Raw genomic sequence first — 144,179 nt, 5'->3', positions numbered from 1 at the left:
GGGAGGAAGTGTTAGGTTTGTTAGAGAATATAAAGACTGACAAATCCCCAGGGCCTGATGGAATCTATCCAAGGCTGCTCAGGGAGACGAGAGATGAAATCGCTGGGCCTCTAACGCAAATCTTTGTCTCGTCACTGGACGCAGGTGAGGTCCCAGAGGATTGGAGGATGGCTAATGTGGTCCCGTTATTTAAGAAGGATAGGAAGGATAACCCGGGTAATTATAGGCCGGTGAGCTTGACGTCCGTGGTGGGGAAGTTGTTGGAGAAGATTCTTAGAGATAGGATGTATGCGCATTTAGAAAGGAATAAACTCATTAACGATAGTCAGCATGGTTTTGTGAGAGGGAGGTCATGCCTCACTAACCTGGTGGAGTTTTTTGAAGAAGTGACCAGAATGGTTGGCGAGGGAAGGGCCGTGGATGTCGTCTATCTGGACTTTAGTAAAGCGTTTGACAAAGTCCCTCATGGTAGGCTGGTGAAAAAGGTTGGATCTCATGGGATAAAGGGGGAGGTGACTAGATGGGTGGAGAACTGGCTTGGTCACAGAAGACAGAGGGTGGTAGTGGAAGGGTCTTTTTCCGGCTGGAGGCCTGTGACTAGTGGTGTTCCGCAGGGCTCTGTATTGGGACCTCTGCTCTTTGTGATTTATATAAACGATCTGGAAGAAGGTGTAACTGGGGTGATCAGTAAGTTTGCGGACGACACAAAATTGGCAGGACTTGCAGATAGTGAGGAGCATTGTCAGAAGCTACAGAAGGATATAGATAGGCTGGAAATTTGGGCAAAGAAATGGCAGATGGAGTTCAATCCTGATGAATGCGAAGTGATGCATTTTGGTAGAAATAATGTAGGGAGGAGCTATACGATAAATGGCAGAACCATAAAGGGTGTAGATACGCAGAGGGACCTGGGTGTGCAAGTCCACAGATCCTTGAAGGTGACGTCACAGGTGGAGAAGGTGGTGAAGAAGGCATATGGCATGCTTGCCTTTATAGGACGGGGCATAGAGTATAAAAGTTGGGGTCTGATGTTGCAGATGTATAGAACGTTGGTTCGGCCGCATTTGGAATACTGCGTCCAGTTCTGGTCGCCACACTACCAGAAGGACGTGGAGGCTTTAGAGAGAGTACAGAGGAGGTTTACCAGGATGTTGCCTGGTATGGAGGGGCTTAGTTATGAGGAGAGATTGGGTAAACTGGGGTTGTTCTCCCTGGAAAGACGGAGGATGAGCGGAGACTTAATAGAGGTGTATAAAATTATGAAAGGCATAGATAGGGTGAACGGTGGGAAGCTTTTCCCCAGGTCGGTGGTGACGTTCACGAGGGGTCATAGGTTCAAGGTGAAGGGGGGGAGGTTTAACACAGGTATCAGAAGGACATATTTTACACAGAGGGTGGTGGGGGCCTGGAATGCGCTGCCAGGCAAGGTGGTGGAGGCGGACACACTGGGAACGTTTAAGACTTATCTAGATAGCCATATGAATGGAGTGAGAATGAAGGGATACAAAAGAATGGTCTAGTTTGGACCAAGGAGCGGCACGGGCTTGGAGGGCCGAAGGGCCTGTTCCTGTGCTGTATTGTTCTTTGTTCAGGCAGTAAAGAAGGCAAATGGTATGTTAGCCTTCATAGCGAGAGGGTTTGAGTATAGGAATAGTAGATGTTTTACTGCACTTATAGAATCATAGAAATCCTACAGTGCAGAAAGAGGCCATTTGGCCCATTGAGTCTGCACTGACCACAATCCCACCTAGGCCCTACCCCCATATCCCTACATATTTATCCACTAATCCCTCTAACCTACGCATCTCAGGACTCTTAAGGGGCGATTTTGAACATGGCCAATCAACCTAACCTGCACATCTTTGGACTGTGGGAGGAAACCGGAGCACCCGGAGGAAACCCACGCAGACATAAGGAGAATGTTCAAACTCCACACAGACAGTGACCCAAGCCGGGAATCGAACCCAGGTCCCTGGAGCTGTGAAGCAGCAGTGCTAACCACTGTGCTACCGTGCCGCAATTGTATAGGGTTTTGGTAAGGCCACGCCTGGTGTATTGTGTGCAGTTTAGGTGTCCTTGAACAAAGAACAAAGAAAATTACAGCACAGGAACAGGACCTTCGGCCCTCCAAACCTGCACCGATCATGCTGCCGGACTGAACTAAAACACCCTTCCCTTCCGGGGACCAGATCCCTCTATTCCCATCCTATTCATGTACTTGTCAAGACGCCCCTTAAAACTCACTATCGTATCTGCTTCAACTACCTCCCCCGGCAGCGAGTTCCAGGCACCCATCACCCTCTGTAAAAAAACCTGCCTCGTACATCTCCTTTAAACCTTGCCCCTCGCACCTTAAACCTGTGCCCCCTAGTAATTGACTCTTCCACCCTGGGAAAAAGCTTCTGACCATCCACTCTGTCCATGCCCCTCATAATCTTGTAGACTTCTATCAGGTTGCCCCTCAACCGCCGTCGTTCCAATGAGAACAAACCAAGTTCCTCCAACCTCTCCTCATAGCTAATGCCTTGCATGCCAGGCAACATCCTGGTAAATCTTTTCTGTACCCTCTCCAAAGCCTCCACATCCTTCTGGTAGTGTTCAGAATTGAACACTATATTCAAAGTGCGGCCTAACCAAGGTTCTCTAAAGCTACAATATGACTTGCCAATTTTTAAACTCAATGGTCCGGCCGTTGAAGGCAAGCATGCCCTATGTCTTCTTGACTACCTTCTCCACCTGCGTTGCCACTTTCAGTGACCTGTGTACCTGTACACCCAGATCCCTTTGCCTATCAATACTCCTAAGTGTTCTGCCATTTACTGTACATCACATTTGTCCGGATTAAACTCCATCTGCCATCTCTCCGCCCAAGCCTCCAACTGATCTATATCCTGCTCTATCCTCTAATGGTCCTCATCACTATCCACAAATCCACCAACCTTTGTGTCATCTGCAAACTTACTAATCAATATCTGAGGATGGATGTCCTTGCTATAGAGAGAGTACAGCGAAGGCTTACCAGGCTGATTCCTGGGATGGCAGGTCTGTCATATGAGGAGAGACTAAATAGGTTAGAATTATATTCACTGGAGTGGAGAAGAGTGAAAGGAGAACTCACTGAAAATTCCAACAGGGCAGATTCAGAAAGAATGTTCCCAATGGTGGGGGAGTCCAGAAGTAGGGGTCATAGTTTGAGGATAAGGGGTAGACCTTTTAAAACTGAGGTGAGGAGAAATTTCTTCACCCGGAGGGTAGTGAAAGTGTGGAGTTCACTACCACAGAAAGTAGTTGAGGCCAAAACGTTGTCAGAGGAAGGATGTCCTTGCTATAGTGGGAGTGCAGCAAAGGTTTACCAGGCTGATTTCTGGGATGGCAGGTCTGTCATATGAGGAAAGTCAGTTAGGATTATATTCATTGGAGTTTAGAAAAGTGAGAGAAGATCTCATAGAAACGTATAAAATTGTAACAGGATTAGACAGAGTAGACTCAGAAAGAGTGTTCCCGATGATGGGGAAGTCCAGAACTCGGAGTTCAAGGATAAGGGGTAAACCTTTTAGGAATGAGGTGAGGAGAAATTTCTTCATGTAGAGAGTGATGTATCTGTGGAATTCACTACCACAGTTGCGGCCAAACATCAGGTGATCTGAAGAAGTAGTTAGATATAGCTCCTGGGGGCTAAAGGGATCAAGAGATCGGGGAGGAAAGCAGGATCATTATATTGAATTTGATGATCAGCCATGATCAAAATGAATTACGGAGCAGGATCGAAGGACTGAATGGCCTACTCCTGCTTCTACATTTCTGTGTTTCTATGTAGATCATGGCCTACAAGTACACAGGTACCTCATGGCAGCGGTTCAAGTAGATAAGATTGTTCAGAAGGCATGTGGAATGTTCTCCTTCATTGGCAGAGATATAGAATATAAAAGAATATAATGTTGGAATTGTATAAAACGCTGGTGTGGCCGCTACTGGGATATTGTGTGCAGTTCTGGTCATCATATTACAGGAAGGATGTAACTGCTCTCGAGAGAATGCAGAGGAGGTTAACAAGAATATTGCCAGGGCTGGACAAGTGTAGCTATGAAGAAAGATTGGATAGGTTGGGGTTATTTTCCTTGGAACAAAGAAGGCCGACTTGATAAAAGTGTACAAAATTATGAGGGGAAGAGATAGAATGGACAGGATAATTGTTTAGCGGTCAGCAATGGGTGCAAAATAGTAAGAGGCCACAAATTCCAAATTTCCAAGCAGGCCTTGATGCAGGAAATAGAGAACAAAAGAAATGTCACCCAGAGAAAGAGGAAGCCCTCCAGACAAACTTGAAGTTGACAAATGATGGTTTGGTTGAGTGGACAGAGAAATGACAGATGGAGTTCAACCTGGAAATATGTGAGGTTGTGCACTTGGGGAGGGGAAACATAGCAATAAGTAACGGGAATGTATTGAGGGGGTTTGAGGAAGTGAGAGACCTTGGAGTGTATATCCACGGGTGCTTGAAGGGGACAGGACAGGTGGACAAGGTGGTCAAGAAAGCTTTATTGAGGTACTGAATACAATAGAAGGGATATAATGATGTAACTGTATAAAGCACTGGTAAGGCAACAGATGGTATTTTTAGTACAGTTCAGGTCACCACATTACAGAAAGGACATAATTGCTCTGGAGAGAGTCATTTACAAACCAGGGCTTGAAAATTGCAGCTATGAGGAGATATTGGCGGTTTTCCTTACAAGGGCTGTTTTCCTTAGAACTGAGGAAGCTAAGGGATAAATCAATTGAGTACAAAATTATGAAGGGCCTAGACAAGAAAGACTTGTTTCTCCTAGCTGAGAGGTCAGTAACCAAGGGCCATAGATTTAAGGTGAATTATAGAAGGATTCGAGGAAACATGGGGGGAAAACCTTTTCAGCCAGAGGGTGGAATTTACTGCCCAAGTTGGTGGTTGAGGCTGAAGCTCTCAACTCATTTAAAAAGGTACCTGGATCTACACCTAAGGACCAGGTGCTGGAACTGGGATTAAAATGAGCGGATAGTTTATTTTTTCTCTTTTTGGCTGGTGCAGATAGATTGGGCTGAATGGTCTCTTTCTGCATCATAACCTATGGTTCTCTGGCAGTGGAACCAGGGAACAATGGCAGCAGACCAGGATTTAGACGTATTGCCACAAAAGGTCAATAATTTCATACATAACAAAGAAAAGTCGTGATGGCTGTTGAAGGCCATTGTCTCAACATTGGGAGATTGCTGCCAAAGATAGTGAGGGCAGTACCGAGGACCAACCATTTAAAGCTACTTCAATGACGGCACGGTAGCACAGTGGTTAGCACTGCTGTTCACAGCTCCAGGGACCTGGGTTCGACTCCCGGCTTGGGTCACTGTCTGTGTGGAGTTTGCACATTCTCCTCGTGGCTGCGTGCGTTTCCTCCGGGTGCTCCAGTTTCCTCCCACAGTCCAAAGATGTGCGGGTTAGGTTGATTGGCCAGGTTAAAAATTGTCCCTTAGAGTCCTGAGATGCGTAGGTTAGAGGGATTAGTGGGTAAATATGTAGGGATTTGGGGGTAGGGCCTGGGTGGGATTGTGGTCGGTGCAGACTTGATGGGCCGAATGGCCTCTTTCTGTGCTGTAGGGTTTCTATGATTCTATGACCTTCCCTCCATCAGCATAAGGTAAGATGTGAGGATGTTTACCGATGACCGCACCATGTTTAGCACCATTTGTGACTCTTCAGATACAGAATCAGTGTGTGCCCACATGGAGCAAGTTCCAGACAATAATCAGGATTGGGTTGATAAGTGGCAAGCAACATTTGCCCCACACAATTGCCAGGCAATGACCATCTTCAACAAGAGACAAAGAATATAATCCCTTGACATTCAATGAAGTTATTATTAATGAACTCCCCCACTATCAACATCCTTAGCATTACTATTGACCAGAAATTGAACTGGATTACACATACAAATACTGGCAAATAAGGGAAGGTCAGAGGCTGGGAATTCTGTGGTGAGTAACTCACCTCCAGGCTCCCCAACTTCAGTTCACAATCTACAGGGCAAAAGTCAGGGTGCAGCTGCAACCACATTCAGGAAGTTCAACATCATCCAGGACAAAGCAATTCGCTTGTTTGGCAATTCATCCACCACCTTAAAACATTTACCCCCCCATTCACCACTCATGCACTGTAATCTACAAGATGCACTGTAGCAATTTGCCAGGCCTCCTTGGATAGCATCTTTCAAACCCACAACCTCTACTATCTGGAAAGACAAGAGTTGCTGCAGTGCATGGGAACACCACCACCTGCAAGTTCCTATCCAAGCCATACCCCATCCTGACTTGGAACTATATCGCTGTTCCTTCACTGTCACTAGGTCAAAACCTTGGAATTTCCTTTCCAACACAACCTGATGGACAGCAACAGCTCACCATCAGTTCCTCAGGGGCAATTAGGAATGGGCAACAAATGTTCACCTTGACAATGAACTCAGATCCATGAAAGAATGAAAACAAATACAAGTAGCAAATGTATCTTCAAATTCCATCAACTGCTCTGGTAGCCTCATTTACAGCTCTGCAGAACAGTGGTTCCCAACCTTTTAGATATCATGGCACACCTCCTATTTTTTCAGTCCTCTTCCCTTACTAGGAACTTGGATTTTAACTTCTTCCTGTCCCCTCACCTGTTCTGTTTTTAACCTCTCCCTGTCTCTCACTTCTCCCAGGATTTTTGTGCCCATTTTGAATTTTTGCTTTTTGTGCAGGTATATGGGACCTTTGTCTTCAGCTCCAAGTCCCGTTGGTCATGCACACAGGCCTGACTAATATGAAAAATCTGCATGTGTGGTTCTTTCTCAGCCAGTGCATGTTTGGGAGGCCCAAGATTTGTTGGGTCCTGGAGATGCCAACCACAGAGCTGAAGACAAAGATCAGTTTTAAGAACATAAGAACATAAGAAATAGGAGCAGGAGTAGGCCATCTAGCCCCTCGAGCCTGCCCCGCCATTCAATAAGATCATGGCTGATCTGACGTGGATCAGTACCACTTACCCGCCTGATCCCCATAACCCTTAATTCCCTTACCGATCAGGAATCCATCCATCCGCGCTTTAAACATATTCAGCGAGGTAGCCTCCACCACCTCAGTGGGCAGAGAATTCCAGAGATTCACCACCCTCTGGGAGAAGAAGTTCCTCCTCAACTCTGTCTTAAACCGACCCCCCTTTATTTTGAGGCTGTGTCCTCTAGTTTTAACTTCCTTACTAAGTGGAAAGAATCTCTCCGCCTCCACCCTATCCAGCCCCCGCATTATCTTATAAGTCTCCATAAGATCCCCCCTCATCCTTCTAAACTCCAACGAGTACAAACCCAATCTCCTCAGCCTCTCCTCATAATCCAAACCCCTCATCTCCGGTATCAACCTGGTGAACCTTCTCTGCACTCCCTCCAATGCCAATATATAGTTTAATTACATGAATATTGAACCATTTTTCGTGGCACTCTTGGGTATTTCACAGCACTATTTCAACTATAACCATGTCTGGAATTTTCCAGTCTTGTGAGCAGCAGGCACGGTGGGAGGTGGGACCGAAAAATTTGGACTGTGGATAAAAATCAATTTCCTGCTGGCGTGAAAACAGATTGCAATTTTTCACTCCTGACTTTCATGGCTAGGCGGGTTGCCCACCTCACCATGTTGGGAACCATATTTGAATGCTTTTGCGTCTCATGAATGTTCAGCTCACCAGAATCATATCCCCTCCAACTCAAATGGCCATGTTGATAGCTAATTAGATACAACAGCCTGTACCTGGCGGGGTGCACTTCACTCTGGACTTCAAAGTTTGTGCATGCAGCTACCTTTCATTGATCTATGTTTGCGACTGGTCCAACTCTGTGCCATGGCTGCTCAGGCAAAAGCGATGGGAAGGCAAGGGGAGAGGTCTATTTGGCATGCGCTTTTCTGTGTGTGGGGTGGGAGAGAGGGTTCCCTAGAGCCCAGGACGGAAGTGAGATGGACAGAGGTACATGACTAACATGACTGGGGGTGAGGGGTGAAAGAGTGGTTGACTGGAGCACAGGAGGGCAAAGGGAGAGAGAGAGACATGATGGGGGAGTGGAATAGGGTTGTGAAAGGAAGAAGAGCATTAATGAGAAAAATACCATGTCGTCAGGGCCAGCAAGCAAAGACAGTGCTGGGACAGTGCGCACCATGCTACAAGGCTGTGCTTAGCATGCATATCCTGTTGCCATAAGAAGTCTCACAACACCAGGTTAAAGTCCAACAGGTTTATGTTGGACTTTAACATAAACCTGTTGGACTTTAACCTGGTGTTGTGAGACTTCTTACTGTGTTCACCCCAGTCCAATGCCGGCATCTCCATATCCTGTTGCCACCAGTACAGGGAGGTGGGAGAGCCTGTTCATCTTACATCGGTCAGTCATGCACAGCATTACATGCAGGGCATTGTCAGCCCCTCACACATTTGGGGGTCAGTGGCTTGGTAGGTCAGTGTACATAAGGCCTCAAGATGGGAAAAGTTAAATCGTCATGGGGCATCAGGACATCAACAAAAAATGTTTAAGGGGGAAGACAGGGATATCTACAAGAATTACAATTAGAGAGGGAGGCAGAAGAGTGGTCAGAAGGAGGGAATCATGTACTTATTACACATCCAGGATGATAGGAGGGATGTGCATGGTCATGAAGGGTGTTAGAAGTTGGTCTCATAATAGAAGTGGTGCAGCACCATTTCGACAGCCAATGGAATGACATAGTTGGAAAATAACCTTGGAGAAAAAGATGCTAGGGTGAGTTCTGAGGGTTTGTAGGAGGAGCAAACTACAGCACATTTGGGCCAATTGAAAGGGCACCCTAATAATTTCTGCTTCAGGGCATGGAGAGCAAGGCTCGGCTGAGATGAGAAGGATACAAATGCCAATTGAAAGATTTCGGCACTGTAATTTGCATTCTTGCAAGAATCCATGCAGCTTGGGGCCAAATGTTAATTGGGTTTGAATGACAATTTGTACCTCTCATAGAAATGCACAAAGATCGGAAGGATCTAACTGTAAAGGGGCAACAGCTAAAGTGCAGGCGCAAAGTGCTCCAAAGACTTTGACACACTGCAGCCAAGAGAATCAGGCTTTTCATGTCTCAATGAATACAACCATTACATTAATGCAAGGCTGACCTCTAGTCTATTCCAAGGGAGACAGCCCTGACTGAAGCTGACAGCATCTGCCAGTACTCACCCAGATGTGAAACACCATCTGCGAAAGCATAGTCATGCCCGGAACATCTGAGAGATAGCTCAGCTTCCAGTGCTCCTTAAACCTGTGCATGGTTGCTTGGGGGGATCTGGGTCTGGAATGAGGGCAACCCAACAGCTTTACAATGACTCCCTATCATGGCAGGGTTATATTCAATGATAATCAGCAATTAAATCGAGGGGGAATGCAGAATGCAGGAAGCAATTAATGCTACCTTGTTTTGGCTATCATTGTGACCGAGGAGGAGAAGCGGACCAATTCCATGGAGGCTTTTGGGGTGACCAGTGTGTACCGAAGATGTCTCCCATATTTGCAGGTCAGCAAGAGACAGTGCCAAAAACACCTTTGCTTGTCAAATGATGTGGTGGCTCACATCTGCCACATTCTTTGGGAGAATCTGATGTTACACAGCCTGGAAGGCTATCCATTGTCAGTAGTTATCAAAGGTGACCGTCATATTAAAATGTTTCAGTGCGTGGTTTGTTCCAGGGCTCCATTTGGGCCCTCTGCGGAATATCATATTGCTCCACCCATAAACGCATCCAAGAGATTACCGATGCCCTACTCAGTAAAGCACATAACTAACCCAGTTTTCCCTCGATGAAGCCAGCCAGGCTGCCGGAGATGTGGGATTTGCAGTGATTTCCAGCTTCCCGCAGGTGTATGGTATCATCAGCTGCACACATGGCTTTATAATCTCCCTGGCAGCAGCCAAAATGATGTACAATCGAAAAGTCTTCCACTCTCAATGTGCAGCTGATGTGACCACCAACAGCAGATTATGCAGGTCTGTGCAAGATACCCTGAGTGCATGCATGACTCTGCATCTTGAGTCATTCACAGGTGTCCGAGATCCTCAAGGGTGCTCAGCGCATTTAAGGTTGACTCATTGGTGACAAAGACTACCTCCCAAAGATGTGGCTAATGATGGCCATTCAGCAGCCACAAAATGCTTCATAGGAGAGGTATAGACGATTGACATCCTGAAGATGCATTTCCTATGTCTGGACCAATTGGGCAGTGCTCTTCAGCAGTCTCTGTAAAGAGCATCCCGTATTGTGATTTTTGTACTCTGCACAACCAGGCATCTGAAGATGGGATAGGATGCCAGTTGGAGAGTTGGAGGAGCTGCATGTCTCCTCAATGAGAGGGAAAAGCTTAATGAAAGCGAGGATATTCAGGCCCCAGAGAAAGACTCCATACTATGGGTCAGTCGCAGCACTCTTTCATGCAAGATCCTCGTACCCATAAAGTTACAGAGCAATGAAGATGAATTCAGCAAAGGAGGACAAAGGGATTGATTAAGAAGGGGAATTTGAGCAAGAGCTTGTGGGGAGCATAAAAACTGATTATAAAGCTTCTATAGGGATGTGAAGAGAAAAAGATTGGTGAAAACAAATGTCGGTCCCTTACAATCAGAAACAGAGGAATTTATAATGGAGAACAAAGAAATGGCTGACCAATTAAATACATAATTTAGTTCCGTCTTCACAAAGGAGAACATAAGTAACATTGGAAATGTTGGGGAATACAGTGTTTAGTGAAAGGGAGGAAATGAAGGAAATTAGTGTTAGTAGGTAAATGGTGTTGAGAAAATTGATGGGATTGAAGGTCGATAAATCCCCAGGGCCTGACAATCTGCATCACAGAGTACTTAAGGAAGTGGCCCTAGAATTAGTGGATGAATTGGTGGTCATCTTCCAAGATTCTATTGACTCTACAACATAATAAATGATCTAGAGGAAAACGTAGGGGGTCTGATTCATAAGTTTGCGGATGACACAAAAATTGGCAGAGTGGCAGATACTGACAATGATACAGCAGGATATAGATAGATTGCAGTCTTGGGCAGAGAAATAGCAGATGGAGTTTAATCCAGACAAATGCGTGGTGAGGCATTTTGGAACATCAAATTCAGGTGTGAATTATACAGTAAATGGCAGAATCCTTGGAAGCATTGACATACAGAGGGATCAGGTCGAACAGGTCCATGGATCCCTGAAAGTAGCAACACAGGTGGATAAGGTGGTTAAGAAGGCATACAGCATGCTTATCTTCATCAGTCAGGGCATTGAGTATAAAAGTTGGCAAGTTATGTTACAGCTGTATAAAACTTTAATTAGGTCGCATTTGGAGTATTGCGTGCAATTCCGGTTGCCACACTACCAGAAAGACATGGATGCTATGGAGAGGGTACAGGATGTTGCCTGGTCTGGAGGGTTTTAGGCATGAGAAAAGGTTGGGTAAACTCTGATTGTTTTCACTAGAAAGACAGGGGCTGACAGGCGACCTGATAGAAGACCACAAAATTATGAGGGGCATAAATAGGGTGGATAGTCAAAGGCTTCTTCCCAGGGTGGGAGGGTCGACTACAAGAGGGCACAGGTTTCAGGTGAGAGATGGTAAGTTTAGGGGAGATGATGGGGAAACCTAGAATGGACGTGTTGGAAGCAGGCATGTTAGCAATGTCCAAAGTGTATCTTGATAGACACATGAATGGGAGGCGATCAGAAACCCTGTATCGGCAGAGGCTCGGTGGGCCGCAGGGCCTGTTCCTGTGCTGTATTGTTCTTTGTTATTTAACAATTCTCCTCTAATTCTTCAAGGATGTAACTAGTACAGTTGATGAGGGGGAGTCAGTGGATGTGGTTTATTTGGACTTTCAGAAGATGTTTAACATGGTCCCACATAAGAAATTAGCATGTACAATTGGGGGTTGTGTATTCAGATAGACAGAAAATTGGTTGACAGACAGGAAACAAACAGAGAGCAGGGTCTTTTTCTAAGTGGCAGACAATGATTAATGCAGTACTGCAGGGGTCAGTGCTCGGACCCAGCTATTCACTATACATATTAATGATTTAGATAAGGGAACAAGATGTAATATCTCCAAATTTGCAGATGACACAAAGTTGGGTGGGAGCGTGAGCTGTAATGACGATGCAGAGATCTTCAGTATAACATAGAAACAAAGAAAATAGAAGCAAGAGCAGGCCATTTGGTCCGTTGAGCCTGCTTTGCCATTCATTATGATCATGGCTGATCATCCAACTCATTAGCCAGATCCCACTTTTCCTCCATATCCTTTAATCCCCTTTGCCGCAAGTGCTTTTTCTAACTGCTTCTTGAAAACATACGATGTTTTGGCCTCAACTACCTTCTGTAGTAGCGAATTAAACAGGCTGACCACTCTCTGAGTGAAGAAATATCTCCTCATCTCTGTCCGTTTCTATAAATATAACTCTTAAGGTGAAGAGGATCATCACCGATCCTTTCCTCCTCACATACATATAAAAAGTTTTACAGTGAGTTTTTATGTTCCTCACAAGCTTACTCTCGTACTCTATTTTTCCCTTCTTAATCAGTCCCTTGGTTTTCCTGAACTTTAAACTGCTCCCAATCCCCAGGTCTGTTGTTTCTCTTGACCAATTTGTATGCCTTTCCTTTGGATCTAATATTATCTACAAGTTCCCTTGTAAACCATGGTTTGGCCACCTTACCAGTTTTACTTTTGCACCAGACAGAAATAAACAATTAGAACATAGAACAATACAGCCCACGATGTTGTGCCAAACATGATGCCAAATTAAACTAATCCCTTCTTGCAGTAATTGTTGCAGTTCACCCATGTGTTCCTTGAATGCTTGCCATTGCCTATCCATCGTCACCCCTTTAAGTAACGCTTCCCAATCTATCATATAGCCAACATGTGCCTCATGTCATCGTAGTTTCCTTTATTAAGATTAAGGACCCGAGTCTCAGAATCAACAACATCACTCTCCATCTTGATAAAAAATGTTATGGTCACTCATCCCCAAGAGATCTCTCACAACTATCATAAAAATCATAGAAACTCTACAGTACAGAAAGAGGCCATTCGGCCCATCGAGTCTGCACCGACCACAATCCCACCCAGGCCCTACCCCCATATCCCTACATATTTTACCCACTAATCCCTCTAACCTACGCATCTCAGGACACTAAGGGGCAATTTTAGCCTGGTCAATCAACCTAACCCGCACATCTTTGGACTGTGGGAGGAAACCGGAGCACCCGGAGGAAACCCACGCAGACACGAGGAGAATGTGCAAACTCCACACAGACAGTGACCCAAGCCGGCAATCGAACCCAGGTCCCTGGAGCTGTGAAGCAGCAGTGCTAACCACTGTGCTACCGTGCAGCCCCTTGTCAACTAGATTGACAATTATTCCTTTCTCATGACACAATATCTGTTCTAGAATGGCCTGCTCTATGGTTGGTTCCTCAACATATTGGTCCAGAAATCCATCCCATATACAGCCCAGAAAATGCTCCTCTATGGTATTGTGACTAATTTGCTTTGCCCAATCGAATTGCAAATTTGAACAAGCTGAACAAGTGGTCACATGTTTGGCAGATCCAGTATAATGTGGATAAATGTGAGGTTATCCACTTTGGTAGCAAAAAGAGGAAATCTAGATTATCTGAATGACTATAGATTGAGAGAGGGGATTGTGCAATGAGACCCGAGTGTCCTTGTACACCAGTCACTGAAAGCAAGCATGCAGGTGCAGCAGGCAATGAAGATTGCAAATGGGATATGCCAGCCTTCACAGTGAGAGGATTCAAGTACAGGAGCAGGGATGTCTTGCTGGTTATACAGGGCCTTGGTGAGACCACACCTGGGATATTGTTGCAGTTTTGATCTCCCTATCTGAGGAAGGATGTTCTTTCTATAGAGGAAATGCAGAGAAGGTTACCAAGCTGATTTCTGGGATGGCAGAACTGAGGTGAGGAAAGATCGAGTAGGTTAGAATTCCATTCACTGGAATAATGGTGGGGGGGAAATCTGATTGAAACCTACAAAATTCTAACAGGACTAGACAGGGTAGTTTCAGGAAAGATGTTCCCGATGGCAAGGGAGTCCAGAACCAAGGGTCACAGTCTAAGGATGCGGGGAAACCATTCAGGACTATGATGAGGAAAGATTTCTTCACTCAGAGTGGTGAGCCTATGAAATTCACAATCACAGAAAGCAGTTGAGGCCAAAACATTGTATGTTTTCAAGAAGGAATTATATATAGCTCATGGGGATAAAGGTATCAAAGGATATGAAGAGGGAAAGCAGGAACGGGTTGAGTTGGATGATCATAGAATCATAGAATAGAATCCCTACAGTGCAGAAGGAGGCCATTCGGCCCATCGAGCCTGCACTGACCATAATCCCACCCAAGCCATATTCCCATAACCACACATTTTTACCCTGTTAGTGCCCCTGACACTAAGGTCAATTTAGCATGGACAATCCACCTAACCCGCACATCTTTGGAGTGTGAAAGGAAACCAGAGCACCCAGAAGAAACCCACGCAGACACGGGGAGAACATGCAAACTCCGCATAGACAGTGACCTGAGGCCGGAATTGAACCTGTGTCCCTGGCGCTGTGAGGCAGCAATGCTATCCACTGTGCCACCATGCCATAATATATTACATAGCATCTCCAGCACAACAGGCGATTTGGTCTAACTGGTCCATACCAGTGTTTATGCTCAAAACAATCCTCTTCCCACTCCTCTTCATCTAGGCTTATCATCATATCCTTCCAATCCCTTCTCCCTCCTGCTAGTCTACTTTCCCTTTAGATGTATCTATTTTATGCACCTCAAAACTCCTTGTGGTAGTGCGTTCTAAATTCTATAACTCATTGCTGTTGAAGAAGATTCTCCTGAATTTCCAATTGGATTTATTGGTGACTATCACACATTTATGACTTTAGTTAATATTCTGCAATCACTGAAACAAAGGCTTGCCTATCTAATGGGTCTAAGTTTCTGGTCACAACTTCCGAATTAAAGAATGTCGGCTGTAGATGAGATCGTAGTTCTTTGGCCTCTGGTTTAATTCCCACTCCAGGACTTGGGTACAAAAATCAAGGCTGATACCCTGGTGCAGAACTGAGGGAGAGCTGCACTGTCAGAGATGCCATCTTTTAGAGGAGACCTGAAACAGAGGCCCTTTCTTCTTACTCAGCAGGATGGAAAAGATCACATGGCATTATTTCAATGAAGACCAGGGTGGTTATCCCCAGTGTCCTGGCCAATGTTTATCCCTCAGTCCACACCACAAAAGAGCACATTATGTGGTCATTATCGCATTGCTATTTGTGGGATCTTGCTGGGCACAAATTGGCTGCCATATTTCCTACACTACAATAGTGACTACACTTCTAAACTACCTCAGAAGATCAGCCAGCATAATTCAAGGACCCCACGCACCCCGAACATACTCTCTTCCACCTTCTTCTGTCGGAAAAAAGATACAAACATCTGAGGTCACGTACCGACCGACTCAAAAACAGCTTCTTCTTTGCTGCCATCGGACTTTGAATAGACCTCGCATTAAGTTGATCTTTCTCTACACCCCAGCTACGACCCATCAGCCATGATCACAATGAATGGTGGAGCAGGTTCAAAGAGTTGAATGCCTTACTCCCACCCCTATTTTCTACGTATTAGCTCATACAAGCCTCTTTAATCTGTCGCTCCATACAAGACCTTATTTTCTATCCACAATAATTTAATGAAGGGCAGCAATCTCAGCATGAGTAGCTGAAATCCTGAGGAGGCTAAGCAGCCTTTGGAGCATGTAGCCATTCTGTTCTGAGTTAAGAACTCTACCCAGCGCATAGTGTGAATAAATTAGACATGATGCTGTTTTCAAGCATCACGCTAATATTTCACTGCCTCTGGCAGCCTTCATGAGGCAGGAGCAGCACTGCAAGCCTGCGTGCATTCATGGCAATATACCTGGAGCAAGGCACCTCAAGGAGGACAATCAGTCCCTGGTTCTCGCAGGACCCTTCTGAATTCGGACCGTGGCCTCTATCCACAGGCTATCCCTCATGCAAGAATAATATTCTGGCCTCAGCCTCCAATTGAGTTTTCAGCATGCAATCATTTTTTAAGTGGTCTGTCTCTCACAATCATGGATGTGAGCCTGCGAGTCAACCTATCTTTGTATACACAGAGAGCTTCAGCAGCACCATCATCTGATCATTGACAAGCCCTATCCAGGCCATCCACAGCCTTATATACATCAATCATATCCCTGACAGAATCATCATAGAATCCCTACAGTGCAGAAGGAGGTCATTCGGCTCATCGAGTCTGCACTGACCACAATCCCACCTAGGTCCTATTTCTGTAACCCCATATATTTACCCTGCTAAAAACCCCTGACACGAGGGTCAATTTAGCATGGCCAAATCAACCTAACCCACACATTTTGGACGGAAACCCAAAAGAGAAGTACTCACTCATCACCCTCACAACACCCAGCGCTGCCTCACACACGGATAACCCCTCTGGTCCCCAAAGGGCCTAAATGTCTCCCTTGTTAACCACTACTGCTCCTCGGCATTTACAGAATATTTTGGAATTCTACCCAATGCTGTATACAAGCCCCCCTCCCTCAGGCCTGCTCATTACCTCCAAGTTTCTCCTTCCCCCCCACGTTCCCCATGAACAAAAGAACCCCCTTTTTCTTTTCCCCCCCCACCACACAAATACACCCTCGTCTACCACTCCACATAAAAAAAAGACTAACATGAATAAAAATGGAAAAGCTCCAGGGGACAAGAAGACAACAAGCCACAATATAAGGGCAAGGCATCACAAGGAGCAACAAAGGTTGGATGTGAGCCAAACAAAAAGTGGCAGAGCAAGTAGAAATGGGGACATGTCCTCTCTCTGTCCGACCCCAAAAACATGAACAAGTACTTATGATCCAGCCTTCGTCTGGAGCTTACCAAGATCACATCTAGCATTTTGGCATTTTGAAAATATTGTCACTGCGTTTAGGCATTATTTAGTAAGTTTGTCACGAATAAAAGTACACAACAGATGGAGTGGAACATTGCTCTGAGCCCATATGAGGCCTCTATATTTTTATTCCGGATGGGCCAAATGGTATCATTCCGTGCTGTAATTTTTCTATAGTTCTAAGGCTGTCTTTAATCTGCCTCACAATGCAAGTTAGAAGCCTTCAACTAGTCACTTAGCAGCCACTTGAATATTACCATGTAGCACAGGACAGGCAAAAGTTCATGGAGGACAGGCACCAAGGGAATGCATAAGGGTAATTAGTTAATTGTTGTATGCAATATGACAGAGTTCAATTTTTAAAAATTGGTTTGGAATTTTGGGTTGTGGTAACATTATTAGAATTGTATTCACAGATACCACAGTCAGATGAACCAATCAGGGACAGCATCAACTGCCTCCTAATTTCATCCCACTCTTCTTCTGACCTCCGCCTTCTCAGCTACTTGCCATATAGCATTGGGTGAAAGTTGTCCCCTCATGATGGTGATTGTGCAGCATGCACCATAACAAACCTTCACATCCATGTTAAATCCCACAAGTCTCCATAGTGTGTTCCAGGGCAGGATTTGTTGTTTAAGCACCCAAAAATCTGTTGAACCATAGCATGGCTTTCAGCATATCCATGCTGCCTATGTATGCATGATTGCATACCAGAGTCATGACCCACGTGGTCAGCAGATTCCATTTCACGCTCAGCAGCCACCCCTTTGATTTGGCTTAAGATCATAGAACATAGAACATAGAAAAAATACAGCACAAACAGGCCCTTCAGCCCACAAGGTGCGCCGGTCATGTCCCTACCTACCTAGGCTTATATATAGGCTTACCTATAACCCTCAATCCTATTACGTTCCATGTACTCATCCAGAAGTCTCTTAAAAGACCCTATCGAGTTTGCCTCCACCACCACTGACGGCAGCCGATTCCACTCACACACCATCCTCTCAGTGAAAAACTTACCCCTGACATCTCCTCTGTACCTACTCCCCAGCACCTGAAAGCTATGTCCTCTCGTAGCAGCCATTTCAGCTCTGGGAAAAAGCCTCCGAGAATCCACCCGATCTATGAGGGGTGTGTTGAGCTGCGGTTCCTGAGGGGCCGTGTTAAGGAGCTGGAAGTGCAGCTCGAGGATCTTAGGCTGTTAAGGGAGAATGAGGAGGTGATAGACAAGAGCTATCATCAGGTGGTCACACCAGGGCCACGGGTGGAGGCCAAGTGGGTGATGGCCAGGAAGGGTAAAGCTCGGGTGATTGAGAGCACCCCGGTGGATGTGCCCCTACACAACAAGTACTCCTGTCTGAGTACTGCTGGGGGGGACAGCACGCCTGGGGGAAGCAGCAGTGGCCGTGTCTCTGGAGTGGAGTCCGGCCCTGGAACTCAGAGGGCTAAGGAAAAGGGGAGGAACGCAGTGTTAATCGGGGACTCGACGGTAAGGGGGTCGGACAGGCGTTTTTGCGGAGGCAGGCGGGAGTCTCGCATGGTGGTCTGCCTCCCTGGGGCTGGGATCCAGGATATCGCTGGTCGACTCCCAGAAATCCTGAGGGGGGAGGGAGAGGAGCCAGAGGTAGCGGTACATATTGGTACCGTTGATGAGGAAAGGAAGTGGGAAGGGGTCATGAAAAGAGAGTATAGGGAATGAGGGAGACAGCTGAGAAGGAGGAAAGCAAAGGTAGTAATCTCAGGATTGCTGCCTGTGCCACGGGAGGGTGAGGGCAGGAATGGAGTGAGGTGGAGGATGAATGTGTGGCTGAGGGACTGGTGCAGGAGGCAGGGATTCAGGTTCCTGGACCATTGGGACCGCTTTAGGGGAAGGTGTGACCTGTACACAAAAAACAGGTGGCACTTGAATCCCAGGGTGACCAATATCCTGGCGGGAAGGTTGGCTAAGGCTACTGGGGAGAGTTTAAACTAGATAGGTTGGGGGGAGGGGATCGAGACGAGGTGACTGGGAGCGAGGAAGTTAGCTCGCAAACAGAGAAGGGTTATAGACGGTGCAAGAGGGAGGATGGACGGGGGATAGAGAAGGGGAGAGCTCAGACCAAAGGATTGAGATGTGTTTACTTTAATGCCAGGAGTATAGTGAATAAAGGGGATGAGCTCAGAGCGTGGATCGATGCCTGGAAGTGTGATGTGGTGGCCATTACGGAGACTTGGATGTCTCAGGGACAGGACTGGATACTACAGGTGCCGGGATTTAGATGTTTCAGGAAGGACAGGGAGGGAGGCAAGAGAGGGGGTGGAGTGGCACTGCTGATCAGGGATAGTGTCACAGCTGTAGAGAAGGTGTATGCTGTGGAGGGATTGTCTACAGTCTCTGTGGGTGGAAGTTCGGAGTGGGAAGGGGTCGATCACTTTGCTGGGAGTTTTCTATAGGCCGCCCAATAGTAACAGGGAGGTGGAGGAGCAGATAGGGAAACAGATCCTGGAGAGTTGCAATAATAGCAGAGTTGTTGTGATGGGAGACTTTAATTTCCCAAACATAGATTGGAATATCCCTAGGGTAAGGGGATTGGATGGGGAGGAGTTCGTTCGCTGTGTTCAGGAGGGTTTCCTGACACAGCATGTGGACAAGCCTACAAGAGGAGAGGCTGTACTTGATCTGATACTGACCAATGAGCCTGGACAGGTGTCAGATCTCTCAGTGGGAGAGCATCTTGGGGATAGCGATCATAACTCTATCTCCTTTATGCGTGCATTGGAAAAAGAGAGGATCAGGCAAGCTAGGAAAGCGTTTATATGGAGTAAGGGGAAATATGAAGACATAAGGCAGCAAATTAGAGGAGTAAATTGGAAGGAGGTATTCTCAGGGAAATCTACTGAAGAGAGGTGGCAGTTTTTGAAGGAATGTCTGTCTCGGGTTCTACAGGGCAATGTTCCGAGCAGACAGGGAGGAGCTGGTAGGTTAAAGGAACCGTCGTGCACGAAAGCTGTGCGGGACCTAGTCGAGAAGAAAAGGAAAGCGTACAAAAGGTTCAGAGAGCTCGGCGAAGATGGGGATCTAGATGAGGATACTGCTTGTAAGAAGGGACTAAAGAAGGAAATTAGGAGAGCCAGAAGGGGTCACGAGAAGGCCTTGGCAAGTAGAATTAAGGAAAATCCGAAGGCGTTCTATAAATATGTGAAGATAAAAGGGTGAGACGTGAAGGAATAGGGCCTATAAAAGGTGAAGGCGGGAAAATCTGTACGGAACCAGTAGAAATGGCAGAGGTGCTTAATGAGTATTTTGCCTCGGTTTTCACAGAGGAGAAGGACATGGGTGGATGTACTGTGGGCTTGCGGTGGACTGAAAAGATTGAGTATGTGGACTTTAACAAAGAGGTTGTGCTGGAATCTTTGAATGGCATCAAGATAGATAAGTCGCCGGGTCCGGATGGGATGTACCCCAGGTTACTGTGGGAGGCGAGGGAAGAGATTGCAGAGCCTCTGGCGATGATCTTTGCGTCGTCGATGAAGACGGGAGAGGTGCCGGAGGATTGGAGGATCGCGGATGTGGTTCCTATTTTCAAGAAGGGGAATAGGGATAGCCCAGGAAATTACTGACCGGTGAGTCTAACCTCAGTGGTTGGTCAGCTGATGGAGAAGATCCTGAGGGACAAGATTTATGAGCGGTTTAGTATGCTCAAGAATACTCAGCATGGCTTTGTCAAAGGCAGATCGTGCCTTACGGGCCTGATGGAGTTCTTCGAAAATGTGACTAAACACATTGACGATGGGAAAGCGGTAGATGTGGTTTATATGGATTTTAGCAAGGCGTTCGATAAGGTCCCCCATGCAAGGCTTCTAGAAAAAGTGAGAGGGCATGGGATCCAAGGGGCTGCTGCCCTGTGGATCCAGAACTGGCTTGCCCAAAGGAGGCAGAGAGTGTGTATAGATGGGTCTTTTTCTAATTGGAGGTCGGTCACCAGTGGCGTGCCCCAGGGATCTGTTCTGGGACCCTTGCTGTTTGTCATTTTCATAAATGACCTGGATGAGGAAGTGGAGGGATGGGTTGGTAAGTTTGCCGACGACACGAAGGTTGGTGGGGTTGTGGATAGTCTGGAGGGATGTCAGAAGTTACAGAGGGACACAGATAGGATGCACGATTGGGCGGAGAAGTGGCAGATGGACTTCAACCCAGATCAATGCGTAGTGGTCCATTTTGGCCGGTCGAATGGGATGAAGGAGTACAATATAAAGGGAAAGACTCTTAGTACGGTAGAGGATCAGAAGGACCTTGGGGTCCGGTCCATAGGACTCTAAAATCGGCCCCACAGGTGGAGGAGGTGGTTAAGAAGGCGTATGGTGTGCTGGCCTTTATCAATCGAGGGATTGAGTTTAGGAGTTCCGGGATAATGATGCAGCTATATTAGAACCTCGTCACACCCCACATGGAGTACTGTGCTCAGTTCTGGTCGCCTCATTACAGGAAGGATGTGGAAATGATTGAAAGGATGAACAGGAGATTTACAAGGATGTTGCCTGGATTGAGTGGCATGTCTTATGAGGATAGACTGAGCGAGCTCGGTCTTTTCTCCTTGGAGAGACGTAGGATGAGAGGAGACCTAATAGAGGTATATAAGATGTTGAGAGGCATAGATCGGGTGGACTCTCAGAGGCTTTTTCCCAGGGTGGAAATGGCTGCTACAAGAGGACACAGGTTTAAGGTGCTGGGGGGTAGGTACAGGGGAAATGTTAGGGGGAAGTGTTTCACACAGAGGGTGGTGGGCGAGTGGAATCGGCTGCCGTCAGTGGTGGTGGAGGCGAACTCAATAGCGTCTTTTAAGAGACTCCTGGATGAGTACATGGGACTTAATAGGATGGAGGGTTATAGGTAGGCCTAAAACGTAGGGATATGTTCGGCACAACTTGTGGGGCCGAAGGGCCTGTTTTGTGCTGTAGTTTTCTATGTTTCTATGCCTCTCAACATCTTGTACACCTCTATCAGGTCACCTCTCATCCTTCGTCTCTCCAAGTAGAAAAGACCGAGCTCCCTCAGCCTATCCTCATAAGGCATGCCAACCAATCCAGGCAACATCCTTGTAAATCTTCTCTGCACCCTTTCAATCATTTCCACATCCCTCCTGTAATGAGGCGACCAGAACTGAGCACAGTACTCCAAGTGGGGTCTGACGAGAGTCTCATAAAGCTGCATCATTATCTCCCGACTCCTAAACTCAATCCTTCGATTGATGAAGGTCAGCACACCATACGCCTTCTTAACCACCTCCTCTACCAGCGAGGCCGATTTAAGAGTCCTATGGACCCGAACCCCAAGGTCCTTCTGATCCTCTACACTGCTAAGAGTCTCACCCTTGATATTATATTCCTTCATCCCATTTGACCTGCCAAAATGGACCACTACACATTTATCCGGGTTCAAGTCCATCTGCCACTTCTCCGCCCAGTCTTGCATCCTATCTATGTCACGCTGCAACTTCTGACATCCCTCCAACCTATCCACAACACCACCAATCTTCGTGTCGTCGGCAAACTTACCAACCCATCCCTCCACTTCCTCATCCAGGTCATTTATGAAAATGACAAACACCAAGGGTCCCAGAACAGATCCCTGGGGCACTCCACTGGTGACCGACCTCCATTCAGAAAAAGACCCGTCTACAACCACTCTCTGCTTTCTGCAGGCAAGCCAGTTCTGAATCCACAAGGCAACAGCCCCTTGGATCCCATGCGCTCTTACTTTCTCGAGAAGTCTTGCATGGGGGACCTTATCGAACACCTTGCTGAAGTCCATGTAAACCACATCTACCGCTTTTCCTTCGTCAATGTGTTTAGTCACATTTTCAAAGAACTCCACCAGGCTTGGAAGGCACGATTTGCCTTTGACAAAAGCATTGACAACGCAAAGATCATCGCCAGAGGCTCTGCAATCTCTTCCCTCACCTCCCACAGTAACTGGGGTACACCCTATCCGGTCACGGCAACTTATCTATCTTGACGCTATTCAAAATTTCCAACACATCCTCTTTCTTAAAGTCCACATACTCAATCTTTTCAGTCCGCCTCAATCCTGTAGTGCAACCACCCAGGTCTTTTTCCACCGTGAATACCGAGGTAAAATATTCATTAAGCACCTCTGCTATTTCTTCCGGTTCTGTACAGACTTTCTCACCTTCACCTTTTATAGGTCCTATTCCTTCACATCTCATCCTTTTACTCTTCACATATTTATAGGACGCCTTAGGGTTCTCCTTAATCTTACCTGCTAAGGCCTTCTCGTGACCCCTTCTGGCTCTCCTAATTTCTTTCTTAAGTCCCTTCCTACAAGTCGTATACTCATCTAGATCCCGATCATTGCCTAGCTCTCTGAACATTTTGTACGCTTTCCTTTTCTTTCTCACTAGGTTCAGCGCAGCTTTCGTGCACCACGGTTCCCGTAACCTACCAACACCTCCCTGTCTCATCGGAACGTTATCATGCAGAACTCCAGACAAACATTCCTTGAAAATCTGCCACCTTACTTCAGTACTTTTCCTCGAGAATGCCTCCTTCCAATTTACGCCTCTAATCTCCTGCCTGATGGCTTCATATTTCCCCTTACTCCAGATAAACACTTTCCTAGCTTGCCTGATCCTATCTCTTTCCAATGCTAGCGTAAAGGAGATAGAGTTATGATCACTATCCCCGAGATGCTCCCCCACTGAGAGATCCGACACCTGTCCAGGCTCATTAGCCAGTACCAGATCGAGTACAGCCTCTCCTCTTGTAGGCTTATCCACATGCTGTGTCAGGAAACCCTCCTGAACACACCTAACAAACTCCTCCCCATCCAAACCCCTTACCCTAGGGATATTCCAATCGATGTAGGAATAACAGGGTTGTCGTGATGGGAGACTTTAATTACTAAAATGTCCCAACACGACAACCCTGTTATTCCTACATCTCTCCAGGATCTGTTTCTCTATCTGCTCCTCAACATCCCTGTTACTATTGGGCAGCCTGTAGAAAACACCCAGCAAAGTTCCCGCTCTGAACTTCCCCTTCCCGCTCTGAACTTCCACCCACAGAGACTCTGTAGACAATCCCTCCACGGCTTCCACCTTCTCTATAGCTGTGACACTATCCCTGATCAGCAGTGCCACTCCCCCCCCTCTTTTGCCTCCCTCTCTGTCCTTTCTGAAACATCTGAAACCCGGCACCTGAAGTATCCAGTCCGGTCCCTGTCCCCAAGTCTCCGTAATGACCACCACATCACACTTCCAAGCATCGATCCACACTCTAAGCTCATCCACTTTATTCACTACACTCCTGGCGTTAAAATAGACACATCTCAAACCTTTGGTCTGAGCTCTCCCCTTCTCCATCACCCGTCTATTCTCCCTCTTACACTGTGTACAATCCTTCTCTATTTGCGGGCTAACCTCCTCGCTCTCAGTCATCTCATTACGATTCCCTCCCCCCCCAACCTTTCTAGTTTAAAGTCTCCCCAGTAGCCTTAGCCAACCTTCCTGCCAGGATATTGGTCCCCCTGGGATTCAAGTGCCACCCATCTTTTTTGTACAGGTCACACCTTCCCCTAAAGCGGTCCCAATGATCCAGGAACCTGAATCCCTGCCCCCCGCTCGAGTCCCTCAGCCACACATTCATCCTCCACGTCACTCCATTCCTGCTCTCACTTTCCCGTGACACAGGCAACAATCCTGAGATTACTACCTTTGCGTTCCTCCTTCCCAACTGTCTACCTAACTCCCTATATTCTCTTTTCATGACCCCTTCCGTCTTCCTACCTATGTCAGCGGTACCAATATGTACCATGACCTCTAGCTCCTCTCCCTCCCACCTCAGGATATCTGGGACGCGATCAGAGACATCCCGGATCCTGGCACCAGGGAGGCAGACCACCATCCGAGATTCCCGCCTGCCTCCGCAAAAACGCCTGTCCGACCCCATTATTGTTGTGTCCCCGATTAATACTGCCTTCCTCCACCTTTCCTTAGCCCTCTGAGTTACAGGGTCGAACTCTGCTCCAGAGACACGGCCACTGCTGCTTCCCCCAGGTGGGCTGTCCCCCCCCAGCAGTACTCAGACAGGAGTACTTATTGTGAAGGGGCACATCCACCGGGGTGCTCTCTATCACCTGAGCTTTCCCCTTCCTGGACGTTACCCACTTGTCTGCCTCCCGTGGCCCTGGTGTGACCACCTGCTGATAGCCCCTGTCTATCACCTCCTCATTTTCCCTAACAAGACGAAGATCCTCGAGCTGCAGTTCCAGTTCTCTAACATGATCCCTTATGAACCACAGCTCGGCACACCCATCACAGATATGGACGTCCGGGAGGCCAGGAGCTTCCAGGACCTCCCACATCCTACATTGGGAACAACAGACTGGCCTCACACTCATAATTTCCCTTCTTATTTCAAGGAACACAGAGAAACGTACTTAAGAATTAAATTTACCCCGCCTCGCCTCATAAGAAAGAAGAACAGCAGTAGGCCATTTGGCCCTCCAAGCCTGCTCTGCCATTCAATAGGATCATAGCTGATCCGGTGACATTCCCCATGTCCACTTTCCTGCCTTTTCCCCTAACCCTTGATTCCTTTACTGGTCAAAAATCTATCTCAGCATTAAATACACACAAGGAATCTGCCCCCCCCCACAGCACTATGGCAAGGAGTTCCAAAGACTCTCAACCCTCAGAGAAGAAAGTCCCCCTCATCTCAGTCTTAAATCGGCACCCTTTATTCTGAGACTATGCTCTCTGGTTCTGGACTCTCCCATGAGGGGAAACACCCTCTCAGCATTTAGCCTGTCAAACCCCTTAAGAATCCTATATGTTTCAAGGAGATCACCTCTCGTTCTTCTAAATTCCAATGAGCAGCATCCCAGCTGTTTAACCTTTCCTCATAAGACAATCCCTCCCTACCGGGGATCATCCTAGTGAACCTTCTCTGAACTGCCTCCAATGAAATAATATTTTTCCTTAAATATGGGGACCAAAACTGTTCACAGTACTCCAGATGTGGTCTCACCAGTACCTTGCACAGTAGCAGCAAGATTTCTCTTCTGTTATCATAGAAATCATCATCATAGAAACCCTACAGTGCAAAAGGAGGCCATTCGGCCCATCGAGTCTGCACCGACCACAATCCCACCCAGCCCTACCCCCATATCCCTACATATTTACCCGCTAATCCCTCTAACCTACACATCTTAGGACACTAAGGGGCAATTTTAGCATGGCCAATCAACCTAACCCGCACATCTTTGGACTGTGGGAGGAAACTAGAGCACCCGGAGGAAACCCACGCAGACACGAGGAGAATGTGCAAACTCCACACAGACAGTGACCCAAGCCGGGAATCGAACCCAGGTCCCTGGAGCTGTGAAGCAGCAGTGCTAACCTATACAGCCTCATTTGGAAGAGCAGTTATACTCCAACCTCCTTGAAATAAGGGCCAACATTTCATTAGTCTTCCTGATTACCTGCTGCACCTGTGTGCTAGCCTTCTATGTCTCGTGCACAAGTATGTCCAAGTCCCTTTGTGTTGCAGCTTTCTGCAGTTTTTCTCCGTTTAAATAATACTGTTCTTTTGTTCTTCCTTCCAAAATTAACCACTTCACATTTTCTCACATTATATTCCATTTGCCAACTTTCTACCCATTTATTTAACCCATTCACTTTGTAAACTATCTGTATCCTTCTCGCAGCTTGCCTTTCCACCTATTTTTGTGTTGTTTGCAAATTTGGCTACAGAACATTCATTTCCTTCCTCCAAGTCATTAATATATATATTTTAAACAGTTGCAGTCTCAGTTCTGATCTCTGTGGAGCCCCACTGGTTGGCTCTGTTGCACTGCTAGGGAAGAAGAAGACAGAGAGCTTTAGTGATATGGGATTAGATTGTAAGGGGAAGCTAACAGGCATTTCTGTAGCCACATATGAGACTCTCAAATGGTATGTTGCCTCTCTGGTGCCAGGGTCAGGGATGACTCAGAACAGGGCATTCTGAAGAATGAGGGTGAACAACTTGTGGTCGTGGTACACGTTGGTGACATGGGTAGAAAAAGAGATGAGGATCCTGCAACAGGAATTTAGGGAGTTAGGTAGTAGATTAAAAAGCAGGTTGTATAAGGTTGTAATCTCTGGATTACTTCGAGTGCCACGTGCTACTGAGTACAGGAATAGAAAGATAGGTCAGATGAATGCTTAAGAGATGGTGTAGGAAGGAGGGCTTTTGATTTCTGGATCGTTGGGACAGTGTCTACTAGGTGGGACCTGTACAAGATGGACTGATGGCAACGGAACCGGAACAAATCCACTATCCATGCTGGGAAGTTTTAAACTAATTTGGCAGAGGGATAGGACAAATGTAAATGTACAGTTGGGAGCGAGCTTCAGTTAGATATACAATTAGGAGCAAGGTTCATTCAAATAGAGAAGGAAAACTAGGTTGGTCCAGCAGGTAGTTAAGACATGAGCATAGTAAGGCTCATGGAGGATTCGAAGGCTAATTTCTGATAAGGCAGATGAACTGAAGAGCGGTAATCAGCACATGGACATATGATACATGGACATATGCAATCACTGAGATGTGGTTGAAAGAATGGCTGGATTGGCAACTCAACATTCCAGAGTATAGAAGTTTCAAGCATGATGGGGGTGGTGGTGGGGGACGAGGATGGATATGGATGTACGGAAGGAGGTATTACACTATTGATAAAAGAAAGCATTATTGCAGTGATGAGGAAGGATGTCTTAGATGGTTCTTCAAATGAGGCTGTATAGGTGGAACTTAGAAATAAAAATGAGGCGATCACTTTGCTAGGATTATACTACAGGCCTCCCGACAGTCCAAAGAAGGGAGGAGAACTGTAGGCACATCACAGAGAGGTACAAGAGGAATAGTGTTATCATTAGTTAGGGATTTCAACTTCACCAATATTAACTGGAATTGACTTAGTGTGAAAGGATTAGACGGGGTAGAATTTTTAAAGTGCAGTCAGTGCAGTTTTAAAATCTGTCAGTACGTATATAATTCTACTAGGGATGGGGCAGTGCTGGACCTAATCCTAGGGAATGAAGCCAGCAAGTGGCCAAAGTGTCGTTGGGCAAACATTCTGGGGATAGTGACCATAACTCTGTAAATTTCAAAGTCTTTATGGAAAGGGATAAGGATCGTCCAAAACTCAAGTATCTGGATTGGAGGAGGGCTGATTTCAATACAATTAGACAGGATCTGGTAATCGTAGATCAGGAGCAAACATTTGGAACGTGAATAGTGAGAGTTCAGGGTCAAAGTATTCCTCTAACAGTGAAGGGCAAGAGCAACAAGTCCAGAAATCCTGCATTTCAAAGGATATCAAGGATTTAATGAAGAAAAGAAAATAAGCAAATGGTAGGTGTAAAGCACTAAAAATGGGGGCGGCCCTCCAGGAGCACAGAGTGTTGCGGGGGGAGGCGCGCTTAAAAAATGAGGAGGGCAAAGAGGGGCCACTAAATATCATTGGCAGATAAGATTAAGGAAAACCCCAAGGCATTTCATAAGCATATTAAGAGCAAGAGGATGATCAGGGAAAGAGTGGCGCCCATTGCAGACTAAAGAGGCAATCTGTGCATGGAGCCAGAGGACCTGGGCAAGGTCTTAAGTTAATATTTTTCATCTGTATTCACTAAGAAGAAAGACATTGTAGCTGGAGATTTTAGTTGGGATGTTAAATTTCTAGAGCACGTTCAGATTAATAAGGAGGTATCAGATGTTTCAGTGGGCATAAATCCCCAGGGTCTGATGAGATGTATTCTAGGCTGTTATGGGTGGCAAGGGAGGAGATTGCAGGGACACTGGCAGAGATATTTAAATCTTTGCTGGCCTCAGATAAAGTAAGAAGTCTCACAACACCAGGTTAAAGTCCAACAGGTTTATTTGGTAGCAAATACCATAGCCGGCATCTCCACACTCAGATAAAGTACCAGATGACTGAGGATAGCTAATCAAGAAGAGCAGCAGGGATAAGCCAGATGATTCAAGGCCAGTTAGTCTAAGGTCAGTGGTGAGGCTTTATATAAGAAAAAATTCTGAGGGACAGGATTAATCAAGGTTGGCAAGGCAGGGATTGATCAGGCATAGTCAGCACAGCTTTGTTGGTGGGAGATCCTGTCTAACTAATTTAATTGAGTTTTTTGAAAAGGTAACTAAATATATTGATATGGGTAGCATAGTTGATGTGGTTTACATGGACTTCAGTAAGGCCCACATGGAAGGCCGGTCCAAAAGGTTAGAGCCTATGGGATCTATGGCAAATTGGATCCAAAATTGGCTTGTTAATAAGAAGCAAACTCAATGGTTAAGGGTTGCTTTTGTGATTGGAAGCCTGTAACCAGTAGTGTACTACAAGGATCAGTGCTGAGACTCGTGCTGTTTGTTATATACATTAATGATTTGGATGTGAATGTTGAAGATACAATTAATAAGTTTGCAGGTGAAATGAAAAGTGGTGGTTTTGTTGATCGTGAGGATAGTCTTAGGCTACAGACTGATACTGATCAGCTGATAAGTTGGGCAGAGCAATGGCAGATGGAATTTAATCCTGATTAGCGTAAAGTGATGCATTTTAGAAGGTCTGATAAGAGCAGAATAGACACAATGAACGGTTGGTCCCATAAGATATAAGAGTAGAATTAGGTCATTTGGCTCATCATGTCTGCTCCGCCAATCAGTCATGGCTGTTAAGATTCTCATCCCTATTCTCTTGCCTTCTCCCCCGTAACCCTTGATCAAGAACCTCTCTTTGTCTTAAAGGCACTCAATGACCTGGCCTCTCCAGCTCTCTGTGGCAATGAGTTCCACAGATTCCCCACCCTCTGGCAGAAGAAATTCCTCCTCATCTCAGTTTCAGTGGGGGCAGCATGGTGGCACAGGGGGTGGCACTGCTGCCTCAAAGCGCCAGGGACACGGGTTCAATTCCTGGTTTGGGTCACTGTCTGTGTGGAGTTTGCACGTTCTCTCCATGTCCACAGGTTTCCATGCCAGTACCTTGCCTCTAACACCATTGGCTCTTAGCTTATTTAGCAGCCTCCTGTATGGCACTTTCTCAAAGGTTTTATGCAAATCCAAATAAATCACTCCTTTGTCTAACTTCTTTGTTATCTCCTCTCAGAATTCTAACAGACATGACCTCTCTTAGATGAAGCCCTATTTTACCATGCATTTCCAAGTACTTCGCAATTTCATCCTGAATCCACAATCTTACCCACGACCGTGGTCAGGCTAACTAGCCTAAAATTTCCCATCTTCTGGCTTCCTCCCTTCTTAAACAGAGGTGTTACACTAGCCTTTTTCCAGTCCTCCACAATCTCAACTATCTCCTTCAGACCTGTGGGGTGTAGTCTATCCGGTCCAGGCGATTTATCCACCTCAAGTTCTTTCATCTTCTCTAGCACCTTCTCCTTAGTGATGACTACTACATTTACCTCTGCCCCTTGACTCTCGAAGTTCTGGCATGTTACTGGTGTCTTCCACCGTGAAGTACATTCAGTTCCTCTGCTATTTCTTTGTCTCCCTTTACTACTTCTCCAGCCTCATTTTCCTGCTGTCCAATGTCCATTCTTGCCTCTCTCTTACTTTTTATATATTTAAAAAAACTCTTGCAATCTTCTTTCATATTACCAGCTAGCTAGGGAGTATTGAGGAATAAAGGGACCTTGGTGTACAAGTCCATAGATCCCTGAAGGTGGCAGCACAGATAGAGAGGGTGGTGAAGAAGGCGTACAGAATATTTGCATTCATTAGTCACAGCTTACAATATAGGAGCAGTGAAGGCTTGCTACAACTTTATGAAATATTGGTTAGGCCACAGGTAGAATATTATGTGCAGTTCTGGTCACCACACAATCGGAAGAACATGATTGCACTGGAGAGGGTGCAGAGGAGATTCACCAGGATGTTGCCTGGGATGGAAAGTTTCAGCTATGAGGCGAGATTGGATAAGCTGGGCTTGTTTTCCAAAGAGCAGAGGAAGCTGAGGGAGGTCTGATAGACATATACAAAGTTATGAGAGGCATAAATAGGGTAGATCACAAGAATCTTTTCCCATTGGCAGAGGTGTCCAAGACTAGAGGGCAAAGGTTTAAAGTGAGGAGTATGGTTTAAGAGGGATTCTGAGGAAAATATTTTTCACCCAAAGGGTGGTGGAAATATGGAACGTGCTGCCTGAGAAGGAAGTGGAGGCAGGTACTCTCGCAACATTTAAGAAGATTTGTACGAGCATTTAACTCACCAAGGTATAGTAGTGTATGGACCAACTGCTGGTAAATGGGATTAGTACAGATTGGTGTTTGATGGTTGGCATAGACATGGTGGGTGGAAGAGCCTGTTTCTTTGCTGTAAGACCCCTGATTATGAACAGTTGGATGTTGAGGGAGTGGAATGCCTTCAGCTGCAGGACTTCTCAGAACTAATGATAAGCACTCATAAGATGACACACATTCAATATGGAGCTTGGGGAAGCTCCATCCCATCTGCTCCTTTCTCACTTGCAAGAGAGAACACAATATTTTCAGTTCTCAGAATATAGAGCCTCAGTTTTTTTAAATTCTTACATTGGATGTGAGCGTCACTGTCATATTTGTTACTTACTCCTAATTTTCCTTGAGCTAATTGGCTTGCTTGGGCATTTCAGACTGCAGTTAAGAGTCAAGTAGATTGCTGTGGGTCTGGAGTCATGTGTAGGCTGGTCTGAGTAAGGACAGCAGATTTCCTTCCCGAAAAGGCATCAAAATACCAGGTGGATTTTTGTGACAATCAATGATAGTTGTCATGGTCACCATTATTGACACTAGCCTAAGTGAATTTAAACTCCACCAGCTGCCATGGTGGGATTTAAACCCATGTCCCCAAAGCATTAGCCTGAACCTTGGTACAGTACAACCACCACCGCCCCCACTTCAGCAACTTCCCTTTTGCAACACTGGGGCAGCAAATTGGGAGACGTTCCAAATATTGCTTGCTCTAACCTGGAAGAAGTTCAACATTTAAAAGTTCATGACCCCAGTCACCTTTACTACCACTGGCAATGCTCCACTCCGAATCTGCAGTTATGCCTGCAGGTGCCAGATATCAATGAGAACTATCTGAAGTGAACCAGAAATGCCTGAAAAACCGTTCTTCACTGAAGTCTTCTGATATGAAGAGTTCCCTGAGCACTCAGCATAGATAAGTCTCCTGTCAAGAGTCGTCCCCTCTTCGAAGCAACTGGACCTGCTATTTCACCTCTGAACTTTCTCCCCTATCTATCGTCCATTGGGAATGGAAACCATTGCACTCAGATGTGGGAGCAATTGGTTTAGATAGATTTCTTGAAGTCAGGATGAAGTCCTTAAGCATGGACCTCACCAAAACAATGATTGAAACCAAACATTTTTACAACCCAACAAGAGTCAATCACAAATTCCCTTATTTGGTCTGGCCTATATGTGTGGAGTTTGCACATTCTCCTCATGTCTGCGTGGGTTTCCTCCGGGTGCTCCGGTTTCCTCCCACAGTCCAAAGATGCGCGGGTTAGGTTGATCGGCCAGGTTAAAAATTGTCCCTTAGAGTCCTGAGATGCGTAGGTTACAGGGATTAGCGGGTAAATGTGTGGGGGTAGGGCCTGGGTGGGATTGTGGTCGGTGCAGACTCGATGGGCCGAATGGCCTCCTTCTGCACTGCAGGGTTTCTATGATATGTGACTCCAGTTAATAAAACTTGATAATCCTTTCAAATATGACTGGCGGGGTGGGTCCCTGCTGTTCAGCTGCCCGAGGGTAAGAGATGATGTTAGTTCGAAAACGACACGACGTGTGCAATCAGCATTAATCGCTCACTGATACCACCAATTGCCTACTCTCGATACCTCCAGAAACCAGTCCTGCCTACACTAATGCCCTCACCAACATGGGGTGCATTATCGACCCCAATAATCACATTATGATTTGATGTTTTTAAGTTTCCTTTGTACTTTGACTTTTGTTCAGGCTGTTCCCCCTCCTTTTGTGGAGCTGCCCCTTTTACTTCGTCCTGGTTTAACTTGAGTTTGTTTATTTGGTTTGACCTTTAAAAAGAGGCCAACATGGACATGCAGTGCTACCAGCAGCAAAGGAGTTCGGCACTATTTTGGGTACAAAATGATTCCCATGGGCTGAAATACAGGTACTAAAGTAAATTTTCAACGTCCAAATCCAGTAAACAAAATTTCATAAATCCAGCTGATTCCACATACCGGTTGTTAATTTTTCCGGTGGCTTGTTTCTCCGCTCCATTGGCACAATCTGGACTTGGTCAGTTTGCCAGTTCGACAGTGACGATTTGCAATAACGGTCGATGCTGAACTAACCGCTTGTTGAACAATTTTCAGGAAAAAGAGCAGAAAACGAGAGCAGTTATTATCCTACTGGACAGGTGAAAGTAAATTAAGTCAGCTCTTCGTCGTTTTACGCCGTATTGATTGCCGTTCTGCTTTGTTGTGGGGTTGCAGACAAATCGCATTGACCATACAGCTCTTCCCCAGTCAATGTCCTTTAACTTGGATATAAACTTCCTGAGGTAGCGACTTATTCAACTATTAAGACATATTTGGTCGCGGAAATATCGCAGATGCCAGTGAATTCTGCATTCGAAACTCTTAAGACAAAGATAATTGACCTACAACGTTCCTATATTTTCTCTCTCCGCAGACGCTGTCCAACCTCGACTGGCGCCAAATTTTTCAGCTCAAAGTGAGAGCAACAATTATCAGCCAAACGTCATAAAGGAACCGCTCACGTGCTCGTTGAGTGCGCTTCTGCACATCATATATTTAGTTTGAGGAGGGAGGTGGTGCACGAAAAAAACAAAAGTAGCCTTTGAAGGAACTTAAATGTTTTCCAGTAAATCAAATTTATTATGTTGGTTTGGTCGCCCATCCAAATTTATCCATTCAAACAAAGAAACTCATAGAGTCATACAGGTTTACAGCATGGGAACCGGCCGTTCGGCCCAACTTGTCCATGCTGCCCCTTTTTTAAACCCCTAAGCTAGTCCCAGTTGCTCGCATTTGGCCCATATCCCTCCATACCCATCATACCCATGTAACTGTCTAAATGCTTTTTAAAAGACAAAATTGTACCCGCCTCGACTACTACCTCTGGCAGCTTGTCCCAGACACTCATCACCATCTGTGTAAAAAAAATTGCCCTTCTGGACCCTTTTGTATCTCCCCCTCTCACCTTAAACTTATGCCCTCTAGTTTTAGACTCCCCTATCTTTGGGAAAAGATAGACTATCTAGCTGATCTATGCCCCTCATTATTCTATAGACCTCTATAAAGATTTAACCTTATGAAACAACCTACTATGCAGTACCTTGTCAAAGGCCTTGCTAAAGTCTATGTAGACATATATTTATATAGATTTAGGGGCTGGGAGGAAGCAGTCAGTACAGGGATCCCCTGTGGTCGTTCCCCTCGGCAACAAGTATACCGCTTTGGATACTGTTGAGGGGGATGACCAACCAGTGGTAAGCCGCGGTGACCGGATCTCCAGCACTGATTCTTCCCTGTGGCTCAGAAGGGAAGGGGGGAGAGCAGGAGAGCAACAGTTATTAGGGACTCGATAGTTAGAGGGACAGATAGGAGATTCTGTGGCAGCGAAAGAGACTCACGGATGATATGTTGCCTCCCGGGTGCCAGGGTCTGTGACGTCTCGGACCGTGTTTTCAGGATCCTTAAGGGGGAAGGGGAACAGTCACAAGTCGTGGTACACATCGGTACCAATGACATAGGTAAGAGAAGGGACGGGATTTAAAACAGGAATTTAGGGAGTTAGGCTGGAAGCTGAGAGCCAAGACAAACCATGTTGTCATCTCTGGTTTGTTGCCGGAGCCACGTGCTAGCGAGTTGAGGAACAGGGAGAGGGGGAAGATAAACACGTGGCTGCAGGGATGGTGTAGGAGGGAGGGTTTCAGTTTCATGGATAATTGGAGTACATTCTGGGGGAGGTGGGACCTGTACAAACAGGACGATTTGCACCTGAACCAGAGGGGCACCAATATCCTGGGAGGGAAATTTGCTATGGCTCTTTGGGGGGATTTAAACTAATTTGTCAGGGGGATGGGGAAACGAGCTGTAGTCCAGAAGCCAGTGTTGAGTGTAGTGAGGTACTGAGGAGGGTATTAAGGTCGCAGGAGTGTACCGGCAAACAGGAAGGTGGGTTGAAGTGTGTCTACTTCAATGCAAGCAGCAGCCGAAGAAGGTAGGTGAACTTGGAGCGTGGATTGGTACTTGGGACTACGATGATGCGGCCATTACGGAGACATGGTTAGAACAGCGACAGGAATGGTTGTTGGAAGTTCCGGGATACAGGTGTTTCAGTAAGAATAGGGAAGGTGGTAAAAGAGGCAGAGGAGTAGCATTGTTAAATCAAGGATAGTTTAACGGCTGCTGAAAGGCAGTTCGAGGGGGATCTGCCTACTGAGGTAATATTGGCTGAAGTTAGAAATAGGACAGGAGCGGTCACGTTGTTGGGGGTTTTCTATAGGCCCCCAAATAGTAATAGAGATGTGGAGGAAGAAATTGCAAAGCAGATTATGGATAGGTGTGGAGGTCACAGGGTAGTTGTCATGGGTGACTTTAACTTTCCAAATATTGATTGGAACCTTTATAGGTCGAATAGTTCGGATGGGGCAGTTTTTGTACAGTGTGTGCAGGAGGGTTTCCTGACACAATATGTGGTAGGCCGACAAGAGGTGGGGCCACATTGGACTTGGTACTGAGTAATGAACTGGGCCAAGTGTTAGATTTGGTTGTGGGAGAGCACTTTGGAGATAGTGTCCACAATTCAGTGTCTTTCATTATTGCAATGGAGAGGGATAGGGCCATACGGCAGGGCAAGGTTTATAATTGGGGGAAGGGTAATTATGATGCGATTAGGCAAGAATTAGGGAGCACAAGATGGGAACAGAAACTGTCAGGGAAAGGCACAAATGAAAAGTGGAGCTTGTTCAAGGAACAAATACTGCGTGTCCTTGAGAGGCATGTCCCTGTCAGGCAGGGAGGAAATGGCTGAGTGAGGGAACCATGGTCCACAAAAGAGGTTGAATGTCTTGTCAAGAGGAAAAAGGAAGCGTATGTAAGGATGAGAAAACAAGGTTCAGTTGGGTTGCTTGAGGGTTACAAGGTAGCAAGGAATGAGCTAAAAAAAGGGCTTAGGAGAGCTCGGAGGGGGCATGAGAAGTCCTTGGCGGATTGGATCAAGAAAAACCCCAAGGCTTTTTACTCTTATGTGAGAAGTAAAATAATGACCAGCGTGAGGTTAGTAGTGGGAACTTGTGCATGGAGTCAGAAGAGATAGGAGAGATGATGAATGAATACTTCAGTGTTCACCAAGGAGAGGGACCGTGTTTTTGAGGATGAGAGTGGGATACAGGCTGATAGGCTGGAGGAGGTAGATGTTCTGAGGGAAGGTATATTAGCAATTTTGAAAAACCTGAGGGTCGATAAGTTCCCTGGGCCAGATGGGATATATCCTAGGATTCTTTGGGAGACAAGGGATGAGATTGCAGAGCCTTTGGCTTTGACCTTTGGGTCCTCACTGTCCACGGGGATAGTGCCAGAGGACTGGAGAGTGGCGAATGTTGTTCCTCTGTTCAAGAAAGGAAATAGGAATGACCCTGGTCATGATAGGCCAGTTAGTCTTACTTCAGTGGTCGGTAAGTTAATGGAAAAGGTCCTGAGGGATAGGATTTATGACCATTTGGAAAGATGCAGCTTAATCCGTGATAGTCAACATGGATTCGTGAAGGGTAAGTCTTGCCTCACAAATTTGATTGAACTCTTTGAGAAGGTAACTAAGTGTGTAGATGAAGGTAGAGCAGATGATGTCGTATACATGGATTTTAGTAAGGCGTTTGATAAGGTTCCCCATGGTAGGCTCATGAAGAACGTAAGGAGGTGTGAGATAGAGGGAAATTTGGCCGATTGGATAAATATCTGGCTATCTCATAGAACAGTAAGAAGTCTCACAACACTAGGTTAAAGTCCAACAGGTTTATTTGGTAGCAAATACCATAAGCTTTCGGAGCAATGCTCCTTCGTCAGATGGAGTGGTCTCTGTTCTCAAACAGGGCACAGACACAGAAATCAAATTACAGAATACTGATTAGAATGCAAATCTCTACAGCCAGCCAGGTCTTAAATGTACAGACAATGTGGGTGGAGGGAGCATTCAACACAGGTTAAAGAGATGTGTATTGTCTCCAGACAGTACAGCTTGTGAAATTGTGCAAGTCCAGGAGGCAAGCTGTGGGGGTTACTGATAATGTGACATAAATCCAACATCCCGGTTTAGACCGTCCTCATGTGTGCGGAACTTGGATATCAGTTTCTGCTCAGTGACTCTGCGCTGTCGTGTGTCGTGAAGGCCGCCTTGGAGAACGGCCTTCACGACACATGACAGCGCAGAGTCACTGAGCAGAAACTGATAGCCAAGTTCCGCACACATGAGGACGGTCTAAACCGGGATGTTGGATTTATGTCACATTATCAGTAACCCCCACAGCTTGCCTCCTGGACTTGCACAATTTCACAAGCTGTACTGTCTGGAGACAATACACATCTCTTTAACCTGTGTTGAATGCTCCCTCCACCCACATTGTCTGTACATTTAAGACCTGGCTGGCTGTAGAGATTTGCATTCTAATCAGTATTCTGTAATTTGATTTCTGTGTCTGTGCCCTGTTTGAGAACAGAGACCACTCCATCTGACGAAGGAGCATTGCTCCGAAAGCTTATGGTATTTGCTACCAAATAAACCTGTTGGACTTTAACCTGGTGTTGTGAGACTTCTTACTGTGCTTACCCCAGTCCAACGCCGGCATCTCCACATCATATCTCATAGAAGACAGAGGGTGGTGGTGGATGGAAAATTTTCAGACTGGAGACCAGTTACCAGCGGTGTACCACAGGGATTAGTGCTGGGTCCTCTGCTATTTGAGATTTTTATCAAAGACTTGGAGGAGGGGGCTGAAGGGTGCGTCAGTAAATTTGCTGATGACACCAATATTGGTGGAGTAGTGGATGAGGTGGAGGGCTGTTGTAGGCTGCAAAGAGACATTGATACGATGCAGAGCTGGGCTGAAAAATGGCAGATGGAGTTTAACACTGATAAGTGCGAGGTGATTAATTTTGGTAGGACAAATTTGAATGCGGATTACAGGGTCAACGGCAGGGTTCTGAGGAATGAGAAGGAACATAGAGATCTTGGGGTTCATATCCACAGATCTCTGAAGGTTGCCACTCAAGTGGATAGAGCTGTGAAGAAGGCTTATAGTGTGTTAGCATTTATTAACAGGGGGTTTGAGTTTAAGAGCTGTGGGGTTATGCTGCAACTGTACAGGACCTTGGTGAGACCACATTTGGAATATTGTGTGCAGTTCTGGTCACCTCACTATAAGAAGGATGTGGAAGCATTGGAGAGAGTGCAGAGGAGATTTACCAGGATGCTGCCTGGTTTGGAGGGTAGGTCTTATGAGGAAAGGTTGAGGAGCTGGGGCTTTTCTCTTTGGAGCGGCGAGAATGAGGGACAACTTAATAGAGGTTTATAAGATGAAAAGGGGGATAGATAGAGTGGACGTTCAGAGACTATTTCCTCAGGTGAATGTAGCTGTTACTAGGGGGCATAACTATAAGGTTCATGGTGGGAGATATAGGAGGGATGTCCGAGGTAGGTTCTTTACTCAGGGAGTGGTTGGGGTGTGGAATGGACTGCCTGCTGTGATAGGGCAGTCGGACACTTTAGGAACTTTCAAGCGATTATTGGATAGGCACATGGAGCACATCAGAATGATAGGGAGTGGGATAGCTTGATCTTAGTTTCGGACAAAGCTCGGCACAACATCGAGAGCCAAAGGGCCTGTACTGTGCTGTACTGTTCTATGTTCTATAGACTTTACACAGGTACACAGGTCACTGAAAGTGGCAATGCAGGTGGAGAAGGTAGTCAAGAAGGCTTGCCTTGGAATATAGTGTTCAATTCTGGTCGCCACACTACCAGAAGGATGTGGAAGCTTTGGAGAGGGTACAGAAAAGATTTACCAGGATGTTGCCTGGTATGGAGGGCATTGGCTATGAGGAGAGGTTGGAGAAACTTGGTTTGTTCCCACTGGAAGACGGAGGTTGAGGGGCGACCTGATAGAAGTCTACAAGATGATGAGAGGCATGGACAAAGTGGATAGTCAGAAGCTTTTTCCCAGGGTGGAAGTGCCAATTACTATGGGGCACAGGTTTAAGGTGCGAGGGGCAAGGTTTAAAGGGGATGTACGGGGCAACTTCTTTACACAGAGAGTAGTGGGTGCCTGGAACTCGGTGCTGGGGGAGGTAGTAGAAGCGGATACGGTAGTGACTTTTAAGGGGCGGCTTGACAAATACATGAATAGGATGGGAATAGAGGGATATAGTCCCCAGAAGGGTAGGGGGTTTTAGTTAAGTCGGGCAGCATGGTCGGTGCAGGCTTGGAGGGCCGAAGGGCCTGTTCCTGTGCTATAATTTTCTTTGTTCTTGACAACATCAACTGCACTGCCCTCATCTACCTTCTTGGTTACCCCTTCAAAAAACTCAGTCAAATTTGTGAGACATGATTTTCCACTCACAAAGCCATATTGACTTTCCCTAATATGTCCCTACGTCTCTAAATGCCTGTAGATCCTGTTTCTCAAAATACCTTCTATCAAGTTACCCACTATAGATGTGAGGCTCACCAGCCTGTAGTTCCCAGGCTTTTCCCTGCAGCCCTTTTTAAACAAAGGCACGACATTTGCCACCCTCCAATCTTCAGGCACTTACCTGTGACTATCGATGATTCAAATATCTCTGCTCGGAGACCTGCAATTTCCTCCCTAACCTCCCACAACATCCTGGGATACACTTCATCAGGTCCCAGGGATTTATCTACCTTGATGCACTTTAAGACTTCCCGCACTCCTTCTCTGTTATATGTACACTCCTCATGACATCACTATTTATTTCCCCAAGTTCCCTAACATCCATATCTTTCTCAACAGTTAATACTGATAAGAAATATTCATTTAAGATCTCACCCATCTCTTGTTGATCCTTAAGAGGCCCTACTCTCTCCCTCGTTACTCTTTTGCCCTTTATGTATTTGTTGAATCTCATTGAATTCTCCTTTGCCTTATCTGCCAAAGCAATCTCATGTCCCCTTTTTGCCCTCCTGATTTCTCTCTTAACTCTCTCCTACACCCTCTATACTCTTCAAGGGATCCACTTGATCCCAGCTGCCGATGCATTTTTATGCCTCCTTCTTCTTCTTGACCAGAGCCTCAATATCCTGAGTCATCCAGGGTTCCCTACTTCTATCAGCCTTGCCCTTCACTCTAAGAGGAATGTGCTTACTTTGAACTCTGGTTAATACATTTTTGAAAGCCTCCCACTTATCAGACGTCCTTTTGCCTGCCAACAGACTCCCCCAATAAACTTTTGAAAGTTCCTGTCTGATACCATTAAAATAGGCCTTGCCCCAATTTAGAATTTTAACTTTTGGGCCAGACCTATCGTTCTCCTTTGCTATTTTAAAACTAATGGAATTGTGGTCACTGGTCCCAAAGTGATCCCACACTGACACTTCTGTCACCTGCCCTTCCTTATTTCCCAAGAGGAGGTCAAGTTTTGCCCTTTCTCTAGTCGGGCCATCCACATACTGAATGAGAAATTCCTCCTGAATACATAGAACATAGAAAAGCTACAGCACAAACAGGCCCTTCGGCCCCTAACATCTCCTCTGTACCTACTCCCCAGCACCCGAAACCTGTGACCTCTTGTGGCAACCATTTCAGCCCTGGGTAAAAGCCTCTGAGAATCCACTCTATCAATACCCCTCAACATCTTATCCACCTCTATCAGGTCACCTCTCATCCTTCTCCTCTCCAAGGAGAAAAGACCTACCTCTCTCAACCTATCCCCATAAGGCATGCCACCTAATCCAGGCAACATCCTTGTAAATCTCCTCTGCATCCTTTCTATGGCTTCCACATCCTTTCTGTAATGAGGCTACCAGAACTGGGCACAGTACTCCAGGTGGGGTCTGACCAGGGTCCTAAATGCTGCAGCATTATCTCCCGATTTCTAAACTCAATTCCTCTATTGATGAAGGCCAGTATTCCATATGCCTTCTTAACCACAGCCTCCACCTGCGACGCTGCTTTGAGCGTCCTATGAACCCGGACCCCAAGATCCTTCTGATCTTCCACAGTGCCAAGCGTCTTACCCGTAATATTATATTCTTTCATCCTATTCGACCTGCCAAAATGAACCACCACACACTTATCTGGGTTGAAGTCCATCTGCCACTTCTCTGCCCAGTCTTGCATCTTATCTATGTCTCGTTGCAACTGCTGACATCCCTCTACACTATCCACAACCCCACCAACCTTTGTGTCATCAGCAAACTTGCCAACCCATCCTTCCACTTCCTCATCCAGGTCATTTATAAAAATCACAAAGAGCAAGGGTCCCAGAACAGATCCCTGGGGCAGTCCACTGGTGACTGACCTCCATGCTGAAAAAGACCCATCTACAACCACCCTTTGTCTTCTGTGGGCAAGCCAGTTCTGAATCTACAAAACAATGTCCCCTTGTATCCCATGCCCCTTCACTTCTCAATAAGTCTTGCTGAAATCCATATAAATTACATCTACCGCTCTTCCCTCGTCTATGTGTCTAGTTACATCTTCAAAAAATTCAATTAGGCTCATAAGGCATGATCTGCCTTGGACAAAGCCGTGCTGTTTCTGATCATTCTATTCCTCTCCAGATGTTCATAAATCCTGCCTCTCAGGATCTTCTCCATCAACTTACCAACCACTGAGATTAGACTCACTGGTCGATAATTTCCCGGGCTATCTCTTCTCCCTTTCTTGAATAACGGAACCACATCCGCAATCCTCCAATCCTCCCGAACCTCTCCCGTCTCCATTGATGACGCAAAGATCATCGCCAGAGGCTCAGCAATCTCTTCCCTCACCTCCCACAGTAACCTGGGGTACATCCCATCTGGTCCCGGCGATTTATCTAACTTGATGCTTTTCAAAAGCTCCAACACATCCTCTTTCCTAATGTCCACATGCTCAATCTTCTCAGTCCACTGCAAGTCTGCACTGCAACTACCAAGATCCTTTTCCACTGTGAATACTGAAGTAAAGTATTCATTGAGTACCTCTGCTATTTTTACCGGTTCTCTACAGACTTTCCCACCGTCACATTTGATAGGTCCTACTCCTTCACATCTTATCTTCTTGCTCTTAACATACTTGTAGAATGCCTTGGGGTTTTCCTTTCTCCTGTCTGCCAAGGCCTTCTCATGACTGCTTCTTGCTCTTCTAGTTTCCCTCTTAAGTTCTTTCCTACTAGTCGTATACTCTTCTAGATTTCTAACATTACCTAGCTCCCTGAACCTTTTGTAGGCTTTTCTTTTCTTCTTGACTAAATTCGTTACAGCTTTCATGCACCATGGCTCCTGTAACATACCATAACTCCCCTGTCTCATTGGAACGTTGCTGTGTAGAGCTCCAGACAAATTTTCCTTGAAAATTTGCCACATTTCTTCTGTACATTTCCCTGAGAAAACCTCCTTCCAATTTATGCCTCTAATTTCCTGCCTAACAGCCTCATAATTGCCCCTACTCCAAATAAACATTTTCCGAGCTTGAATGATCCTATCTCTCTCCAATGCTAATGTAAAGGAGATAGAGTTATGATCACTATCCCCAAAATGCTCTCCCACTGAGAGATCTGACACCTGCCCAGGTTCATTCCCTAATACCAAATCAAGTACAGCCTCTCCTCTTGTAGGCTTATCCACATACTGTGTCAGGAAGCCCTCCTGAACACACCTAACAAACTCCTCCCCATCTAAACCCCTTACCCTAGGGATATTCCAATCGATATTTGGGAAATTAAAATCTCCCATCACGACCACTCTGTTATTATGATCTCTCCAGGATCTGCTTCCCAATCTGCTCCTCCACATCCCTGCTACTATTGGGCGGCCTATAGAAAACACCCAGTAAAGTTATTGACCCCTTCCTGTTACGAACCTCCACCCACAGAGATTCCGTAGACAATCCCTCTGTGACATCCATCTTTTCTACAGCCGTGACACTATCCCTGATCAACAGTGCCACTCCCCCACCTCTTTTGCCTCCTTCCCTGTCCCTCCTGAAACATCTGAAACCCGGCACTTGGAGTATCCAGTCCTGTCCCTGGGATAACCAAGTCTCTGTAATGGCCACCACATCACACTTCCAAGTAGTGATCCACGCTCTAAGCTCATCCATTTTGTTCACTACACTCCTTGCGTTAAAATAAACACATCTCAACCCTTCGGTCTGAGCGCTCCCCTTCTCCTTCACCTGCCTATCCTCCCTCTGACTCTGTCTACAAGCCCCTTTTATTTTTAAGCTAACCTCCTCTCTCCCAGTCACCTCATTTTGATTCCCACCTCCCAACCATTTTAGTTTAAACACTCCCCAGTAGCCTTAGCAAACCTTCCCGCCAGGATATTGGTACCCCTGGGATTTAAGTGAAACCCGTCCTTTTTGTACAGGTGGCAACTGCCCCTAAAGAGGTCCCAATGATCCAGGAACCTGATCACTCAGCAAATGCCTCTCCATCCAACCCTCTAATACTATGGCTGTCCCAGTCAATGTTGGGAAAGTTAAAATCCCCTACTATTACCACCCTAATTTTCTTGGAGCTATCTGTAATCTCCTTACATATTCATGTTTGATTTGATTTGATTTATTGTCACGTAGTGGGATACAATAAAAATTGCCATTCATAGAATACGTGGTATATACGTGGTCCGTGGTAGGGAAGTTGTTGGAGAGGATTCTTAGAGACAGGATGTATGTGCATTTAGAATGGAACAATCTCATTAGTGACAGACAGCATGGTTTTGTAAGAGGGAGGTCGTGCCTTACAAATTTGGTGGAGTTTTTTGAGGAAGTGACAAAAACGGTTGATGAAGGAAGGGCCGTGGATGTCGTCTATATGGATTTCAGTAAGGCATTTGACAAAGTCCCACATGGCAGGTTGGTTAAGAAGGTTAAGGCTCATGGGATACAAGGAGAAGTGGCTTGGCCATAGGAGACAGAGGGTAGTGGTCGAAGGGTCTTTTTTCGGCTGGAGGTCTGTGACCAGTGGTGTTCCGCAGGGCTCTGTACTGGGACCTCTGCTATTTGTGATATATATAAATGATTTGGAAGAAGGTGTAACTGGTGTAATCAGCAAGTTTGCGGATGACACGAAGATGGCTGGACTTGCGGATAGCGAAGAGCATTGTTGGGCAATACAGCAGGATATAGATAGGCTGGAAAATTGGGCGGAGAGGTGGCAGATGGAGTTTAATCCGGATAAATGCGAAGTGATGCATTTTGGAAGAAATAATGTAACATAGAAACATAGAAACCCTACAGTGCAGAAGGAGGCCATTCGGCCCATCGAGTCTGCACCGACCACAATCCCACCCAGGCCCTACCCCCACATATTTTACCCACTACTCCCTCTAACCTACGCATCCCAGGACTCTAAGGGACAATTTTTAACCTGGCCAATCAACCTAACCCGCACATCTTTGGACTGTGGGAGGAAACCGGAGCACCCGGAGGAACCCCACGCAGACACGAGGAGAATGTGCAAACTCCACACAGACAGTGACCCGAGCTGGGAATCGAACCCGGGACCCTGGAGCTGTGAAGCAGCAGTGCTAACCACTGTGCTACCGTGCCGCCCTGTAGGGAGGAGTTATACAATAAATGGCAGAGTCATCAAGAGTATAGAAACACAGAGGGACCTAGGTGTGCAAGTCCACAAATCCTTGAAGGTGGCAACACAGGTGGAGAAGGTGGTGAAGAAGGCGTATGGTATGCTTGCCTTTATAGGACGGGGTATAGAGTATAAAAGCTGGAGTCTGATGATGCAGCTGTACAGAACGCTGGTTAGGCCACATTTGGAGTACTGCGTCCAGTTCTGGTCGCCGCACTACCAGAAGGACGTGGAGGCATTAGAGAGAGTGCAGAGAAGGTTTACCAGGATGTTGCCTGGTATGGAGGGTCTTAGCTATGAGGAGAGATTGGGTAAACTGGGGTTGTTCTCCCTGGAAAGACGGAGAATGAGGGGAGATCTAATAGAGGTGTACAAGATTATGAAGGGGATAGATAGGGTGAACGGTGGGAAGCTTTTTCCCAGATCAGAAGTGACGTTCACGAGGGGTCACGGGCTCAAGGTGAGAGGGGCGAAGTATAACTCAGATATTAGAGGGATGTTTTTTTACACAGAGGGTGGTGGGGGCCTGGAATGCGCTGCCAAGTAGGGTGGTGGAGGCAGGCACGCTGACATCGTTTAAGACTTACCTGGATAGTCACATGAGCAGCCTGGGAATGGAGGGATACAAACGATTGGTCTAGTTGGACCAAGGAGCGGCACAGGCTTGGAGGGCCGAAGGGCCTGTTTCCTGTGCTGTACTGTTCTTTGTTCTTTGTAATACATAGGGGAGAAGACAAGGACAACCAGGACAGGTTGTCGGTGATCTGGACACCTAGAAACTGAAGCTCTCGACCATTTCCACTTCATCCCCGTTGATGTAGACAGAGGCCTGTCCTCCACTCTACTTCCTGAAGTTGATGACAATCTCCTTCGTTTTACTGACATTGAGGGAGAGGTTACTGTCATCGCACCATTTCACTAGATTCTCTATCCCATTCCTGTACTCCGTCTTTTCATTGTTTGAGGTACGAAAAAGGCTATTATGTTGATATGGAGAGCAGCCGCCAATCACAGTTACGCTAATGTATTTCTTCAACCAGATGATATTGCCCCAGGATATCATAGCATTGTACACAGACCAATGGATTTATTTATAATAAATGATGGTGTCATCAGCAAACTTGAAAATCAAGTTGGAGCAGAATTAGGCCACACAGTCATTAGTGTATAAGGAGTATAGTAAGTGGCTGAGGAGACAGCCTTGCGGGGCAAGGTGTTGAGGATGATCGTGGAGGAGGTGTCGTTGCCTATCCCAACTGACAGCGGTCTGTGGGTTCGGAAATCCAGGATCCAGTCTCAGAGGAAGTAGCTGAGTCCTCGGCCACAGAGCTTGGAGATGAGTTTTGTAGGAATAATAGTATTGAAGGCTGAGCTGTAGTCAATAAATAGGAGTCTGACATAAGTGTCCTTGTTATCCAGGTGTTTCAAGGTTGAGTGTAGGGCCAGGGAGATGGCATCTGCTGTGGACCTGTTGTGGCGATAGGCGAACTGTCATAGATCCAGATAATCTGGGAGACTGGAGTTGATACATTCCATGACTACTCTTTCAAAGCACTTCATAATAATGGATGCCAGAGCCACCAGGCGGTAGTCATTAAGGCATGCTGCCTGGCTTTTCATTGGTACGGGATTGATTGTCGTCTTCTGAAACAGGTAGGGACCTCAGATCGGAGGAAGGAGATGTTAAAGATGTCTGTGAATATTCCCACCAGCTGGTCCACACAGGATCTGAGTGCTTGTCCAGGTACCCTCTGGGCCAATTACTTTCCTTGGGTTAACTTTCAAGAAGGCAGATCTGACATCTGCGACTGCAACCTCAGATACCAGTTTGACCGTAGCTTCTGGGACGGATGATGTCCTCTCGCTGACCTCTTGTTCAAAACGGGCAGAGAATGCGTTTAGCTCATCAGGGAGGAGAGCACTGTTGCTACTGATTCTCCACACCTTCACTTTGTAGCCTGTTATGTCGTGTAGACCTTTCCATAATCGATGGGTGTTCAGATGTTCCTGATCCCTCATTGCCATGTTGAATTGTTCTTTCAATTATTTTTTCTTGCCTGCACTGCTCAGAACAATATCAGAATGTAATACTAACACCGGGCAAAGTAATGTATGTTTGTATTCTGAACTGTGACATGAACCTGATTTTGGATTTGTCACACAAAGGGAAGGATCCAAGTAAGAAACCCAGCGTTTCCGTCAGTGGCTTTCTACTTATGATTGTTCGTGGATTTTCACTTGCACCTCTTCATCCTTCAAGGAACCCTTCACTTCACAAAGCAATTTCTCGCTTCCGCCTGCAGTGATCACTAACCTTCACCAGAATTGCAGTCTTCATCTTCCCACCCACTGTGCACCATTCCTCCCAATCTGCAGTCTACCATCACAATCTTCGCGACCACGACTAAAGCATGAATTGTGACTTTGAATCACAAGCCCCAATCCTCCCAAGAACCAGGGACCATTTCCAAGTATTGTCACATGGCCTCCTGCCTGTGTTTTTCCTAATTAGCCTTCGGACAGTGTATCAATTAGACTAGATTCTGGAAAGGAGATGGAAGAACAGAAATATACTTAGGTCCGTTAAATCCAGCAGAACTTCCCTGTTGAGGTTGTAAGACCATATATCAGAGCAGAATTAAACCATTCGGCCCATTGAGTCTACTCCACCATTCAATCATGGCTGATTAGTTTCCCAACCTTACATAAGAACATAAGAAATAGGAGCAGGAGTAGGCCACCTAGCCCCTCAAGTCTGCTCCGCCATTCAATAAGATCATGGCTGATCTGACAGTGGGTTCAGTTCCACTTACCCGCTTGCTCCCCATAACCCTTAATTCCCTTAATGGTTAAAAATCTATCTGTCTGTGACTTAAACACATTTAACGAGGTAGCCTCTACTGCTTCATTGGGCAGAGAATTCCAAAGATTCACTACCCTCTGGGAGAAGAAGTTCCTCCTCAACTCTGTTCTAAATTGACTCCCCCATATTTTGAGGCTATGCCCCCTAGTTCTTGTTTCCATTGTAAGTGGAAATAACCTCGCTGCTAGCCCCTTCATTATCTTATATGTCTCTATAAGATCTCCCCTCAACCTTCTAAACTCCAATGAGTACAGGCCCAGTCTACTCAATCTCTCCTCATAAGCTAACACCCTCATCTCCGGAATCAACCTGGTGAACCTTCTCTGTACCCCCTCCAAAGCTAATATCTCCTTTCTTAAATAAGGGGACCAAAATTGTACACAGTACTCTCGGTGCGGCCTCACCAGTACCCTGTACAGTTGCAGCATGACCTCCCTGCTTTTATACTCCATCCCTCTCGCGATAAAGGCCAACATTCCATTTGCCTTCTTGATTACCTGCTGCACCTACAAACTGACTTTTTGTGATTCATGCACAAGGACCCCCAGATCCCTCTGCACAGTAGCATGTTGCAATTTTTCACTGTTTAAATAATAGTCCATTTTACTATTATTCCTTCCAAAGTGGATAACCTCACACTTACCAACGTTATACTCCATCTGCCAGATCCTTGCCCACTCACTTAGCCTATCCAAATCTCTCTGCAGACTCTCTGTGTCCTCCACGCAATTTGCTTTCCCACTCATCTTTGTGTCATCCGCAAACTTTGTTACCCTACACTTGGTCCCCCCCTCCAGATCGTCTATGTATATGGTAAATAGTTGAGGCCCTAGCACCGATCCCTGCGGCACGCCACTAGTCACTGATTGCCAACCGGAAAAGCACCCATTTATTCCGACTCTCTGCTTTCTGTTAGATAGCCAATCCCCAATCCACGCTAACACTTTACCCCCAACTCCGTGTACCTTTATCTTATGCAGCAACCTTTTGTGAGGCACCTTATCGAATGCCTTCTGGAAATCTAAATACACATCCACCGGTTCCCCTCTGTCAACCGCACTCGTTATATCCTCAAAAAATTCCAGTAAATTAGTCAAACATGACTTTTCCTTCATGAATCCATGCTGCGTCTGCTTGATTGAACCATTCTTTTCCAGGTGTCCTGCTATTTCTTCTTTAATGATAGATTCCAGCATTTTCCCAACTATGGATGTTACGCTAACCGGCCTGTAGTTACCTGCCTTTTGTCTACCTCCTTTTTTAAACACTGGTGTTACATTAGCTGTTTTCCAATCAGCTGGCACCTCCCCAGAGTCCAGTGAATTTTGATAACTTACAACTAATGCATTTGCTATTACTTCTGCAGTTTCTTTTAGTACCCTGGGATGCATTCCATCTGGACCAGGGGACTTGTCTACCTTTAGTCCCATTAGCCTACCCAGCACTACCTCTTTAGTAATAGTGAACCTTCCTGCCTTTTCCCTGTAATCTTTGATCCCCTTACCAATCAAGAACCCATCTAGCTCTGTCTTAAATATACTTAATGACCTGGCCTCCACAGCCTTCTGTGGCAATGAATTCCATGGACTCACCGCCTCTCTGGCTGACAAAATTCCTCCTCATCTCGGTTCTAAAGGTCATCCCTTTATTCTGAAGCTGTACCTTGGATCCTAGTCTTGCCTACGAATGGAAACATCTTCCCCATGTCCACTCTATTCAGGACTCTCAGTATTCTGTAACTTTCAATGAGACTCCCCCTCTCATCCTTCTAAACTCCATCGAGTACAGATTCAAGTCCTCAAACGCTCCGCTTATGCAATCTTTTCATTTCTGGGATCATTCCTGTGAACCTCCTCTGGACCGTCTCCAGGGCCAGCATATCCTTCCTTAGATACGGGGCCCAAAATTGCTCACAATACTGGATATAAAGAACACTGAAGTAGTACTCCCAAGTCCCTTTGCTCTTCTGAGTTCTCTGTTTAGAAAATAATCAACGCTTCTATTCTTCCCACTAAAGAGCATAACCTGACACTTTCCCACATTGTATTCCATCTTCCACGTCTTTGCCCACTGCCCTAACCTGTCCAAGTCCTTCCGCAGCCTCCCCGACTCCTCAATACCTGTTCCTCCACCTACCTTTTTATCATCTGCAAACCTACCCACAATGCCCTCAGTTCCTTCATCTCAATCATTGATGTATAAAGTGAAAAGTTGTGGTCCCAACTATGACCCTGCGGAACTCCTCTAGTCACCGGTTGCCATCCTGAAAAGGATCCTTTTATCCCCACTCTCTGCCTTCTGCCAATCTTCTATCCATGCAAGTACCTTGCTTTTAACACCATGGGCTCTTTTCTTATTCAGCAGCCTCCTGTGTGGCACTAGAATCTTAGAAACCCTACAGCACAGAAAGAGGCCATTCGGCCCATCGAGTCTGCACCGACCACAATCCCACCCAGGCCCTATCCCCATATCCTTTCATATTTACCCACTAATCCCTCTAACCTACACATCCCAGGACACTACGGGCAATTTTTTAGCATGGCCAATCAACTTAACCCGCACATCTTTGGACTGTGGGAGGAAACTAGAGCACCCGGAGGAAACCCACGCAGACACGAGGAGAATGTGCAAACTCCACACAGACAGTGACCCAAGCCGGGAATCGAACCCAGGTCCCTGGAGCTGTGAAGCAGCAGTGCTAACCACTGTGCTACCGTGCCTTCTGGAAATCCAAGTAGATAACATCCACTGGCTCTCCTTTATCTCACCTGTTTGTTACTTCCTCAAAGCATTCTAACAGATTTGTCAGGCATAACCTCCCTTTGACGAAACTATGCTAAATTTGCTCTATTTTACCATGCACTTCCAAGTATTCCAAAATCTCATCTTTAATAATGGACTCTAAAATCTTACCAATGACCGAGGTCAGTCGAACCAGCCTGTAATTTCCCGTCTTTTGCCTCCATCCCTTTTTAAACAGGGGTGCTACATTCGCAATTTTCCAGTCCTCTGGAAGTCTCCCTGACATGGAAATGCCGGCGTTGGACTGGGGTAAGCACAGTAAGAAGTCTCACAACACCAGGTTAAAGTCCAACAGGTTTATTTGGTAGCACAAGCTTTCGGAGTGTTGCTCCTTCTTCAGGCGAGTGAGGAGTTGTGATGTCACACTATCTGTAACCCCACGACTTGCCTGGGCTTGCAAAATCTCACTAACTGTCCTGCTGGAGACAATACACACCTCTTTAACCTGTGCTTAACCCTCTCTCCACTCACACTGTCTGTACCTTTAAGATTTGATTACCCGTAAACCCTCGCATTCCAATCATTATCTTGTAAATTGAGTTTGTGATTATATGTGCCCTGTTTGTGAACACAACTCCTCACTCACCTGAAGAAGGAGTGACACTCCAAAAGCTTGTGCTACCAAATAAACCTGTTGGACTTTAACCTGGTGTTGTGAGACTTCTTACTGTGTTTACCCCAGTCCAACGCCGGCATCTACACATCATGGCTACCATCGACACTGCAAACTGCCGGCTCCAAGTGGAGAGGATCTCCAAGAAGATCGCACATTTCGACACAGACATCAAGAAAGCAGACAAGATACCAAAAGGACTACAGATCACGAACCCACTCAGGTCAACCTACAACACAGACTACACTGAGAGACTTTGCCGTCGCAGCTCTCTCACACTCCTCAACCACCTCATACAGCTGACACCGCAACCTGGAAACTAAGGTTGAGTCCATATTCTCAACTTGCGCTCAGGACGCAGACCAGCTGCGAAACACTGCCAAGTAGACGAGACAACAGAACTACGCCATCTACATGCACAGCAAGAACAGGAAACTTGAGAAACTCAGATACATCACCAGCAGCAACCAAGCCTCCCCCGGTACCACAGTAGAAAACAGTACCAGTGCAGGGAAGTCCATTGTCAACTTGTCGGACTACACACTTCAACCAGATGAAATCGAAGTTCTCAGTCGAGGGCTCAATTTCTGCCCCACCACCAAAATGGACCCGGATCAGTCTCGCAGCGGACACAGAGGAATTCATCAAGCGAATGAGGCTGCGGGAGTTCTTCCACAAACTCCAAGAAGCCAACAGCAAACACAATGAGACAGCCAATGAACTGGAACAGCCGACAGAGAGATCCGCAGTGCAGCAACCGAAGAGGAAAGAGTCGAATTGGACTCCTCCGGAAGGCCGCTGCCCTCGACTCGACGTGTATGCCCAAGCCGACAGGAGATGCGTCAATGCCAGATTCATCAGCCGCACTCACAAGACAGCCCCGAACATCACCCAAGCACAACGCAACGCCATCCGCACTCTCAAGACCAACTGCAATATTGTCATCAAACCAGCAGACAAAGGAGGGGCCACTGTCATACTGAACAGAACGGATTACTGCAAAGAAGTGTACCGATAACGAGGAACACAACAGACAGTTACCCGCGGATCCGACCAAAGAATACACCCGTCAACTCAACAGACTGATCAAGACCTTTGATCCGGACCTTCAGAGCACCCTCCATGCTCTCATCCCACGTACTCCCCGCGTTGGAGATCTCTACTGCCTCCCGAAGATACACAAGGCCAACACACCCGGCCGTCCCATCGTATCAGGCAATGGGACCCTGTGTGAGAACCTCTCTGGCTACATCGAGGGCATCCTGAAACCCATTGTACAAAGAACCCCCAGCTTCTGTCGCGACATTACAGACTTCCTACAGAAACTCACCACACATGGAGCGGTTGAACCAAGAGCACTCCTCGTCACAATGGATGTCTCGGCACTCTATACCAGCATCCCCCACGACAACGGCGTTGCTGCAACTGCCTCAGCACTCAACACCGATAACTGCCAATCTCCAGATGCAATTCTACAACTCATCCGCTTCATCCTGGACCACGACGTCTTCACCTTCAACAACCAGTTCTTCATCCAGACACACGGAGCAGCCATGGGGACCAAATTCACACCTCAATATGCCAACATCTTCATGCACAGGTTCAAACAAAGCCTCTTCACTGCACAGGACCTTCAACCAACGCTATACACTAGATACATCGATGACATTTTCTTCCTTTGGACTCATGGCAAACAATCACTGAAACAACTATATGATGACATCAACAAGTTCCATCCCACCATCAGACTCACCATGGACTACTCTCCGGAATCGGTTGCATTCTTGGACACATGCATCTCCATCAAGGACGGTCACCTCAGCACTTCACTGTGCCGCAAGCCCACGGATAACCTCACGCTGCTCCACTTCTCCAGCTTCCACCCTAAAAACATTAAAGAAGCCATCCACTATGGACAAGCCCTCCATATATACAGGATCTGCTCAGATGAGGGGGATCGCAACAGACAAGGCATATGGCGCTCAACTCATCGATCGACAGTTCCAACGCGCCACAGCGAAAAACCGCACCGACCTCCTCAGAAGACAAACACGGGACACGGCGGACAGAGTACCCTTCGTCGTCCAGTACTTCCCCGGAGCAGAGAAGCTACGACATCTTCTCCGGAGCCTTCAACATGTCATTGATGAAGATGAACATCTCGCCAAGGCCATCTCCACACCTCCACTTCTTGCCTTCAAACAACTGCACAACCTCAGACAGATCATTGTCTGTAGCAAACTACCCAGCCTTCAGGAGAACAGTGACCACGACACCACACAACTCTGCCACAGCAATCTCTGCAAGACGTGCCGGATCATTGACATGGATACCATCATCCCACGTGAGAACACCATCCACCAGATACACGGTACATACTCTTGCGACTCGGCCAGCTTTGCTACCTGATATGCTGCAGGAAAGGATGTCCCGATGTCCCGAGGCATGGTATGTTGGGGAGACCATGCAGACACTATGCCAATGGATGAATTAACACCGTTCGACAATCACCAGACAGGAGTGTTCTCTTCCTGTCGGGGAGCACTTCAGCAGTCACGGCTTGCCTGTGCTTGCAAAATCTCACTAACTGTCCTGGCTGGAGACAATACACACCTCTTTAGTCTGTGCTTAACCCTCTCTCCAGTCTCCCTGACTCCAGTGATTCCTGAAAGATCACCACTAATGCATCTACTATCCCTTCAGCTATCTCCTTTAGAACTCTGGGGTGTAGTCCATCCGCTCCAGGTTATTTATCCATCTTCAGACTTTTCAGCCTACATAAGAACATAAGAACTAGGAGCAGGAGTAGGCCATCTAGCCCTTCGAGCCTACTCTGCCATTCAATAGGATCATGGCTGATCTTTTAGTGGACTAAGCTCCACTTACCCGCCTGCTCACCATAACCCTTAATTCCTTAACTGCTTCACTAGGCAGGGAATTCCACAGATTCACAACCCTTTGGGTGAAAAAGTTCCTCCTCAACTCAGTCCTAAAGCTGCTCCCCCTTATTTTGAGGCTATGTCCCCTCGTTCTAGTTTCATCTGCCAGTGGAAACAACATCCCTGCTTCTATCTTATCTAGTCCCTTCATAATCTTATATGTTTCTATAAGATCTCCCCTCATTCTTCTGAATTCCAATAAGTATAGCCCCAGTCTACTCAGTCTCTCCTCATAAGCCAACCCTCTCAACTCCGGCATCAACCTAGTGAATCTCCACTGTACCCACTCCAGTGCCAGTATATCCTTTCTCAAGTAAGGAGACCAAAACTGAACAAAGTACTTCACATATGGCCTCACCAGCACCTTACACAGCTGCGACATAACCTCCCTGTTTTTAAACTCTATCCCTCTAGCAATGAAGGACAAAATTCCATTTGCCTTCTTAATTACCGGCTGCACCTGCAAACCAACATTTTGTGATTCATGCATAAGGACACCCAGGTCCTTCTGCACAGCAGCACGCTGCAATTTTTTACCATTTTAATAATAGTCTATTTTGCTGTTAGTCCCACCAAAATGGATGACCTCACATTTACTCCATCTGCCAGACCCTCGCCCACTCACATAGATTATCTATATCCCTTTGCAGACTTTCAGCGTCCTCTGCATATTTTGCTCTGCCACTCACCTTAGTGTCATCTGCGAATTTTGACACACGACACTTGGTCCCCAACTTCAAATTATCTATGTACATTGTAAACAATTGCGGTCCCAACAATGATCCCTGAGGCACACCACTAGTCACTGATCGCCAACCAGAAAAACACCCATTTACCCCCACTCTTTGGTTTCTGTTAGTTAACCAATCCTCTATCCATGCTAATACATTACCCATAACACCGTGCACCTTTATCTTATGCCTTTGGTGCGGCACCTTGTCAAATGCCTTCTGGAAATCGTGGTACACCACATCCACATGTTCCCCATTGTCCACTACGCACTTAATGTTCTCAAAGAATTCCACCAAATTAGTCAAACATGATTTGCTCTTCATGAACCCATGCTGCGTCTTCCCAATGGCACAATTGATATCCAGATGTCTCACTGTTTCTTCCTTGATGATAGATTCAAGCATTTTCCCTACGACAGAAGTTAAGTTAACCAGCCTATAGTTACCCGCCTTTTGTCTACCTCCTTTTTTAAACACTGGCATCACGTTTGCTGTTTTCCAAGAAGGTGCTTCACTAGCACCTTTTCCTTAGCCACCCTATTCCTGCCCCCGACTCTCTTGAATTTTTGCTATGTTACTGGTGTCCTCCACTGTGAATACTGACGCAAAGTACCGATTCAGTTCCTCTGCCAATTCTTTGTTCCCCATTTCTACTTCTCCAGCATCATTTTCAGCGGTCTAATGTCCACTCTTGCCTCTGACTTACCCTTTATATATCTAAAAAAACTTTTGAAGCTTTACGGTTTTTTATAGACCTCCAAAAAGTTCCAGAGATGTAGAGGAAAAGATTGCAAAGATGATTCTGGATAGGAGCGAAAGTAACAAGGTAGTTGTTCTGGGGGATTTCAACTTTACAAATATTGACTTGGAAAGCTATAGTTCGAGTACTTTGGAGGGGTCAGTTTTTGTCCAATGTGTGCAGGAAGGTTTCCTGACACAGTATGTAGATAGACCAACAAGAGGCGAGGCCACATTGGATTTGGTACTGGGTAATGAACCAGGCCAGGTGTTAGATTTGGAGGTAGGTGAGCACTTTGGTGACAGTGACCACAATTCGATTATGTTTACCTTAGCAATGGAAAGGGATGGGTATATACCAAAGGGCAAGAGTTATAGCTGGTGGAAAGGAAATTATGATGCGATTAGGTGAGATTTAGCTGGCATAGGTTGGGGAAGGAAACTGCAGGGGATGGGAACAATTATAATGTGGAACTTGTTCAAGGGACAGCTACTACGCGTCCTTGATAAATATGTACCTGTCAGGCAGGGAGGAAGCAGACGTGTGAGGGAACCGTGGTTTACTAAGGAGGTTGAATCTCTTGTGAAGAGGAAGAAGGAGACTTATGTTAAGATGAGACATGAAGGCTCAGTTAGGGCACTTGAGAGTTACAAGTTAGCCAGGAAGGACCTAAAGAAAGAGTTAAGAAGAGCCAGGAGGGGACATGAGAAGTCTTTGGCAGGTAGGATCAAGGAAAACCCTAAAGCTTTCTCTAGGTATGTCAGGAGTAAAAGAATGACTAGGGTAAGATTAGGGCCAGTCAAGGACAGTAGTGGGAAGTTGTGCATGGAGTCTGAAGAGATAGGAGAGGTACTAAATGAATATTTTCCATCGGTATTCACACAGGAGAGGGACAGTGTAGTCGAGGGGAGTACTGAGATGCAGGCTGTTGGACTGGACGGGATTGAGGTTCATAAGGAGGAGGTGTTAGCAATTCTGGAAAGGGTAAAAATAGATAAGTCCCCTGGGCCGGATGGGATTTATCCTAGGATTCTCTGGGAGGCTAGAGAGGAGATTTCAGAGCCTTTGGCTTTGATCTTTGTGGGGTCATTGTCTGCAGGAACAGTGCCAGAAGACTGGAGGATAGCAAATGTTGTCCCCTTGTTCAAGAAGAGGAGTAGGGACAACCCTGGTAATTATAGACCGGTGAGCCTTACTTCTGTTGTGGGCAAAGTATTGGAAAGGATTATAAGAGATAGGATTTATAATCACCTGGAAAGGAATAATTTGATTAGGGATAGTCAGCACGGTTTTGTGAAGGGTAGGTCGTGCCTCACAAACCTCATTGAGTTCTTTGAGAAGGTGACCAAAGAGGTGGATGAGGGTAAAACGGTTGATGTGGTGTATATGGATTTCAGCAAAGCATTTGATAAGGTTCCCCATGGTAAGCTTTTGCAGAAAATACAGACACATGGGATTGAGGGCGATTTAGTGGTTTGGATCAGGAATTGGCTAGCTGTAAGAAAACAGAGGGTAGTGGTTGATGGGAAATATTCATCCTGGAGTTCAGTTACTAGTGGTGTACCGCAAGGATCTGTTTTGGGGCCACTGCTGTTTGTCATTTTTATTAATGACCTGGATGAGGGCATAGAAGGATGGATTAGTAAATTTGTGGATGACACTAAAGTCGCTGGAGTTGTAGACAGTGCGGAGGGAAGTGACAGGTTACAGAGGGACATAGATAAGCTGCAGAGCTGGGCTGAGAGGTGGCAAATGGAGTTCAATGCGGAAAAGTGTGAGGTGATTCACTTTGGAAGGAGTAACAGGAACACAGATTACTGGGCTAATGGTAAGATACTTGGTAGTGTGGATGAACAGATGGATCTGGGTGTCCATGTGCATAGATCCCTGAAAGTTGGCACCCAGGTAGATAGGGTTGTTAAGAAGGCGTACGGTGTGTTAGCTTTTATTGGTAGAGGGATTGAGTTTCGGAGCCAGGAGGTCATGCTGCAACTGTACAAAACTCTGGTGCGGCTGCACTTGGAGTATTGCATCCAGTTCTGGTCGCCGTATTATAGGAAGGATGTGGAAGTGTTGGAAAGGGTGCAGAGGAGATTTACCAGGATGTTGCCTGGTATGGTGGGAAGATCGTATGAGGAAAGGCTGAGGGACTTGAGGTTGTTTTCGTGAGAGAGAAGAAGGTTAAGAGGTGACTTAATAGAGGCATACAAAATGATCAGAGGATTAGATAGGGTGGATAGTGAGAGCCTTTTTCCTTGGATGGTGATGGCTAACACGAGGGGACATAGCTTTAAATTGAGGGGTGAGAGATATAGGACAGATGTTAGAGGTAGGTTCTTTACTCAGAGAGTAGTAAGGGCGTGGAATGCCCTGCCTGCAGCATTAGTGGACTCGTCAACATTAAGAGCATTCAAATGGTTATTGGATAAACATATGGATGATATTGGAATAGTGTAGATTAGAGGGGCTTTAGATTGGTTTCACTGGTCGGCGCAACATCGAGGGCTGAAGGGCCTGTACTGCGCTGTAATATTCTATGTTCTATGTTACTGGCTAACTTACCCTCATATTTCATCTTCTCCCCCCTTATTTCTTTCTTAGTTGTTCTCTGTTGGTCTTGAAAGGCTTCCCAATCCCCTGGCTTCCCACTAATCTTTGCCACATTGTATGCTTTTTCTTTTACCTTTATGCTGTTCCTAACTTCCCTCATCAGCCATTGCTGTTCCACTGTTCTTTCTTGCTAGGCTCCTCTCTGAATCAATGGGCAGCAAAGTGGCACAGTGGTTTGCACTGCTATCTCACAGCACCAGGGATCCGGGTTTAATTCTGGCCTCCGGTCACTGTCTGTGTGGAGTTTGCACATTCTCCCCATGTCTGCATGGGTTTCCTCCTGGTGCTCCGGTTTCCTCCCACAGTCCAAAGATGTGTGGGTAAGGTTAATTGGCCCTACTAAATTAACCCTAGTGTCAGGGGTATTAGCAGGATAAAATATGAGGGGTTACGGGAATAGGGCCTGGTTGGGATTTTGGTCAGTACAGACTCGATGGGCCAAATGGCCTTCTTCTGCACTGTAGGGATTCTATGATTCTATGAACTCTGGCCAGCTCCTTCCTCATGCCTCTGCAGTTGCCTTTACTCAATTCTAATACCGTTACATCCAATTTCAGCTTTTCACTCTCAAATTGCAAGGTGAATTCTATCATATTACAGTCACTGCCTCCTAAGGGTTGCTTCATCTTAAGCTCCCTTATCAAGTCTGCCTTATTACACATCAAAAATTCTAGAATTACCTGTTCCCTCGTGGGCTCTACCACAAGCTGCTCCAAAAAGCCATCTCGTAGACATTCCACAAATTCCTTTTCTTGGGATCCACTACCAACCTGATTTCCCCAGTCCACCTACATATTGAAGTCCCCCATGAGCACTATAACTTTGCCCTTCTGACACACCTTTTTTTTATCTCCTGGTGTAACTTGTGCCCCAGATCCTGACAACTGTTCGGAGGCCTGTGCATAACTCCCATCACGGTCCTTTTACCTTTGTGGTTGCTCAGCTCTACCCACACAGATTCTACACCTTCTGACCCAACATCAATCCTTGCTATCAATTTAATTTCATTTCTTACTAACAAGGCAACCTTGCCCCCTCTGCCCACCTGCCAGATTGCCATCCCAGATTGCTTGGATCCACTACAGTTCACCTATTGCTGCAACAAGTCCATATCAGACACCATCTCCCTGGCCCGACACTCAACCCTGGAACACTTGGATAACAAAGACACTTATGTCAAACTATTTATTGACTGTAGCTCAGCCTTAAACATCATTATCCGACAAAATTAATTTCCAAACTATGTGGCCTGGGGCTCAGCTCCAAGCTCTGTGTCTGGATCCTAGACTTCCTAATCCACAGACCGCAATCAGTAAGGATAGGCAACAACACCTCCTTCATGATTATACTCAATACTGGTGCCCCACAAGACTGTGTCCTCAGCCCGTTACTATACTCCTTATTCACCTATGACTGTGTAGCCAAATTCCCCTCCAACTCGATTTTCAAGTTTGCTGATGATACCACCATAGTGGGTCAGATCTCAAACAATGATGAGAAGGAGTACAGGAAAGAGATAGGGAATCTGGTGAACTGATGCAATGACAGTAATCTCTCCCTCAATGTCAGTAAAATAAAGGAGATAGTCATCAACTTCAAGAAGCATAGTGAAGAACATGCACCAGTCTACATCAACGGAGATGAAGTGGAAGTGGTTGAGAGCTTCAAGTTTCTAGGTGTCCAGATCACCAACTACCTGTCCTGGTCTCTCCACACTGACCTGATAGTTAAGAAAGCCCACCAACTTTCTCAGGAGGCTAAGGAAAAGCAGCCAGCATAATCAAGGACCCCACGCACCCTGGACATACTCTCTTCCACCTTCCTCCTTTGGGAAAAAGAGACAAAAGTCTGAGGTCACATGTGAACCGACTCTTAAGAACAGCTTTTCCCTGCTTCCATCAGACTTTTGAATGGACATACCTTATATTATGTTGATCTTTCTCTACACCCTAGCTATGGTTGAAACACTACATTCTACACTTAGAGTTAGACCTGTGAAGAAGGCCTATAGTGTGTTAGCTTTTATGCTGTGCAGAAGGCCTATAGTGTGTTAGCTTTTATTAACAGGGGGTTGGAGTTTAAGAGCCGTGGGGTTATGCTGCAACTGTACAGGACCTTGGTGAGACCACAGTTGGAACATTGTGTGCAGTTCTGGTCACCTCACTATAAGAAGGATGTGGAAGCGCTGGAAAGACTGCAGAGGAGATTTACCAGGATGCTGCCTGGTTTGGAGGGTAGGTCTTATGAGGAAAGGTTGAGGGAGCTAGGGCTGTTCTCTCTGGAGCGGAGGAGGCTGAGGGGAGACTTAATAGAGGTTTATAAAATGATGAAGGGGATAGATAGAGTGAACATTCAAAGACTATTTCCTCGGGTGGATGGAGCTATTACGAGGGGGCATAACTATAGGGTTCGTGGTGGGAGATACAGGAAGGATATCAGAGGTAGGTTCTTTATGCAGAGAGTGGTTGGGGTGTGGAATGGACTGCCTGCAGTGATAGTGGAGTCAGACACTTTAGGAACATTTAAGCGGTTATTGGATAGGCACATGGAGCACACCAGGATGATAGGGAGTGGGATAGCTTGATCTTGGTTTCAGATAAAGCTCGGCACAACATCGTGGGCCGAAGGGCCTGTTCTGTGCTGTACTGTTCTATGTTCAGAGTCATAGAGGTTTACAGCATGGAAACAGGCCCTTCAGCCCAACTTTTCCATGCCGCCCTTTGTTTTTAAACCCCTAAGCAAGTCCCAATTGCCCGACTAGCTGCTTTCCTTCTCGGTATGCTTTGTGTGTATAGCACGCAAGAAACAATACTTTTTACTGTTAACTAATATGTGTGACAATAATAAATCAAATCAAAAATCAAAATCACCTGCCTGTCTTTTCAATTGGATGTGTATCCTTGGATATTTAGCTCCCAGTCCTTATCCGCTTGCAGCCACGTCTCTGTGATGCCCACAACATCGTACCCGCCAATTTCAATCTGCGCTACAAGCTCATTTACTTTATTTCATAAACTGCATGCATTTATATACAACCCTCTCAGTCCTGCATTAACTGCCCCCTTCTCATTGTCTTCCCCTTGCTGTTCCTGAAGTTACATTCCTAACCCTTTCCAAATACTCTGTCCTATGATTTGTTCTGGAGACTTTAATAACCCATCCTGAGCTCTCCTTTCTTTTAACTCTTTTTATTAATTTTTCATGCAGTTGAACCCCCCCTCCACCCCCCACCAACATGCTAACCTGCTGCTTTGTTTCACATTAACCAATATACTTGTAGTTTTACCCTTCCCTTCCCCAACACTTGTCATGTCCCATGTCTTCCTCATCCATCCTGCCTTTTTATAAATGTTTCCGATCAATCATCTTTCAATGGAACCTCAATTATATATTCACTTATGTATGTAGGATTGCCACCAGCATGATAAAGTACCACTCCCTACTGCAGTGTCTTGCTTCATTTAACACAACAGACCTCACATTTTCTACAAACTCTCGTTGCTTGTGAAACATTGTGAGGACAATAAGATACCAGAAATGTTGAGGAACACAGGGTTTAGTAAGAGGGAGGAATTGAACATAGGAATTAGGAGTGGGTGTGGGCAATTAAACCCTTCGAGCCCGTTCTTCCATTTAACATGATCATGGCTGGTCTTATCCTGATGTCAACTCCATTTTCCTGCCTGCTCTCCATAGCTTTATCCCACTTTTCATCAGAAACATATCTATTTCTTGAATCTGTGATTCAGGTGTACAAGCTTATGAGGGAAATGAGCAGAATGTTTCGGGAGCAGCTGTTCCCCTGAGTTGAAGGGTCAGTCACAAGGGGACAACGGGTCAAGGTGAGGGGCAGGAAGTTTGGGGGAAATGTGAGGAAAACCTTTTTCGCCCAGAGGGTGGTGATGGTCTGGAATGCGCTGCCTGGGTGGGTGGTAGAGGCAGGTTGCCTCACATCCTTTAAAAGATACCTGGATGAGCACTTGGCAAGTCATAACATTTAGAGCTATGGGCCAAGGGTAAGATTAGGGCCAGTCAAGAACAGGAGTGGGAAGTTGTGCGTGGAGTCTGAAGAGATAGGAGAGGCACTAAATGAATATTTGTCGTCGGTATTCACACTGGAGAGGGACAGTGTTGTCGAGGGGAGTACTGAGATGTAGGCTGTTGGACTGGATGGGATTGAGGTTCATAAAGAGGAGGTGTTAGCAATTCTGGAAAGGGTAAAAATAGATAAGTCCCCTGGGCCGGATGGGATTTATCCTAGGATTCTCTGGGAGGCTAAAGAGGAGATTGCAGAGCCTTTGGCTTTGACCTTTGGGTCGTCATTGTCTACAGGAACAGTGCCAGAAGACTGGAGGATAGCAAATATTGTCCCCTTGTTCAAGAAGGGGAGTAGGGACAACCCTGGTAATTATAGACCGGTGAGCCTTACTTCTGTTGTGGGCAAAGTATTGGAAAGGATTATAAGAGATAGGATTTATAATCACCTGGAAAGGAATAATTTGATTAGGGATAGTCAGCACGGTTTTGTGAAGGGTAGGTCGTGCCTCACAAACCTCATTGAGTTCTTTGAGAAGGTGACCAAAGAGGTGGATGAGGGTAAAACGGTTGATGTGGTGTATATGGATTTCAGCAAAGCATTTGATAAGGTTCCCCATGGTAAACTTTTGCAGAAAATACGGACACATGGGATTGAGGGCGATTTAGTGGTTTGGATCAGGAATTGGCTAGCTGTAAGAAAACAGAGGGTGGTGGTTGATGGGAAATATTTAACCTGGAGTTCAGTTACTAGTGGTGTACCGCAAGGATCTGTTTTGAGGCCACTGCTGTTTGTCATTTTTATTAATGACCTGGATGAGGGCGTAGAAGGATGGATTAGTAAATTTGCGGATGACACTAAAGTCGGTGGAGTTGTAGACAGTGCGGAGGGAAGTGGCAGGTTACAGAGGGACATAGATAAGCTGCAGAGCTGGGCTGAGAGGTGGCAAATGGAGTTCAATGTGGAAAAGTGTGAAGTGATTCACTTTGGAAGGAGTAACAGGAATACAGAGTACTGGGCTAATGGTAAGATACTTGGTAGTGTGGATGAACAGAGGGATCTGGGTGTCCATGTGCATAGATCCTGAAAGTTGGCACCCAGGTTGATAGGGTTGTTAAGAAGGCGTACGGTGTTTTAGCTTTTATTGGTAGAGGGATTGAGTTTCGGAGCCAGGAGGTCATGCTGCAACTGTACAAAACTCTGGTGCAGCTGCACTTGGAGTATTGTGTACAGTTCTGGTCACCACATTATAGGAAGGATGTGGAGGTATTGGAAAGGGTGCAGAGGAGATTTACCAGGATGTGGCCTGGTATGGTGGGAAGATCGTATGAGGAAAGGCTGAGGGACTTGAAGTTGTTTTCGTGAGAGAGAAGAAGGTTAAGAGGTGACTTAATAGAGGCATACAAAATGATCAGAGGATTAGATAGGGTGGATAGTGAGAGCCTTTTTCCTCGGATGGTGATGGCTAACACGAGGGGACATAGATTTAAATTGAGAGGTGAGACATATAGGACAGATGTTAGAGGTAGATTCTTTACTCAGAGAGTAGTAAGGGCATGGAATGCCCTGCCTGCAGCAGTAGTGGACGCGTCAACATTAAGAGCATTCAAATGGTTATTGGATAAACATATGGATGATATTGGAATAGAGGGGCTTTAGATTGGTTTCACTGGTTGGCGCAACATCGAGGGCCGAAGGGCCTGTACTGCACTGTAATGTTCTCTGTTCTAAGTGCTGGTAAATGGGATTAGTTGGAAGATCAGGTGTGTCAGTGCAGATGTGATGAGCTGAAGGGCCTCTTTTGCACTGTATGATTCTATGATTCTGCCTCCACTGCACTCTGGGCAGTGAGTTCCACAGCTTCACAACCCTTTTAAGGTAGTAGTTCCTCCTCATCCCAGTCTTGAACCTACCTCGTCTCAATCTATAACTATGACCTCATGTTCTAGGCTGTCCCACACGGGGAACATATGCATTCCTATACTCCAGCCCTTTAGATATGAAGACCAGCATTCCATTGGCCTTCTTGATTATTTTCTACACCTGTTTGTAGCATTTTAAGGAGTTATGCACCTGAACTCTCAAATCCTCTTGGACATCCACTGAATTTAACTTTATGCCTTCAAAATGGTTTTATGGAAAGGAAGTTCTGTTTAACCCGTTGGAGTTTTTTGAAGATGTTTACCTACCGCATGGTAGGTTGTTGCATAAAGTTAAATCTCACAGGATCCAGGGTGAGGTATCTAAATGGATACAAAATTGGCTTGGGTGGTTGGAGAGAGTTGTTTTTCAAACTGGAGGCCTGTGACCAGCGGTGTGCCTCAGGGATCAGTAATGGGCCCACTGTTATTTGTCATTTATATTAATGATTTGGATGAGAATATAGGGGGCATGGTTAGTAAGTTTGCAGATGACACCAAGATTGGTGGACAGTGAGGAAGGTTATCTCCAATTGAAGCGGGATCTTGATCAATTGGGCCAGTGGGCTGACGAATAGCAGATGGAGTTTAATTTAGACAAATGCGAGGTGATGCATTTTGGTCGATTGAACCAGGGCAGGACTTACTCAGTTAATGGTAGGGCGTTGGGGAGAGTTACAGAACAAAGGGATCTAGGGGTACATGTTCATAGCTCCTTGAAAGTGGAGTCACAGGTGGACAGAGTGGTGAAGAAGGCATTCGGCATGCTTGGTTTCATCGGTCAGAACATTGAATACAGGAGTTGGGACGTCTTATTGAAGTTGTACAAGACATTGGTAAGGCCACACTTGGAATACTGTGTGCAATTCTGGTCACCCTATTATAGAAAGGATATTATTAAACTAGAAAGAGTGCAGAAAAGATTTACTAGGATGCTACCAGGACTTGATGGATTGAGTTATAAGGAGAGGCTGAATAGACTGGGACTTTTTTCTCTGGAGCGTAGGAGGCTGAGGGGTGACCTTATAGAGGTCTATAAAATAAATGAGGGGCATATACAAGGTAGATAGTCAATATCGTTTCCCAAAGGTAGGGGAGTCTAAAACTAGAGGGCATAGGTTTAAGGTGAGAGGGGAGAGATACAAAAGTGTCCAGAGGGGCAATCTTTTCACACAGGGTGGTGAGTGTCTGGAACAAGCTACCAAAGGTAGTAGTAGAGGCGGGTACAATTTTATCCTTTAAAAAGCATTTAGATAGTTTAGATGGGTATAGAGGGATATGGGCCAAATGCGGGCAATTGGGATTAGCTTGGGGGTTTTAAAAAAAAAATAAGGGCGGCATGGACAAGTGGGGCTGAAGGGCCTGTTTCCATGCTGTAAACCTCTATGACTCTAAGAAAATACTGTGATCTATCTTTTTTTGATCCAAAATGGATAACCTCACACTTGTTTATATTAAAATCTATTTGCCACAGTTTGGTCCATTTACACAATCAATCAATATCCTGTTGTAGTTTTATGCTGTCTTCAACACTATCTACGATGCTGCCCAATTTTGAGTTGTCCGAAATTTGGATAGTTGACATTTTCTGCCATTATCTAAGTTGCTAATGAAGATTGTAAATAATTGAAGCCCAGCCAGTTCCCATCGGGACACCTCTAGTCACATCCTCCCAATTTGAGTGCTTATTCATTACAACAACTGTCTGTTTCCTATTGCTCAACCAATTTCCTATCCATGTCAGCAATCTAGCTTCAATTCCATGGGCTTCCACCTTGGCAATCTCTTGTGAAGGACTTTATCAAAATTCTTCTGGAAGTCAATATAGACCACATCCATTGACTTATCTCTGTCCACCGTCTTTGTCACTTCTTCAAAGAATTCTATGAGGTTTGTCAGGTATGAATCCATGCTGACCTTCCCTGATTAACTGAAATTTCTTGAGGTGATCAATTATCCTATCCTTGATTAAAATGACTCCAACAATTTCCCCACCACAGACGTTAGGCTAACTGGTCTGTAATTTCCTGGTTTCCCTCTGTCACCTTTCTTAAAGAGCAGAGTGTCATGAGCCAATGACACAGATTCTAGTTATGGCATGGGCAATGTGTTCTCCTACCTCCTTTAACATGCATAGGTGGAAATCATCAAGTCCTGAGGATTTGTCACTCTTTGGTTCCATTAGTTTCCCTATTATTGATGATCCACTTAAGTTAATTCTGTTTATACCTTGTGCCTGATCCTCTGTTTGTTTCCTTGGGATAGAGTAGAAAGTCAGAGTCTTTTTCCTAGGGTTGAAGAGTCAATTACTCAGGGGCATAGGTTGAAAGTGAGAGGGGGCAAGTTTAAAAGAGATGTAAGGGGTAAGTTTTTCACACAGAGGGTGGTGAATGCCGGATAATGCCTTCCCCCGGCCCCCACGGACATCGGACCCCCCCCAACATTATGACACCCTTATCCCTCCCACGCTCCTCCCCCCCCTCCCCACCACCCAGACCAATCGCGGCCCCCCTCCCCCCCCAACCAACCCCGACCCACCTGCACATGGCCCTCATCTCCCCCTGGCACTGATGGCTTTATGACACCTCCCTCTCTTTCCCCTGCCCCCAATCATTATGGAGGCACAGGTCCGTCCCCCCCCCCCCCCCCCATCAGCACACCTGCAAGTGCTCACTTGCCTTCCCCTCAATGCTAACAAGCAAACTGCATTTAACTTGCTGGAATGCTCTCCCAAACTGCCAGCAACTAGTCTGCCCTAAAAAGGGGGAGCTCCATAAAAATCCCAAGGATGGACAGGCAGGCAGGCACTGCAGGAAAATGTCTGAAAAGCCGGCACCACGGTTCACAGAGGGCGACCTCAGAAGGTTGCTGAATGCAGCAGAGGCACCCTCTTCACCCCAGCAGGACACAGACCCAGGGGAGGTGATGGCAGAGCGTCCTGGGAGGCCTTGGTTAGTGTCATGGCATTGGCCCCAAGAACAGGCAAGCAGAACCGCAAAAAGGTGAGTGACCTCATCCGGGCAGCAAGGGTGAGTGTTTAACCCCATCTGGCATTTTCCCTCCAATCAACCCCAGACCCCCCCACCCCAAGCATCCTGCATGCTTCCAGCCCCTGAAACCCAAACACCTCCTTCCTCCCCCCAAGAGTATCATTGTGCTTGCCCTCTGAGGGCCACCCCCTGATACTCTGCTGCAGTCACGCCATCATTTATTTCATGGCTCCTTCTGTCCCCACAGGAGAAGAATGCCCATAACATTTGGGAGAGGGCAAAGACTCGGGGTGGTGATCCTGACCTCCGGGCCCTCACCCCCTTTGAGGAGCAGACGTTGGAGCTGTCCACAGAGGAGGACATCCAGGCCATAAGTGACAGCATGGTCCAGCTGGAGTCGAGAAGTGAGCACCTGTCAATCCTCAACTCAAAATTAAGTCAATTACTAGGGGCATAGGTTTAAGGTGCGAGGGGCAAGGTTTAAAGGACATGTACGATGCATGTTTAATTACACAGAGGGTGGTGGGTGCCTAGAAGCAGAAACAATAGTGACTTTTAAGGGGCATCTTGACAAATGCGTGAATGGGATGGGAATAGGAGGATATAGTCCCCGGAAGGGTAGGGGGTTTTAATTCAGATGGGCAGCATGGTCGCTGCAGCTTGGAGGGCCGAAGGGCCTGTTCCTGTGCTGTAATTTTCTTTGTGCTTCATTCTATGTTCAGTGGAGAAATCTGAAGCCACTTTCTGGCATCACAGATTCCTCTCCCTCCCTTTGCACTTAACTTTGTGTCCTGTGTTGCAGGAGCAGATCCAGACTCGCCTGGGCCATCGTGAGTGGCGGCCCCTACTGCAGCTCTTGACCATGCTGAGACAGATATCTCGGACGAGTCCTCAGAGGATGAGGGTGAAGGGATCTCTGGGGGTGGCACCTTTTTGGCTTCAGCTTGATCTCACAACTCACCATCCCAGATACTGTCACATCGGCGGGTCCAGTTAGTGGTGAGGCTTCTGGGTCATGCTCTGGTGAGCACGACACATCTGAAAATGTACATTGGGTGGAGGAGGGAACGTCTGAGGCCTCTGGCATGTGGGGGCCTGCTGGAGCCTTTCGGGTTCAGTTGGCTCGATGGAGGGTTACAAGTTAGCAAGAAATGAGCTGAAAAAGGGGCTTAGGAGAGCTAGGAGGGGGCATGAGAAGTCCTTGGCGGGTCGGATCATGGAAAACCCCAAGGCTTTTTACTCTTATGTGAGGAATAAAAGAATGACCAGGGTGAGGTTGGGGCCGGTCAAGGACGGCAGTGGGAATTTGTGCATGGAGTCAGAAGAGATAGGAGAGGTGATGAATGAATACTTTTCTTCGGTGTTCACCAAGGAGAGGGGCCACGTTTTTGAGGAAGTAGATGTTCGGAGGGAAGATGTACTAGCATTTTTGAATAAACTGAAAGTTGATAAGTCCCCTGGGCCTGATGAAATATATCCTAGGAGTCTTTGGGAGGCAAGGGATGAGATAGCAGAGCCTTTGGCATTGATCTTTGCGTCCTCACTGTCCATGGGGGTGGTGCCAGAGGACTGGAGAGTGGCGAATGTGGTTCCTCTGTTTAAGAAAGGGAATAGAAATGACCCTGGTAATTATAGGCCGGTTAGTCTTACTTTGGTGGTCGGTAAGTTGATGGAAAAGGTCCTCAGGGATAGGATTTACGGCCATTTAGAAAGATGCAGCTTAATCCGGGATAGTCAGCACGGATTTGTGAAGGGCAAGTCTTGCCTCACAAATTTGATAGAATTTTTTGAGGAGGTAACTAAGTATGTAGATGAAGGTAGTGCAGTTGATGTCATATACATGGATTTTAGTAAGGCATTTGATAAAGTCCCCCATGGTCGGCTTATGAAGAAAGTAAGGATGTGTGGGATAGAGGGAAGTTTGGCCGATTGGATAGGTAACTGGCTATCTAACAGAAGACAGAGGGTGGTGGTGGATGGAAAATTTTCGGACTGGAAACCGGTTACCAGTGGAGTGCCACAGGGATCAGTGCTTGGTCCTCTGCTATTTGTCATTTTTATAAATGACTTGGAGGAGGGGGCTGAAGGGTGGATCAGTAAATTTGCTGATGACACCAAGATTGGTGGAGTAGTGGATGAGGTGGAGGGCTGTTGTAGGCTGCAAAGAGATATAGATAGGATGCAGAGCTGGGCTGAAAAATGGCAAATGGAGTTTAACCCTGACAAATGCGAGGTGACATTTTGGTAGGACAAATTTAAATGTGGATTACAGGGTCAAAGGTAGGGTTCTGAAGAATGTGGAGGAACAGAGAGATTTTGGGGTTCATATCCATAGATCTCTGAAGGTTGCCACTCAAGTGGATAGAGCCGTGAAGAAGGCCTATAGTGTGTTGGCGTTCATTAACAGGGGGTTTGAGTTTAAGAGCCGTGGGGTTATGCTGCAACTGTACAGGACCTTGGTGAGACCACATTTGGAATATTGTGTGCAGTTCTGGTCACCTCACTCCAAGAAGGATGTGGAGACATTGGAAAGAGTGCAAAGGAGATTTACCAGGATGCTGCCTGGTTTGGAGGGTAGGTCTTATGAGGAAAGGTTGAGGGAACTTGGGCTTTTCTCTTTGCAGCGGAGGAGGTTGAGAGGAGACTTGATAGAGGTTTATAATTGATGAGGGGGATAGATAGAGTGAACGTTCAAAGACTATTTCCTCAGGTGAATGGAGTGGTAACTAGGGGGCATAACCATAGGGTTCATGGTGGGAGATATAGGAAGGATGTCCGAGGTAGGTTTTTTTACTCAGAGAATGGTTGGGGTGTGGAATGGACTGCCTGCAGGGATAGTGGAGTCAGAAACTTTAGGAACATTTAAGAAGCTATTGGATAGGCACATGGAGTACTTCGGGATGATAGGGAGGAAATAGCTTGATTTGGGTTTCAGACAAAGCTTGGCACAACATCGTGGGCCAAAGGGCCTGTTCTGTGCTGTACTGGTCTATGTTCTATTTCACAGGGATCCCAGCACATCCCCTACCTGTAAGAGTGCTGCGTGCACTAGGGCCCAGCTGCAACCCCAAGACCCGAGGTCAGTGCTGAGACCCAGATCCTTGCTGCAAATCGGACACCGTGATTAGCAATGGCCCCCATCCCCCCACACACTTGCAGATCCCTCTCGATTCAAAACGCAACATGGCCACCATGAAATGACCCCCTGTGAGCAGCATGGAGCCATCCGATGGTAGGCTCCTCAGTAACCCTCACTGATGGAGCGCCAGAATCCAACTTTGTAGAGCATGCTTGTGCGGACTGATCTGGCTGTGGCGGACACGGTGATAAAGGCAGGCGTGCTGGTAAATTGAGGCGTGCAGCCTGCTTATTGGATTGAAATGCATGCAAAAATAACCGTTTTGGATGGGTTCCCGATCACGCCGGTTTCTTGGCCCTGGTAAAGTGGGAACCGGCGTGAAAACGGACTTAGATCGCGTTAATCACCTGATGCCTGACTTTACCAATTTTTTGCGCCTGAGAACGGGTGCAACGCGATGGTAAAATAACACCCATAGGGCATGTGCAAGAGATATAGGGCCCATTTTACCATTTTGATTCTAAGTGCTGGGCGAACTTGAAACTAGGAGTGTTTCAGATCTGACTTTTACACCCATTCTCAGGTGCCCCCATATGCACTCTGCCTGCAAAAAAATCAGCAATTCTGAATCATGTGTCGAAGTCTATGGGCGGGGTTTGACACGCTCTAAATCCTGCAGCTCTGCTCGGCGCCTTCTGCGTGTGCAGAAAAAAAATTATAGAATGCAGCTCACCTGCCACATCACTCCTGGGCCGGATAACGCCTCCTCCGGCCCCCACAGACATTGCCCCACTCCCACAACATTACTGACCCCCTTATTCCCGCACCCACTCGCCACCAGACCGATTGTGGACCCCTCCCCCCTTCCCCTCGCCAATCTCAGGCAGAGTGGCAGCGGGCCCCCCCATCCCTCTCACTGATCACAGGCAGACTGGTAGCGGACTCCCCCTTCCCTGATCATAGGCAGAGTGGCAGCGGACCCCCACCCCATCGATCTCAAGCAAAGAGCCGTCGGACCCACCTTCCTCCTCCCCCCCGCCCCCACACCAATCTCAAGCAGAGAGCCGTTGGACACTCGCCACTTACCTCCTCATTAGCTGGAGTGCCCGAATCGGACTTTTGTAGCGCATGTCTGTTTTGCGCCAAATCTGGGTAGGGAAACGCAGTGGTAAAGGGGGAAGTGCCAGTAAGGTTGGGTGTGCAGCCCATTAAGTCAATTTAAATGCATGCAAATGCATTTAAATGGCCGTTGCATCCATTTCGGGCGCGGGTCCTGATCGCAGCCATTTTCAAGCCTTGGTACAGGAGTAGCCAGCATGGAGGCGAGCGTGGATTGTGCTACTCGCCTCACGCCCAACTTTACCAAGTTTTCACGCCCGAAAATGGATGCAACACGATGGTAAAATTGGGCCCATAGTGTGCAAGAAAGATAGCGAGTATGAGAGTTATAGGGTGTGCGAGAGATACATTGAGTGTGTGTGAGAGAGACTATGTGTGAAAGAATGTCTCTGTTTCAGAGAAACAGTGTCAGAGAAAGATTACAGTGCATATGAGAGAAATAGTTTGAGAAACAGATAATATGTGAGACAATGGGCCCGATTTTACCATCAGGTTGTACCCATTTTCGGCGAAAACTTGGTAAAGTCAAGTGTGAGGCGAGTAGCGCGATCCATGCCTGCCGGTACACCCTTTACCAAGGCCCGAAAATGGACATGATCGGGACCACGCCCAAAACGGGCGTGACGGCCATTTAAATGCATTTGCATGCATTTAAATTGACTTAATGGACTGCATGCCCAACTTTACCAGCACTTCCCCCTTTACCACCACGTTTGCCAATCCGGAATCGGCACAAAACAGACATGCTCCATAAAAGTCCGATTCGGGCACTTCATCAGTGAGGGTTAGTGAGAAGGTAAGTGCCTCGCGTCTGATGGCTCTCTGCTGCTCATGGGTGTCCTTTTGTTGCGCCCATTTACTTTCTCGGGTCGGTGGCAGCTCTGTGAGTATGTGGGGGGGTGGGGGGGGGGCTGTTGCTCCGCAGGGTCTCCGATGTCCGACTTGCAGCACGGACCCGGGTCTCAGCACTGGCCTCGGGTCTTGTGGTGCTGCTGGGTCCTAGTGCACTCAGCATTCTTCCAGCTGAAGGATGTGCACAAAGCCCTTGCAAATGACACTGCTGCAGCCTCTCAACTTTTCAGGGAGCTGTGATTTTGGGGAGTATGTGGCTGGGGGAATGGGGGAAGGGGCTGAGATTTTGAGGAGCATGTGGCTGGAGGAATTGGGGGGTATGGACAGTGACTGTTGACGGGCTAGGGGCAAGCAGCGTTCCTTAACCTCTATATGTGTTCCTCTCCATCTCTAACCACCTCCCGCACTTCAGAATGACGAGATGGCTTTTGCTATGCAACCGATCAATCTTGCTGTTTTGGTTGCTGCTGGAGCTGAAGAGGAGGAACTGGAGGAAGAATTGCGGGCACAAGAAGCCTGGGCCTTACCATTTGCAGGAGTAGAGGGAGACGACCACCAGAAGCAGGAGGTGGCCGCCATTCACCCAGAGGGGGGGCGCACAGGAGAAGGCGGAGCAGAGACCTCGGTAGTTCCGTGCACGAGTGTCATTGAACAGATGTCGGACACCGTGTGCCGCCGATGTCTCTGCCTCCGAAAGGTGATAGTGCAACACCTGTGCAACCTATTGCAGGACCTGGCACCTAGTGGCGGGGGGCGGTGGGGGGGTACCGACTCTCGGTGGCTGTCAAATTGACGGCCGCTCTGAACTTTTATGCGACTGGCCATTGACTGCACCCACATCGTCCTCAAGGCCCTCCTCCAGAATCCACGAAGATTCATCAACAGAAAGGGGTTCCACTCCCTGAATGGTGTGCGACCATAATATGAACATTATGCGTGTCTGCGCAAGACACCCAGGCAGCGTGCACAAGTTTATTTGTCAGGAGCTCTGACATCCTGGAGGCATTTGAGGAGGAGCCCAGACTGCGGGCGTGGCTCGTGAGTGATATGGGTTACCTGCTTCGGACATGGCTGATGACGCCTGTGCAGAAGCCCGTGACTGAGGCGGAGACCTGCTAAAATGAGGCCCATGTAGCCACCCGTGCGATAGTGGAGAGGTGCATTGGTATCCTCAAAATGTGACTCCGGTGCCTGGACCGATCTGGCGGGGCCCTCCAATACAGCCCTGTGATCTCTTCCCGCATTGTAGTCATTGTGCTGTGCCTTGCATAACCTGGTTCTGCAGAGAGGTGTCCTATTGGAGGAGGAGGAAGAGGACGTAGAGGATGACCAGCAGAAGGAGAAGGAGGAGGAACAAGAGGAAGCACACGCCGAGGAACATCATCCAGGCGCTGGAAGGCTGGCAGCTCAAATGAGCCATGCAAGGACGGTTAGGGAGGCCCTGATCACCAGGCAGTTCAGTCGGGGCTTGGGGCTTGTGTCTGAGGGTTCCATCCCCCTATCCCCACCAAACTCCTTCTATCTCCTGCAACATTGTCACACCCAGGAGTGGTGGGCCTGGGTATGCTGTGTTAGTGAGATTTTTGGCAGGCAGGAGGGTTATGACAACTCGCTAAGCACAATTTGATGATGCCCTGGTGCAAACTAGTCTGAGTCCTATCTGAGATCCGCGTGCACCCTGGCTCCTGGGCCCACGTCTGTGTAGTGGGTAAGGGATCTGAAACCTCCATATAGGGCCCTGGGGCAGGTGGGGTGGGGGATGGGAGGGAATTGCTCACAGGCTCTGGGGAACCAATGGCTTCCTTTTCTCAGTGACACAGCATTGAGGGGCCTCCCCAACTGGCATCAATATGAAGCATCCCTCCGGCGATCATCAATGGAAAATGATTCCTATTTGAGACACATTTGAGACAAATTAGTCACAGGTGGCTGGTGAAAAAACACTTAATTGCAATAAAGGTGTTTAAATAAGATGTTATAACATACAAACTTGTGAACAGAAAACGTTCAGGTGCTTAAATGTCTTTCTAACTAGTGCAGCCCTTCATCTGTGCCACCTTAGTGCACTACAACTTCCTAACCTTACGTGGCCTACCACTACGTCTCAGTGACTTCCCAGAATGTACATCGGAGGTGGAGGGCGCCAGCTGTCTACCTTGCCCCATTGCCTGCAATGCACGTGGCGGGCATCCTCTGGAGGCCCTGGACCTTGAAGGCCCTGGCCGGCTTCCAGGTATCTGGGACATTTCCAAGACACCGTCTTCATCCCGCTGCCCCTGAGATGCCCCAGCGTCAGGAAGGGGGGAGACAGAAGGTGTAGCCACAGTCACAGTCTCCTGGCTGGAAGGCCCCGGCATGGGCTCGAGCCCTTCCTCCTCCCTTGGGCTTCCTGTGGGCCCCTGGGTCACTCCATGGTACGGTGGTGCTTCTGCAGTGAGCTCCTGAAGCTCCGGCGTCACCTGGCCCTGCGAGTCCAGGAGAACCATCCTGTGTCCTACCCATGGTGGTCGAGCCCTCTGCAATGGCCACCTGAGTCGGGGGCCACCTGTCAATGGTCGCAGCAAGTGCCCCCTGAGACTGGACAATGCTCTGCAGCCCCTCATCCATGACCCTCTGTGACTGGGCCACGTTCTCAAGGGCTGCTGCCGTAGCCCGCGGTGTCTTAGCGCTGTCCCACTGGGTCTCCTGCAAGCTCTGCAGCCCCTCAGTCATGACCATCTGTGACTGGGCCATGTTCTCATAGGCTGCAGCCTGAACCAGGGCATTCGGTTCTGTCCCTGCAACACAGGACACAAGGTTAAGTGCAAGGGAGGGAGAGGAATCCGTGATGCAAAACTCGTGATTCACCTTTCTCCATTGAACATAGAACAAAGCACAAAGAAAATTACATCAAAGGAACAGACCCTTCGGCCCACCAAGTCTGTAGCAACCAGGCTGCCCATCTGATTTGTAACCCCCTACCCTTCCGCGGACCATATACCTCTATTACCATCCCATTCATGTAGCTGTAAAGACGCCCCTTAAAGGTGACTATCGTAACTGCCTCCGCGATATCCCCCGGCAGCGAGTTCCAGGCACCCACTACCCATAAACATGCCTCGTCCATCTCCTTTAAACCTTGGGAGGATCTGGGGGACATTTGGGGGAAGATGCAAGATGGGGTTCAGCACTCACCCTTGCTGCCTGGATTAGGTCATAACTGGAGTCTCCATAACAGCATAGAATCATAGAAAATGGAAGCAGGAGCAGACCATTCGGCTCTTCATTTTGATCATGGGTGATCATCAAATTCATCCCAGGCGGTGCATCCGAGATCCTGCCATCTACTGAGTGCAAATATTTCCTTTACATTCTCTCAGAGACTCCCACTCCTCACCTGGAACTATGCCCCCTTATGATTGACCCCTCAACGATGGGGAGCAGTCGCTCCATATTCGTCCTGTCCAACCCCACACAAACTCAGGCATCTCGGGTATGTCCCCGACTTCCTCTCTGAAGAAAACAATCCAAGCCCATTCCGCCTCTCCTTATGGCTCAAATGCTCCATCTCAGGCAGCATCATGGTGGGCCCCCTCAGTACCCTCTCAATGGTGAGATGACCAGCACTACATACAGTACTCCAGCTGTGGCCTGACCAATGTTCCGTACAGTGCCAGCATAATTCCCTGCCTGTAAACACCATGTAATGACTTATGCGAACGAGTGTCCCATATGACCCTGTAACCACCCAATTCCTGCCGCCTGCAAGGATCCAGGGATAAGTGCCCCAAGAGCCAAATGTCCCACCATGTTGTCTGCTGTCCTGCCATTCGTTCAGTACTCCCCTGTCTTGTTACTCCCTCCAACATGCATCATCTTCCACATTTCAGGGTGAAATACATCTTGCCAGCCCACCCCCTGCTGGAGCATTGGGCCGCACGGTGGTGCCCCCAAACCTCACTCACACATGGGCCTGGATGTCTGTGTGCAACTAGACGACAGGCAGGAGTCAGACTTGGGCAGCACCAGGTCAGCATCACAGTTTGTCTCACAGCGAGTCATCATCACCCTCCTGCCTGGACAAGTGATTCGCTGCTATGGCCAACCCAGGCCCATCACCCTGGTGTGATGTCAATGTGACTCTTGGAGGGGGGGGAAGGACAAGTGCTATGTTGGGGATGGGGGTGCGGGGCGGGATTGGAATGCCCGACACTACACCTCCTAATTGGTGAAACGTGCAGCAATGAAAGTCTCCTTGGCCTGCTAGACCCTTACCACCACAGGTCCCCCATCCTCCAGGTTTCCTCGGTGTTGTCCTCCACCCCCTTCCGGTCTGCCACCTCCTCAGGGACATCCGCCTAGTCCTCCTACTCCAGGATGTTGCCCTGTTACTGTGCAAGGTTGTGGAGTGCACAGCAGACCACCAAGATGTGAGAGACCCTCTTGGGGCTGTACCGCCGAGTATCGCCAGAGTGATCCAGGCAGCGGAACCACATCTTCAGCAGCCAATGCACTGCTCAATGATGGACTGAGCGGCAGCATGGGCCTCACTGTAGCGGGTCCCCACCTCGGTCTGAGGCCTCTGAACTGGCGTCACCAGCTATGACCTTAGCAGGTAGCCCTTGTTCCCTACGAGCCATCCCAGCAGCCTGGGAAGGTCCTCAAAGACCCCGGGGATGTCCGAATGCCTCAGGATGTAGCTGTCATGCACAGTCCCTGTGTAGCATGCACACACCTGTATGATGTTGGCGCAGTGGTCGCACACGATTTGGACATTCAGAGAGTGGAACCCCTTCCAGCTGATAAAGGGTACTCCCTGATTCCACAGTGCCTGTAGGGCGACACGCATGCCATCAATGGCGCCCTACAGCTCCAGCGATGGTGACGAAGCCTGCAGCCCAGGCATCCTGTTGGGCAGGCCTGGATCAAAGTGGATGTACTGCCCTGCCGACATGTATAGTGCATTTGTGTCCTCCCGGATGCACGTGTGGGCCGATGACTGGAAGATGCCACAGAGGTCCCTCCTCGAACCTTGGAATGACACAGTGGCACATAAGTTCTGGATTGCCATCACCTTTACTGTCATTGGAGCAGCTGTTCTCCTTCCCTCCCTCCCCCCATGAGGTCCCAGTTCCACAAGAATGTGGCTGTGCCAAGCAGTCTTCAGTGGCACATGGTGTCTGGCAGCTCATTGTAAGACATTGTATAACTGAAGCTCCGAATCAAATCAAAAGTCTCTGCTGTCTTCCAGCCCCCTCCTCGGGCCTATGAGTGGCCAGGTCCTGACCAGAAATCTCCTGTTATTATGGTACAGCCTCCAGCCTGGGTTAGTCTTGTTGCGGGAGGTGAGGTCGGTCGGCCACCATGGCAGCAATGACGATTGCTGCCACCTCTGCTGGCTCTTTACCAAAATTCATGCTTGCTCTGTTGATCAATCCCTCTCAGCACTCTGTGTCTCCATGAGTCTGGAAATTGACAATCCTAAACCGGTGTCTTGTGTCACTTTAATTGTTTACCACATCATTACCTCAGTGGCCACAGGCACTGTCCATGGTCATCAATGGCCTCCCATACAGCTGTTCTCTCCCTTCATATGATACGGTACGATGCCTTCTGCACTCTCAATGCAGCTGCATGGTTGCTGGTATGCAGTGCAAAGCTGCCCCTCTAAGCATCTGTGTGAGAGAACAAATCAGTGTGGGAAAGCATGTCTGTGCACGAGAGCATGTCTGAGAGAGCGAGATTGTGAGAGAGAGCGAGAATGAGAGACCACAAAACATATGAATAGAAGTAGGCCATTCAGTCCATTGAGACTGCTCCATCAATCAATGAGATCATGATTAATCTTATGTGATAATCCTCAAATCCATTTCCCAATTTATCCCCATCTCCCTCGATTCCCTAATTGATAAAAAATTTACATACTTAATGATGCACACTCAACAGCCTTCTGCAGTAAAGGTCCGCTCATTCACTACCTTCAGAGAAAGAATTCCTCCTTGTTCCTGTCTCAAATGGTCGATCCTTACCCTGAGAATAAACCCTCTCGTTCTCGACTTTTTCACAAGCGGTAACATCCTCTCAGCATCTGTCCATTGAGAATCCTATGTCTTGATAAAAGTTGCCTCTCATTCTTCTAAACTCCAATGAGTACTGGCCCAAGCTATTCAACATCTCCTTATAAGAAAATCCCTCCATACCCGGGATCAACCTGTGAACATTTTCTGGACTGCCTACATTACCAATATAGCTTTCCTTCGATAAGGTGATCAAAACTGTTCTCAGTATTCTAGCTTTGGTCTAACTGCTGCCTGTATAATTAATTTGATTTGATTGATTGTTATGTGTATTAGTATACAGTCAAAAGTGTTGTTTCTTGCGTGCAATACACACAAAGCATACCATACATAGAGAAGGAAAGGAGAGGGTGCAGAATGTAGTGTTACAGGCATAGCTAGAGTGTAGAGAAAGATCAACTTAATGCAAGGTAGGTCCATTCAAAAGTCTGATGGCAGTTGCTCTTGAGTCGGTTGGTATGTGACCTCAGACATTTGTATCTTTTTCCCGGCGGAAGAAGGTGGAAGAGAGTACGTCCGTGGTGTGTGGGGTCCTTAATTATGCTGGCTGCTTTTCCGAGGCAGCAGGAAGTGTAGACAGAGTCAATGGATGGGAGGCTGGTTTGCATGATGGACTGGGCTTCATTCACGACCCTTTGTAGTTTCTTGTGGTCTTGGACAAAGCAGGAGCCATTCCAAGCTGTGGAGAAAGAAATTCTTTCTATGGTGCATCTGTAAAAGTTAGTGTTGGGGGAAATTTCTGGGGGCTTCCCTCTGGGGGTTTCCCTCTGGGGGTCCTGCATGAGCCAAGTTCAGCGAATACAAAACTTGCGAGAGACAGTAAAAGACATTCTTCATTTGACCAATACGCATTGTGAGTGAGGTGCCATGAAGATTCCAACTTCTCACTCAAATTTCATCACATGAGTATAGCAGATGTACAATTTTGGAAGATTTGTATTCCCCGCGCAATCTGTCCAACAACCTGGATGGTCCAATTACATTAATACACATTGGGTGGTATTTTAGAACATAGAACATAGAACGTTACAGCAGTACAGGCCCTTCGGACCTCTATGTTGCGCCGACCAGTGAAACCAATCTAAAGCCCATCTAACCTACACTATTCCAATATCATCCATATGTTTATCCAATGATCATTTAAATGCCCTTAATGTTGGCAAGTCCACTACTGCAGCAGGCAGGGCATTCCACGCCCTTACTACTCTCTGAGTGAAGAAACTACCTCTGACATCTGTCCTATATCTATCACCCCTCAATTTAAAGCTATGTTCCCTCGTGCTAGCTATCACCATCCGAGGAAAAAGGCTCTCACTATCCACCCTATCTAATCCTCTGATCATCTTGTATGCCTCTATTAAGTCACCTCTTAACCTTCTTCTCTCTAACGAAAATAACCTCAAGTCCCTCAGCCTTTCCTCATAAGACCTTCCCACCATACAAGGCAACATCCTGGTAAATCTCCTCTGCATCCTTTCCAATACTTCCACATCCTTCCTATAATGCGACGACCAGAACTGTACGCAATACTCCAAGTGTGGCCGCACTAGAGTTTTGTACAGCTGCAACATGACCTCCTGGTCATGACCCAATCCCTCTACCAATAAAAGCTACATTCCGTACGCATTCTTAACAACCCTATCAACCTGGGTGCCAACTTTCAGGGATCTACGTACATGGACACCGAGATCTCTCTGTTCATCCACACTACCAAGTATCTCACCATTAGCCCAGTACTCTGTAATCTTGTTACACCTTCCAAAGTGAATCACCTCACACTTTCCGCATTGAACTCCATTTGCCACCTCTCAGCCCAGCTCTGCAGCTTATCTATGTCCCTCTGTAACCTGCAACAACCTTCCGCACTGTCCACAACTCCACAGACTTTAGTGTCATCCGCAAATTTACTAACCCATCCTTCTACGCCCTCATCCAGGTCATTTATAAAAATGACAAACAGCAGTGGCCTCAAAACAGACCCTTGCGGTACACCACTAGTAATTGAACTCCAGGATGAACATTTCCCATCAACCACCACCTCTGTCTTCTTACAGCTAGCCAATTCCTGATCCAAACCGCTAAATCACCCTCAATCCCATGTGTCCGTATTTTCTGCAAAAGCTTACCGTGGGGAACCTTTACTGAAATCCATATACACGACATCAACTGCTTTACCCTCATCCACCTCTTTGGTCACCTTCTCAAAGAGCTCAATAAGGTTTGTGAGGCACGACCTACCCTTCACAAAACCGCGTTGACTATCCCTAATCAAATTATTCCTTTCTAGATGATTATAAATCCTATCTCTTATAATCCTTTCCAAAGCTTTGCCCACAACAGAAGTAAGGCTCACTGGTCTATAATTACCAGGGTTGTCTCTATTCCCCTTCTTGAACAAGGGGACAACATTTGCTTTCCTCCAGTCTTCTGGCACTATTCCTGTAGACAATGACGACATAAAGACCAAAGCCAAAGGCTCTGCAATCTCCTCCCTAGCTTCCCAGAGAATCCAAGGATAAATCCCATCCGGCCCAGGGGACTTATCTATTTTCACACTTTCCAGAATTGCTAACACCTCCTCCTTATGAACCTCAATCCCGTCTAGTCCAATAGCCTGTATCTCAGTATTCTCCTTGACAACATTGTCCTTTTCTTGCGTGAATACTGATGAAAAATATTCATTTTGCACCTCTCCTATCTCTTCAGACTCCACGCACAACTTCCCACTACTGTCCTTGACTGGCCCTCATCTTACCCTCGTCATTCTTTTATTCCTGACGTACCTATAGAAAGCTTTAGGGTTTTCCTTGATCCTACCTGCCAAAGACTTCTCATGTCCCTCCTGGCTCTTCTTAACTCTCTCTTTAGGTCCTTCCTGGCTAACTTGTAACTCTCAAGCACCCTAACTGAGCCTTCACGTCTCATCTTTACATAAGTCTCCTTCTTCCTCTTCACAAGAGATTCAACTTCTTTAGTAAACCACGGTTCCCTCACACGTCTGCTTCCTCCCTGCCTGACAGGTACATATTTATCAAGGACGCGTAGTAGCTGTTCCTTGAACAAGTTCCACATTATAATTGTGCCCATCCCCTGCAGTCTCCTTCCCCAACCTATGAACATAGAACATAGAACAGTACAGCACAGAACAGGCCCTTCGGCCCACGATGTTGTGCCGAGCTTTATCTGAAACCAAGATCAAGCTATCCCACTCCCTATCATCCTGGTGTGCTCCATGTGCCTATCCAATAACCGCTTGCCTATGCATCCTAAATCTCACCTAATCACATCCTAATTTCCTTTCCCCCAGCTATAATTCTTGCCCTTCGTTATATACCTACCCCTTTCCATCGCTAAAGTAAACGTAACCGAATTGTGGTCACTATCACCAAAATGTTCACCTACCTCCAAATCTAACACCTGGTCTGGTTCATTACCCAGTACCAAATCCAATGTGGCCTCGCCTCTTGTTGGCCTACCTACATATTGTGTCAGGAAACCCTCCTGCACACATTGGACAAAAACTGACCACTCTAAAGTACTTGAACTATAGCTTTTCCAGTCAATATTTGTAAAGTTAAAGTCCCCCATAACAACTACCCTGTTACTTTCGCTCCTATCCAGAATCATCTTTGCAATCCTTTCCTCTACATCTCTGGAACTTTTCGGAGGCCTATAGAAAACTCCCAACAGGGTGACCTCTCCTTTCCTGTTTCTAACCTCAGCCCATACTACCTCAGTAGATGAGTCCTCATTAAACGTCCTTTCTGCCACCGTAATACTATCCTTGACTAACAATGCCACACCTCCACCTCTTTTACCACCTTCCCTGCTCTTACTGAAACATCTAAACCCCGGAACCTGCAACAACCATTCCTGTCCCTGCTCTATCCATGTCTCCGAGATGGCCACAACATCGAAGTCCCAGGTACCAACCCATGCTGCAAGCTCACCCACCTTATTCCGGATGCTCTTGGTGTTGAAATATACACACTTCAAACCACCTTCCTGCCTGCCAGTACACTCCTGCGATGCTGAAACCTTATCCATGACCTCACTACTCTCAACCTCCTGTACACTGGATCTACAATTCAAGTTCCCATCCCCCTGCTGAATTAGTTTAAACTCTCCCGAAGAGCATTAACAAATTTCCCCCCCAGGATATTGGTACCCCTCTGATTCAGGTGCAGACCATCCCATTTGTCGAGGTCCCACCTACCCCAGAATGAGCCCCAATTGTCCAGGTATCTGAATCCCTCCCTCCTGCACCATTCCTGTAGCCATGTGTTCAATTGCTCTCTCTCCCTATTCCTCTCCTCACTATCACGTGGCATGGGTAACAAACCAGAGATAACAACTCTGTATGTTCTAGCCCTAAGCTTCCACCCTAACTCCCTGAATTTCTGCCTTACATCCCCATCCCTTTTCCTACTTATGTCTTGGGTGCCTATGTGAACCACGACTTGGGGGGTCCCCCTCCCCCTTAAGGATCCTGAAAACACGATCCGAGATTGTCATTGTCTAAGTGCCTGGTGGACTTAAAACTGGGAGAGTTTCAGATCTGTTTTTTGGGCACGCTTTTAGGACCCCCATTCGCACTCTGGCAAAAGTTTGAGTACGGTTCTCACTGCAGAAGCCTGTGGGCGGGGCTTAACCCGCCCAAAACCCTGCAGCTCCAATCAGACCCTGCACATGTGCAGAAAAAATGAAATCATGCAGCTCCCCTGACAGATCCTCCCAGCCTTCTCCCTGGCTCCCACGGACATTGCCCCCCCCCCACCAATAACATTACTGACCCCCTTATCCGCCCAGCCCCCACCACCCAGACTGATCAAATTCATTGCTTGCTGAAGGATCCTGTATTGAGTTGCGGTGTTCCTCAAGAGTCTGGAGCGGCCGCACGGGAAACCAGACCAATCTTGTCCTGGGATGGGGAGGACCTTCAGTTAGAGCCAGGGAGAAAAGAGTCGACCTGTGCATATGTTCCATCAGACTCTTATCTTGAACATTGTTATATTGGTTTAATAAAGCCTTTGTTATTGGAGCCAAATTGAGTCACCTCCAGTTACCACAGTTAACATGCAAATTCAGCAGGTAATAGGCAAGGCAAATGGAATGTTGGCCTTTATTTTTGAGGAAATGGAGTATAAAAGTAGGGAAGTCTTGAGGAATTGGATGATCTCCTACAGGACTGCTTCGAGTCAGTGGACTGATCAATATTTAAAAACTCAGCAACCAACCTGAACGCGTACACCACAACAGTAACTAACTTCATCAATAAGTGTATAGAAGTGTGTGTGCCCAAGAAGCAGATCCGCGTGTTTCCCAACAGGAAACCATGGATGAACAGGGATATCCACTGCTTGCTGAAGCAAAATCGCTGCAGAAGCCAGTGAGTGGGGCTTAACACACCCAAAACCCTGCAGCACCGATCAGAGCCTCCAACTGTGCATGCACAGAAAAAAAATAAAATCATGCAGCTCCCATGACAGATCCCTCCCGGCCTTCCCCCTGGCCCCCACGGACATTGGATTCCATTGTACCCCCCAACATTACTGACCCCCTTATCCCCCCACCCCCACTGATCGCAGGCAGAGAGGCTGCAGCACTGCTATTTCAAAGGGGTTCCAGCACATCCCCACCTGGAAGAGTGCTGTGTGCTAGGACCCAGCAGCATCCCCAAGACCCAAGATCAGCAACAGCCCCTACTCACCTACACACTCGCAGACCCCTCCCGACCCAAAACGCAACATTGCCGCCACAAAACGATCCCCTGTGAGCAGCACAGAGCCACCCGACAATAGGCACTTATCTCCCCGCTAACCCTCACTGATGGAGCGCCAGAATCCGACTTTTATAGAGCATGCTTGCTGCAGACTGATTCAGCTGGGGCGGACGTGCGAGTAAAGGCAGGCGTGCAGCTCGCTAATGGGATTGAGATACATGCAAAAATATTTAAATTGACGGAGTTCCCGTTTTGGCACTCGTTTGGGCGGATTCCCGATCGTGTCGGTTTTTTGGCCTTGGTAAAGTGGGAACTAGTGCGAAAAACAGTGCAGATCATGCTAATCACCTCATGCCCGACTTTACCAATTTTTCGTGCCCAAAAATGGGTGCAACGCGACGGTCAAATACAGCCCATTATCTACTTTGGCCAACAGCATTCTACTCCTGGCATAATTAGGAATTCATTAGCTAATTTGACCCAAATGTCTTTCCTCCATTACTTAGTAACCTGCTTACACACGTCTGACAGGTTCAAGGTTCACTCCCACCACCTGCATTCTGTGGGAACAAAGGGAGTCGCCCTTTCTAACTGGCTATACCTTATCAGGCCAAGTGAGGAGCGAAATGCTCCTGTTCATTTAATCAGTTGAATCCTTCTATTCATTGTATCATCTAATATCTCACAGCTGGGGAGGGGTGCATTAGTGCCGGTGATTCTACATGCCTTCATCTTGTAGACTGTGATGTCTTGCCATAGTCAGTGGGAGTCTGTGTGGCGAGCCTGGAACTCTAGCTTGGTCCGGTACTGTATTTTGCCATCTTTGATGGATCTCCGTAGATCATATCTGGATTTCTTGTAAAGGTCTGGATTTCTTGACATGAACGCCTCAGGCCTGGACTTCAGCAAACAGTGGACATTTCTGTTCATCCATAGTTTCCAGTTGGAAACACACGGATTTGCTTCTTTGGCACACACTCTTCTACATTTACTAATGAAGTTAGTTACTGCTGTGGTGTGCTCGTTCAGGTTGGTTGCTGATTTTTTAAATAACTGAAGGTCCTCCCCATCCCAGGACACGATTGGTCTGGCTTCCTGTGCGGCCACTCTTAAGGAACACCGCAACTCAATACAGGATCTTTCAGCAAGCAATGAATCCGGTCCAACAGGAGCAAAACTCATCAGGTCAGGGTCCATGTCTTCCCCAGTGGCATCTCTTTGTTCATAGCTCCTTGAAAGTGGAGTCACAGGTGGACAGAGTGGTGAAGAAGGCATTCGGCATGCTTGGTTTCATCGGTCAGAACAGTGAATACAGGAGTTGGGACGTCTTGTTGAAGTTGTACAAGACATTGGTAAGGCCACACTTGGAATACTGTGTGCAATTCTGGTCACCCTATTATAGAAAGGATATTATTAAACTAGAAAGAGTGCAGAAAAGATTTACTAGGATGCTACCGGGACTTGATGGATTGAGTTATAAGGAGAGGCTGAATAGACTGGGACTTTTTTCTCTGGAGCATAGGAGGCTGAGGGGTGACCTTATAGAGGTCTATAAAATAATGAGGGGCATAGACAAGGTAGATAATCAATATCTTTTCCCAAAGGTAGGGGAGTCGAAAACTAGAGGGCATAGGTTTAAGGTGAGAGGGGAGAGATACAAAACTGTCCAGAGGGGCAATTTTTTCACACAGAGGGTGGTGAGTGTCTGGAACAAGCTGCCAGAGATAGTAGTAGAGGCGGGTACAATTTTATCTTTTAAAAAGCATTTAGATAGTTACATGGGTACAATGGGTATAGAGGGATATGGGCCAAATGCGGGCAATTGGGATTAGCTTGGGGGTTTTAAAAAAAAATAAGGGCGGCATGCACAAGTTGGGCCGAACGGCCTGTTTCCACGCTGTAAACCTCTATGACTCTATGTCCCTTCTCAGCTACAGACGGCAAAGATTGCCTTGGCTCCATAACGGCCGCAGGTATCCCTAGTTCCGTAGTTGGCACACCTGAGTCCACAGCAGGACACAGCTTTTGGTCCCTGGATCAGGCCCTTAAATGATCCATATTTTCTCACACAGCAACTTTATACTTCCAACATGTAAGAATCTGGTCCCTTCTCTCTACAATCCTTCCTGACATCCAGGCCAGTCCACTGCCAAAGTTTCTCGCCATGACTAGGTCATCGACCTCAAACTCTTTTCTTCGAGTCAGGATGTTCTTTCTGGGAGGCTTGCCTAATCTCCACCCTCCCTGACAAATCTGGAAACACCAAATCCAAGCGGGTTCGTAGGCATCATCCCATTAATAATGGGATGATGCCTATGTATAATGGGATGATGCAGGCGTAACCCCGGTGGTAGCTTTCAGCATAGTATAACATGATAATAAGAAACTTGCTAAATGTAAAGTCAGTGCCCTCTGAGCTTGCTTTTTCATAGAAGCTTTAAATGTTTGTACGGCTTGCCCAGCATGGTAAGGGGCTGACCAAATGCGGCATATCCCCTTTGACTTGACAAATTAGTGGAACTCCTCAGCTGTAAATGCTGTGCCATTGTTGGACACAGAGACCTCATTAGATGCCACGAATGGCAAAAATCTACCATCTACCTGATGATGGTGGCTGTGACCCTTGTATATTTCATTAGCTGGACATCTAACCCTTCTGAACATGCATCAACCAGGATGAGGAACATATGTCCCACAAACAGTCCAAATGCGACCGTGCCCGTCCCGGCCACTCCCACGGATGCATATTTGTTGGTGGCGGCAATGACTGCTGGGTTCCTGGGAAATATTAAGGTAGACAAGTCCCCAGGCCCTGATGGGATATATCCCAGAATACTGAAAGAAGCAAGGGAGGAAATTGCTGGGGCCTTGAGAGAAATCTTTGTATCCTCACTGGCTACAGGGGAGGTCCCAAAGGATTGGACAATAGCCAATGTTGTTCCTTTGTTTAAGAAGGGTGGCAAGAATAATTCACGTAATTACAGGCCGGTGAGCCTGACATCAGTGGTAGGGAAATTATTGACGAGGATTCTTCGAGACAGGATTTACTCCCACTTGGAAATAACTGGATATATTAGCGAGAGGCAACATGATTTTGTGAAGGGGTCATGCCTCACTCATTTGATTGAGTTTTATGAGGAAGTGACGAAGATGATTGATGAGGGTAGGGCAGTGGATGTTGTCTACATGGACTTCAGTAAGGCCTTTGACAAGGTCCCTCATGACAGACTGGTGCAGAAGGTGAAGTCGCATCGGATCAGAGGTGAGCTGGCAAGGTGGATACAGAACTGGTTCGGTCATAAAAGGCAGAGGGTAGCAGTGGAAGGGTGCGTTTCTGAATGGAGGGCTGTGACAAGTGGCATTCCTCAGGGATCATAGACATAGAACAGTACAGCACAGAACAGGCCCTTCGGCCCACGATGTTGTGCCGAGCTTTATCTGAAACCAAGATCAAGCTATCCCACTCCCTATCATCCTGGTGTGCTCCATGTGCCTATCCAATAACCGCTCAAATGTTCCTAAAATGTCTGACTCCACTATTACTGCAGGCAGTCCATTCCACACCCCAACCACTCTCTGAGTAAAGAACCTACCTTGGACATCCTTCCTATATCTCCCACCATGAACCCTATAGTTATGCCCCCTTGTAATAGCTCCATCCACCCAAGGAAATAGTCTTTGAACGTTCACTCTATCTATCCCCTTCATCATTTTATAAACCTCTATTAAGTCTCCCCTCAACCTCCTCCGCCCACACTTGGAATACTGTACACAGTATTCCAAGTGTGGCCTCACCAATGTTGTGTACAACTTCAACAAAACATCCCAACTCCTATATTCAATGTTCTGACCAATGAAACCAAGCATGCCGAATGCCTCTTTCACCACTCTCCACTTTCAAGGACCTGTACCCCTCGATCTATTTGTTCTATAACTCTCCTCAAGGCCCTACCATTAACTGATTAAGTCCTGCTCTGATTCAATCTACCAAAAGGCATCAGTGCTGGGACCTTTGCTGTTTGTAATATATATAAATGATTTGGAGGAAAATGTAACTGGTTTGATTAGTAAGTTTGCAAAGGACACAAAGGTTGGTGGATTTGCGGATAGCTATGAGGATCATCAGAGGATACAGCAGGATATAGATTGGTTAGAGACTTGGGCGGAGAGATGGCAGATGGAGTTTAATCCGGAGAAATGTGAGGTAATGCATTTTGGAAGGTCTAATATAGATAGGAAACATACAGTAAATGGCAGAACCCTTAAGAGTATTGATAGGCAGAGGGATCTGAGTGTACAGGTACACAGGTACACTGAAGTGGCAACGCAGGTGGAGAAGGTAGTCAAGAAGGCATACGGCAGGCTTGCCTTCATCAGCCGGGGCATTGAGTTTAAAAATTGGCAAGTCATGTTGCAGCTTTATAGAACCTTAGTTTGGCCACACTTGGAAGACAATGTTCAATTCTGGTCGCCACACTACTAGAAGGATGTGGAGACTTTGGAGAGGGTACAGAAAAGATTTACCAGGATGCTGCCTGGTATGGAGGGCATTAGCTATGAGGAGAGGTTGGAGATACTTGGCTTGTTTTCACTGGAATGACGGAGGTTGAGGGGAGACCTGTTGGAAGTCTACAAGATTATGAGGGGCATAGAACATAGAACATTACAGCGCAGTACAGGCCCTTCGGCCCTCGATGTTGCGCCGACGAGTGGTACCAATCTAAAGCCCCTCTAATCTACACTATTCCAATATCATCCATATGTTTATCCAATAACCACTTGAACGCTCTCAACGTTGATGAGTCCACCACTGCTGCAGGCAGGGCATTCCACGCCCTTACTACTCTCTGAGTAAAGAACCTTCCTCTAACATCTGTCCTATATCTCTCACCCCTCAATTTAAAGCTATGTCCCCTCGTGCTAGCCAACACCATCCGAGGAAAAAGGCTCTCACTATCCACCCTCTCTAATCCTCTGATCATCTTGTATGCCTCTATTAAGTCACCTCTTAACCTTCTTCTCTCTAACGAAAACAACCTCAAGCCCCTCAGCCTTTCCTCATACGATTTTCCCACCATACCAGGCAACATTCTGGTAAATCTCCTCTGCACCCTTTCCAACACTTCCACATCTTTCCAATAATGCGGCGACCAGAACTGTACGCAATACTCCAAATGCGGCCGCACCAGAGTTTTGTACAGTTGCAGCATGACCTCCTGGCTCCGAAACTCAATCCCTCTACCAATAAAAGATAACACACCGTACGCCTTCTTAACAACCCTATCAACCTGGGTGCCAACTTTCAGGGATCTATGCACATGGACACCCAGATCCCTCTGTTCATCCACACTACCAAGTATCTTACCATTAGCCCAGTACTCTGTATTCCTGTTACTCCTTCCAAAGTGAATCACCTCACACTTTTCCGCATTGAACTCCATTTGCCACCTCTCAGCCCAGCTCATCTATGTCCCTCTGTAACCTGCCACTTCCCTCCGCACTGTCTACAACTCCACCGACTTTAGTGTCATCCGCAAATTTACTAATCCACGCCCTCATCCAGGTCATTAATAAAAATGACAAACAGCAGTGGCCCCAAAACAGATCCTTGCGGTACATCACTAGTAACTGAACTCCAGGATGAACCACCACCCTTTGTTTTCTTACAGCTAGCCAATTCCTGATCCAAACCACTAAATCACCCTCAATCCCATGTGTCCGTATTTTCTGCAAAAGCTTACCATGGGGAACCTTATCAAACGCTTTGCTGAAATCCATATACACCACATCAACCACTTTACCCTCATCCACCTCTTTGGTCACCTTCTCAAAGAACTCAATAAGGTTTGTGAGGCACGACCTACCCTTCACAAAACCGTGCTGACTATCCCTAATCAAATTATTCCTTTCTAGGTGATTATAAATCCTATCTCTTATAATCCTTTCCAATACTTTGCCCACAACAGAAGTAAGGCTCACCGGTCTATAATTACCAGGGTTGTCCCTACTCCCCTTCTTGAACAAGGGCGCCCCGCACCCCAGTGAGAGTCTGTGTGTGTGGAACCCGTACCCCAATGAGAGACAGTGTGAGTGGAACCCGTACCCCAGTGACAGTCAGTCTGTGTGGAACCCGTACCCCAGTGAGAGTCAGTGTGTGTGGGACCCGTACCCCAGTGAGAGTCAGTGTGTGTGGAACCTGTACCCCACTTATCATACTCGGCGGCACGGTAGCACAGTGGTTAGCACTGCTGCTTCACAGCTCCAGGGACCTGGGTCCGAATCCCGGCTTGGGTCACTGTCTGTGTGGAGTTTGCACATTCTCCTCGTGTCTGCGTGGGTTTCCTCCGGGTGCTCCGGTTTCCCCCCAGTCCAAAGATGTGCGGGTTAGGTTGATTGGCTTTGCTAAAATTGCCCCTTAGTGTCCTGAGATGTGTAGGTTAGAGGGATTAGTGGGTAAATATGTAGGGATATGGGTGTAGGGCCTGGGTGGGATTGTGGTCGGTGCAGACTCGATGGGCCAAATGGCCTCTTTCTGTACTGTAGGGTTTCTATGAATGAAAAAAAAACAAGGGGACAACATTTGCTATCCTCCAGTCTTCTGGCACTGTTCCTGTAGACAATGACGACCCAAAGACCAAAGCCAAAGGCTCTGCAATCTCCTCTTTAGCCTCCCAAAGAATCCTAGGATAAATCCCATCTGGCCCACTCCGACAGAGTAAATAGTCAGAAGCTTTTTCCCAGGGTGGAAGAATCAATTACTAGGGGGCATAGGTTTAAGGTGCGAGGGGCAAGGTTTAAAGGAGATGTGTGAGGTAACTTCTTTACACAGAGAGTAGTGGGTGCCTGGAACTCGCTGCCGGGGGAGGTAGTTGAAGCAGATTACGATAGTGACGTTTAAGGGGCATCTTGACAAATACATGAATAGGATGGGAATAGAGGGATAAGGTCCCCGGAAGGGTAGGGGGTTTTAGTTCAGTCGGGCAGCATTGTCAGTGCAGGCTTGGAGGCTGAAGGGCCTGTTCCTGTGCTGTAATTTTCTTTGTTCTTTGTTCTTTTACAACTCAGTGCCAATCTCTTTATCAATGCCAGGCCACCACCATTACTTCGGACTAGTGCTTTCATCCTATTTTGATCAGGGTGTGCACCATGCAACTCCTGTAGTAAAAGCTGTTGCCCTTAGGGTATCACCATAACATAAGCCTCCCCAATAACGTGCCATCCTTACCTGTTATCTCCTGTAAGTTGGGTCTGATCTGCTCTGACTTGTCATACTGCCAACACTGTAGTACCATCCCCTTAACTTTGGAGAAAATTGGATCCCTCTCAGCCCAGTACTTGATATGGACAGCCGAGGCTGGCATTGTCTCTAGCAGGTGCAATGCCAACACTATTTCTCGTGGCACAGGCAATGACGGTACAGTCTGTGGCAGAGGGAGATGGCTGAGTGAATCTGCATGCAATATTTGTATCCCTGGTTGATGCTGGAAGGAGTACCTGTATGCAGCTAACAACAATGTCCATTTCTGTACCTTCACAAAGGCAATCAATGGCTTATTCACTTGGAATAATCCTAGCAGAGGCTTGTGATCTAACACAATGAAGTACCTTCCATATATATTTATATAGATGAAACTTATTCACCGCATAGGTGAATGCAAGATTCTCCTTGTGAATTTGAGAATACTTCTTCTCAACATCGGATAAAGTTCTTTCATAGAATCATACATTGCAGAAGAGGCCTTTTGGCCCATCAGGTCCACACTAACACATGAGCAACACCTGAACTCCCACCTAATCCCATCTGCCAGCACTTGGTCCACAGTCCTGAATGTTATGATGAGCCAATTGTCCTCCAGATACTTTTTAAAGGATGTGAGGCAACCCGCCTCTACCACCGTTCCTGGCAGTACATTCCAGATCATCAACACTCTCTGGGTAAAAATGTTTTTCCTCACATCCCCCTAAACCTCCTGCCGCTCACCTTGAATCTCTGTCCCCTCATGACTGACTCTTCAACTAAGGGGAACAGCTGCTCCTCATCCACTCTGTCCATGTCTGTCATAATCTTGTACAACTCAATCAGGTTGCCCCTCAGTCTTCTCTGCTCCAACGAAAAAATCCCAAGCCGATCTAACCTCTCTTCAGAACTTAAATATTCCATCCCAGGCAGCATCCTGGTGAATCTCCTCTGTACCTCCTCCAGTGCAATCACATCCTTCCAATAGTGTGAAGACCAGAACAGTACTCTATCTGTGGCCTCACCAAAGTTCTATACAACTCCAACATGACTTCCCTGCTTTTGTAATCTATGCCTCGATTGATAAAGTCAAGTGTCCCATATGCCTTTTTCGCCACCCTACTAACATGCCCTTCCACTTTCAGAGATCTGAGAACACGCCAGGTTCCCTTTGTACCACAGAACTTCCTGGTGTCCTACCATTCATTGAGTACTTTCTTGTCAAATTACTCCTTCCAAAGTGTATTGCCTCACACTTATCAGAGTTAAATTCCATCTGCCACTTATCTGCCCATTTGACCATTCCGTCTATATCTTCTTGTCGTCCAAGACACTCCACCTCACTGTTAACCACCTGTCCAATCTTTGTGTCATCCACAAACTTACTTATCCTACCCACCCCCCCGCACATAGTCATCAATGTCATTTATATAAATGATGAATAGGGGGCCCAACACAGATCGCTGTGGTATGCCATTGGACACTGGCTTCCAGTCACTAAAACAGTCTTCTGTTATCATGCTATGTCTCTTACAACTGAGCCAATTTTGCATCCACTTTATCAAATTACCGTGTATCCCATGTGAATTTACCTTCTTTACAAGTCTCCAATGTGGGACCTTGTCAAAGGCTTTGCTGAAATTAGACAAATGCAATTGGCTCTCTATTCTGTCTGATATCTTGTGGGAAAGGATTGCTCCCATTCCACATGTTAATGCATCAAAGGTAACTACTAACAGTTTGATTGGTTCAAAATGTACAAGTAGTGCTGATGACTGTAAGGCTTGCTTTACTTTAGCAAACACCTCTTTTTGCACCTCTCCCTATTTCCATTAATGTTTCTTCAGAAGCCTGTGTAATGGGGCCAGATTGTGGACACGTTTTGCAGAAATCTTTCATAATAATTTACCAGCCCAAGAAAATTTTTTAACACCATCACATTCCCAACTGTGGTAATTCTTTGATGGCTTTCACCTTGTCCTCTCGGGTATGCAAACCTTTAGCATCTACCTTGAAGCTGAGGCACGTAACCTCATCTGCCTGGAAGGTGCATTTCTCTTGTTTTAAGTAGATGGCTGCTTCTTTAAATCTTTTTAGGACCCCTTCTAGGTTTGCCCCATGCTCTTCAGGGAACGCCCCAATAATTAGGACATCATCCAAGTATACCACCACTTTGGGAATTTCCTGCAACAAGCTTTCCATAGTACGCTGGAAAATGGTAAAAGTCGATGAGACCCCAAATGGCAGATGAGTGTACTGATGTAACCCTTCGTGGGTGTTAATGGTGACCAATCTTTGAGAGTCTTCATTCCACTCCAGCTGCTGGTATGCATGATTAAGATCTAACTTGCTGTACTCAAGGCTCCCTGCTAATTTTGCACAGAGGTCCTCTATCATCGGAATAGGTTAATCTATCTGGGCTCCTTGGCTCACAGTTAACTTACAGTCTCCACAGATTCTCACAGTATGATCTGGATTCAAAATAGGGACTATGGGCACAGCCCATTCAAAAAACTGCATTATTTTTATGACACCCAAGTCTTCCAATCTTTTTAACTCCACTTTATGATGAAGTGCATAAGGTTCAAAAGAATTTTGGTGTGGGCGCAAAAGAATTTTGATGTAGTTCAGAGGTTCAAGTAAATTTTGGCCTGAGCCACCTTTATTCAGCCCAGTTCCTTCAAGAAAACTGAATATCTGCACAGGGCTCTTGAAAATCTCCATCGCGAACATTGAATATGTCCAGCCTGTCTAATTTTATCTATTTTAACCAGTCTCGATCCATGAGACAAAGTCTGTGACCGTCAATCACTAGAACTGGTAACTATATTGTCTGGTTCTTCTGAGATACCATTACTGCAGCTGACCCTACTGTCTTCATCATCTCCCCATATAGGTTGATAAAATGGCTTCTGATGACGCAACCAGCATGCCTTAATGACTACCACCTGACTCTGACATTCATCACAATGAAGTGCTTTGAAAGGTTAGTCATTACACACACCAACTCCAGCCTTCCAGATTGCCAGGATCCACTACAGTTCACCTATTGCCACAGTGCAATACCGTGGGCAGCACTGTGGCACAGTGGTGCTAACCTCACAGCACCAGGGACCCGGGTTCGATTCCCAGGTTGGGTCACTGTCTATGTGAAGTTTGCACATTCTCCCCGTGTCTGTGTGGGTTTCCTCCGGGTGCTCAGGTTTCCTCCCACAGTCTGAAAGACGTGCTGGTTAGGTGCATTGACCCGAACAGGCGCCGGAGTGTGGCGACTAGGGGAATTCACAGTAAATTCATTGGATTGTTAATGTAAGCCTTACTTGTGACTAATAAAAAATAAACTTTAAAACTAAACAGGTCCACAGCAGACACCATCTCCCTGGCCCCACAGTCAACCCTGGAGCACCTGAATAATCAGGACTTTTATGTCAGACTCCTATTTATTGATTGCAGCTCAGCCTTCAACACTATTATTACAACAAAACTCATCTCCCAACTCCGTGGCCTGGGGCTCTGCTGCTCAATCTGCAACTGGATCCTTGACTTCCTAACCAATAGAGCACAATCAGTAAGGATAGGTAGTGACATCTCCTCCACGATTACCATCAACACCAGTGATCCACAAGGCTGTGTTCTCAGCCCCTTACTATACTCCTTATATACTTATGACTGCATGACCAAATTCTGCTCCAACTCCATTTTCAAGTTTGCTGATGACACCACTGTAGTGGGTCGGATCTCAAACAATGATGAGGCAGAGTACAGGGAAAAGATAGAGAATCTGGTAAAATGGTACAATGACAATAATCTCTCCCTCAATATCAGTAAGACGAAGGAGCTAGTCATCAACTTCAGGAAGCATAGTGGAGGATATGCCCCCGTCTACATCAATGGTGGTGAAGGGGAGATGGTCAACAGCTTCAAGTTTCTAGGTGTTCAGATCACCAACAATATTTCCTGGACCCTCCATGCCGAAGCTATAGTTAAGAAAGCTCACCAACGCCTCTACTTTCTCATAAGGCTAAGGAAATTTGGCATGTCCATTACGATTCTTACCAATTTTTATGGATGCACCATAGAAAGCATCCTATCTGGATGTCTCACAATTTGGTATGGCTGCTGTTCTGACTAAGAAGCAAGAAACTACAAAGGGTTGTAAATATAGCCCAGTCAATCATGCAAACCTAATAATAAGGGCAGCACAGTGGTTAACACTGCTGCCTCACAGCGCCAGGGACCCAGGTATAATACAGACCTCGGGTCACTGTCTGTGTGGAATTTGCATGTTCTCCACATGTCTGTGTGGGTTTCCTCCGGGTGCTTCGGTTTCCTCTCCACGTAAAGATGTGCGGTTAGGTGGATTGGCCATGCTAAATTGTGTCGGGGTGAGATATTAAAGAGCTAAAATCCACTGCAGAGTCTCAGATGAACTATTGGATTTGCAAGAAGAGCAGAAAAACAGCTCATGAGAGCAAACTGACAAACGAGATAACCACAGGCTCCAGCTTCCAGAGCACAGTCAGGGTGCATTTTTTTAAAGAAAGGATGTTCTTTCTCATGCAGCTATTCTTATTACTACTTGTTTTTGCTTAAGACAGCTGGGGTGCTGTTTTTGCGAGGAACAGAATGGTCTTTCTTATGCTTGTCCTTGATTGTATCAGATGACGTGTGCTGAAATCTGCCTGCTGGAATTGTAAATTGTACAAAAGGGGACTGCCTTTTTACTCGGCGCGCTTTTGCTAACTGACTCCCAGCACTGAGTGGAAGTTATGTAGCAAAGTTTTGCCAGCTTGCATATGTAAGACAAATAAAGAACTTTTGAATCGGACAACAGTTGGTGTTTGCCTTTGTATCAGGGACGGAAGAGTCTCACGAAAACGAACATAACAATTGGCGCTGCGAGCAGGGTTCCAACATGTACAGACATCCTCCGAGGCGGATTGAATAAGCGATCGTCTGTGTGTCAGTAACGTGAGACGGACGGGTCCACAAGGTAAGATTAACCTTGGTCTCTCTCACTGAACTAATACTCAGTCGACCCCTCATCCCCCAAGGCCCTGTATTGACAGAACCCAGAGACAACTTATGTCATTGAACACTGACTAGTCCGACACTGGGCGGTTCGAGTCCCCCGGTTGCCCTGGTGGTTTGAGTCCCCAGGTTTATTTGGTAAGACACCGGGTAGTTCGTGTCCCCCGTTAACCTTAGGGTTTGAGTCCCTGGGTCGGTAGCAATTGAGGTTCGAGTCCTCTAAAGTATTCTTATATTTAATCAATTAAAAATGGGTCAGACCCTTGATAAGTCAGGGGATGGAAGCCCCTCATACACCCTCTGTCTTCAACACCAGAGGAGAAAAAATTAAGACAACTGTCGGGTTGCCTGAATAAAAAGTTGGGAGATGAGAAATGGCCACGAGGGGGAACTTGGGATTTGGATAAGTGTATTAAAGCAGGGGAGGCTATTTGGAAACGCAATGCGGGAAATAAATGGAAAGCATTAATGTCCCTTTGGAGAAAAAAAGCTTATGAAAAAAATGAGAAGTCAAAACTGGCCAGTTGGTAAGACAATGCAGGTCGAAGGGGGATAAATGAATGTGATAATGAGGGTAAACCCAAATCCTGGGAAATTTTGAAATGGGAATGTGAAAAACACAAGAAGGAAAAAAGAGATAGAGCGGAACAGGAGAGGTTCGACAAGGAAGATAGAGATAAGAGAAAAGGATTAGAAAGGCAGGCCGAACAAAGAAAACATAAGAAACGTGAGGTACCTCCTGACTTATCTCGCTTGCCGATGTTGTTTGAGGGAAATGACACCAGAGACCGAGACGATGATTGGAGCCTCTATCCGACTATTCCCCTGGCCCACCCATGCCATCGGCACCAACGGCATCTGCCCTGGTGAACAGTCCTCCGCCTTATAGTACACCTCAGGTACCGCTACTACCGGTGACTTGTCATGAGCCTTTTGTACAAGGTCTCAAACCGGGAGACGTAGAAGCCAAAAAACGTAAACAAGTCCGGTCCCTTTCAAATGATGCAGAGGGCTAGACACGACACAGATGACGATGACGACTTTGACGACTCAAACACAGATACTGAGACAGATGACCCCATTCGGGAGGGCTCAACCAAGGCAAACCCCCCACGAACGACCCCCGGAGGGAGACGCATACAGGGGCCTTCTCACACTCGCAATAGACAGTTCCCCAACCGAACGGTCCCCAATCCTACGGCGGGTCCTAATGCTCCAGCAGCCCAACAAACCATGCGGGTGTATACTCCTTGGAAATCCCAAGAGATGTATCTAATCATGTCACATGCCCCAAATCGTAAAACTAGTCCTGAGGATTTCATTGAATATACTGTCGGCACCATCCAAATGTACCAGGTCACCCCACAGGACCTCTTTAGTCTCTGTTGTATGCCTTGACATACCGTGAATGCGCTAGGTAGAAGAATCATCTGGGGCACCAGGATTGGACTGTTTTTTCCGGAGCAGTGAATCAACCACAGCAGCAAGTCACTAAGATTAGTGAAGCTCTTAAGCGGACCCTGCAACAACCTACTGACGTAACAAAGGTCCTTGAATGTAAGCCCAAACCAGGCAAAGATGGCCCTGATTACTGGGACTGGTTTTGCTCTATGTACGCCACCTTTGTGGGGGATGCAGCTTATAACCGAGGGCAAGCCTCACCGCAGTTTAATGCCCTCCTGTTACAATGTCTCCCTGAGACCCTGGCAGCTGCTATCCGAACCAATAACATGGACTGGCCAGACAATACCAAGCCCCAAATGCGGCAAACTTTAACATATTACTGGAACTCTTTTAGAGTCTAAACACATTCCTGACATTTTCCTTTTGCTCCACCGTCAACCCAGCTACCTTTCTGACTGCTCCACCAGAGGAGCTCCCAGACCCTCCGCATGATTGCCTCCTCAGGAACCATTTTTTGACATCCCCTCGCCCCGACCTGAGTGATGTCTCTTTGTCCTCATCGGACCATACCTTTTATGTTGATGGAAGCTCATCTATTTCTTTAGGAGGGAAGCCCCTCTCCGGCTAAGCCATGGTGGACGCTACAGAGCTCTTGGAATCGGCATCCTTTGACCCCCCCCAGTCTCCGCCCAGAAAGCAGAACTATTTGCCCTGACTCGGGCCTGCAACCTGGCGGCTGGCCGTTCTGTTAACATCTATACTGATGCTCGCTACGCCTTTGGCGTTACCCATGATTTTGGTCAGTTATGGGCCCAGCGAGGTTTTCTTAGCTCCTCGGGTTCCCCGATCCAAAACTCCCTTTTTGTTCAGAACCTACTACAGGCTATCCTTCTCCCGGCAAAATTGGCTGTTATTAAATGTGCAGCCCACACATCGGACTCATCATTGGTCACTAAGGGTAATGCCCTGACTGATCATGCCGCCAAGGCCGCTGCCGCCTCTGACGCTATGGTCGTGCCGTCCATGGATAAGCAGGCGATAAACCGCTCGCCTCCTTTGACCACGCCGGGCATGCCAGATAATAGCCACTATTCAGCGCTTACAGGGGGACGCCCCTGCTTCTGAACAAGACCTTTGGAAGACGCATGGATGTTCGCATTCTGCGTCAACAGGCCTCTGGGTTACTCCAGCTGGCCAGGTTTGTGTACCCGATGTATTATTACCTTTATTGCTTGCACTCGGATACGCACCTCAGCAAGGAGGGAAAGTGTGGAATATTGCTCCGCACCTGGTGGCACCCGCGATTAAATGAAGCAGCAGTGAAGTCGCATGGGATCAGAGGTGAGCTGGCAAGGTGGATACAAAACTGGTTCAGTCAAAGAAGACAGAGGGCAGCAGTCGAAGGGTGCGTTTCTGAATGGAGGGCTGTGACAAGTGGTGTTCCTCAGGGATCAGTGCTGGGACCTTTGCTGTTTGTAATATATATATAAATGATTTGGAGGAAAATGTAACTGGATTGATTAGTAAGTTTGCGAACGACACAAAGGTTGGTGGATTTGCGGATAGCGATGAGGACCATCAGAGGATACAGCAGGATATAGATCAGTTGGAGACTTGGGCGGAGAGATGGCAGATAGAGTTTAATCTGGACAAATGTAAGGTAATGCATTTTGGAAGGTCTAATACAGATAGGAAATATACAGTAAATGGCAGAACCCTTAGGAGTATTGATAGGCAAAGGGATCTGGGTGTACAGGTACACAGGTCACTGAAAGTGGCAATGCAGGTGGAGAAGGTAGTCAAGAAGGCATACGGCATGCTTGCCTCCATCGGCCGGGGTATTGAGTTTAAAAATTGGCAAGTCAGGTTGACGCCTTATAGAACCTTAGTTCAGCCGCACTTGGAATATAGAGTTCAATTCTGGTCGCCACACTACCAGAAGGATGTGGAGGCTTTGGAGAGGGTACAGAAAAGATTTCCCAGGATGTTGCCTGGTATGGAGGGCATTAGCTATGAAAAGAGGTTGGAGAAACTTGGTTTGTTCTCACTGGAGCGACGAAGGTTGAGGGGAGACGGGATAGAAGTCTACAAGATTATGAGGGGCATGGACAGATTGGATAGTCAGAAGCTTTTTCCCAGGATGGAAGAGTCAATTACTAGGGGGCATAGGTTTAAGGTGCGAGGGGCAAGGTTTAAAGGCGATGTACGAGGCAGATTTCTTACAGAGAGTGGTGGGTGCCTGGAACTCGTTGCCGGGGGAGGTAGTGGAAGCGGATACGGTACTGACTTTTAAGGGGCGTCTTGACAAGTACATGAATGAGATGGGAATAGAGGGATATGGTCCCCGGAAGCGTAGGGGGTTTTAGTTAAGTCAGGCAGCATGGTTGGTGCAGGCTTGGAGGGCCTGTGCTGTAATTTTCTTTGTTCTTTGTTCTAATCCTGTATTATGTCATAGAAACATAGAAAGAAACATAGAAAAACTACAGCACAAAACAGGCCCTTCAGCCCCACAAGTTGTGCCAAACATGTCATGTTTGATATGTCGACAGAATAATGCCGGCCAAGGTATCAGGAGTCCACAAGGTAGCACCCCCTTGCCAGGAGGCCCCTTTTGACTGCATCCAGTTAGATTTTATAGAATTACCGCGTGTACATTGCTACAAATATTGTCTTGTAATTGTCGATGTGTTTAGCCGTTGGATCGAGGCGTTCCCCACTACCAATAACAAAGCCTCTACTGTGGTAAAATTATTACTGACAGAAATTACACCCAGATTTGGCATACCCCAACAGATTAGCTCGGACAATGGTCCTCACTTTGTTGGAAAAATTAATAAGGAACTGTGCGACATATTACTGTGCAACAGTTCCACTGTGCCTATCACCCCCAGGCAGCAGGAATAGTGGAAAGAGCTAATGAGACCCTTAAAACCAAGCTAGCCAAGTTGACGTCTGAAACCGGTCTAAATTGGGTAAATCTTACCCTTAGCCCTCTACCACATGAGAATAACACCCCATTCTACCACCGGACTATCGGCTGCTGAAATAGTCTATGGTAGGCCAAGCAGAACACCCTGGGATGCGAATACGAGCCGGCCCACGCAGATAGATTTACACGTTATGGGTGACGAAATGAAGAAGTACTTCCAACAGCTAACATCGTCTTTTAAGTTTCTGCATTCACAGGTACAGTGCTCCTTTGGATCAAACGAGCGACCGGTGCCAGATCCTGACCCACAGACCGACTTCAATCTAGTCAAGAAGAAAAGAAAAGCTTACAAAAGGTTCAGGGAGCTAGGTAATGTTAGAGATCTAGAAGAGTATACGGCTAATAGGAAGGATCTTAAGAAGGAAATTAGGAGAGCCAGAAGGGGTCATGAGAAGGCCTTGGCAGGCAGGATTAAGGAAAACCCCAAGACATTCTACAAGTATGTGAAGAGCAAGAGGATAAGACGTGAAAGAATAGGACCTATCAAGTGTGACGGTGGGAAAGTTTGTATGGAACCGGAAGAAATAGCAGAGGTACTTAATGAATACTTTACTTCAGTATTCACTATGGAAAAGGATCTTGGTGGTTGTAGTGCAGACTTGCAGCGGACTGAAAAGCTTGAACATGTAGATATTAAGAAAGAGGATGTGTTGGAGCTTTTGAAAAGCATCAAGTTAGAGAAGTTGCCGGGACCGGATGAGATGTACCCCAGGCTACTGTGGGAGGCGAGGGAGGAGATTGCTGATCCTCTGGCGATGATCTTTGCATCATCAATGGAGACGGGAGAGGTTCCGGAGGATTGCGGATGTTGTTCCTTTATTCAAGAAAGGGAGTAGAGATAGCCCTGGAAATTATAGACCAGTGAGTCTAACCTCAGTGGTTGGTAAGTTGATGGAGAAGATCCTGAGGCAGGATTTATGAACATTTGGAGAGGTATAATACGATCAAGAGTAGTCAGCATGGCTTTGTCAAAGGCAGATCATGCCTTACGAGCCTGGTTGAATTTTTTGAGGATGTGACTAAACACATTGATGAAGGAAGAGCAGTAGATGTAGTATATATGGACTTCAGCAAGGCATTTGATAAGGTGCCCCATGCAAGGCTTATTGAGAAAGTGAGGGGCCATGGGATCCAAGGGGACATTGCTTTGTGAATCCAGAACTGGCTTGCCCACAGAAGGCAAAGAGTGGTTATAGATGGGTCATATTCTGAATGGAGGTCGGTCACCAGTGGAGTGCCCCAGGGATCTGTTCTGGGACCCTTACTCTTTGTGATTTTTATAAATGACCTGGATGAGGAAGTGGAGGGGTGGGTTGGTAAGTTTGCTGATGACTCAAAGGTTCGAGGTGTTGTGGATAGTGTGGAGGGATGTCAGAAGTTGCAGCGAGACATTGATAGGATGCAAGACTGGGCGGAGAAGTGGCAGATGGAGTTTAACCCAGATAAGTGTGAGGTGGTTCATTTTGGCAGGTCAAATAAGATGGCAGAATATAATATTAATGGTAGGACTCTTGGCAGTGTGGAAAATCAGAAGGATCTGGGGGTCCGAGTTCATAGGATGCTCAAAGCAGCTGTGCAGGTTGAGGCTGTGGTTAAGAAGGCGTATGGTGTACTGGCCTTCATCAATCGAGGAATTGAGTTTAGGAGTCATGGGATAATGTTGCAGCTATATAGGACCCTGGTCAGACCCCATTTGGAGTACTGTCTCAGTTCTGGTCGCCTCATTACAGGAAGGATGTGGAAGCCATAGAAAGGGTACAGAGGAGATTTACAAGGATGTTGCCTGGGTTGGGGGGTATGCCTTATGAGGATAGGTTGAGTGAGCTTGGCCTTTTCTCCTTGGAGAGACGAAGGATGAGGGGTGACCTGATAGAGGTGTATAAGATGTTGAGAGGTATTGATCGAGTGGACAGTCAGAGGCTTTTTCCTAGGGCTGAAATGGTTGCCACAAGAGGACACAGGTTTAAGGTGCTGGGGAGTAGGTACAGAGGAGATGTCAGGGGTAAGTTTTTCACTCAGAGGGTGCTGGGTGCGTGGAATGGGCTGCCAGCAACGGTGGTGGAGGCGGATTCGATAGGGTCTTTTAAGAAACTTTTAGATAAGTACATGGAACTTAGTAAGATAGAGGGTTATAGGTAAGCCTAGTAATCGCTTAGGGACATGTTCGGCACAACTTTGTGGGCTGAAGGGCCTGTATTGTGCTGCAGTTTTTCTATGTTTCTATGTTCCATTGGACCCCAGATAGGAGACCTAGTACTAATAAGGAACTGGGATCGGCCCAAACTTGGACCACGGTGGAAAGGACCATTCCAGGTTCTCCTCCAGACTCCAACTGCAATCAAGGTCCAAGGACAACCTCGCTGGATACATCTGAGTGATTGTAAACGATGGATCCCAGCCCCTACCGATAAACCATGAAGGTTCTTCTTATCATCCTCAGCCTTTTGGCTATCCCTCTGGTACAAGGACAACCAATCCAAAGGAAAAGAAGTCTGGGAAATGGACTAACCAATGGACATTTGCACTCTAATACTTTTCTGTACATGTCTTATCTGTATGCATTGCAATCAAACCTAAGTGCTGGGTATGTTCACATATTCCTACCCATATCAAAGGAGGGATCCCCTTGTTCCCCGTCCCCTTATCCACACAGGAAACTATAGAATGGATACTGCGTCAGAACAGGCCTGAAGGTGGGTGGCGAAGCAGGTCTCAGACTATTGAAAGTTGGACTCCTCACCCCATTTTGTTGTCATGAATCAGCAGAATGGATCCGTATGTATCATTAGAAATGAGACTAAGCCGGTAGGCCATAATAGCTGTAACCAGACCTTCAATGTTGCTCAGGGCACCCAAAGGGACATGCTGAAAATTGAGTGTTCTAACGGTATTGCCCAACTCAGGATGGATGCCGAACTACTGAGCAACATGATTGCGTATAATGGTACCTATTTTGGCTGCGGAAACGCCTATCCATGGCTCCCTTGGGATTGGGCAGGATCCTGCTATCTAGCATATGTGGTCCCCTATACCCGACATTATTACTCCCTATGCCTCCACCCCAAGATACACCTTTTGAGATCAAAACGGGCTATCACAGAGACCCAGCGGTTTTGGATGATAGCCAAAGCTGCCCGAGAACTGATCAACATTGCGTCAGCTCTCGAGAAAATAGCCAATGACACAGCAGATGGTTTGTAAAGTGTGAGCACGGCCATATGTGAGGTGTCGGCAGAAGTAATTGCCATCCGAACGGTAGCCCTCCAAAACCAAATGGCCTTAGATTATTTACTGGCCGAATCAGGAGGTACATGCACTCTAGTGGGAACAGAGTGTTGCACCTATATCCCTGATTCCTCTGAAAATATAACAAGCCTGGTTGATCACATCAGAGAGACAGCAGATAAGATCAGGACCGAAGGGCACAGATTCAATCATTACAACCCCCCTGGTTGGTGGCCGTTTGGTAGCATATTTGCTGACTGGGGAGGAATGATAGTACACCTGGGGATCATTATCTTGGTCGCGTTGATCATTTTACTTTTTCTCAAATGCCTATGTAGTTATTTGTCCCGTTCTTCTAACGGTCCCCTGAAAAACGATTTACGGATTAGTTATCATGGAATGATAAAAGGAGGGAATTAGATATTAAAGAGTTAATATCCACTGTAGAGTCTCAGATGAACTATTGGATTTGCAAGAATAATAGAAAAACAGCTCACGAGAGCAAACTGACAAACGAGATAACCACAGGCTCCAGCTTCCAGAGCACAGCCAGGGTGCATTTTTTTTTAAAAAGGATGTTCTTTCTCATGCAGCTATTCTTATTACTACTTGTTTTTGCTTAAGACAGCTGGGGTGCTGTTTTTGCTAGGAACAGAATGGTCTTTCTTGTGCTTGTCCTTGATTGTATCAGATGACGTGTGCTTGCTGAAATCTGCCTGCTGGAATTGTAAATTGTACAAAAGGGGACCCCCTTTTGCTCGGCGCGCTTTTGCTAACTGACTCCCAGCACTGAGTGGAAGTTATGTAGCAAAGAACATCCTTTTTTAAAAAAAATGCACCCTGGCTGTGCTCTGGAAGCTGGAGCCTGTGGTTATCTCATTTGTCAGTTTGCTCTTGTGAGCTGTTTTTCTATTATTCTTGCAACTCCAATAGTTCATCTGAGACTCTACAGTGGATATTAACTCTTTAATATCTCATTCCCTCCTTTTATCATTCCATGATAACTAATCCGTAAATCGTTTTTCAGGGGACCAGCTTGCATATGTAAGACAAATGAAGAATTTTTGAATCGGACAACAGTTGGTCTTTGCTTTTGTATCAGGGACGGAAGAGTCTCACGAAAATGAACATAACAGGGGGATTAGCAGGGTAAATATATGGTGTTAAGGGGGTAGGATCTGGATGGAATTGTTGCTGGTGCAGGCTCGATGGGCTGAATGGCTTCCTTCTGCACTGCACTATGAAACCAGCCTTCCATCTATTCACTCCGTCTACACTTCCCGCTGCCTCGGAAAAGCAGCCAGCATAATCAAGGACCCCACACATCCCGGACATACCCTCTTCCACCGTCTTCTGTCAGGAAAAAGATACAAAAATCTGAGGTCACATACCAACCAACTCAAAAACAGCTTTTTCCTTGTTACCATCAGACTTTTGAATGGACCTACCATATATTAAGCTGATTCTCCTCTTCACCTTACCTGTAACTGGGATTTAGTCTCAGCATACCTCAATGGTTTCTAGCTTTTCATAATGTTGATTTTATTTCCAAAGTGGATGACCTCACTATTTCATTCAAAACCTCTAACATTTTTAAATACTTCCTGCAATTGGAACCCTTATGAGGTGGTAAGATTTTTAAACCAGTAGACATTAAGGCACTGACAGAACTAGCAGCGTTCAGTTAAATGACTTTTTAAATACATTTATGAACTAACAAGAAGTAATTTATAGAATCATAGAATCTACAGTGCAGAAGGAGGCCATTTGGCCAATCGGGCACACACCAACAACAATCCCATCCAGGTCCTATCCCCATAACCCCACATATTTACCCTCCTCGTCCCCCTGACACTAAGGGGAAATTTATCATGGCCAATCAACATAACTCACGCATCTTTGGAGTGTGGGAGGAAACCAGAGCACCTGGAAGAAACCCACACAGGCACAGGGAGAATGTGCAAAATCCACACAGTGACCCAAGGCCGGAATTGAACCTGGGTCTCTGGCGCTGTAAGGCAGCAGTGCTAACCACTTTGTCATCGTGCCACCCTAATTTAAACATATGAGATGCAGTAATTGACTCAAACAAGTGATTATGATTGTAGAACATACATGCTGATATTTCAAATATTATGGATTTTAAGGAATATTGTTCACTTTAGTCAAAAAGCATTTTACCACAAGGCATCATGGTAAAAGTCATTAGGGCAAAACCATACTTCAAGAGAATATTTGGGCCTTGGAAATCTGCAAGTTTTATCAGTAAAGTTTCGAATGGGAGAACATTTAGAACACTTAATCATACTTCATGAATAGGGTTATTCACTGTCCAGATGAGATGGACTGGTGCCCAGACGTGGTGTCACGAGTTAGTCTGGTTAGACAGTTCTTGTGAAGTTGGTGTTTGTAAAATTATCTTTTAAAAGATGGTTTTGCTTTTTCTGCACTTAAGAGTTTTAAAAAATTGCAGGTGCATATGCAGTATTGAAGTAGTATCAAGAGACCAGGCAGTAGTGTTGCCAAGACAACAGGCTGTTTTTGAATTTTAACCAACCAATTTAAAATAGGTATTTGAATAACAGCAGCCTATCAGATTTGAATTTGATGTTTTGGTAACCTGAGAACAATCCTATTGTGGGGATGTTGGTATGTCATCAGGGGTATAAGAGACAGCTCTCAGATCCAGAGAGACAGACAACAATTGTTCTCTGCCAGCAACTGCTCTCTCTGCCACAGCTAATAGCTTTTAGCTCAGAGCCTCATCTGAATAGAAAAGGTACCAAAAGAAGCCAGAGATTCCAGAAAGAAGACTGAAGATTCCGGAAGATAAAACCTGGTTGTATTTTGAGTGTGACTAAAAAAAATCTATTTTTTGTTAATAAGTGGGAATTGTATTTATCTACGCAGCATTCTATTAGAATATTTTATTCGGTTTGTTAATAGTTTGGTTAACCTGTTCGTTATTAGTTAGATAAATAAAGTGTTACTTGTTGCTTTTACAGAGAGAGAGAGTCTCAAATAGTTATCTTTGATTTAACCACAAAAAGTTGCTGAAGAGCAGATCGTAGTATTTCTAACACGCTTTTAACAAATTATGAGGCAAGTACTCCTCTTTGAGTGGTTAGGTGTTAGCTCTCAGAGAGGGGATCAATCATCCACTTCATAAGTGACCTTTAAGGGAACCTGTGTGAACATGTTTTGAATTCTGGGCTGAGCGTTTTAGGCTACGACACAACCATGGTGTGGGGTCAGCCAAGAGAGGAGTCAGCTTCTGGATTTCACGAACTAATAAAATACCATTACGCTGAGGGGTAGAATTTAATTGGCTAAAGTATTTTACATATATTATTGTTGATTTATGTATTTTGAAGATGATTGAGTTAAGTTACTGAAAGATGGGAATGACTGATAAAACTATAATTGATCTGTTTTTGATTGTATATGTTAGATTCATTGGAGAAGTTTTGCTGCTCTATGTGAGAGCTACTTAACCCTTTGATGAACTCCTGGCGGCCTCTGGTTTAAATAAAGTAATGTTGTTATATGAAAGTAAGCTAGCAGGGAACATAAAAACTGACTGTAAAAGTTTCTATAGATGTGTAAAGAGAAAAAGATTGACAAAAATGAACGTAGTCATTACAGTCAGAAACGGGAGAATTCATAACAGAGAATAAAGAAATGGCTGAGGAATTAAATTTGTTCTTTGCTTTAGTCTTCACAAAGGAAGACATGAATAATGTCTCAGAAGTGCTGAGAGAAACATATTTTAGTGAGGAGCTGAAGGAAATCAGCATTAGTAGAGAAATGGTTTTGGGGAAATTGATGGGATTGAAGGTGGATAAATCTCCAGGGCCTCAGAATCTTCATCCCAGAGTATTTAAGGAAGTGGCCTTGGAAATAGTGGATCCATTGGTGGTTATTTTCCAAAATTTTATGGACTCTGGAATAGTTCCTACTATTCCTACTACGGAGGATAGCTAATATAAGCCTGCAATTCAAAAAGGGAGGTAGAGAGAAATCAGGGAACTAAAAACCAGTGAGCCTAATGTCGGTACTGAGGAGGTTGCGAGAGTCTATTATCAAGGATTTCTAAACTTAGCATTGGGAAGGCAGTGGTATAATCAAAGTCAGCAAGGATTTACAAAAGGGAAACCATGCTTGTCAAATCTATTGGAATTTTTTGTGGATGTAACTAATAGAGTTATCAAGAAAAAACAGTGGATGTGGTTTATTTAGACTTTCAGGAGGCTTTTGACAAGGTCTCACATAACAGACTAACTACTATGTAAAGTTAGAGCACATGGGATTGCAGGTAATGTGTTGTGATGGTTAGAAAGCTGGTTAGAACATAGGAAGCAGAGTTGGCATAAATGGGTCTTTTTCTGATTAGTGGTCAGTGACTAGTGACTAGTTCTGCAAGGATCTGTGCTAGGACCCCAACTGTTCACATTATATATTAATGATTTGGAAGAGGGAACTGAATGCATTATCTCCAAATTTGCAGATGATATAAAGTTGGGTGGAAGGGTGAGCTGTGAGGAGGATGCAAAGATGCTTCAGTTTGACAGGCTGAGTGTGTGGGTATCTACATAGCAGTTGCAGTATAATGTGGATAAATGTGAGGTGATCCACATGGGTAGCAATAATAGAAAGACAGATTATTACTTGAATGGGTGTATATTGAGAGAGGCGGATACTCAACGAGACCTTGGTGTCCTCGTGCATCAGTTGATGAAAGTAAGCATGCAGGTACAGCAGGCAGTAGAGAAGTCAAATGGTATGTTGGCCTTCACAGCAGGAGGATTTGAGTTTAGGGATAGGGATGTTTTCCTGCAATTGTATCGAGCATTGGTGAGGCTACACAAAGAACAAAGAAAAGGGCAGCACAGAAACAGGCCCTTCGGCCCTCCAAGCCTGCGCCGATCATGATGCCTGCCTAAACTAAAACCGTCTGCACATACGGAATCCGTATCCTTCCATTCCCATTCTATTCATGTATTCGTCTAGTTGCCCTTTAAATGCCACTATCGTACCAGCTCCCATTGTTGGAATCTCGACTTCCTAGTTTGACTTTAACACAAACACACATTAACACAAGATATTTAACCGACAGATTGTCTTCATTTTACTTGCTAGCAAGTGGGTAGGTTCTCGACACAATGAGTCAGAGACACCACTCCACCGGACAAATAAAATCATCCTGGTTTATACAATTTGCAGCTCACAGTCAGTTGGACACAATCCAATCAAAAGTGTTACAAATGACATACTTTACATATTGATTCAACAGAAAAGATACTGAACCACCCTATGAATGAGATCACGATACCTCGTGGGATATCCCAATATATCATCCCGAAGCCTGTCCAGACATCATGTCTCTATTTTTGATAGTAAGAAGTTTAACAACACCAGGTTAAAGTCCAACAGGTTTATTTGGTAGCAAAAGCCACACAAGCTTTCGGAGCTCTAAGCCCCTTCTTCAGGTGAGTGGGAATTCTGTTCACAAACAGAGCTTATAAAGACACAGACTCAATTTACATGAATAATGGTTGAAATGCGAATACTTACAACTAATCAAGTCTTTAAGAAACAAAACAATGTGAGTGGAGAGAGCATCAAGACAGGCTAAAAAGATGTGTATTGTCTCCAGACAAGACAGCCACTCACTCACATTGTTTTGTTTCTTAAAGACTTGATTAGTTGTAAGTATTCGCATTCCAACCATTATTCATGTAAATTGAGTCTGTGTCTTTATAAGCTCTGTTTGTGAACAAAATTCCCACTCACCTGAAGAAGGGGCTTAGAGCTCCGAAAGCTTGTGTGGCTTTTGCTACCAAATAAACCTGTTGGACTTTAACCTGGTGTTGTTAAACTTCTTACTGTGTTTACCCCAGTCCAACGCCGGCATCTCCACATCATGTCTATTTTTGATAGCAGCCTCACAAAGTATCTTCACTAAAACAGTCTCACATGGGATCCTTTGATAAAGGGGGCCTACAAAAGCCATTAGTATTTTATGGCCTTGTCAGTGAAGTTAACTGAATCTCTAAAAGATGTGGTCAACTCAACTTGCCTTCAGGATATTCCCCGATTATAGCCCTGATAAGTTTTGTTTATTGCCAACATAATGAAACACATGTATATATTGCTTATCAATTCAATGACTGAGCTTTTTATCACAACCTACAAATTCAAGGGGTATCATCATGTTACCATTAATTCTTGTCAGTTCCCACTAAGTCCCCTACCATAACTCTTTTGTTAGCTAAGACATTAATATCTTTCTGACTCTGTTTTGATTAGAAACTATGAAGGCAGCTTCATTAACATAGAACATTACAGCGCAGTACAGGCCCTTCGGCCCTCGATGTTGCACCGACCTGTGAATCCAATCTAAAGCCCATCGTACCTGCACTATTCCAATATTATCCATATGTTTATCCAATGACCATTTAAATGCCCTTAATGTTGGCGAGTGCACTACTGCTGCAGGCAGGGCATTCCACGCCCTTACTACTCTCTGAGTGAAGAACCTACCTCTGACATCTGTCCTATATCTAACACCCCTCAATTTAAAGCTATGTCCCCTCATGCTAGCTATCACCATCCGAGGAAAAAGGCTCTCACTATCCACCCTCTCTAATCCTCTGATCATCTTGTATGCCTCTATTAAGTCACCTCTTAACCTTCTTCTCTCTAACGAAAACAACCTCAAGCCCCTCAGCCTTTCCTCATAAGACCTTCCCACCATACCAGGCAACATCCTAGTAAATCTCCTCTGCACCCTTTCCAATGCTTCCACATCCTTCCTATAATGCGGCGACCAGAACTGTACGCAATACTCCAAGTACGGCCGCACTAGAGTTTTGTACAGCTGCAACATGACCTCCTGGCTCCGAAACCCAATCCCTCTACCAATAAAAGCTAACACTCCGTACGCCTTCTTAACAACCCTATCAACCTGGGTGCCAACTTTCAGGGATCTATGCACATAGACACCGAGATCTCTCTGTTCATCCACACTACCAAGTATCTTACCATTAGCCCAGTACTCTGTAATCCTGTTACTCCTTCCAAAGTGAATCACCTCTCATTTTTCCGCATTGAACTCCATTTGCCACCTCTCAGCCCAGCACTGCAGCTTATCTATGTCCCTCTGTAACCTGCAACAACCTTCCGCACTGTCCACAACTCTACCGACTTTAGTGTCATCCGCAAATTTACTAACCCATCCTTCTACGCCCTCATCCAGGTCATTTATAAAAATGACAAACAGCAGTGGCCCCAAAACAGATCCTTGCGGTACACCACTAGTAACTGAACTCCAGGATGAACATTTCCCATCAACCACCACCCTCTGTCTTCTTACAGCTAGCCAATTCCTGATCCAAACCGCTAAATCACCCTCAATCCCATGCATCCGTATCTTCTGCAATAGCTTACCATGGGGAACCTTATCAAACGCTTTACTGAAATCCATATACACCACATCAACTGCTTTACCCTCATCCACCTCTTTGGTCACCTTCTCAAAGAACTCAATCAGGTTTGTGAGGCACGACCTACCCTTCACAAAACCGCGTTGACTATCCCTAATCAAATTATTCCTTTCTCGATGATTATAAATCCTATCTCTTGTAATCCTTTCCAAAACTTTGCCCACAACAGACGTAAGGTTCACTGGTCTATGAGGGTTGTCTCTACTTCCTTTCTTGAACAAGGGGACAACATTTGCTATCCTCCAGTCTTCTGACTAATTAAAACTCACTCTTGTATCAGTTGTTTCTGATAAGGTGTCTGGTGAGGCGATTAAGTCTCCTTTATGGCCTTGTGATTCCAACAGTTGGGTGCTTTAAAGGAATGTATCTAATATATGTTTAGTATACAAGGGCACTCTGTAACTGTGCATCTAAGTTTCTTTGTTTAACTTCTAAAAATGTACAGAAGATATATTTATATATATGGACTAATTAAAGGTATTACATGTACCTTTAAAACTAAAAGTATTAAAAACACCTAATTACAATTACTAACACACTTGCTCCCTATTGACAAGTGAATTCTACATCTAAGTTGATTGAACAAAAACCCTAGTAGAGGCTGCCAATCTTATAGTAGCCTTTTTCTTTTCTATCTTTCTACATTCCCTCCTCGTGTCCTTCTCAAGGACAACAATTTTAATCTACTCGAATCTTGTAAAGGCTAGGAAAGAGCATCTGATTATCCACTCTGTCCATACCACTCATAATCTTGTAAACTTCTATCAGGTCACCCCTCAACCTCCGTTGTTCCAGTAAAAACAAACCGAGTTTATCCAACATCTCCTCATAGCTAATACCCTTCAGACCAGGCAACACCCTGGTAAACCTCTTCTGTACCCTCTCCAAAACATCTACATCCTTCTGATAGTGTAGCGACCAGAATTGTACAAAATATTTTAAATGAGGCCTAACTACGGTTCTGTACAGCTGCAGCATGACCTGCAAATTTCTATACTCAATGCCCCGACTGATGAAGACAAGCATGTTGTATGTCTTCTTGACTACCATGTCCACCTGCGTTGCCACTTTCAGTGATCGGTGGACATGCATGCCCAGATCTCTCTGCCTGTCAATACTCCTCAGGGTTCTACCATTTACTATATAATTCCTACGTGCATTGGACCTTCCAAAATGCATTATCTCACACTTGTCCAGATTAAACTCCATCTGCCATTTCTCTACCCAAATCTCTAACCAGTCCATATCATACTGTATCCTCTGACAATCCTCTTCACTATCTGCAACTCCACCAATTTTTATGTCGTCTGCGAACTTACTAATCAGACCAGCTACGTTTTCCTCCAAATTATTTACAGATACTACTACGAACAACAAAGGTCCCAGAACTGATCCCTGTGGAACACCGCAAGTCACAGCCTTCCATTCAGAAAAGCACCCCTCTCCTGCTACCCTCTGTCTGCTATGGCCAAGATGTGGAGATGCCGGCGTTGGACTGGGGTAAACACAGTAAGAAGTTTAACAACACCAGGTTAAAGTCCAACAGGTTTATTTGGTAGCAAAAGCCACACAAGCTTTCAGAGCCTTCAGCCCCTTCTTCAGGTGAGTGGGAATTCTGTTCACAAACAGAGCATATGAAGACACAAACTCAATTTACATGAATAATGATTGGAATGCAAATACTTACAGCTAATCAAGTCTTTAAGATACAAACAATGTGAGTGGAGAGAGCATCAAGACATGCCAAAGAGATGTGTATTGTCTCCATTCAGAACAGCCAGTGAGACTCTGCAGGTCCAGGCAACCTGTGGGGATATTGGGTTCATGTCACACGATTTGTAATCCCCACAGCTTGCCTGGACCTGCAGAGTCTCACTGGTTGTCCTGTCTGGAGACAATACACATCTCTTTAGCATGTCTTGATGCTCTCTCCACTCACATTGTTTGTATCTTAAAGACTTGATTAGCTGTAAGTATTTGCATTCCAACCATTATTCATGTAAATTGAGTTTGTGTCTTTATATGCCCTGTTTGTGAACAGAATTCCCACTCACCTGAAGAAGGAGCTTAAGGCTCCGAAAGCTTGTGGCTTTTGCTACCAAATAAACTTGTTGGACTTTAACCTGGTGTTGTTAAACTTCTTACTGTGCTATGGCCAAGCCAGTTCTGTATCCATCTTGCGAGCTCTTCTCTGATCCCATGTGACTTCACCTTTCATACCAGTCTACCATGAGGTACCTTGTCAAAGGCTTTACTGGAGTCCATGTATATTCAACATCTACTGCCTTTCCCTCATCTATCACACCTGGAGTATTGTGTGCAGTTTTGGTGCCCTTAGCTGAGGAAGGATGTCCTTGCTATAGAGGGAGTACAGCGAAGGCTTAGAGACATAGAAAAACCACAGCACAAACAGGCCCTTCGGCCCCACAAGTTGTGCCGAACATATCCCTACCTTCTAGGCCTACCTATAACCCTCCATCCTATTAAGTCCCATGTACTCATCCAGGAGTCTCTTAAAAGTCCCCATTGAGTTTGCCTCCACCACCACTGATGGCAGCCGATTCCACTCGCCCACCACCCTGTGTGAAAAACTTCCCCCGAACATTTCCCCTGTACCTACTCCCCAGCACCTTAAACCTGTGTCCTCTCGCAGCAGCCATTTCCACCCTGGGGAAAAGCCTCCAAGAGTCCACCTGATCTATGCCTCTCAACATCTTATATACCTCCATTAGGTCTCCTCTCATCCTACGTCTCTCCAAGGAGAAAAGACCGAGCTCCCTCAGCCTATCCTCATAAGGCATGCCACTCAATCCAGGCAACATTTTTGTAAATCTCCTCTGCACCCTTTCAATCTTTTCCACATGCTTCCTGTAATGAGGCGACCAGAACTGAGCACAGTACTCCAAGTGGGGTCTGACGAGGGTCTTATATAGCTGCATCATTATCCCCGGACTCCTAAACTCAATCCCTCGATTGATAAAGGCCAGCACACCATACGCCTTCTTAACAACCTCCTCCACCTGCGGGGCCGATTTTAGAGTCCTATGGACCCGGACCCCAAGGTCCTTCTGATCCTCTACAGTACTAAGAGTCTTTCCCTTTATATTGTACTCCTTCATCCCATTTGACCTGCCAAAATGGACCACTACGCATTTATCTGGGCTGAAGTCCACCTGCCACTTCTCCGCCCAGTCTTGCATCCTATCTATGTCCCTCTGTAACTTCTGACATCCCTCCAGACTATCCACAACCCCACCAACCTTCGTGTCGTCGGCAAACCTACCAACCCATCCCTCCACTTCCTCATCCAGGTCATTTATGAAAATGACAAACAGCAAGGGTCCTAGAACAGATCCCTGGGGCACACCGCTGGTGACCGACCTCCATTTAGAAAAAGACCAATCTATACACACTCTCTGCCTCCTTTGGGCAAGCCAGTTCTGGATCCACAGGGCAGCAGCACCTTGGATCCCATGCCCTCTCACTTTTTCTAGAAGCCTTGCATGGGGACCTTATCGAACGCCTTGCTAAAATCCATATAAACCACATCTACCACTTTCCCTTCGTCAATGTGTTTAGTCACATTTTCGAACAACTCCACCAGGCTCGTAAGGCACGATCTGCCTTTGACAAAGCCGTGCTGAGTATTCTTGAGCATACTAAACCTCTCTCAATGCTCATAAATCCTGTCCCTCAGGATCTTCTCCATCAGCTTACCAACCACTGAGGTTAGACTCACCGGTCGGTAATTTCCTGGGCTATCCCTATTCCCCTTCTTGAAAATAGGAACCACATCCGCAATCCTCCGGCACCTCTCCCGTCTCCATTGATGACGCAAAGATCATTGTCAGAGGCTCTGCAATCTCTTCCCTCGCCTCCCACAGTAACCTGGGGTACATCCCATCCGGACCTGGCGACTTATCTATCTTGATGCCATTCAAAGATTCCAGCACAACCTCTTTCTTAAAGTCCACATACTCAATCTTTTCAGTCCACCGCAAACCCGCAGTACATCCACCCAGGTCCTTTTCCTCTGTGAAAACCGAGGCAAAATACTCATTAAAAACCTCTGCCATTTCTACTGGTTCCGTATAGACTTTCCCGTCTTCACCTTTGTAGGCCCTATTCCTTCACGTCTCATCCTTTTACTTTTCACATATTTATAGAACGCCTTACGGTTCTCCTTAATCCTACCTGCCAAGGCCTTCTCGTGACCCCTTCTGGCTCTCCTAATTTCCTTCTTTAGTCCCTTCCTACAAGCCGTATACTCATCTAGATCCCTATCTTCGCCAAGCTCTCTGAACCTTTTGTACGCTTTCCTTTTCTTCTCGACTCGGTCCCGCACAGCTTTCGTGCACCACGGTTCTTTTAACCTACCAACTCCTCCCTGTCTGCTCGGAACGTTGTCCTGTAGAACTCTAGGCAGACATTCCTTGAAAAACTGCCACTTCTCTTCAGTACATTTCCCCGAGGTTTACCAGGTTGATTCCTGGGATGGCAGGTCTGTCATATGAGGAGAGACTAAATTGGTTAGGATTATGGAGTTTAAAAGAGTGAGAGGGGATCTCATAGAAACTTAAACATTCTAACAGCGTTAGACAGGGTAGATTCAGAAAGAATGTTCCCAATGGTGGGGGAGTCCAGAACTAGTTTGAAGATAAGGGGTAAACCTTTCAGAGCTGAGGTGAGGAGAAATTTCTTCACCCAGAGGGTGGTGAATGTGTGGAATTCACAAGCACCAAAGGTAGTCAAAGCCAAAACACTGTCTGATTTCAAGAAGAAATTAGATATAACTCTTGGGGCTAAAGCTATCAAGGGAAATTAGAGAAAGGGGGAATCAGGATATTGAATTGGATGACCAGCCATGATCAAGATTAATGGCGGAGCAGGCTCGGAGGTCCGAATGGCCTATTCCTGCTTCTAGTTTCTGTACAGAGACACCTGCATCGTGAATCTTGTATTGTCTAAACTTTGGGCAGTACCAATCACCTCGGTACCCTACCACACTTCCACTTCTGATGGATGATCATCAATCGATCCAAAACATTATCCCCGACACCGGCCTTAACTCTGGTCTTGTTCCCTCAAGTGCCTCCTCCGGCCCCTGTCCCCCTTCGACCCACTACGGCAATTACTGATTGGCTACGCTGACCCTCGTGCGTCATCACGCACACCCAGCAGTCTCCGATTGGACGATGCAGAGGAGTTGTGCGCATGTGCAAAGTTGCTCTGCTCCAAAGATGGCGCTGAGCTCGACCAACCCGTCTCAGTTACTACCACTGGGTAAGAACTGGAGAAGGAAAGTCAAGAATACCGAGCTAGGGCTCAAAAGTCAAATCGTTTTCGGCAGTACCGCCTCTGTTAAATGGTTTTTATTCTAGTAAAGTGGTGAGCAAGGAGAGGCAGAGTGGGGTTGACTAAAGTGGGTGAAAAGGTGCAGATGCGGAGGAGCATTCGGCGTAATTAGGAGGGGATGCGAGAAACGAAGGAGGCGAAGGTCAACTGAGCGGGCTTGTGGGTGCTGGGATCAAATTGGTGTCAGTGAGTGGAGAGAAGGATGAGTACAGTATGGGAGATTGGAGTGGAGGTTTGAATGTTGGAGAAATGATGACAGGTTTGAATGAAGTGAGAGAAATGGGGGCTGGATGAAATTGTGAAGGGCAGGGTTGGCTTGCGTGTGGGGTGGGGGGGGGGGGGGTATATGGTGATAGAAGGAAATGTAGGGAAAGAATGGGGGGAAAGGGGAAAAGGATGTAAAAAGGAAGGAGACAGTAGAGGATACAGCAGGCAAAGTGGGTGGAAGGGATATGAAGGTAGTAGAAGCAGGGGATGGGAGGTAAGAAAAGGGAAGTAAGACCTGAAGGAGGCAGAAGTTAAGACAGGTCACAGAGATGCAGTGTTGCCTCACGGTGCCCGGGACCTAAGTTCAATTCAGGCCTTGGGGGACTGTGTGGAGTTTGCACATTTTCCCCTTGCCTGTATGGTTTTCCTCTGGGTGCTCTAAAGATGTGAAGTTTCAGTGGATTGGCTGGGCCAAATTGCCCCTTAGTGTCCCAAGGTGTGTAAGTTATATGGATTAGCCATGGTAAATGTGTGGGGTTACAGGGATAGGTGGGAGAGGGGGCCTGGGTAAGATACTCTGTCAGAGTTGGTGCAGACTCGATGGACTGAATGGCCTCTGCACTGTAGGGATTCTATGAATCTATGAGGTGGGAGGGTGAGTATTATTGGACAGAAATACTTGAAGCCCTTTGCATGGAAATGTGATCAGATCCTAAATTGGCAAGCAGAAGTCTGTGCTTTCTGATCAACTTGCTTTAAATTTACTGCTGTATTTTAATCGTTTAAAAGTTATTTGCAAACTATTTTTTTTTCTATTCCAGAGCTGGTGGACAAATGCATCGGTTCACGAATTCACATTGTCATGAAGAATGACAAGGAGATTGTAGGAACACTGTTGGGTTTTGATGATTTTGTCAGTATCCTTTTATGGCATTTTCCACATCAAAATATCTTGCTTAACAGATTTTGGGATTTGCAAATTTATTCACACTTGGTGATTCAGTGGACTAGTTCAGCCAGCTGGCACAGAAGTAAATAGCGTTCAATTCAGAGAGACCTGTGGTAATGCACTTGGGGAAGGTGAACACGGCAAAGGAATGCACAATAAATTGTGAGATACTGAGTAATATGGAGAAACGGAAGGACTTGTAGTGAATGTCCACAAATCACTGAAAGTGATTGGATGGGAAGATGAGGTGGTTGAGAAAGTACATGGGATTTTTGCCTTTATTAACAAAGGCATAGACTTTTAAGAGGTGGAAGGTTATGTTTGAACTGTATAAAACACTGGTTGAGCTAAGGTACAGTTCTGGTCACTGCACTGCAGCAAAAATGCGATTGCACTGGAGATGATATAGAGGAGATGTGTGAGGCTATAGTTTGGACAGAATTTTAGTTGAGGAAGGCTATAGGGTAGAGTTGTTTTCTTAGAACAGATGAGGGTGACCAAATTGAATTGTATAAATTGAGCGGTCAAGCTGAAAACACTTTATTCCTCTCGGTTGAGGGCCTATAACCATGGGCATGGATTTAGGGTAAGAGGTTGGCTTGAGGGAATTGAAGGGGACTTTTTCCATCCAGAGGGTGGTTGGAATATGGAATTCACTCATTGAAAGGAATGATGGAGGCAGAAACCTTCAGTATTTAAAATGCACTTGGATTTAGACTTGAATTGCTGTAACTCCTCACAGACCTTGATGGAAAGTGGGCACCAGGCTTCTTGGCTACTTGTCTGTCAACATGGATGTGATGGGTTGAATGGCTTCCTGAGTGCTGTAAATTTCTATGATGCTGAAGATTTATGATTTATTAATAGTTATCACGTCACTAAGATGCATACCAAGTGTAATAATTGTAAATACTGGTATAGAATGCGAAAGGTCTCAACACAATGGACTTGTCCTAACCTCTGCTGGGTGTGAATAGATTTTCCCTCAAGCAAAACTATGGGATAAAGTTCTTTATCATGTAATCTTATATTTTGATATTTTAAGCCTATTTGGCTTGATTTAATATTTACATGTTAAGCAGGTCAGGCCTGTTTGATTTGCGTCTGTACCTATTAAAACTCAGCATTTGAATTACCCTTTTTAAAACGTATAATTATTCAATACATTGTTTAATCTGAATGTTAATCTTCTGCTGCTGTTCCATTATTTTAAAATGATAGGAGATAATAAAGAAATTATGGACTATTAATCTAAAATCATAAGAGCATAAGACATAGGAGCAGAATTAGGCCACTCGGCCCATCGAGTCTGCTCCGCCATTCAATCATGGCTGATATTTTTCTCATCCCCATTTTACTGCCTGGGAGGATCAAAATCAGTTGTAAAGAGTTTACTTAGATTTGTTATTTGTGACTAAGCGACCATCTGGGAAAAATGTACCGACATAAATTTGTAAGAGGTCATGTCTAACAAGTATTTTCACAAAATAAACAAATGTGGTAGATAAGGAATATCTATGGATGTTATTTCTATGGATTTCCAGAAGACATTCAACAAGATTCCATGTAATAGGTTTAACAAAATTGAATACATGGTATTGGAGCAACCTATTGGCTTGGATAAGGAATTGGTTAAGATATTGGAGATTGAGTAGGAATATCAGTATCTACGCCAGTACGTGGATGTGGAAAATGGTACTCCCGTGGGTGGACTTTTTTTTAATTGAATCTATAAAACAAAGTATGTGTAAAAAGAATGTAGCAGAAATTCAAAACTTTACTTTTGTATTGGATGCACCCATCCAGATGACCAGTGAGTTTTGATTTGATTTATTATTACATGTCGATTAGTCAAACCAGATCGGTCAAGGTAACCTTGAGGAGGAGTTCATAGAACGTATCCACGATAGTTTCTTTGAACAATATGTAATGGCACTAATGGGGGAGCAAGCTATCCTAGATCTGGTCCTGTATAATGATGATGTGGAGATGCTGGTGTTGGACTGGGGTGAACAGTGAGGTGATTCATTTTGGTAGGACTAATTTAAATGTGGAGTACAAGGTCAAAGGTAGGGTTCTGAAGACTGTGGAGGAATAGAGAGATCTTGGGGTTCATATCCACAGATCTCTAAAGGTTGCCACTCAAGTGGATAGAGCTCTGAAGAAGGCCTATAGTGTGTTAGCTTTTATTAACAGGGGGTTGGAGTTTAAGAGCCGTGGGGTTATGCTGCAACTGTACAGGACCTTGGTGAGACCACATTTGGAGTATTGTGTGCAGTTCTGGTCACCTCACTATAGGAAGGATGTGGAAGCGCTGGAAAGAGTGCAGAGGAGATTTACCAGGATGCTGCCTGGTTTGGAGGGTAGGTCTTATGAGGAAAGGTTGCGGGAGCTAGGGCTGTTCTGTCTGGAGCGGAGGAGGCTGAGGGGAGACTTAATAGAGGTTTATAAAATGATGAAGGGGATAGATAGAATGACCGTTCAAAGATTATTTCCTCGGGTGGATGGAGCTATTACAAGGGGGTATAACTATAGGGTTCGTGGTGGGAGATACAGGAAGGATATCAGAGGTAGGTTCTTTACGCAGAGAGTGGTTGGGGTGTGGAATGGACTGCCTGCAGTGATAGTGGAGTCAGACACTTTAGGAACATTTAAGCGGTTATTGGATAGGCACATGGAGCACACCAGGATGGTAGGGAGTGGGATAGCTTGATCTTGGTTTCAGATGAAGCTCGGCACAACATCGTGGGCCGAAGGGCCTGTTCTGTGCTGTACTGTTCTATGTTCTAGCACAGTAAGAAGTCTCACAACACCAGGTTAAAGTCCCAACAGGTTTATTTGGTAGCAAATACCAGTGCTCCGAAAGCTTATAATGAGACAGGGATAATTAATGATCTCATAGTTAGGGATCCTTTCGGAAGAGGTGATCGCAGTATGGTTGAGACAGGGATAATTAATGATCTCATAGTTAGGGATCCTTTCGGAAGAGGTGATCGCAGTATGGTTGAGACAGGGATAATTAATGATCTCATAGTTAGGGATCCTTTCGGAAGAGGTGGTCGCAGTATGGTTGAATTTAAAATACAGATGGAGCGTGAGAAGGTCAAATCCAATACCAGTGTCTTGTGCTTAAACAAAGGAGACTACAATGGGATGAGGGAGGAGTTGGGTAAGGTAGACTGGGAGCAAAAGCTTTATGGTGGGACAATTGAGCAACAATGGAGGACTTTCAAGTTGATTTTTCACAGTACTCCGCAAAAGTATATACCAGTGATAAGGAAGGACTGTGGAAAGAGGGAAAATCAGCTGTGGATATCTAAGGAAATAAAGGAGAGTCTCAAATTGAAAGCAAAGGCATACAAAGTGGCAAAGATTAGTGAGGAAACTAGAGGATTGGGAAATCTTTAAAGGTCAACAGAAAGCTATAAAGAAAAGTATAAAGAAAAGTAAGATAGATTGAGAGTAAACTAGCTCAGAATAAAATTGGTCCTCTTGAAGACCAGAGTGGTACACTGTGTATGGAACCAAAAGAGATGGGGGAGATACTAAATGGTTTTTTTGCATCCGTATTTACTGAGGAAACGGGCATGGAGCCTACGGAAATAGGGCAAACTGGTAGGGAGGCCATGGAACCTTTACAGATTAAAGGGGAGGAGGTGCTCGCTGTCTTGAGGCAAATCAGAGTGGATAAATCCCCAGGACCGGACAGGGTATTCCCACGGACCTTGAGGGAAGCTAGTGTTGAACTTGCAGGGGCCCTGGCAGACATATTTAAAATGTCAGTATTCACGGGGGAGGTGCCGGATGATTGGAGGGTGGCTCATGTTGTTCCGTTGTTTAAAAAAGGTTCCAAAAGAAATCCGGGAAATTATCGGTCAGTAAGTTTGACGTCGGTGGTGGGCAAGTTATTGGAAGGTGTGATACGGGATAGGATCTACAAATATTTGGATAGACAGGGACTTATTAGGGAGAGTCAACATGGCTTTGTGCGTGGTAGGTCATGTTTGACCAATCTATTGGAGTTTTTCGAGGAGGTTACCAGGAAAGTGGATGAAGGGAAGGCGGTGGATGTTGTCTACCTGGATTTCAGCAAGGCCTTTGACATGGTCCCTCATGGGAGGTTAGTTAGGAAGGTTCAGTCGCTAGGTATACATGGGGAGGTAGTAAATTGGATAAGACACTGGCTCAATGGAAGAAACCAGAGAGTGGTTGTGGAGGATTGCTTCTCTGAGTGGAGGCCTGTGACTAGTGGTGTGCTGCTGAAGATGTCGACCATTTCTAATTCATCCCCATTGATGTAGACAGGGGCATGCCCTCCACTATGCTTCCTGAACTCGATGACTATCTCCTTTGTTTTGTTGACATTGAGGGAGAGATTATTGTCATCGCACCAGTTCACCAGATTCTCAATCGCTTTCCTGTACTCCGTCTCATCATTATTTGAAATCCGACCCACAACGGTGTCATCAGCAAACTTGAAAATTGAGTTGGAGGGGAATTTGGCCATACAGTCAAAGGTGCATAAGGAATAGTAAGGGGCTGAGGAGACAGCCTTGCGGACCACTGGTGTTGAGGATGATCGTGGAGGAGGCGTTGGTGCCTATCCTTACTGACTGCGGTCTGTGGGTTAGGAAGTCTCGGATCCAGTTGCAGAGGGCGGAGCCAAGCTTCAGGCCACGGAGTTTGGAGATGAGTCTCATAGGAATAATGGTGTTGAAGACTGAGCTGTAGTCTATGAATAGGAGTTTGACATAGGTGTCTTTGTTATCTAGGTGTTCCAGGGTTGTGTGTAGGGCCAGGGAGATGTCATCTGCTGTGGACCTGTTGCGGCGATAGGCAAACTGCAGCAATCCTCAGTTTAGCTTTGTTGTACTTGGATGTCACTGATTCCTCTGCTCATTTTTAACATTTCAGTAGATGCCTTAAACTGGTCACTAAAAATCTGAACACTGTTGGTACCCTGAACTTCCAGGGTCTGCTGGGAATCTAAATAAACTGATTCTTATTTACTGCAGAATGTGCATTTCTTAACTCTAATCCTTGGATATGGTGCTTGAAGATGTCACAGAATTGTAAGTTTGTTTTTCATACACCTTTGTATCGTTTGGAGTTCAGTAACTGATATATAAGGATAGCTAACAGTCTTAGCTCCTAGTGGAGGTTGAAAAGTACAACTTGTAAACAAATTCAAAATTAAAGTTAATTTAAATTTCAGTCTCAGAAAGCATTAGGACAAGAAACTGGCACAGGCAAGAATGTTCAGCCTTAATTATCCAGTGACTGTAGAATCTCAATTCAGTGAATTTATTTTAATCTTTTGAAAGATCTCTCGATCATCGAAGACTTTTGGAAAAATATACTTTGGAGCTATTGTAGCTGAACTAGTTTAATTTGATTTTTTTCAATCAGTTAGTTTCAACAAACTATTTAAATTAGTTCAACAACCATAATGTGTTTTGAGAAATGACCTGGGTTCTCCTTTTAAGTAAGTTTTTAGAATTTGTATTGTTCTGTGGATACTTGACTTGTGGAGAATTGGGCTTGTTTTGCATGTCAATTAAGAATGGCCAATACTGATACAGGCTAACACAAACTGATGCTTACTATACTCTGCAGACATGGAGGTTTATATCCTTGCACTTTAATCTGCCCTCTGTTACTGCAGTGTAGAGTATTCTAGGTAGTAGCTGTTAAACTGTTTACAGTAAGAAATCTCACAACACCAGGTTAAAGTCCAGCAGGTTTATTTGGTAACATGAGCTTTTGGAGCGCTGCTCCTTCATTAGGTGAGTGGAGACTCTCCAAATAAACCTGTTGGACTTTAATCTGGTGTTGTGAGACTTCTTCATGTGCCCACCCCGGCGTCTCCCAATGCTAAGCTGTTTAGTTAGTGTTTTCCATTCTTGCTCCACTATAGTGAGATCACACCAGAAGGCAGAAGAATCACAAAGCTGGACCAAATCTTATTAAATGGAAACAACATAACAATGGTAAGTAGTGGAATCCAGATGGTAAAAACAAAATTGCAAAAAGATTTGGTTAGGTTTCTCCAAGCTCTTTCTGCTTTTTGGACAGAGACGCACAGGAAATGCAACAGAGAAAATCTGTTCCTACAACTGCCTTGTTTATATTATTTTACTGTTGAATAAGTACAATACGGAGAAATCTGATTGAAGTTGGCAGATTTTCATAGAAATCATAGAAACCCTACAGTGCAGAAGGAGGCCATTTGGCCCATCGAGTCTGCACCGACCACAATCCCACCCAGGCCCTAACCCCACATATTTACCCGCTAATCCCGTTAACCTATGCATCTCAGGACTCTAAGGGGCAATTTTTAACCTGGCCAATAAACCTAACCCGCACATCTTTGGACTGTGGGAGGAAACCGGAGCACCCGGAGGAAACCCACGCAGACACGAGGAGAATGTGCAAACTCCACACAGACAGCGACCCGAGCCGGGAATCGAACCTAGGACCCTGGAGCTGTGAAGCAGCAGTGCTAACCACTGTGCTACCGTGCCGCCCCATTAACATTTTTAGGCACCATTTTCCTTTGGTTAAGAATAAATTCAGTGCACTGAAATTTAATTTTCATGAGTTGGTTTGATATGTTTGATATGTTTAGATCATGGAAATATTATCTGAAGACTCATGGTGCTGTTTCTCCATGAAGATTGTCAGAGAATACAGCAGGATATAGTAGACTGGAAAACTGGGCAAAGAAATGGCAGATGGAATTTCATCTGGACAAATGCGAGATGATGCATTTTGATAGATCCAATTCATGTGGGAGCTACAAAATAAATGGCAGAACTATCGGGAGCATAGCGCACAGAGAGATCTGGGAGTACAGGTCCACAGAAAAGTGGCAGCACAGGTGGAAAAGGTGGTCAGAAAGCATATGACATGCTTGCCTTCATCAGACAGCGCATCAAGTATAAAAGTTGGCAAATTATGTTAGTTATATAAAACGTTTGTTCGGTCACATTTGGAAGACTGTCCAATTCTGGTCACCACACTACCAGAATGACGTAGAGGCTTTGGAGAGAATGCAGAAAGGTTTATCAGGATGTTGTCTGGTATGGAGGGTATTAGCTATGAGGAGAGATTGAATAAACTGGGATTGTTCTCCCTGGAAAGATGGAGACTGAGGGGCGACCTGATAGACGTTTATAAAATTGAGAGGTATAGATAGGGTGAACAGTTGGAAGCTTTTTCCAGGGGCAGAAATGACAATTACAAGGAGGCACAAGTTCAAGATAAGGGGGGAAAGGTTCATTGGTGTTGTGCGGTGGAAGTTTTTTTACACAGAGCGTGCTGGGGGCCTGGAATGCACTGCCAAGAAGGTGGTTGAGGCAGTTACGTCAGCCACATTTAAGACTTATCTTGATAGACATATGAACAAACGGGGAATAGAGGGATATAAGTAGTTGGTTAGATAGGTAAACGTGATCGGCGCAGGCTTGGAGGGCCAAAGGGCCTGTTCCTGTGCTGTACTGTTCTTTTGTTCTATGTCCAGCCTCTCCTTATAGCTCATACCCTCTAATCTAGGCAGCGTCCTGGTAAACTTCTTCTGCACCCTCTCCAAAGCCTCCATCTTTCCTTTAATGTGGCGACCATAATTGAACACAATATTCATAAGTGCAGCCTAGCCAAAGTTTTATAAAGCTGACTCTTGTGCTCAATGTCCCGACCAATAAAGGCAAGCATGCCATACACCTTCTTTGCCATCCTATCTACTTGTGTCGCCACTTTCGGAGAGCTATGGACTTGAACCCCCAGATTCCTCTCTACATCAGTGTTGTTCAGGGTCCTGCTATTAACTGTATACTTACCCTTAACATTTGATCTCCCAAAGTGCCTTACACTTGCCTGCATTAAACTCCATCTGCCATTTCTCTGTTCATATCTGCAAATGATCTATATCCCACTGTATCCTTTGACAACCTTCTACATTATCCACAACTCCACCTATCTTTTTGTCATCTGCAAACTTGCTAACCCACCTATCTACGTTTTCATCCAAGTCATTTATATATCACAAACAGCAGAGGTCCCAGTACAGATCCTTGCGGAACGCCACTAGTCACAAACCACCAGCCAGAAAAATACCCTTCCACTACTATCTGATTTCCATGGATAAGCCAATTCTGAATCCAAGCAACCAAGTCACTGTGGGTCCCATACATCTTAATCTTCTGGATGAGCCTACCATGAGGGATCATGTCAAAAGCCTTACTAAAATCCATGTGGACAAAATCCACTGCTCTATCCTCATCAATCACCTTCGTCATCTCCCCAAAAATCAAGTCAAGTTAGTAATGCATGACCTGCCCCGCACAAAGCCATGTTGACTTTCCCTAATTAGGCCACACTTTTCCAAATGTGCTCATCAAGGTAGGATATAAATTTAGCATAACTTCTCTACTTTTCACTTCTATTCCTCTCGACATAAACCTAGTTTTTTTTAATGGCCTTCTTAACATATGTCACTACTTTGTGATTTGTGTTTGTTTTCCCAGATTCCTCTGCTCCAATCCTGGATTTGGAATCTTATTTTCCAAGTGATATGTTTATTCAGTTTTTCTTTCCAAAATTTAGAAATAGTTTCTGATGACAAGTCTCAGATGCTAAAATAAATTGTGATTTGAGTGGATCCAGCATCGGCCAATGAAGGACCTTACTTCCCACCTTCTGCCTATTTGAATAGCTGCCCTTTTTCTCTTTATGCCTTGCTGCCAGCTAGCTATCCATTCTGCTACTTGACCCTGAGCCAACATTGGACCAATTATTTGGGATCTTATTGAATGACTTTGGAAAATCTCAATATACTAGATCTACTGCGTTGTGCGCAATTTTCCCGCTACGCTGGTTGAGTAGCATAGTGGGGTGGGAAATGTAAGCGGGAGGCCACTTTTATTGACGTAATCAGCCTCGCACTGGGGAACGGCTTGCCGCTGATATTAATACTCATGACTCAATTTAAATCAGTTTGGTGAGTCCGGGATGGTATTGTCTGGGCTCACTTAGGTTTCCGACCTTGCTGGTGGAGGTCCACACTAGTGGAGATCACAGCTGATACCAAGCAACGGGGATCAGGTATGATGGCCATGCTGGTGGGACCGAAGGCAATTGAGGCCCCTCAGAAGATTGGGAGTGGGGGGAGCAGTGCCCTGTGCTGGCACTGCCCACCAGGCAGCCTGGCACACTGGCAGTGCCCACCAGGGCCAGGTAGTGCCAAGGGGATGGGACCTGGGTAGGTGAAGCTGATATTTTTTCCCTGGTCTGTAGGAGGATGAGGGGTGACCTTAGAGGTTTGTAAAATCATGAGGGGCATAGATAAGTGAATAACAAAGGTTTTTTTCCCCAAGGTAGGGAGGGTCCAAAACCAGAGAGCATAGGTTTAAGCTGAGAGATAGGAAATACATAGATAGAAAAGGTTTAGAGGGATATGGGCTAAACGCAGGCAAATGGACTAGTTCAGAGAAGTTCAGTTTAGGAAACCTGGTCAGCATGGACGAATTGGGCCGAAAGGCCTGTTTCCGTGCTGTCTATCTCTATGACTCTATCATTTTTATCTGGTCCATTCCTTGGTGGCTGAGTTTTAATTCCAACTTTCATTTTTATGTTCCTGTGAAATATTTACCAGTTACAGTCAAACAGGAGAATTCATAATGGGGGAATAAAGCAATGGCTAAGGAATTAAATTTGTACTTTGCTTCAGTCTTCACAAAGGAAGATGAATGACGTACCAGAGGTACTGAGAGAAACATGTTTTAGTGAAGAGCTGAAGGAGGTAGTAGAGAAATGGTTTTGGGAAAATTGATGGGATAGAAGGTGGAAAAATTCCTAGGTCCTGATAATCTTCATCCCAGAGTATTTAAGGAAGTGGCCCTGGAAATAGTAGATCCACTGATGGTTATTTTCCAAAATTCTATGGACTCTGGGATTGTTCCTAAAAATTGGAGGGTAGGTAAGCCCACAATTCAAAAAAGGAGGTCGAGAGAAAACAGGGAACTACAGACCAGTGAGCCCAACTTTGGTAATGGGGAAGTTGCTAGAGTCTCTTATCGAGGATTTCGTAACTCGGCATTTGGAAGACTGGTATAATCAGACAAAGTCAGCATGGATTTACGCAAGGGAAATCATGCTTGACGAAACTATTGGAATTCTTTGAGGATGTTACTTATTTAGACTTTCAGAAGGTTTTTGACAGGGTCTCACATAACAGACTACTATGTAAAGTTAAAGCACATGGGATTGCAGGTAATATGTTGAAATGGATAGAAAGCTGGTGAGCAGACAGGAAGCAAAGAGTTGGCATAAAGGGTCTTTTTCTGATTGGCAGTCAGTGACTTGTGGGATTCCGCAGGGATCTGTGCTAGGACCCCAACTGTTCACATTATGTATTAATGATTTGGAAGAGGGAACGAAATGTACTATCTCCAAATTTGCAGATGATGCAAAGTTGGGTGGGAGGATGAGTTGTAGGCGGATGCAGAGATGCTTCAGCCTGATTTGGACAGGCTGTGTGTGTGAGTATCTGCATGGCAGATGCAGATTAATGTGGATAAATGTGAGGTTATCCACTTTGGTAGTAATAATAGGAAAACAGATTATTACTTGGATGTAAATTGAGAGAAATGGATTCTCAACGAGACCTTGGTGTCCTTGTGCATCAGTCGCTGAAAGTAAACGTGCAGGTACAGCAGGCAGTAAACAAGGCAAATGGTATGTTGACCTTCATAGTGAGAAGATTTGATAATAGGGATGTTTTGCTGCATTTATGCAAGGTATTGGTGAGGCCACACCTGAAGTATTGTGTGGAAGGATGTCCTTGCTTTAGAGGGAATACACTGAAGGTTTACCAGACTGATTCCTGAGATGGGATGTCTGTCATATGAGGATGGATATAAAGTCGATTAGGATTATGTTCATTGGAGTTTAGAAGAGTGAGAAGGGATCTCATAGAAACTTATAAAGTTCTAACAGGGTTAGACAGGATAGATTCAGAAAGCATGCTTCCAATTGTGGGGGAGTCCAGAACGAGGGATCATAGTTTGAGGATAAAGGGTAAACCTTTTATAACTGAAGTGAGGAGAAATTTCTTCACCCAGAGGGTGGTGAATGTGTGGAATTCACTATCTCAAAGTAGTTGAGGCCAAAACGTTGTCTAATTTCAAGAAGAAATTAGATACAGCTCTTGGGGCTGAAGGGATATGGGGGAAAGGAGGATTCAGGATATTGAATTTGGTGATCAGTCATGATCGAAATGAATGGCAGAGCAGGCTGGAAAGGCTGAACAGGCTACCCCTGCTTCTAGTTTCTATCCATATTGCATGACAATTTAATTTCATATTTTCTCTTTGCCTTTCTAATTGTTTGATTTCTCACCTAATCTCTTCATATTATTCCATTATGCATTCCCCTGCTATACGCATACTTTGTGTATAGACCTCTTTTTCATTGCCCTGAATTCAGGGTTTCTAAAACTGTGGGTCCCAGTGGGGTCGTGGGCAGGGTTTTGGAAACACAAACTCAAAGCAGCAGTGGAGGTCTGGAGCTAGAACTGTTCCAAGCAAATATTTTTACTGGTTAAAAAGACAAATTTCAATATAAAATATGCAGAGTTTCTTGTACAAAATACAAGGTCATTAGCTACTCAAATATATAAAAATCCCCTTTAACCTGATGATGCCGATTGTACTTTGCTCCTGAGATTTGTGGGTTAATGTATATTGCTGTAATTTATCACTTGTAATGAATAATGGAGATGATGGCAATTCATCACTTAAATTACTTATCTAACTATTCTTTAAACATTCCAGCTTATTCCTGGTGGTGAAGGTCCTGAAGTATGAGTCGAGCTCTCTGACTTCAACGAAGTGGATTTGAGTTTCTACTACTTCTGTTTCCTTATGTTCACTTCTGTATTTTGACAATTATTTTTTAGTTTATTTTTTATGTCAGACTCTCCTGAACAGTTCCATTTATTTTGTATGTGGAAAGAAGTGTCACAGAAATGAGGTGAATCATGGTTTATGTATGAAAGACCTTATTTATTTTTAAAGAGGAAATAAAGTGTTTTCCTTTCCACTAATTTGCTGGTTTCAATTTTATATTGTGTGCAATTTGTAAATCGACTGTTCGTTCCATAATTCTTCATAGTCCCAGATATTAGGCTCGAAGGGCTGAATGGCCTACTCATGTTTCTATCTCCATTGACCTCCCAAGGCCATTATTATCTTACAATGTCAGCACAAAATTAATTGGAGCTGAAAGATAACCACAAATCCCAGCACTCAACATATGATCACTCCAGCAAATTCTAAATCTAAGTTCAGGAGAGGAGGTCAAGTAAGACGATTTTGCCCATGTCCTAATGAAACAAGAGATAGTTGAGACACTGGGGGGCTAAATAAATTTTTAAAAATAGGCTGACTATAAACTGTCTTCGACACAGATTGAAGGACAAATCACAAGGACCAGATGAGCAATGCATCCAAAGATACTTAGGGAAGGGTGGAAGTTGCATCAGCACAGGCCAGTTTTCCTTAGATACAGGAATGGTCCAGAGAAATGGAGAATTGCAAATACTACAACTTGTTCAAAAAAATGGTGCAAGGATAAGACTAACATCTACAGGCCACACAGTTTTGCCTCAATGGAAAAGCTTCTGGAAATCATAATCTGGAACAAAACTAACAGTCACTTGGACACATATGCATTAGTTAAGGAAAGCCAACACTGATTGAATGGCAAATTATGTTCAAAAACAGTGAGACCTCCAGGAGAGAGGTTAAAACAGATTTTGTAGGAGTGAGAACAGGGGATAAAATTCAGACTTCTGCGAAGAGAGGTTAAAACAGCAGAGACTCCATGGAATGGAAAGGTTCAAAGCAAGACTTTGGAGAGAAGTTAAAGCAGTGAGATTTCAGGGAGAGAAGTTAAAACAGTGAGACCACAGAGGAGATAGGTTAAAAATAAGAATTTGGAGGAGAGGGGTTGAAAAGATGAGACTTCGGGCAAAGGTTAGGACAGCAAGACTTAAGGGGATTGAGAGGTTAAAACAGCGAGACTTTGGGGAGAAAGAGGACAAAACAGTGAGACTTCAGGAGGGGGAGGTTGCAAAAGTGAGACCTTGGGGGAGAATGGTTTAAACAGCGAGACTTCGGTGAAAGAGAGTTTAAAGCAGTGAGACATTGCGGGGAGAGAGGTTAAATCAATTGGACTTCTGATGAGAGAACGGTTAAAACAGTGAGACTTAAGAGCAGAGGACTTGCGGATAGCGAAGAGCATTGTCGGGCAATACAGCAGGATATAGATAGGCTGGAAAATTGGGCGGAGAGGTGGCAGATGGAGTTTAATCCGGATAAATGCGAAGTGATGCATTTTGGAAGAAATAATGTAGGGAGGAGTTATACAATAAATGGCAGAGTCATCAGGAGTATAGAAACACAGAGGGACCGAGGTGTGCAAGTCCACAAATCCTTGAAGGTGGCAACACAGGTGGAGAAGGTGGTGAAGAAGGCCTATGGTATGCTTGCCTTTATAGGACGGGGTATAGAGTATAAAAGCTGGGGTATAGAGTATAAAAGCTGGAGTCTGATGATGCAGCTGTATAGAACGCTGGTTAGGCCACATTTGGAGTACTGCGTCCAGTTCTGGTCGCCGCACTACCAGAAGGACGTGGAGGCGTTAGAGAGAGTGCAGAGAAGGTTTACCAGGATGTTGCCTGGTATGGAGGGTCTTAGCTATGAGGAGAGATTGGGTAAACTGGGGTTGTTCTCCCTGGAAAGACGGAGAATGAGGGGAGATCTAATAGAGGCGTACAAGATTATGAAGGGGATAGATAGGGTGAATGCTGGGAAGCTTTTTCCCAGGTCGGAGGTGACGATCACGAGGGGTCACGGGCTCAAGGTGAGAGGGGCGAAGTATAACTCAGACATCAGAGGGATGTTTTTTACACAGAGGGTGGTGGGGGCCTGGAATGCGCTGCCAAGTAGGGTGGTGGAGGCAGGCACGCTGACATCGTTTAAGACTTACCTGGATAGTCACATGAGCAGCCTGGGAATGGAGGATACAAACGATTGGTCTAGTTGGACCAAGGAGCGGCACAGGCTTGGAGGGCCAAAGGGCCTGTTTCCTGTGCTGTACTGTTCTTTGTTCTTTGTTTGTTCTTTTGAGGTTAAAACAACTGCACTATTGGGGGAATTGGAGTTAAAACAGATTTTGGGGAGAGCGTATAACAATGAGACTTAAGGGGAGAAAGAGGTTAAAACAGATGTCGGGGGCGAGAGGTTAAATTGGGGAGACTTTGCTGGAAGTGTGTTTAAAACAGTGAGACTTAAGGGGAAAGAGACTTCAACACCGTGAGACCTACGAGGAGAGATGTTTACACAGTGTGACTTACAGGGAGAGTGAGGATAAAACAGTGAAAATTCAGAAGCGGAATGGTGTAGAGTTGTCAGCATCCAGAATCATGGGGACATGGGGTTTTGGGTGGGTCTGAGGGGCCCAGGATGGATAACCATACAGACTGTCTCTCCCTCTCGCTGGACCCCCATCCCACTCCGAGCAAGCGAGCAAGAATTTTGGTGCGAGGTGGCAGTAATAGTCGTTGCTGCCAATGACATCACCTCCCGCAGGCTGGAGGCTGCACCAGAGCAACAGCAGATTGCTGGTCAGGGTTAGGACCTGGCTGCCTATGAGTCCTAGGTGGCAGGGGGAGGGGTGCAGAAGATGACAGAGACTTCAGCTATAGAGGACATGCATGTCATACTATGAGCTGCTGGATGGCACCTCATGGAGTGGGGGGAGGGAGAAGAGGGAGGACACTTGCACCCGATATCAGTGTGAAGGTGACTGCAGCTATAAACCTCTACACCACTGGATCATTCCAGGACTTGAGTGGGGACCTTTGTGGCATCTGCCAGTCATCAACCCACAAAGTGCATCCAGGATGTCATGGACACCCTGTACGTTCAGACAGTGCATCCACTTTGACCCAGGCCAGACCCAACAGGATGCCTGAACTGCAGGCTTCACTACCATCGCCAGTATGCCGTAAGTGCGGGGGGTTACAGACTGCATTCATGTCACCCTGTGGAATCAGGAAGTGCCCTACATCAACAGGACGAGGTTCCACTCCCTGAATATCCAAATCACGTGCGACCACCTTGCCAACATCATGCAGGTGTGTGCACACTATCCAGGGAGCATGTATGACAGCTTCATCCTGGGGCACTCGCACAGGGTCTTCGAGGCCCACCTCAGGCTGCCGGGATGGCAGGGCTGCCCACTGAGGTCATGGCTGATGACGCTGGTGTGAAGGTCTGAGACAGGTGGCGACCTGCTACAATGTGGCCCATACTGCCACCTGGTCCACCATTGAATGGTGCATCGGCCTGCTCAAGATGCGATGGATCGCTCTAACGATACTCTGCAGTACAGTCCCCAGATGGTCTCGTGTCATGGTGATCTGCTGTGCACTCCACAACCTTGCACAGCAGCAAGGTGACATCCTGGAGGAGGAGGAGACAAGGTGGATGCCCCTCAGGAGGAGGCGGACCTGGAGGGTGTGGAGGACGATGTAAGGCAAACCCGCAAGAGTCAAGCAGGCCAAGTTGCCCAGTTCACCAATCAAGAGGAGTGGTGTCTGGCAGCCCAAATCCCCATCTCCCACCCTCAACCTTTCCCAGGAGGCCTTCACTGCCCCCCTCCACCTCCAGAACCCTTGTCCACACTCCCTGACATAGCACATCCCTTTACTCCTCAGAGGGTTGCATTGATAGCACACCAGAGTGATGGCCTGGGTTAGCTATGTCAGTGCGTTATTTATCCAGTCAGGATGGTAATGATGACTCACTTTGAGGCATGCTGTGATGCTGCACTAATACTGCAACGTCTGACTTCTGCCTGTCATCTGACTGCAAACAGACAACTGGGCCCATGTGTGAGTGAGGGTTGGGGGCACCACTGTGCCGCCCAATGCACTGTGGGTGGTTTTGGGGGTATATGAGACATTTGCTTGCATCAGTTGTGGCATAGAGTGTAAGGGTGGGAAGGTCATGTTGGCGCTGCATGGAACGTTAGCCAGGTCGCAGTTGGAGTACTACGCTTTCCTGGTCACCTCACCCTCATGAGGTTATGGTTGCACTTGATGGGGTAGTGAGGGTGCCACCAGAACATTCCCTGGGATGGAGCATTTGCACTATGAGCCATGGCAGGATGGGCCTGGATTGCTTCCTTTACAGCAGAACAAGCTGAGGGGGGACATGCTTGAGGTGCATGAGTTTGTGCAATGTTTGGATGGGGTGAACAGGGAGCATCTGTTCCCTTGGTTGAGGAGTCAATCAGAAGGGGGCATAGCTTCAGGGTGAGGAGCAGGAGTTGCAGAGGGGTCTTGAGGACAACGTCCACATCCCGGGAGTGATGATGGCCTGGGATGCACGGTCCAGGACGGTTGTGGAGGTTGGTTACCCTACAACCTCTGACAGGTGTTTTGCTGGAATATCATGTCAGTCAGAGATATGGTACAGATGCTGGACAATGTGATTGAAATGGTAATTATCATTGGTACGGACTCAATAGGCCGAATGGCTTTTCTCACGCTGTGCGACGCTTTATGCCCCTAAAGGTACAGAAGGGATATTAACCCCCTGCAGGAGAAGGGTCACAGACGGAGGAGTTGCGGTTTTGGCTGCAATATCCTCCAATCGTGATTATTTGCAGTGCATACTACCCAATCCCCACTACAGTGTCTGCCTTCACCCATGCCCTCATGCTAACCCTAAAACTTGTTAATCTTGCGTGTTCTACCACTACAACTAGGTGACCACCCCCGCAGGATGCACATCAGAGGTGGAGGCAGCCTGCTGTGTTCCATGCCCCATGGCATATAACGCCCTTGGCGGGTGTCCCTTGGAGGGCCAGGACCTAGGGGATCCCATCTGATTTTCCGTTGTCGTGGATGTAGTTGTGCCATGCTGTTTGGCTTGCAGTCCGTGAGATGTACTGGTGTCAAGAAAGGTGTATTCAGAAGGGTTGTAGATGGCCGTGGTCTACTCAGTGGAAAGCCCTACCACGGCTTCCAGCGCTTCCTCCTCCCTCGACGTGCTCATGGGCCCGTTGGACACTCCATGGACTGGAGGGGCAGCTGGAGTGAACGCCTGAAGCCTCAGTATCATCCAGCACTACCAGCCCTGAAGGTCCAACATTGTCTTCACCATGGTCTGTGAGTCCTCAGTGGAAGCTCTCTGAGCCTGGATCAAACTGTGATCCGAGCCGGGCAGCACGGTGGTTAGCACTGCAGCTTCACAGCTCCAGGGTCCCGGGTTCGATTCCCGGCTCGGGTCACTGTCTGTGTGGAGTTTGCACATTCTCCTCGTGTCTGCGTGGGTTTCCTCCGGGTGCTCCGGTTTCCTCCCACAGTCCAAAGATGTGCGGGTTAGGTTGATTGGCCAGGTTAAAAATTGCCCCTTAGAGTCCTGAGATGCGTAGGTTAGAGGGATTAGTGGGTAAAATGTGTGGGGGTGGGGCCTGGGTGGGATTGTGGTCGGTGCAGATTCGATGGGCCAAATGGCCTCCTTCTGCACTGTATGGATTCTATGATTCTATGAAACTCTGGAGCCCCTCTGCAATTCCTTGTTGTGTCTTGAGGATGCTCCCGAGGACCTCAACCATGGTCGTCAGTGACTTGGCTATGCCTTGGACCCTGCCACCAATGGCTACATTTCCTGCCCCAGACTTTCCATCTTAGTCACCACCCTTGCAATGTTGGCCTGGGTGCCACGCAATGCTGGCACCATCTCCTGTGCCTGAAGAATGTGGGACTCCTAGAGGCAACTTTGCAGTTGCCGGAATGTCTCTAACACCCCCTCCTGCAGTCCGCGGCTCTGATTCTGCATCTCCAGCAGCTCTGAGAACCGTTTCCAGTGGCTTAGCAGGCACCTGGTTGGGGGCCAGCTGTTTCCTTGGCTCCGGCAGACCTCCACCTGCCTGATTCCTCAGCTGTTCCCGCCTCCACCCAATGTGCATCAGCAGATGTGTGGTGCTCACCAGAAAGGGACCCCAAAGACTGTCTGCTAATTCCACCCACTGAGATGTTTCTCTGCACTGGTGGATGGCATGGGTGATGCCTGTGATGCCTGGTCTGCTTTCCTTGGAGTTTTTCCCTAAGTGTTGGTAGCGATCACAGTTGGGGCACTGACTCCAGTGGTCCTGGCCTCATTTGGTGTTGTTCCTGGTTCAGTGCAAGGGAGGGACAAGTATGGGCAGCTTGCAACTTGAGACAGGTTAAATGGATGAAGGTTTTGTGGATTCTCACTTCTGTGGTGGATGCCGACCTCATACCCCCACCGGTCTTTCTTCGCTCTCTTCGTTTGTGGGCCATCTTTTCCTGCAGAGACAAACGGGGATGATTGAGAGCTTGATGGCTGGTGGGCCTGGAGGAGGCAGGTGGGTGGTGGGAGAACAGGTAATGTATGTCAGCATCATGCCTCAGCAGGCAGGGGTAATGATGGGGAGTATCTGAAGGATTTAAGGAAGATGCTGGGAGGGGGCCCGAGTGCTGGACAGCTGCAGGGTATCAGGGAGTGAACATTCCATGTGTAACAGACGGGACTATTGTCAGGATGAGCAGATGGATACTTGCCTTTGCAGCCCGAACAATGTCATTAATTTTCTTCCAGCATTGGGCAATGGTCCTCAGTGTCAAGCCACTGCCACTGACTACCACGACTACCGCATCCCAGCTGCATTGGAGTCCCTACTCCTAGGTTGTCAGCCCCTCAGGGTTACAGGATGACCTGTCTCTCCTCCACGGCATCCAGCTCTCTCCCTATGTTGCCATTCTCCTGGCATGACTGGCTGTGGGTAAATGCGGGCTCCCCTTTACTAATGGTTTACAGCTGTGGCCATTTCGGGGGTGTCACACACCTGGAGTCTCCTGATTCAAGTGGAGGCTCTTTCAGTGCACTAAGTATGGGAGGATTCCGATGCGGCATGCTCCGATAGGACCGGTGCAAACGCTCCTGTTTTCTTGCTGTTATGACACTTAGAAATAGTTTGAGCGGCACGGAGGCACAGTGGTTGGCACTGCTGCCTCACAGAGCCAGGGACCTGGGTTTGATTCCCGGCTTGGGTCACTGTCTGTGCAGAGTTTGTACATAAGAACTAGGAGCAGGAGTACCCATCTGGCCCCTCGAGCCTGCTCCACCATTCAATAGGATCATGGCTGATCTTTTCGTGGACTCAGTTCTACTTACCTGCTCGCTCACCATAGTCTTTAATTCCTTTATTGTTCAAAAATGTATCTATCCTTGCCTTAAAAACATTCAATCAGGTAGCCCCAAATGCTTCACTGGGCAAGGAATTCCACAGATTCACAATCCTTTGTGTGAAGAAGTTCCTCCTCAACTCAGTCCTAAATCTGCTCCCCCTTATTTTGAGGCCATGCCCCCAAGTTCCAATTTCACCTGCCATTGGAAACAACTTCCCTGCTTCTATCTTATCTATTCCCTTTATAATCTTATATGTTTTTGTAAGATCTTCTCTCATTCTTCTGAATTCCAATGAGTATAGCCTTAGTCTATTCAGTCTCTCTTCATAAGCCAACCCTCTCAACTCCGGAATCAACCTAGTGACTCTCCTCTGCATCCCCTCCAGTGCCAGTATATCCTTTCCCAAGTAAGGAGACCAAAACTGTACACAGTACTCCAGGTGTGGCCTCACCAGCACCTTATACAGCTGCAACATAATCTCGCTGTTTTTAAACTCCATTCTTCTCGCACTGAAGGACAAAATTCCATTTGCCTTCTTAATTACCTCCTGCACCTGCAAACCAACTCCTTGAGATTCCTGCAGAAGGACACCCAGGTCCCTCTGCACAGCAGCATGCTGCAATTTTTTACCATTTAAATAATAGTCCATTTTGCTGTTATTCCTACCAAAATGGGTGACCTCACGTTTACCAACATTGTACTCCATCTGCCCACTCACTTAGACTATCTATATCCCTTTGCAGATCTTCAGTGTCCTCTGCACACTTTGTTCTGCCACTCATCTTAGTGTCATCTCCGAATTTTGACACACAACACTTGGTCCCCAACTCCAAATCATCTATGTGAATCGTAAACAGTTGTGTTCCCAACATTGATCTCTGAGGCACACCACTAGTCACTGATCGCCAACCAGAAAACACCCATTTACCCCCACTGCATGCCGTCTGTTAGTTAACCAATCCTCTATCCATGCTAATACATTACCCGTAGCACCGTACACCTTTATCTTATGCAGCAGCCTTTGGTGAGGCACCTTGTCAAATGCCTTTTGGAAATCCAGATATACCACATTCGCAGGTTCCCCATAGTCCACTGCGCATGTAATTATCTCAAAGAATTCTACCAAATTAATCAAACATGACCTGCCCTGCACGTTCTGCCCATGTCTGGGTGGGTTTCCTCCGGGTACTCTGGTTTCCTCCCATAGACCAAAGATGTGCAGGTTAGGTGGATTGGCAATACTAAATTGACCTTTAGTGTCAGGGGGACTAGCTAGGGTAAATACATGGGGTTGTGGATGGGATTGTGGCCGGTGCAGACTCAATAGGCCAAATGGCCTCCTTCTGCATTGTATGATTCTGTGATCTATGATCTATTTTGAGTGAATTCTGCCCATAGCGGAAGTGTTGAACAATAATTGGTTAATTTAACTGTCATTTATAATTATGATGTCTTGAATAAAGGCATATTCTTTTCTCGAGTCAAGCTTAACAAAAGGTTAGAGTCATAGAGTCATCGAGGTTTACAGCATGGAAACAGGCCCTTCGGCCTAACTTGTCCATGCCGCCCTTTTTTTAAACCCTGAAGCTAGTCCCATTTGCCTGCATTTGGCCCATATCACTCTATACCCATCTTACCCATGTAACTCTCTGAAGGGGGCGACCTTTATGCTTAAGACGACTTTTATGCTTAATATCATGGACATTTTTACGCGTGGATATCAAATTTATTTTAAAATATTGTCAGCAGCTCACAGCAATGCGATGACTCATGGGCACCCCTTAATCACTTCAGACAGCCTAATCACTTTAGACTCCAAGCAGGGAAAACATAGACAATAGCTCAACTGATTAGATTATGCAAGAAACTCAAAACACAAAGGGAACCCTCCAGAAAGAGATCAGGCCAGGGAAATGGGTTCACATCATCATCAGCCACAGATCAATTCCACCTATCTATAATGGCTTTTTAACATCTTGCTATTGTGCCACTGCTTTGTGTTATTAGCAGGCACTGATCATGTAACTAGTAGTAAATGATGAGCCTATTACCATATGTTTGGCGCGAAGTTCAAAACCCTATAAATTGTAAAGCGCACAATGGCCAAGGAGAGCAGTTGACGAGCAGCTGTCTCTCCCCAGGCCTGCGGTTTTTGTTATTTTAAACAGAGAATAAAGTTTGTGTTGCCCATTTGTACTGTACTCATGTCTGCTTGTCTTTTATGCTGGTAGGAAGCGGAAACTTCCCCTTACAGTTTGGTGCTGAAACCCGGGAGGAAGTGACCACTCGCTAGACCCACGGTGACAAGGATCAAGTGGGTGAGAAGTCAATTTCAGACCACCAGAGTCTGGAAGGATCCGAGCGCCGTCGGGACCACGAGGGGACTTCCTCCAACCTGGATACCAGCCTGTAGACTGAGTGGGTACAAAAGGTGCACTTACACTGATTGGCTACTGCACAAATTTCACTGATTGAGAACTTTAAATTTGTAACACGGTTCGGTACACTGCTGTCGGCTACCTATTGGTCGGCTACCTATTGTGAGAGGGACTTGTAAGCGTCCACAAGAGGTGGACCATTGTCATGGCAGGTCTTCATGTCCCTGCTAACCACCCGGTGCGCCAATAGGGGGGATAAAGCAAAAGGCCTTATTGGATGAGCTGGTAGGTTAGGCACACCTCTGCGAGCCAGGAACTTAGGGAACCGAAAGGGTTGACAGATTCCAGAAGCACTCACAATAGGAGTGGGGTACAGGCTAGTGGGGAACGCGAAAGGTACAGAAAGACAAAAGAGAGAGAAAGAGAGACAGAATGCCCCATGAAGGAAAGCCCAAGGAAAGGTTACCCAGGACAGAGATTCCGAAGTAGGTTGCGCATACGTAGGGGGAGGAAGGGAGCAAGAGGATAGCCTCTCCCTAGAATGGGGGCCAGAAGGATCTCTTAGCCGAGCATTTGGGATGCAACAGCAGAAACGAATCAGGAAAATGTGCAAGGAGGGATGGGACCCCTGTGCGTCCTTCCCCCTACAAAGGGAATGGTGGAATAGCCACCAGTGGGACGCTTCTAAAAAGGCTGCAGTAATTTTAGTTAAACAGTTTGTGATAGCGGTACGTATGAACCAGGTTTACCAGGAAAAGATAGAGGAAAAGAACAAGAGTATTGCAAGTTTAGAGGCTCGGATCACAGAGTTACGAGCCGAACCCCGTAAAATTAGCGCCCTGGAGACCACCATGTCTTCGGTGTACCCCGCACTTCCTGGTGCACCACCCGAGTACGAACCCGGCAGCGTACAGAAATGTGCCCCAGTACAGAGGACAGCTAATGGCCAGGATCGCTATAAAGCATTCACTCCCTTAGCAAAGCACACTATCCTAAAGGAGTTAGGTACTCTGCGCACCCGAAGTAAAAATACAGAGTTCTGGAGGACTCTTGAGGAGATGTGGGATGACCACGATCTCCACCCCCGTGATATCCACCAGATAGTCAGAGCAAAGTGCCCCTCAGATAAATGGAGGACTCTAACCAGCACTGACCCGGAGAACCCTGCCACCTCCACCATCCAGGATGGGGCATGGGTGAACGGAGTCCCTAACAATGACTCCAGGGCAATCCAAAGGGAAGCATATAATGCCTTTAAACGCGCAGTCTGTACAGCTCTGGGAAACCCTTCCACCAACTGGGGAAAAATCCAATCCTGGAGGCAGGAAAAGGGAGAATCAAGCAGCAACTATGCTGCTCGCCTGTATGAGGCTTATTGTGAGTCGTCCGGGCAGGAAAACCCCAACCCTAACGATGCCCCATACATCCAAATGTTTTTAGATAGGCTTTCCCCAACACATCAGGAAGTTTTAAAATTAGAAATCGTCACTACGGACACCTACGATACCGCAGTACAGTGGGCAAGCCGGGTAGATGCGAGGGCCGGGCCAGGGAGCAACCGAACCGCACCCAGGTCCCGGACAGCCTCTGCAAAAATAGATGCCCCTAACTTTAAACCAACAGCTAAGTGTTTCCGTTGTGAAAGACCCGGGCACATAGCTAGGCACTGTCGATCAGAACCTGGACAAACTTGTGGGACCTGTGGCAGAACAGATCACTCAGCTGAACAGTGCAGGCTAAAGCCCAAGCCCGAAACCCACATAGACATGCAGGAAGCCTTCCTGAACTGGCTGAGGGACCAGCGGAAGGCATGAACACAGGCGGCTCCCATAGACACGGAGGGAGACAACCGTGTCTACATGCCTGCCCCCCTGGGGGCTGCCTTGCAAAATGTTAGTAAGCACAGGAGCCTCTGTATCCCTGACCGACCTACCCCTTCCCGTGACCAAGGATTACACCCACATAGTAGGGGTGGGGGGAACTCGTATTAAGGCTTACAAGAGCAAGACGGTCGTCTTAGAGGTAGCAGGGCGACTGGTGCCGGTCCAGTTCTTTGTATGCCAGAATAACGAGGGAACCGTGCTAGGAATGGATATTTTAGAGGAATTAAGCAAACTCAAAGACCCAAGGAATCATAAGATTCATTGGCCCCACAGTAATGGGAACAAATGTAAGCTCCACCAACCCTGCCAAAACATCGCAACGATCGGGAGTGTGAAAACATTTCAGAGGGACTGGGACACAGAGCCCCAGCCTTTTGGAATAATTTGTAAAGTACTGACAGAAGTATGGGCCAGGGATAAGCAGGACACAGGAAAGGTCCCTATGGATCGGGTCCACGTCCCCGGCCCAGACCACAAACCCCACAGACAGTATCCCATAAAGCCGGAGGCATACCAAGCCGTGCGGGCTAGTGTACAGGACCTAGAAGGGAGGGAGGTAATACGCTCCCCTACTAGTACCACAAACTCCCCAGTATGGCCAGTAGCAAAGCCCGATAAAAGCTTCCGTTTAACAATCGATTATACAGAGCTAAACAAAGTCACCCCAAAAGTACATCCCATAGTGGCAAGCCCCTCCACAATCCTGAATGGATTGGGCCCTCAGTATAGTATTTTCACGGTGTTAGACATAGCAAACGGCTTCTGGTCGGTGCCATTAGACACGGAGTCTCTGGACAAATTTGCATTCACTGTGGGCGAAAAGCAATATACCTGGACGAGACTCCCCCAGGGGTTCCATAACAGCCCCGCCATCTTCCACCAAGTTATGAATAGGATATTAGAGGGAGTAGATCTCACCCCCGACCGCTGCGCTGTCCTTCAGTATGTGGACGACATCCTAATCGCCTCAGAGGACAGGCGAGGACATGCTGCAGCCCTGATTGAGGTGCTGCAAGCCTTAGAAAGGGGCAGGTTGAAGGTGAACGCCAAAAAGGCCCAGATAGGAAGAGACACTGTCCTGTACTTAGGACAGGAGATATCCCAGGGTACTAGGACCATGGGCACATTTGATAAGGTCCCCCATGGTTGGCTTATGATGAAAGTGAGGAGGTGTGGGATAGAGGAAATGTTGGCTGATTGGATAGGTAACTGGCTGTCTGATCGAAGACAGAGGGTGGTGGTGGATGGAAAATTTTCGGATTGGAGGCAGGTTGCTAGTGGAGTGCCACAGGGATCAGTGCTTGGTCCTCTGCTCTTTGTGATTTTTATTAATGACTTAGAGGAGGGGGCTGAAGGGTGGATCAGTGAATTTGCTGATGACACCAAGATTGGTGGAGTAGTGGATGAGGTGGAAGGCTGTTGTAGGCTGCAAAGAGACATAGATAGGATGCAAAGCTGGGCTGAAAAATGGCAAATGGACTTTAACCCTGATAAATGTGAGGTGATTCATTTTGGTAGGACAAATTTAAATGTGGATTACAGGATCAAAGGTAGGGTTCTGAAGACTGTGGAGGAACAGAGAGATCTTGGGGTCCATATCCACAGATCTCTGAAGGTTGCCACTCAAGTGGATAGAGCTGTGAAGAAGGCCTATAGTGTGTTAGCTTTTATTAACAGGGGGTTGGAGTTTAAGAGCCGTGGGGTTATGCTGCAACTGTACAGGACCTTGGTGAGACCACATTTGGAATATTGTGTGCAGTTCTGGTCACCTCACTATAAGAAGGATGTGGAAGCGCTGGAAAGAGTGCAGAGGAGATTTACCAGGATGCTGCCTGGTTTGGAGGGTAGGTCTTATGAGGAAAGGTTGAGGGAGCTAGGGCTGTTCTGTCTGGAGCGGAGGAGGCTGAGGGGAGACTTAATAGAGGTTTATAAAATGATGAAGGGGATAGATAGAGTGAACATTCAAAGACTATTTCCTCGGGTGGATGGAGCTATTACAAGGGGGCATAACTATAGGGTTCGTGGTGGGAGATACAGGAAGGATATCAGAGGTAGGTTCTTTACGCAGAGAGTGGTTGGGGTGTGGAATGGACTGCCTGCAGTGATAGTGGAGTCAGACACTTTAGGAACATTTAAGCAGTTATTGGATAGGCACATGGAGCACACCAGGATGATAGGGAGTGGGATAGCTTGATCTTGGTTTCAGATGAAGGTCGGCACAACATCGTGGGCCGAAGGGCCTGTTCTGTGCTGTACTGTTCTATATGTTCTATATGCCTCACGAGAGGAGGGTTGCCATCCAGGTCATGCCCAGGCCAGTCTCCCTGAGGGGAGTCCGCAAGGTTTTGGGACTGTTCAACTGCAGCCGAACCTTTATCCCCAATTTCAGAACCTTCGCCGAGCCCATACAGCGGCTAGTAAAGGGGGGAGGCCCGGGGGGCAAACTGATAGAATGGGGACCCGAACAGGAGGAAGCTTATGCAAGGTTAAAACAAGCCTGAGCCTCGGTTTACCTGACCCGAGGAAGCCCTTCCATATCTTTTGTGAGAATGAGGAGGGATTCTATGCCGCAGTAATAGCCCAAACACATGGGGACACCCTGCGACCCGTAGCATACTACTCCACACAGCAGTCACCAGTGGCAGCCGACTTGTCCCGCTGCGTTGCAGCACTTGACTGTGCTGCATGAGCAGTTAGTATTAGCGAGCCCACGGTCATGACGGGGGAAATCATCCTCCACAC

The 144,179-nt window shown here is 46.3% G+C and overlaps 2 protein-coding genes across 4 annotated transcripts; one reads left to right on the top strand and one right to left on the bottom strand.

Annotated features, from left to right (window-relative positions):
- Positions 1-74,137: 74,137 nt before the first annotated feature.
- Positions 74,138-116,500, bottom strand: LOC144496150 (uncharacterized). Of its 2 annotated transcripts, none has more exons than XR_013498377.1 (2): positions 116,369-116,500; positions 74,138-74,987 (listed from the first exon to the last, which is right to left on the bottom strand). XR_013498377.1 is itself a non-coding variant. In XM_078217129.1 (2 exons), the coding sequence occupies exons 1-2, from the start codon at positions 116,407-116,409 to the stop codon at positions 74,503-74,505; spliced, it is 513 nt and encodes a 170-aa protein (XP_078073255.1). In that variant the 5' UTR covers positions 116,410-116,500; the 3' UTR covers positions 74,157-74,502. The 2 variants fall into 2 exon arrangements, 1 of the variants encoding a protein (XP_078073255.1); XM_078217129.1 differs by having other exon boundaries at positions 74,157-74,987; positions 116,382-116,500.
- Positions 116,501-116,590: 90 nt separating this feature from the next.
- Positions 116,591-129,991, top strand: lsm5 (LSM5 homolog, U6 small nuclear RNA and mRNA degradation associated). Of its 2 annotated transcripts, none has more exons than XM_078217127.1 (5): positions 116,591-116,662; positions 117,763-117,858; positions 122,935-122,962; positions 123,808-123,880; positions 129,722-129,991. In XM_078217127.1, exons 1-5 carry the CDS (start codon positions 116,620-116,622, stop codon positions 129,752-129,754), a joined length of 273 nt encoding a protein of 90 aa, XP_078073253.1. In that variant the 5' UTR covers positions 116,591-116,619; the 3' UTR covers positions 129,755-129,991. The 2 variants fall into 2 exon arrangements, with proteins under 2 accessions (XP_078073253.1, XP_078073254.1); XM_078217128.1 differs by lacking the exon at positions 116,591-116,662 and adding an exon at positions 116,670-116,767.
- The last annotated feature ends 14,188 nt before the right edge of the window (positions 129,992-144,179 follow it).

This window comes from Mustelus asterias, chromosome 7, assembly GCF_964213995.1.
Source record: "Mustelus asterias chromosome 7, sMusAst1.hap1.1, whole genome shotgun sequence".
NCBI classification, from domain to species: domain Eukaryota; kingdom Metazoa; phylum Chordata; class Chondrichthyes; order Carcharhiniformes; family Triakidae; genus Mustelus; species Mustelus asterias.
This window is presented reverse-complemented; position numbering and strand designations above follow the sequence as displayed.

Excerpts from the sequence above, each read along its gene's own strand:
- LOC144496150 (XM_078217129.1), bottom strand. The coding sequence starts at position 116,409 with ATGATCATCCATCAGAAGTGGAAGTGTG. Across the intron at positions 74,988-116,381 it reads CCATCAGAAGTGGAAGTGTG|GGACAGAACCGAATGCCCTG; the intron begins GTAGGGTACCGA and ends CCTGTGTTGCAG.
- lsm5 (XM_078217127.1), top strand. The coding sequence starts at position 116,620 with ATGGCGCTGAGCTCGACCAACCCGTCTCAGTTACTACCACTGG. Across the intron at positions 117,859-122,934 it reads GGGTTTTGATGATTTTGTCA|ATATGGTGCTTGAAGATGTC; the intron begins GTATCCTTTTAT and ends TCTAATCCTTGG. Across the intron at positions 123,881-129,721 it reads ATGGAAACAACATAACAATG|CTTATTCCTGGTGGTGAAGG; the intron begins GTAAGTAGTGGA and ends TAAACATTCCAG.